The following is a 144179-nucleotide window of genomic DNA, read 5'->3' as shown; positions in this document are numbered from 1 at the left end:
GAAAGCGGTCCTGCACATGCATGGATTGCTTTATTAAACTGTAGTAATACACATGCAAAGAAACCCCTTGACACTGTATCTACAAGATTGTGAGCGTGGTCAACCCTATTTTTTGTTGTCTCTATGGTCTGAAGGTGGCAGCATCAATCTCTGGATTTGCTGTACTCTAAATCACATCGCTCGTCAAACTCGCCACTGCTCATTGTGCATCGTGTAATGGCTGGAGGTGACAACGGCACAATATTTAATAGACATATTTTGCCAAAATGAAAAGGAGTGATTTCAGCATTGTGTGCCACATTGCCTGATATATCTCAAGCATCATAATCTACTGCTCGGTGGTGATTTAATTAGGGATTTATTATTTTGTGTGGTTCCTTTCAAACTGTAAAAAGTCAGATGGATGGTGGAAATATCACCCTGGCCTGAACTCTCTGAACCGGCGCATCTGTGATGCATAGGCATCAGTGTGTGTACTAATAGCTTGGTTCCCCGTGTAATCTGCTGGAGGAAGGAGGAGATCAACTCTATCTCCATCTGGTCAACCTGGCTCTGTCAGATAGCCTGTTCACACTGGTATTCCTGACAGAATTAGTTACTGAACAAAGCAAACTGATTGGCCCATTTCTGACCTTCTCTGCAGACTACCCATGCAGGTAATATCAGTGTATTTGTTGTGAAAAGTGTATACATATGCCTTTAATAGATTACTTTTACAATTTAGGTAACTTAATCTGTGAACGACATTTGTAATACATGCAGGGCGGTTTCTAACTTTGTGGGGGCCCTAGGCGAGGTGCGCTTTGAGGGGCCCCTAGTTTGTTAAACTGTGATGAAGTGATTCCTAACCCTTTAGATGGTCTACTAAGACTACAGTTCAAATCAAACATCTTACGTTGAGCCCCTCGGGCAAGTTAACTTGATAAAACCATAATACAAGGAAAACCATCCTCTATATGCCAAGAAATAAAATGAGAAGGATTACTCAAAATGTTGTAAAAAAACAACAACACTTTTTGGAAAGACAGATTATGGCCCAAGAAACAGTCCATTATGTTTTGGGGTAACACTATCCATATCATCTGAATCCACACTTATCTTAAATGAATCACAGATGTGAACATGTTTAATTTCTTACTTACTTACTGTAATAAATGTGCCTACAATGCCTGGGTAAAAATGACATCTACATTAGATACCACATAGTAGAGTACGATGCAGTATTACACAAATCAGATAAAGTTACAGATAAAATAAAATTGTACCTGAAACTGTGTTTATTCTGTGAAGGTGTTGAATTGCGTTCAAAAGTTACTAAGATCCTGAAGAAGACTGACATGAGGAAAATAGTTTTTCAGTCTTTGTCAGGAGCCATATGATGAGGTTCAAATTATGATTAATTAATTTTTAATTAAAGGGTTTTTAATTTGTTTCCTGGATGACTCTTGGTTTGTGTGCAGGGTGAGAGATGTGTTCCAGCTGAGTTAAATAAAACCTTCTATATCATTAACGCAGGAAGACACAACTTTCATTTCCTTTGTTTCTTATTTTTTTAGTTATATTGTCACATGTCAAGGCATGTGCCAAAAGTGTTAATGTTTGTTTCTAGTTGACTTATGTTGTTCATTCTTGGGCAATGGAGCTTAAAATTAGAGAAGTCTCTAGTTGTTTTTTTCATTAACTGGAAAAACTCCACCAAAATGACAACAATGTGCCGCATATATATCTGCCACGAGTTGTGTGAAAGTGTGCAGATGTGTATCATCACCACTTTCACACCCACCTTTCCTTCTCCCCCTCAGAGGGCTCATTCCTGCTCATGTTTGTCTGTGGTTAAACAGGTGCACATTGTTTGCAGTGCAGATTCCCCTATCTAAATTTAGCCATTACCGGTACTGTAACATTTCCTGGGTTGTTGAAAAAGCTGCATAAACGTTCATGAATTAAGTTACTGTCGTAGTTTCAAATTATTACTGCGGGGTTTCATGGCTATTTTGCACTCAGATTTTTTTTAATCAAGATTCATCTAGCTGTCTAGCAGCTTTTCCGTAATCCTGTTGAAAGCAATGTATGCCCTTACTTTTGGAAAAATAGAGACAGTACCCGGAATCCGGATCCGATCTGGATGAAATTCAGCGGTGAGATAGAGATCCCCACCCTACATGACTCTTTCAAATTCCATAAACGTCTCATCTTGAGGCGGGCCTGTGCTTTCCATGCATTAACTTATCCTGTCTTCCAGATCCTCCTCCTGCAATCAGCTCATTCCGGTCACCTGTGCTCCCAGGCTCACCTGCAGCTAATCTGTCATCAACCCGGACACTACACATACTCAGCTCAGACAACACACCCTGGATTGTCGAGGTGTGTTCTACCTTTTTGATTTTGTGATGTTGAATGTTCAAGAGAGAAAAAAAAAACTTTGATGTGGACTCACACCTGTCATGACTGCTTTCCAACCAAAAAATGATCCATGTGCTTCCTGCCCAGGAATAGTATTAATCATTTGATAAAAATAAAAAAAAGGCTTTGCTTTTAATTTTTAAATGTTTGTATTTATATAAAGTCACATGTATGTACTGTTTGCCGTGTCTAACACATAAAAACATTAAAAAATCTAAAACATACAAAACAGAAAAATACAAATACAGAGAATTCAGATTTCTTTTTGTACAACAAATACTTGGAGTAGGCTTTAAAATCATCATATTTTGGTTGAAGCCAATTCCAATTTAAATACGCTACACAGTGACATTTAGATTTTTAGAGTGCTGTTGAACTAGATCTAGGGATTTGAATTACCATCTCTCATTTAGAAAGGAACACTTTCAATATAAGATCCATAGATATAATAATTAAAATATCAGCATCAGGTGACAAAGTATATTATAATTTATCAGACACACATAGACATATACAAATAATTGGTTGCTACCTGGTGTTAAATTGATGAGACGGTTGGACACAAGCAGACAGGCATTGCCCAACAGTGGTGAAACAAATTTCTTTCCCTATAACCCCTTCAGTGTGTTCAAATTGGACCGGGCCAAGGTGTCACTACACCACCCTGCTGTGTGTGTTCGATGTGCGATGGTGTTCTGTAACATTAACAGGTGTGATGTACATATGTGGCAACAACAGGCACAAAAGCTGATATATTTTGCTATCTCCCCAGTCCCCAGTCATTTTCTGTGCATAGTGCACTTCCTGTTGCTGAGGCACAGCCACATCTTCTAGGTTTGGCGCACTTGAACATGTTACAACAATTTCACACCCATTCTGCAGCTCCAGGGAACTCCATTCTGACAGAGGTCTGTCTGTGACTGCCTCCCCAGATAGCACAGAGGTGGAACAAGCTCCTCTCAATGCATTCAGATGGACAATGCATTCAGGCATAATAAAAGAACAGCAGGTGTGGAATGAAAAGCAAAGCATTTCCCAGAGGGTGCTGTTCAATTATTAAGCTTGGGCTTAATTACATGAAATCACTACATTCCTTCCTTTCACAACACTGACAAGTGTGATGCTTATGTTATTGAGGATTTCCTAATCAACCATATCCCATTGATGAGGTGCGTTGAAAAGAAGCAGAGCGCAGATCTAGGAACAGCTAAAATCCTGCAGATCCTTCAAGCTCCCAGACCTCTGGTAGAGGGCCAGGCTTGAAGGAGACAGCATAAGGTCCGGGTGGGAGATGATTAAATTTTGGTGATGATCCAGAAGAGATCCTGGATTACGGATCACTTTGAAATCAGTCAAGGGAGCTTCAAACTTTGTTCCTCAATATCTTGGTTGATTATTGTTTATTGTTTATGGAATTTGACACGGTCATGTAGGATGGGGACGTCTGTCCCACCACCAAATTTCATCTGGATCGGATCCAGAATGAGGTCAGGAAAAAATATTACCTTTTAACATCGAAAAACCCCAATCATAAATCTGTCAAAAATACACAAATGCACAACAACTCTGATTCAGTTTTGCTTTTCATGTTTGTGTATAAAGATACCAAGAACAATTTAGAACCTTTTGGTGATGATCCAGATCACCATGTGGACGGTGTGAATCCAGTTAGGAGGGTAATGAGCTGCTTGGCGGAGGTCTGCGCTCTCTGAGTGCGTTTTCTAGTATACTTTGTAATGTATATTTTTTCTTTTGAAGAAGTCAGAAGAACACTACGGAAGCTTCCTATACCACTTTTCCACCCTTATCTCAACCACTTTGCTCAACAACACAGCGGCCTGCTTTGAGAATCTTTTCAGTTAATTCGGTTCTTGCTTGTTTTGGCACCAATAGCACAGTGTGAACATCCTGAACATTAAACAGTAGAGGCTTGCCTTTATTCAGACGACAAGATCGCTGTACGTAAAATTTTAATAATAATCTAGATTCTTAACTTAACAAAGGGAATCACACGTTTAGATCTCAGCGCTAATCTTTGATCAGATTAAAGAGAGGACCATCCTTGGCAAATAAGCAACAGATTAAATTCAACAGATGTTCATTTTGAAGTTTCTCCCTTCCTTTATGATGCACAGATGCACTGAAAGCCGATTAGTATCAAATCTTTGAAAAATGTGCTCTGGCATCTTGACTTTCGATTTCTGCACAAGGATAATTATCTTATCAGCAGCATCATAACAATGGGTTTATATTTTCGTTTAAAAATAAGGCCCCCAGTCTTAAGAGGAACAGTGTAAAGAAACGGAAAGGGCCTTTTATTAGTGTTAAGCCCCATTGTCGTCTATGAATAGACATGGCGGAATGCCGTGTCTGTCAGCAATAGGCCTGCGCTGACTGTCTGGAGCCCAGTGTGAGTCAGATCCACAAGGCCAGGCCATGAGGAAGTCAGACTGCTTCCTCCAGATCACCACTGGGCTGGTGTGCAACAAAGGAAGGTCGTGGCCAATCACAAATTAAATGGATTGGGTCGTAATATTCAGTCACATTTAACTATTAACATTATTTGCCACATTTCAAATGAATAACCATGGCGAATGAATGAATGAATGGGAGCAACAAAGGATGCAGGTAAACGTTTATGCATGTATCGTTGTGCCATTATAATCTATTTCTTGGCGAAAATATGTAGGAGGAAGTAGGCTGACACGCAGAGCGTCAGAGGGATTCAAACGTGTGCAAAAAAACAGGAAAACAGGAAAAACTTTTATCCGAATCAATTACGTAGGCTACTTTTGTGCATGAAATCAAATATTTTTTTAAATACGTATATAAATATTTAACATAAAAATCAGTTAATTTTTGAAGTAAAACCGGTCACTACACGAGCCACGTTATATTATCTCCTCCTTCCTCCTTGCATTTAGTCAAGGCTTAGCCTCATCTCACACCTTCTCTGCTTTCATATGAGAGCATGTCTGGGGCTAGGCAGTGGTTTCCCGCCGCTGCCTCGGAAACCACTGCCTTTATTTTTCTGCTGAGGCATTTAGACTGTGTGGATTTCATGTGCACTCACCACAAATCATTGGTCAAAATGTCACATCACACTGGAAATCAGTGGGGAAAAATCTAGGGCATACACACAGCTCTTTATGTTATGCTTTTTTTTTTTTTTTTACCACAATTACCTGTCTGATTTTCAATAAAGTGATTTTTTTTACAGTCATTCTGAGAACAAAGTAATAAAGGCCAAGAGGGGAAATCCATATAAGATACTCATTTGCAGCGCCTAGAGAGGAAATTACACGAAACTGAAAAAAGGTACCAAATGTAATTTGGGGATTATCAGAGAGAAATGTGTACGCTATGCAGCGCAGCTTTTGTATTTTTCAAACAATTGCTTTTTATCAATACAACAAGGTAGCTAAAAAAATCACGATGTGCCCTCTGTGCAGCTGAGCCTCCCTTACACACATGGCACACAACATGCTATGAAGCATAACCTTTCCCCAAAATATCTCACAGACGGCACAAGGTTCATCACTCAGTAAGTGCAAAGTAAAACATATGTGTGTCCATTTAGTCTGATGTGACAAGAGAGAGAGAAAGTTAGAGAAAGAGTGAGAGAGAGCAAGGGGGGGGGGGGGGGGGGGGGTCAGGATATTTTGTCACCATGGCTACTGGCAGTGGCTCGTGAATTCTATGTCATGCTGTGTGTCACACTCTGGGCAGTGTGGTTGTAATGTTGTCAGAACAATATTCTATCATCTGTAAGGTAAGTTTCCTTCACAAACTTCAAACTTTACTTCTGTTGGGATCAGGGACAACATTTCATGATTTCATGTGTGATTTTAAACCATTTGGATAATAAAAAGGTTATTTTCGTTGGCAGTTTAATCTTCTTTTAATCAGATATATTTTACATCTCTGCATTGAAAGCCAACTTGAAAAGGTTACTACTTGCGTAATCATTCTCGTATTAAAGTGTAGAATGGCGTTTACAACATTTAATAACTCCATAGTTTAGGAAACGTCATAATGGATTATGAACTAGCACAAGACTTGTCAGGAAACGTACTGTTAAAAACACCTTGTTTGTTTCAGTCTCAGTTACAACACACTCAGTTTCACAATAGTTTGAGGTTCTCAAGCAGATTGAGGCAGATGTTTTCAAGCTTTTTTAAAGTGGCAAAATGTGAGAACAGAGTCATTATTGATCGGATTTACCCACCGGAATGAATAGTTTGGGTTTATATGCTCTCTTGCAGAAACTGAATGAAACCAATGACCATTGTCATTGCATTTTTATATGCTTTAAAATTATAGCGAAAAATAAATGGTATGATTTATCTTTTAAATTGGAATCCACTTTAAAAAACATTGCATTACAGCATTTTTTTTTTTTTGAAAGAAAATCAAACTGTTGCATGAACATTTCTAAGTTTATTTTTATTAGAAAATAAACTGAAAAAGTGAAAGAATGAAAGCATGTAGAATCATTCAGCTGCTTGCGTGTTTGCATGAATGGGCCAGGAAATGTGCATCTTCACTTCACCATGTGCTCAAGCGCGTTATAATTTCTGCTCAACTTTCCAAAGGCAGGGCCCCCTGAGGAAGTTGACTTCCTCATATATGCAAGGCCGTCTCTCAGCACCAAGTTGTTTTGCAGCTGCGTTCAGAATCACAGTAAAGCCTGGCATTGTTCACAGACTTCCGTCGTGTCACTTTTAGCTGCAAAAAAACATAAAGCAGGCATGTCCTGTGAGTCAAATACACGATCAGCCATAGAAAGACAAGAAAAACATCATCTTAAATAATATGAAGACTTGTTTGTGCATTTGCTATTTAATCTGAGGCTTTGCTCAAAAGGAGCCACTAGGTGGCAGCACAACGCAACCATTCCAATAGTATCCATCAGTTACTGGTGCTAAGAGTAAAAGTACTACTTAAGTCATACCACCATTGCACCTTCATTTCTGATCTGTCAACTATACGGTGAAACAATGAAAGTCACTGTTCATATTTTTAATTACCTTTAATCTAATTTAGATTTCACAGAACTCGACTCTTTTATTACAGACACACGGTCAGAGATTCGGTCCTGGCATCACGATATAATGCGTAACTTCTTTTACATCCTGTCTGACACAAAAGAAGCAATGACAGCAGCAGTAACGTTTAACATTGATAATAATGCAATGGATCATTGTTTCTTTTAAATCAAATGGAAAAACGAATGTAATATGAAAACATGCATGAAGAAAATGATTAACGTTTTTTTTATTTTTTTATTTTGCAGTTACTGCGACTAAAAATATCAAGATGAGCTTTACCGATATGCCGGTGACCTTGACGTCTTCATCCACCACCGGTCCCTCTGGCAATGCTACATGCGACACCCTGTATGACCACAGAGACTATGCCCGGGTCCTCATACCTCTTGTCTATTGCATTGTCTTCTTTGTTGGACTTTTTGGTAACTGCCTTGCTCTGCATGTCATCCGTCCCAATCTGAAGAAGATTAACTCCACCACTCTCTACTCTCTCAACCTGGTGATTTCGGACCTCCTCTTCACCCTGTCGCTGCCTGTGAGGATTGCCTACTATGCTCTGGGCTTCCACTGGCCTCTGGGTGAGGCGATATGTAAGATCTCAGGCTTTATCTTTTATGTCAACACCTATGCAGGGGTCAATTTCATGACCTGTCTCAGTGTTGACCGATTCATTGCTGTGGTCCTGCCTTTGCGTTTTGCTCGACTCAGGAAGGTCGGTAACGTCCGTTACATTTGTATTGGCATTTGGCTGCTGGTCTTGGCACAGACTCTCCCGCTGCTGGGCATGCGTATGACCAGGAGGCAGCCTGATGGCTACATCACCTGTATGGAATACCCCAACTTTGAGGAAGTCGAGAACATTGCCACGATACTGATTGGTGCAGTCTTCCTTGGTTATGTCATACCTCTGGTCACCATGCTTGTGTGCTACTCCGGCTTATGTTCCAAACTCAACTTCATAGCTAAAACCAATCATTTAACAGAAAAGTCTGGCCGGAGCCAGAAGGCCATCGGAGTGATCTGCTGTGTGTCCCTGGTCTTTGTCGTCTGCTACAGCCCCTATCACATTGACATCCTGCAGTACATGATTCGCAAGTTGGTCTCGAGCCCTGACTGCGCCGATCTCACGGCCTTCCAGGTATCGCTGCACATCACCGTGTGCCTGATGAACCTCAATGCCTGCTTGGACCCTTTTATCTACTTCTTTGCCTGTAAGGGTTACAAGAGGAAAGTTCTGAAGCTGCTGAGGCTACAGGTCAGCGTTTCCTTCTCCAGCGCGGTGAGGACATCGCCAGAAGGCTCCTCTAAGGAGGTTGTAGATGGTAACAAGATTCCACTCAACAGTTCTATTGCTGGGCCAACCGGCGAGAGACCTGCAGAAAGGCGAGCCCTGCAGTGAGCGAGGAAAGGAGGGGAAACAAGAGCAGGATGACAGACGCTGAGTTTTGACATCAAGACCAATCAATAATGTGGATCACGCCCGCGAGGACTCGTTTGGACCAGATTAGGGTTTACACCAAGGAAGACTTAAATGGAATCACTCAGAACTTCCTGTGTTTCCTCATTAATCTTGGTAAATCATGCAAAAAAATACAAAAATACAAAATTGGAACTATTAACAGAAAAGCGGGCCCTAGTCTCCACCGGACACTGAGTCTTGGTGTGTGCTGGAATTTGACAGTAAACATTTGCAGGTCGATCTGACTTGCGTTTCTGTACAGAATATGCAGAATCGTACTCCAGATGCAGTAGAATCACTTGAGCATCATTTTTTTTTTGATGGAAATGAATATTTGCCACCCAACAATCCCTTCATATCCCAGCCACACGACCTGAGTAAAATAAAGATAAGATGAAAACAAATACTTTGCTGTTTTATTTAGCTCAAGTTTCAGTTAAACACAGTGTTATCTCAAGAAAGGTTTCAGTTGCACTCTCATGATTTCTTCTGCCTGCCAACTGATGACGTTTATTTGGTTGGGAAGCACAATGCATTTGTCTGTTGAGCATGAACTTCTTTGTGATGAAGCTGGGTGTGATTTAAAATGCAGCTTAATTTAAAGGGAGTCTGTGTAGATTTATTTTAAAGTTATGCTTAAATTCAGTTATTCACAGCTACATGGCAGGTAGTGTTTATTGGTTTGCTTTGCCTACTCTTGATGTGTAAGCGCCGCCTTCAGCGTAATCGGGGGGGCCGGAAGTCGGACTGTGAAATTGTATAATGTTAAATAAATTGCATTTTTCTAAAAAAAACCCAACCAAATCCATTGTACATGTTTTACTGTCATGTGGAATTTAGACTGTAAATTATTGTGCTGCCAAAATATAAATTACATTTGTCCTTTTAAATTGTCAACAGCTCGAACAATACTCGCTCATTTGGTAGACTGTGACCAAACTTTTGGCTGCTTCTTGTTGTTGTTGGTTAATAGTTTATTTTTAATCTTTTCTTTTTTTAGGGGTGGTTAGCTGGCTGTTTTGGTGGGACCACTGACTGTCTCAGCTATTTCAGTTTCAAAAACGAAGGTTTCCTAACTAAGAGGTTTCCTCTTCGTTTTTGAATCTGAGGAAGTTGTTAATGCAGCTTCCGCTCTTGTCCTCAGACCAATAGAGCTTTTGTTGCAGGAAATGCCATTTCCTCAAGCTCATGATCCACTTTAGCCACAACCAATACCTTTTGATAAATGCTGCCGCTTCTTTGTTAAATGAGGTTTCAACAAAATTAATGACTAAAATGCTAAAAAAACAACTTATAGCAAATTTTTGCTATATGTTCTCATAATTTTAATACAGTACCTTTTGTTCTCTCTGTTGAATATTTAAAAAATACAATATACAATTATATACAATACAATTATAATAATAATATTAATAATAATAATAATTTAAAATGAGTTAATTTAATATTCATTTCAGTTTAGTGACTTGGCCCTTTCTGGTATATGTAATCTAATTAATTAACTATGTATTTCACCTTATTAACTGCTATTTCATTGATTGATTGGTATTTGTTTTATTGTTTTCAGATAACCTAATTTCTTTTGGGATTTTGGGGAACTGGCTGTTTCTGTTACTGGCCCCGAACAGCGGGGCTGCCGTAGCAGTAATGTGCAATCTGTAAATATATGAAAAGGGATGGAGGAATAAACACACGAGCCGTGCCTTTAACATCCAGAATGCATTTTCCTTTTACGCTGGCTACACTGATGGATTTAACACAATGCCTTCTACATCTATATAAATGCATCATTGAAAAATGCATAGACAGCCGTTATGTATTTGAATAATAATGACTGTATTGTTCCAAAAAATATTTTGCAGCTTTTATTCAATGAGCCCTTCCTGTATTATGTTTGACACTAGAATCTTGTTTTCTTCCTCACTTTAAGCATATGAGCAGGATTTTGTGAAATCACAAACAATTTGTGAACAAATTACATATTTACATATTCATAGTTTGGGATTTTTCAAAGAGGGTAAAGGAGTAAATGTCATTTGACAAATTCCCAACGACATTTTGATGTTTTGTGGAGGAGCCAAAAACTGTCCTCTCGGGGGGGGCTTTAACCTTTCAGTTAAACCAGCCAAGTTCAGCTGCCAAACCTAATCTGAGATGGAGAGAAGGAAATACACGGAGATTTAGGATAACAGAATAATGATACCTGAGATGATCGCTGCACTTTGGTTCTAAGCTATGTTGTACGGCAAAGATGAGTTTACAAAAGCTTGCAGTGATCTCCTCAACATATTTTTGTTTAAAAGGTCTTCTACATCATGTTCTGCCATTGTTGCCACAGATACAGAATTATTTAATACTTTATATTATTTTAAAACAGACTAATCCTGCATCTACAAATGCAAAATTAGAATGAATCAGTTTCACTTGTTTTCTAAATATTGGTCTATTTTTAGTGCCTATTTATGGCATCTAGAGGGCAGAATAAACCCGGGTAAGGAGGTGTGAGAGGAAGTTAAACGGACGTTTTGCAGGTGCATGCTACATGCCACACCTTCTCGTTGACAGGTGAAGCAAGAATACCACTTCATCTTTAATTTAATTGTGCCATCACCTGTTATAAATAAGAAAAAAGAGAAATGCAGAGTTAAAAAAAGGAATTTATTTAAGGAGATTAAAAAAATGACAGAACCCAAACAGACATCTGTAGGTGCTGTACCTGTGAAGTTAAGGACAAAGGTGAACTATAAAAACCGAGGATCTATTATGGAGTTGGGGACTCACTGAGGCGGCCACATGACAAGAATCAAAGAGAGGAAATCATCACACAGACTGTTGTCATAACAACATATTGCAATGAACACAAAGTACCATCTGGTATGAGATTTTTTCGACACATTGTGAGGACAAGCAAAGAGATAATTATTTCCTGGGAATAAGAATAAGACTGAATGAGTGTCTTACATATAAACACTATAAGAAAAAAAAGTGCTTAATGAGCATGGAAATAAACTGAGCATCAGAGCCCACAGGAGGCACAAAGAATGAGACGCTGGAAGCCTGAAGAAAGTGCAACTCACTTTTTATTTGACAAGACAACATGCATCATGAGGCGCGAGTGGGAAGTTTGGATTGTTCATCGAGCCACATGTCCGAACTCACAATTGTTATCAACTAGCACACAGATTAATCAGACGCTTGAATCTGTATTCCGTCCAGCTCCTTCCTGACCTTGAGCTTTTCACCTTGCATCCATTAAGTCGCCGTGGTGTAAAACCATCTCACAGCATCAGCGTGAAGTGTCTATTACCACCGTCTTATTTCCTGTTTATATGGCAACTGCCTCAACATCCTGCTTTTAATTACTTCTCTCCGGCAGCAGATGCTTCTCACAGCAACCTGCTGTGGATTACTCCCCTGAGAACTAATGTGCTGTGACAGACCCCACTTTTCCAATCAATAACTCGCCCTAAATCTGCCATCTCTCTGCCTGCCAAACACACTCCCACTTCTAATGGCGCATCATTTTCTTAAAGGGAGTGTAATTGCAGACTGTGAAATGCTGTAGCCTTTTTGCGTTCTGCTACAGAGATACTGTAAAGGAATCCAAAACACAGGAAGTGATCGGGGGGGGGGGGGGGGCTTTACACTGCGCTCTGCCTCGCCACCACTTCCATCACGTTGCCCTTTGAAAAAGCATTCACTTCCCTGTTTTGGCTGAGCGCTCCGATAAATGGCGGTGCTGCTTCATGAGCCTGTCGGCACCAGTTAGATTTTTCTGTGATCGCTGTGGTAAGTTCAGACTTTTATGGTTCAGGCAAGGCTACCTCACGAGTGTGACCTTTAAGATGACGCAGAAAGAAGTCATTTTGCCACGTTAAGGCCTCCTTTAGAGGAGGCCTTAACATGAATGTATTATATCATGGGAGTTGTTGTCTTTGTTGTCTCCGTGTCTTCTGATGTGACTCGGGCAGAAGTGTTCAGGGATGAAGTGAAGTTTTTCAGTTTTCTTATTTTATTTTATTTTATTTTATTGATTTATTTAACCTTTATTTAACCAAGTAAGGTAATTGAGAAATAATTATCTGTTACAATAACGACCTGGACCCAAGTTGCATGTTTTCTCTCATACATACCTGCTTCTGTCCGAAAGCAGATTTTATTTCTAGCAAGAGGCCGCATAATAATGGTTTCTTTCATTACATTCCATCAACCATTATGTTAAATAAAATTGTGAGCTTCTCTATGGGTTCGAACATTGTTGGAATGTAAACGCACAACTCAAACAAATTACACACGTGACTGAGATTTTAACGCAGAAATGCTGACAGATCTGTGCACATTTAGAAGCTGTGTGATTTACTTTAATCCAAATCATCCGTTTCACTTTCACTTCCCACTTATGTGTAGAAAAGCTTCACAGCAAAACCCCGCAGGGAGTTCAGGTTCTCCAAATAGAGTTTCAGGTAGTTTGATTTTAAGTTAGGATAATTGCTGCTAGTTATCTTAAAGTGTTTGTGACACTAAAACAGAGGGCTAACAAGATGCAGTATACTGCATGGGCCATGGTGCCTGGTGGACGTCTTGGGGATATTATGTAGTTTTTGTCCATCAAATCTGAGTGGCCGCCCTCTGAAAAACAAATATCATGGATCCACCTCTTCAACTGGATCTATTCCGGAATTTAAAAAAAGCCTCAATGTCAAAGGGAAGCGATGGAAAAAATCATCTGCCCATTTATCTACGCATATTCCATGGTTTGTCCCCTTCCTTCACAAAATCTATTTGCAATATGTCAAGAACAAACATCTCCACTTTCTCACCCACAGATAATTAATGGAAATCAAGTGGTTTCTTTATAGCAGACAGAAGTGTTTAAAAAGCTATATAAAGCTATGTCTCACGCTGTTAAAGAAAAGGAAGATCTGGATTCACCTTGAACTATGATGCCGGGTTCCTTCCTGTCCCATCCAGAGTCCGTGCATCGTTTATGTCTAGCTGTTCTCCCAAACTCAGAACTTGTCTGTGCTTAGAGCCATCTCTCGCTTATTCATTGTTTTTATTTTCCTATTTTTAGATGTCTTCATAAGGGATCCCTTCTTCAGAATAACCAGAAGTAAGCTCCTTCACCTGCTTTTGCTTCTCACACTATTAAAACGTCAAACAACTCATTTCAGATCTAAAGCGTTTCTTACTTATTGACACTTTTCCCAAATATTTTCCTCCTTAATTAAGATTTTATTGGAAGTATGTCACATGTCAATGTTTGATTTAAATTACAATTGATCAAGTTTAACAAATAAAAACAACAACAAATGCCATCAATTATCTACAGCAGCACAATTACACATAATAAGGGCTTGAACTCAGATCATTTATACTGATATCGTACATTTCAGAATGGTGCTGTTCCTGAATGTCTCCGACGCGTCTGGTGCGGCGAGGCTGGAGCAGCGGCCAGAGGAGTACCGCACGGCGGGCCTGATCTTCTACTGCTTTGTCTTCGTCATCGGAGTCGTCGTCAATCTCACGGCGTTGTGGGTGTTTGCTCTCACCACCAAGAGGAGGAGCTCTGTCACGGTCTACATGATAAATGTGGCGGTGGTGGACCTCACCTTCATCCTGCTGCTCCCGTTTAGAATGGCCTACCACCACCAGGACCGCTGGCCCTTTGGGGACCTTTTCTGCAGAATCAGTGCAGCACTCACCATCTTCTACCCCTGCATGGCGCTGTGGCTGTTTGCGCTGATCAGCGCAGACCGCTACATGGCGGTAGTCCAGCCCAAGCACGGCAAAGAGCTGAGGAACGCCCCAAAGGCCTTGGTGGCAAGTCTGGGAGTGTGGCTCATGACTCTCGGTTGCACGCTGCCTCTCCTCTTCTCTGGGGAGGACCCTGACTGCAGCTCCAACTTCACCACCTGCATCAAGATGCAGGACATCATCTACATGCGCCATGACAGCTCTGTTAACCTTGTGCGGCTCATCTTCTTCTTCCTGCTTCCGATATGCATCATGATTGGCTGCTACGTCATCGTTGTGGATAATCTGATCCAAGGCCGCACCTCTAAACTCAAACCGAAAGTGAAGCAGAAGTCCCTCCGCATCATCATCACACTGATCGTCCAGATGTTGGTGTGTTTTGTGCCTTTCCACGTGTGTCTCGTCCTCTGTCTGCTGGGGAGGTGCAAAGATGGGGGTTTTGCCACGTGGGCCGCCTTCACCACGTTCCTCATGAACCTGAGCACGGTGTTAGACATCATTCTGTACTACATTGTCTCCAAGCAGTTCCAGGACAGGGTGATCAGCGTCATCCTGAACAGAAACTATCTGAGGAGTGTGAGACGGAAGAGCAGGCACACACACACACACACAGGCAGCAACATGGCCAGCGCAATGCTGTAACACAACTGCCTTAAACCGCGCACACAGAGGGACGCTGAATGCAGCACTGTAAACACAGGTTATCATCAAGAGGACGGGGAACTTGCAATTAATTTCCAAGGTATAATTTACAAGCGCAGTATGGGAGAGCTGCTGTTGTGGCAAAAGCATCTGTGTGTGTGGAGCTGATTGACTCGCCCATGAGACTCGAGATGCTTCCTGCAGCTTCTTTTTTTACGGCAGACTAAACTTGGGCGTCCGTGGCTCAGGTGTAGCACATGCAGGCGCGAGTAAAGCCTGCCATCATTAAAAACGCAGCCCACAGTGTCCCACTGTCTGCTTTGCTGTTGTGTCTAAGCATTGAAACTCTGCCCCGCCTCGTCGTGGTTGACTTCCGACCGCCTTCACGCAGGAGAACCTCCAGGAAAATGGGTTTTATTACGGGTTTCAGCTTTGTGTCTTTTGTGTTACAACCCAAAGCAGCGGCAAGTATTAAATATAGGCTCCAGTGCTGCATGATGCCACCTGCGTAAAGCAGAAATAAACTAAATTGGCTTGACGGATGTCACATTCGTGGGTTCAAGGCATTCCATTCCATTCCACGCGGGACACTCCAGGGACATGTTATAAACGTGTCCACCAGGCGGTGGCAGCATGGCACAGCGAGATCCCATCCACCCACCAGACAAGACAGGTTTCTTCTTCTCTTAAGTGGACGCAGCAAGAATTCTGCTCCTCCTCCTCTTTCTTTTTTGACGCAGGTCAACGGACTCAATAAAGGCACATATTTCACATTTGTGAAGTAAATAAATAAAAAGTCCACCTTATCACAGAGAAGCAGTTAACTCCAGCCTTAAGCGCTTCCTCAACCACGAATCGGACACAAGTGTGTTTATGGCGCAATGTGAATCGTATTGATTAGATGTTAAATGATTCAGTCGCTTAAAGTGCATTTACAGTAACCTCCTCTCGAGCTGTCGGCTGGGCTATTTACGAGATTTAAGGCAACCTTAACCTGAGAAGAGGGGAAACCTTTCCCGCGCGCGCGATGCTTAAAAGTCTCTGGCATGAGTGCAGACAACACGAGTCAAGATGTAGCCATTCATCCTAAACCCATTCCTCAGTGACAGGGAAGCGATGCATCGATGAAAGATTTATCTCTGCCATCTCTAAATGAAGCAGAAAAATGCAGCTCTGAAATGTGACGGCTTTGAGAGGCGTTGTCAGTTGTTGAAATAATCAAGTTAGTGTGTCTGCCACACCGATGCAGTTTCAGTCGGTGCAACGCGGGGACTAAGTAGCGTCTCAGACAGCCTCTGCTGTGACCACAGCATCTCTCACAATGGCTCCTGCATTGATGATCAATGGCGTAGCGATCATCGTCCCTTAAAGAAATACTGACCCTTTCAGTGTTTTCTCACATCTTCACAAATGAGTCAAGTTTAAATGCCAATGAAATAAGTTGTTTTAATGCTGTGGTTAAAGGATGAGGCCCTGCGGTTGCTGGTTGGTCGGTGCAGTGGCCCCGGGTCAGGATGAAGCCCGGCTGTGAGCCGTAAAGGCGAGATTTACACGGTTGTTTTAATAAGAGGAGGCAGACTCCAAGGCTTCAGTCTCACATAGCATTCTGGGAACTGCGGTTCTTCGCGTGATGATAGGTTTATTGGCCAGTGGACTACAAATGGATTTATAAGCAAGAGGTTAAAGGTCAAATGAAACATCAGAGCGATGTCTATTTGTCCCACCTGTTAGACATCAAAGAGAAAACCGATCCGGGGGGCTCACGGCGACTGGCATTTAAAACAATTACGTTTCCTGTCAAGTCCCTGTGATGAATTATCCGGAAGCTTTACCCGCCGTAATTCTAAATCTTCCCAACAAGTGCCTTTGTTGTAGATAAATTAATGAAAACAAGATTGTCTTTCATAGGAGCCGATCTCACAGCGCGACAGCCAGCTGCTCTTCTTTGGGAATAAAAAAAATAAAAAGTCAGCATTAAACGCAGCTCACACACAAAATGCTTCTTCTTTTTTTTCTTTCTTTCTCTCCCCCAGCACTCATGTGGAAAACAAATCAGGCGGCGAGCACATTGGCCATCTGTTTTGTTATTTGATATGTGTGAATACATGTTGTAATGACTTTGTTTGTGAATCACTCTCCGCAGCAGAACACACGAGAGCTCTCGAAGTGCTGGAGTGTTCAAAGCTAATCATATAATTGGACACAATAGTCGATGACAAATGGAGACGCTCGGAGCCAGCCAGCTGGGGAAGTGAATATGTAATCATTGTAAAATCATATCATTTTTGCATATTTGAAGACAGCTCAATGGAGTTTGGGTGTCGGCCTGCTGTCAAACGATAATCAGAGATGGTGCTGCTGTATTTGTTTTTTCTAAATAGTGCCTGGCTGGACTATTCATCTCAATCCTGATTAAAAGCGCTTCCTTACATTTCCATTTGCGTGTGATTCTGAAACATAAATGACCACCCTGAATATGAACCAAGAAAAACAGCACAGCTGAAAACAATGATTTCCAAAGCGGGGGGGGGGGGGGGGGGGTGCTCCTGCCACCTTCACACTTTTTTTTTTAATTTGTGTGTAAAGATGGCTCAAGTATGCTCGACTACTCGGCATCTGATCAACATCGACGGCGCTCAAAAGCTACAGCAGCTAAGCGGCGTCCCGACAGTAGAAGAAATGACTGAACAGCTGCTCTAGATGTGTGAAAGAAATGAGTTGATTGTTGTGATTAATATCAGGTTCATTGTGGAAAGGCTTCAAGTAACTGATTAATGCTGAAAAGAGTCAACTCGTTAAAAACTACAGAATAAAAGGATGTAATGTTTACAACAGGATGCTCCTTTATTGACCCCCCCCCCATGAGGGAAGCTCCATTTGACTCAATGGTAAAGGGAGGGGTCGCTGAGTAAGGTTAAAAATGAAACAGAATGAAATGAAATGGAATTCCACCAAAAACAAATCAGAACTAGAAAAGCACTCAGAGAGTGCAGACCTCCGCCGAGCAGCTCATTCCCCTCCTCATTGGATTTACACCGTCCACATGGTGATCTGGATCATCTCCAAAACAGATTGGAATAGATTTGTTTGAATCCGTACATTTTGTTTTCAATGTTACTTTTTATTTATTTTTCCCCCTGACTCCATTCTGGATCCGATCCGGAGGAAATCCGGAGGTGAGACAGAGGCCCCCACCCAACATGACTGCGTCAAATTCCTTAAACATTGGTCGTTAATCAACCGAGATCATTTTCAAGCACCGTTTACTCCAATGTTAGTAAAATCCAAACTGCCACATAATCCTGGCTCTCTTCTGGATCATCACCAAATGTAATAATCTATTCCTGGTAACATTCCCAACATTTCCTGAAAACTTCATCAAGATCCGTCCAGGACTTTTTGAGTTATCTCGCTAACGGCCATTGGGTCAAACAATCGCGATCCCATAACTAATAAATAGAATGCGTCCTTACTACAGTAAAGCGCATGAAACATATATCCTATAGTATTTATACGTGCATTCTGGTTTCTGCTACTAGAGATGGTGAAGTTAATGTAAGAATATACTTACGTCTAATAGCGTCTCGTTTAAAGCGACTTCAGTGAGGTCCGACACCTCAAAGCAAATGTTGAGGAGCTCTGCTCTTAATGCCAAAAGACTATTAAGACTATTAAATACAACTATCGCTTCAAGCCATGGTAGTTGCTACTCAATCACACCACAGCTTAGACTTTTATCCAAATGCGATGTTGTGTTTGCAGACAAGCAGAACGTGTGTGCCGCACGTTTTACTATACCCTTAGCCTTCACCTTGTTCCCATTACAGCGCACGAGGACATGAAAGCCGGCCCATAATGTTATATAGATACTGTACATTGACTCAGCCTGCATGGCCTGGGCCTCCCTCGTCCACAGCGCCGCTTTAGCAGCGAGCAGCTGCCTGCGTTTACATCGTTTAGCGTTTCTCTCAGGGCACTTTAACACACTGAACCTCTCCCCTGGTAAACTTTACAATAGGATGTTGAAGGATACTTGTGGACTGCCATAGGAAATGAGAGGCACATGTAGCCCCCCCCCCCCCATGATGCTGAGCTTAAGGGCTGCACAATAAGACTAATGGATTCCTTTTGTGGACGAAACTATAGGCTAAGCACATGCGTTATTGTTCTTATCTTAGCAGCAGATGTATCATATCTTTGATAAAGTAAAGGAACTGTGTGAGGTATTCCTCTGCACGCGCGTTTCAACCACGAATAGCCCTGCAGAGGTAATCTTTTCTTTCCACAATCTGCTCCGACATTGTCTTTCGTCTCCATTAAAAGGAGATAATCGACTGCAAGACTTTCAAATGCTACTAAACCGAGTCCAATTGACCCCGCAGTTAGCAGGATACAGCAGGAGAGGAAATGTATGGCCTTGATTACAGCTGCGTGTCTATTTTAGCAGATTGTTCTATTGCTGATTCACACAGAGACAGCCACCATTAGCACATATAAATAATGTACAGGCCTCATCTCTCCACCCCCCCCTCCACTCAGCTAAGTGCCTGCACGGAAACCTTGGCCTCCTCCTCCTCGTCAGGTTCTACATAGATTAGTATAAGATTTATTTTAAGTCAGTAAAGCAGCATGCTCTTCACAAGCGTTCCACTCGGTGCGTGTGGGAATGTTTTTAATTGTATCCTGTGAAGTGGGATATGGGGGCTCCGGAGGGGGCCGCGTCAGGTTGTGTTAATATTTAATCCAATCTCACTTCAGGTTCCTCGTGATCCACGCCACGCAAGATCAGGAGGAAGCAACATTACAACAGACGCTGGTGATGAAGCTGATGAAGATCAGTGCACGTGGCGGCGTGGAAAGCTCGTGACGACACAGTTATGTGACCCGGGCCATTGTGGCGTGAGCCGTGAGTGATATTGTGGGGAGGCTAAAGCAGGTAAGAGAACGAGCTGCATGCCCCGTGTCGGGGAGGAAAGGGAGATAAGCCGCGGCAGTCTGTGCGGTGCGCGCGTTCACGTGTGGGAGACGCGCGGAGGGAAAGGATGAAAGAAGGAGGGATGGCGCAAAGAGGCCTGCTCGCTTCCTCTGCGTGCATGTCACGTCTCCTCTCCCCGAGCTCAATTACAGGATGGATACTCAGAGAGGAAACTTCATCATGTCGTACAGATGTCTTCACTGGGCGGGGGGGGCATGTTATCATATAATGTGACGCGGGCCGCATTCATTCCGAACAAACACAATGAGAAACAGTCCGGACTGTAGATTTCATTAAAGGTTAATAATGAATAGGGCACAGAGGGGAAGAGGATGCGCAGCCCGGTGGAGATCTGAGCAAGTGCGTCTGCGTGAATTCATCTCAAACAATAACTTGTGAACAATAATCCTCGTTCAGCGAGCCATTCAGCTCCACCACATGCAGTAAACCTTTTTTTTTTTTTTACAACCCAGGCAGCTCCATAAAGTGCTTTAGGCATCGTTGGCCACCGCCATCATTAGTCAGTGTCTGCGTGTAACTGTGAATAAACCCACTGTGTCGGTGATGCTGCGCGGTCACTGTTTCATTCCCGGCGTTACGCACGCGCACAGAAGACGCTCCACAACAATGGCCGTGGTTTTTGCTTTAATTTGATTTGGTTTTGTCTCAGCGAATGCCAAGTCCTGTTTTGCCTCAAGAACATATCTCTTAATCACGTTCCAGCCAGGCTGCTGTGTCTTTCATCTAAATCTCACAGCCGTGGCTCACGCCCAACTTTATTCTGCTGAAAGGTAGGAGAGAAAAAAGAAAGTATACGCGCGCACGCACGCACGCACGTGCGTTCATCCAACAAGAGGGAATTCAATGACAAAAGCCCATCTCTCTCTCTCTCTCTCTCTCTGTAAAGTGATGTGTAGTGTTTAGCCGTGCGCGCGCACGGGCGCATGTGCGTGTCTGTCTGCAGGGCTCAGATCCGTGTTGTTTGGTTTGCTTCTCCATTAAGAGAGCTGTAAAGGAGAGGGAACAGATGGCTGCTGGCCCGCTCTGTCCTGCGTCCTCTCACAACTGCCACGCTTCCTGTGCGTCCATTAATCTTCTCTCACGACTCCTGCAGAACAACTTTATTAAAACAACTCAGGAGAGAGCGAACAACAAGCCCACGCAGCTGTCAGGAGCACGAGACAGAGCCATCCGTCCACGGAAGAACGGCCTCGGATTTCTGCGACGCATCTGCAGAACAGGCCGAGTAGAATCAGGGACGGCTTTGAAGCAGGCCGCGTCTGTTGTGGAGACGCAGTAAATGCTTATTAGAACGCAGCTGGAGCTCAGAGGGATACAGTAGTGTGTCAAACGGAAACACGTGACACGCTCCAAGGAAAATGTGCTGCGTGGAGGTGACGTTTGACCTCGGCGAGAAGAAAGAACGCAGGATAATGACCCTGTACGTTCAAAAAAGAATGAAAGAACGGTTCCTTTAGCAATTAGAACGGGGATTAGAGAGAAGTCATAATTACGTTTCTACTGAGAGTCCCACGGAGTGATGGATGGAGGATAAAGTCACGTGCAACGCGCCGTCACGTTCGGACCCGTGGCTCCGTTTGGCCCTGTGCTCCGGGTCCGCAGCAGTCAGCGGGCAAATTGAAAAATCAATTCCCAATTTAAGTGATTGGAATAAAGAACTCCAGGAGCAGCAGATATAAACAAACAACAACAACCCTCTTCTTGTAGATCTCCTTTAATTGGGAAGTCATCTCTTCAGGGCATTCTAATGGTTCTGAGGGAAGATTGCAAAATAAAGTTGATGAGCTGGGGGGGGGGGGGGGTTAATGGCGCTCGCTTGTGTTTGTGTGTTCGACTGACCCCGTGTGTGTTTTCTTTGCTGTTCAGTCTTCCCTTCCCTTGTGACAGAGACACCAAATGAAGACTAATCCGGTGGGCTCACACACACTCAAGACACACACACACACTCCTTCACGCCTGTGGACACTGGACTCATCTATCTGCTGTCTGGGGGGGAGTGTCAGGGGGCTCCCGGGTTAAACTAAATTAACCATCCCGCTCTCAAAATTGTAAAAAAAACAAAATGTAATTGACTTAACATAACCAACCCTGGTGATTTGAAAACTCAGAGGGTAATTTTGTGAAAGTATCCCATTGATGTGAAGTAATTTGTCCGTCAGGATTATTGTAAGAACAATGTGAGGAGCTGATGTCCAGTTTTGGGGTAATTAAATTAAATGTTTCATGTCATTTTATGTTGAGGCTTGATTTGTAGGGATTATTTGATGCTGCTCTAATTAGTATTTTTGGCAGATGAATATTTCTGAACTCCTAGCTAGCGTGACGTTTTCACCGATCGTGACGCTCAACTGCCCATCACCGACTGTTTAAGTCAGTACTCAGCTGCTGAATAGTAGAGGAAGAGGAGAAAACAGAAATGTTATGAATTCCAGTTTGTCCTTTATCTCAGAATATAGGTGATGAGGAGGGGGGGGTGCTTCGGAACCTCTGACAGCAGCGTGAGCGAGACGGAGGAGCAATGAACAATGAAATAAAACTTTGACTTGTGCACCTACATCGAGAGAGGAAATATGCTCATTTGAAAATGAATCTATGTGAGCTTCGGAGCAAGAATATAGATGATAGCATCAAAAGGAAGGGAATAGAAACGTCTGTTTTCTTTAATCGGTCAGAAGCCCCAGAGGTCAGACGTGATTTCTGGATCAGACTGCCAACAGACCTCACTGTCAAGACTGATGCTGTGTGTGTGTGTGTGTGAGAGAGAGAGAGGAATTACAACATGAAATACTTTCAAATGAAATTAAATATTAAATGACATCATACCCAAGTGGACCTGAGTCGAGGACAAGGCCCTGCTAATCAATCATAGATACAGTTCGTCTGATTATCTTGTCTGGTCCACATCGACAAAGTTTATTGGTTACTAGTTTAGTTTAACAATCATCTGTTCTTCCTCGAGCCTTCACAAAGCATTTAACTGCCTCCTTAATGCCTCCACCTCGTTTCCTACAGATCTGTCTGGTCGTCTTTGCGCCCTGCTAACAATCCAGCCAGCCGTCCAACAAACTGGCCAAAGGAGATGGACGGAAGCAAACTCCTTGGCCGAGGTAGAGAGCTATAAATGATCTAATGGCCATCATCCCTCCACATGTTTACAGATGTTTATCTTGCCACCTCCATCCTGCCTGCTGCTGCACCATTATCACTCCAGTAAGCCTTAAAATGGCCCGTCACATTAAACAGAGATCAACAGAGACCTGCTTTATATTACATGAACGAGGAATTGTGTAAATCATCCACCCTTTCCTTCTCGGGCTTCCTTCGATGCTGCCATCCCGGCCCGAGACCTTTCTGCGCCGCCTTGTTGACATTAAGGAAGGCGTGTGGTGGAGACATTTTCATTCAGGAACTTGTTGACACAGTTATCAGACATCAGAAGAGCTTCTGCGTCATTCTGGAAAGGCCTTATGCGAGTAATGGAGACGTTAAAGGCCGCGTTGGCGCCAAATATCACCAAAGGATGAGAGGATATGAACAGGCTTTGACTGAAGCACTGAAAGGAGAGAAAGCATGATTAAAAAAAAAGAAAAAACACAGAAATGCATTCTCTGGAGAGAGAGAGAGAGAGAGAGCGAGAGAGGGGTGCTCGGCTCCATTTCCGCCTAAGAAGCGTAGAGTTAAAAGGTGGACCCTGTACAAATGAAACTCAATTTCACGCCACATTATCCCTCCCTGTTCTTTTTCCTGGCTTTCATTTTCATTAAGACCAGAGACAATCATAAATTAATAATTACTGCCGAATGTCTAAGCGCAGGCCGCAGTCCTAGTCCTCGCCCTCCCCTCTTCGCCTCTGCAGTCCTCCATGTTCACGCTTGCAAAATGTTAATTTAGGTAATGTGTCCGGGCCCTCGTCAGATAAAACTGTTTTGTAGTTTGGCTAATACATAATGGTCTGTCTGATTAGGTGACATTAGTCCTATCGCTCAGACGATCAGCCTTCCTAATGTCTCTCCTCACACTCAGGGTGCCGCCGAGCTACCCAGAGTCATGCTGCTTTCACTAAATGCTCGTCTCCCGCTTGTGATGATGTGAAGGAATTACCTCAGTCGGAGTTAACAATGCAGGTGACTCTGCTTTAAAACTTCTCGCCGGCATTGCGAAACTTTTTTTTTAGCCTTTTAAAAGAAAAAACAAACAAACAAAACATCTGTCAACAGCGTGAGGATGAACATTCTCCATGCTGTTTCTCAAAAACGGCCAAGTTGGGCAAACGGCAAAGACCGAGGCGGGATCATGCAGAAAGAAATGGTGTCTGGATGATGTCTCCATGAGCGCATCGCCATGTCAACCCAAGGAGAGAAATCACACAACACACACTTGAATGCTCTGAATATGCAATCGGCGCCACAGTGAAGCCAAGTGTAGCAACACGGCTACAAACGCACATTTGGTATTTAAAGTCTTTCGTGCCTCACGGTCATATTTGTACTGAATTGATTTTTATTACAAAATGTGCAGTGATATGAAACACGTAGCTGCGGGGGCCTCTGTTCTCAGATGCGAGCGCAGAGAAAAAAGGCATCAGATATAGAGAAATAAACAGCGTATCTGAGCAAATAGCTGTCAACAGCCCGCGTCTCAGCAGCTCATTGGGTGCCAGCGAATCTCCGTCCGCAGAGGAAATAAAGGGAGGATTTAGCCATTAAACGGATGAAGTGGATGTGACGTCAGAGTTTCTTTCACTCCAGAGCGAGCTCAAGTTCGGAATCACGACTCCATGATGGATCGCTCATTGTGTCTCATATTGTTCTCTCAAGGTTGATTGAAACTTTAACCTCATTTTTAACAATAAAAAAAAGCTTGAAATATTCCAGGCCTTGAATTTTTACAATGCAGCACTGAATTATGCAGCAATCAGTCAATTATTCATCTCTGTGACTGTGTTACGACCGTGCTTTAAAAAGCATGGGGAAAAAACCGGGAATGGGCCAAGCGTGCTGCGTCAACATATTTCACTCAGAATTGCTTACAGGAGAAATTTGTCTCTCAATGTCGATTTCATATTTCTCCATGTATTTGAAAGGCACCGCAGCTTTTTTTGAACTGATCCCTGGGGATAAGCGCTGAGACTGGAGAGCAAAACAAAGAATGACGCTCAGGTAGAGTCCCCACAAATTATCATTAAAGAAATACAGACAGAAAAAACGCGCTATAAAAAAAAAAAAAGATAATGTTGACAAAGAAAAAGCAACATTAACAGCTTAGAATCCTTCCCTCAACCCTTAAGCATTCCATAAAGCTATTGTAATGCTCGACCCTGCAGCGGATTGAAAGAGTGTTTATGGTGATATATTGTGAATTAGTGTCATACACTTGAAAATCCACTTGAAATAATTTATTTACAGTGAGCTTGGTCACACACTCATTTACATAGTTTGATCCAGGATTAGCTCACGCATTAAAACACACACACACTAACGAACACACACACACACATGCTTGTTTCCAAGTAGTCAAATGAAAGAGAATTTACAATATTCTTAATTTGGTTAATTGTGAATTTTGGTTTTGAAGGGGAACATTTTTCAATGCAATGTTCTTTTAGGCCATTCGGAGGGATTCTGTCTCCACATTTGCCAAAAACACAACACACATACACACATAATAAAAATAGAGACAGAGCACGCACCTCTGTCAGCAGTCTCACGCTTATCTTTCGGTTTCTCCCGACCGACGCTCCAACTGTCCCAGCTATGAAAGAAATGCTTCAGCAGCTTTTATGTAAGGGAGAATATTCAAATACATGGTCACAATAGCAACACACACTCCACACATGCTTATGAATTCCTTCTTTCCTGGTTCCTGCTCCATCCTTCCAACAGGTTCCGTGGAAATCCTTCCAGCGGTTTTTGTGCAATGCTGCTGGCAAACAACAAACGACCGTACACTGGTGAAAATGAAGCCTTCTCTGTGAAGATAAAAAAAAAAAGGGAGCTTAATCTGTAACGTATCGTGTTTTCTTTTTTTTTACGCGTTTGTGCTATTCCCTATTTTCAAAGCTGACACCAGGATCAGTGTGTGACTCATCCACGAAAGCGTGACACGGAAAACGCGTGTCGGGGACCCCGGGCAACGACTCACACTTATCATCAACATGTTATCTTTATTTGAACTTGAAGTACAATGAAGAGATGATTCAAGAAGCTATATAAGTTATCAGTGACATCAGACCTAGACACTCCATTGAGAACAAAAAGAACAAAACACATGGGGAACACGGGGCACGCCGCCTCTCCTGATTATAACACATAAGGTCTAAACGGTTTGCAGTTAGATGACTGACATCGGCTTATGTCGAGAGGATATACACAGGTGCTTCGGCATTCAAATTAAGTCTTCACGGAAAGAAACAGAAAAATTAGATCAGTTTTCAGGGTTTTTCTTTTTCTCATCAGGATATCACAAAACATAAAAAGTAAAGCGCGTGTGGGTACAACAGCGATTTAAGCAGTGTAGTCCGATGGCGTTCAGTTCCCAAATGTTGTGTCAAGAGTCATTAGTTCTTAAGTGTGCAGTTTGGATCTTTATCTTTTTTTTTTTAAGAAAACAAAATTATTGGGAGGGGATTCCGAGGGCGTCTCATGACAAAAATGTACAGTAAATTCCAAGAAATATTACCTCTGTTACAAAGATTACAGTACTATCGACAGCAAAAGTCTTCATTTTGGAAGTAAAATGTTTGATATTATGTGTGGAAATGCCCTCTGGGTTTGAGTAGAGTCAACCCGAGCATCTCGCCAGCACAATATAGGATTTATTAAATAGCGTAATTCCAGGACAAACATTTACATGCCTGCATGCTTTCTCACCAAAATGGCAGCTATAGGAAAGAATGATGGCTCAGAAATAGAATGCGACAAAACTGTAGGTTTATATAAATGGTGGTATCGTCTGCCTAATAGCTCTACTGCATACACAATACCTCTTAACGTTATATACACATACCTTATCAATCCGCTGGGGTTCGATACAGAGTTCTCCTATTGTTATCATCAGATCTTGTATGTACAACGATGGTATAAATGAAACTTGATTGTATTGTCACCTAATTTAGAAAACATGAAAATCAAAACATCGTCGCTCTCATCTTTTTGGATGAACACGTGGATCGATTCACTTTTTTAAAAACTGTTTTCTTTTTTCCTTCACAAGGTTCATCTCCACGTGTCGTTTTGAGCGTCTCAAAATTCAATTTGAAATACAAAACAAAACTTCAGTCGGATTTGATTTTCGCAAACTTTCTCGCTGGCTGAGATGCAGTATAAAAATCTTCAGTGCTGAGAATTTACGAGTTATTACCAACCGTGTACCATGGGTACATTTTTACTGTGCTCAATATATGTGTTTATCCTTCACGCTGGCCAAGCCGTTCCGTCAAGCCTGCTTTATCAAACTATTTAATGTTGACCTCTGTGAGAAAAGCCTTCTTATTCTACATTCAGACTCGACCTCCTGCAGCACTGGGCTGAACACGGCATTCCTCTGAACTCCTGCAAGCAGCTTGACTTGACCTCTACTAAATCTTGAGAATCTTCATGGGGTGTCTTTTCTCTCTTTCTTTTTTCTTTTTCAGATTTTTTTTCTTTATTATTTCCTCCAGCTTGTCACGGGCGTATCAGTACATCACTGCGGTTTTCAGGAACAGTCTTCCATCTGCAACAGAAGAGCGACAGGCGACAACGGTTATCCGCGAGCCAGGATCCCGCTGACGCAAACCAACGATCGGGTCGTTGTTTTAACTTCAAAATGTTGTCCTCCAGAGGCGTTGCTATGGTTTCAGGATGTTAGCACTCATAACTGATTAAACATTATTGGGGTCATTACCTCCGCCAAGGAGGTTGTGTTTTTGACGGCAGTTGTTTGTTTGTTTGTTTGTTAGTAGGATTACAGAAAAACTGCTGGATGAAAAAAAATGTGAAGATGTGTCTTGGTCTAACTTAGATCCCAATACATTTTGAGAGCGATCCGGAAACCTGTCTGGATACAAAAACAATTTTTTGTTAACATTTAAAACATTAAATGTTAACATTGAAAAGCCCATTTATGGATTCAAAAATCTGTTAAAAATGCACATCAACTCTGATTCACTTTTAAGTTTCATGGTTGGTGTAAAAAGATACCAAGAACAATTTAGAGCCTTTTGATGGCGATCCAGATCACCATGTGGATGGTGTAAATCTAATTAGGAGGGGAATGAGCTGCTTGGCGGAGGTCTGCGCTCTTGTAGTTTTATCAGTCATGACAAAATACGGGAACATTTTGTTGCTGTCGGGCAATACAATAATAACGTTAACACAATAATTAAAATTCCTTATGCAATAAAAAGAAATCAGACATGGACGTACAAGTGTAATTACACTGTTATATGCATGTGCATGGCTGTACCCATGATTACCACATCCATGTAGCCGTGTGTCACTGAACTCACGATGCTGGAGGAAACGGTGTTTATTGAGAGCAGTATAGACATTCCTGCGGTGCGTTTATCGCCACACACCTCCAATCTAACGCGCTTTTTGTCCATTTCCATGCAGTGAAACCTCCCGACAGAGCGTTCGCCTCAGCGAGCAGCGCCGCTCGACGATGAGCTGGTAAAAGCATCTGTTAGGCACAGCGCCGGAGCATGTTTGACGTTTATTACCTTCACAATTCCTCTGCCGGGGAATGCAACAGTAATGCCTTTAAGGAAGCACACCTCTCTATGGCAGCGCACATAAATAATTCAATGTTAAGAAGAGACGCACACACACACACACACACAGAGGCATTTAGCGGCGCACGTTGTTGGACATGACACGAGACGCGCAGGACAGCGGAGACAACGTCTGACTGTTATTGCACGCCTGCTCACACCTCCTGCTGGGAGGTCCCTGCTCTGCATCAGGTCTCATTCAACAATTCAAAATGTTTTATTTTTTCTGATTTCAAAACTAAGAATAGATCTGAAGGTAACCTCTGTATTTATTACATTATCAATATTCTATCAGGTACCGTTCTCCCCTTTCACCTGTGATTTATGTGATCTCACACATGAAGTTCAGAGATAACAAAGCTGTGTGTGTGTGTGTGTACAGTCAGACTGCTTTTTTGAGGGGAGGGGCTGGGTGGCGTACAAACACAGTCTAATTACGCAGCCCCGCCGTAGGTCTCAAAGGCATTGCACTCTATCTGCCTCTATTCAAGCAACAACCACGAGTTCTGTGTAAAAGTCTGTACAGCATGAACGCAGCGCTGCAGAAAGCAGACAGCCGAGGAGGGGGGGGGGGCACACGGAGCATCGGACGCTTACCCCACGCTCTACCTGCCCACCAGTCTGCAGGGGCGTTCATGGCACCGGTGCCAATCTGATTACTGACGGATTAATACGTCGTCTCCGTATGCGGATGTTGTGTTTCACATGTGTGACCAAAAACAAGAAAAAAGAAAAACTGCTAATGTCTTGTTGAAAGAGCCATTCCTTAAAATACGTTCAAACTTGAGTATTTTTATATTCAAATCAAGATGAAAAGTTCATTAAAGAGGATAAATATTTCATTAGATGCTAAATAAAACAAAGGGATTTTTTTGGCTTCTCTCAGCATAAAATTCCTTTGAAAGATTAATTAATACATGTAAATTATGCAAATTATGCCCATGCAAATATTTTATGAAGACAATTAAGGGATCCATTAATTACAGTCTTTTTTTCTTTCTTTTTTTCCCTCTTTTGCTTCAGTGACATTCATTCATTTAATTTTAATTTCACTTTAGCTGTTTTGATGTTTAATCTTGCAACAAAGAACTTTATCTCTCCGCACAGGGGTCATGTAAACCTGCCGAACACATCGAGTGGGAAGCGGCGGGGAACCAGAAAAGATACTGGGGGGAAGATATTCACATGAGCACGGGTTGCCAGGCGGGACTGGCGAGCTACAGTCCCAGTCGCTTGTCTGCCTGTGAAAAGAGCCACGTTCCCTCTTGGACCCGATTCAAAACGCTGCAAAAGCAATTAATAAACACAGACTGTGTTAATATCGCAGAATTAGAGAAGTGTGACAAAAGACAAATAGAAATAATTAGTTCTCTAAAATTATGCCCTCATTATTCCCCGCCCCCCCTCGCTCCTTCGCTCTCTCTCTCCCTCCATTACCTCCTTTCGTTTGGAGTTGAGAATATACCCACACATTTCTCTCGGCTTTCATGCGGGTGATGGGCTTGTTTTTCCCCCTTCTGCCCGTGTAATTTATCAACATCATTTTTTGCCATTTGAGGTTAATTATACAGCGAGGCTTGCAGAGGAGAGCAGGGAGACACGGGTGGCAGACAAACGCTTCTCTAATTGAACAAAAACACAAAAATGCAGCCTGTTCTTCAGTTTCCTCCTCCTCGCCACTCTTCCAGGAAATGATCAGAGTGATCGAGAGACAGCGAAAATTGATGTACGGCTCCGCCCTGACAGTGATTAGAGTAAAAAAATAAAAGATTTAAAAATAAAATAGAAAATGCATTTTTGCTGTTCAAAGTTTGAACTCATTTAATTTGATACAAAAAAACGCCAAATTATAAAGAAATTAAAGAGGCTAAATTTACTAATTTGGTATGAAATAAGGGGCTATAATTATGCTGTATCTGGAAGTATATCTTATTTAAATGATGACATATGGATTTCCTTTTTTTGTACATCAAACTGCTTCAGATCCCTGCAGTGCCTGAATGACATTTAATTAAGGAGCAGTCATCGTTTCCTTCAGTGCATTTATGTCTTTTTGCCCTTTGACAAAACATCAGTTCAAGTGAGCTAATCAAACATTAAGGAGTTAAAAGGTCCCAACTCATTCTTGCACACAAAGATGGAATATTTTCCACTTTCGCCAGCAAATTACACGCAGCCTTTTCTGGGATAAATTGGGCGCTCGCCCACTGATAAGGGCGGCTCTGAGCAGACGCAGCAGAGGCGCATTAAAAGGAGACGTCGGAGTAATAATGAGGATCTTCAACCTCTGCGAGGTGTCTTGTATCTGGGTAAACACAGATAGCAGACAGTCTGCAGAGGTTATCACTGGAGCGCCCTTCCCCAAACACATACTGCACCCCGAAGGCTAACAAACAAACAAACAAACCATTAAAAATGTACAAGGCTTATTCATAAAAAGGATTGATTTGCCCCTTTTATTACTACCAAAGGGGGGATTCAGCTGCTTTTTGTGTTTTATGACTCATTAATGTTTCCTGAGTCGTACACAAACAACTTCTTTCATTCTGTCGCTGAATTTCTAGATTAGTTGTTTTACTAGTTTCTCTCTGTGGCGTTGTACCCCCCCCCCCCCCCCCCCCCCCGCCCCCGCCCCCGCCCCCCACCCCCCCGGCAATGATCTGAGTCCTAAATGCATCGCAGCCACTAAAAGACAAGTAAAAGAACAATATTGTTTCTGCAGAAACCAATGATCTTGACCTAGTGCTGCGGCCCAGATGGTGAGCTGTATGCCTGAACAGCAGGCGGAGAAACACTAATGTTCATAAACTGAAGCCCCGTGTGTGTGTGTGAGAGAGAGCGAGGTAGCGGGGGTGGGGGGAGAGAAGAGTGAGAGCCAGAGAAAGAGAGAGATTTATTGTCTCATCTGAGCCCCTGTACCTTGTATTGTCCTTTCAGCATCTGTTCTTCCACTGCTGCGGTCGCTCTCCATCTCAGGGGTCAGAGAGTCTGTGAGAAGAGAAGGATCGCCACCGTTAAACATCCCCGACATCCACCTATCACAACGCCACTTTCACAGCATCGTTCATCCCAAACAAGAGACCCAGCCAGCCTCCAGCGCGAATCCTCGCCCCCATGCAGGCGGAGGTACTGGATGAATGGATCATTCTAGTGGGAAAAATGCAATCTGGAATCCTTGGTTTAATTTGTGATAATTAATAAAAGTGTAAAAAGGGTGGTTGAACAGTTCCATAACGGACGCTGCTGATTATGAGGGAGCTGATGAAGAAACAAGCGCTGCAGAGAGCTGACATGATTTGAGATATTTTATGTTCGCCTACCAAAAAAAAAAAAATCTGCATTACTGAGATATTCAGATGACACTTTTTGACACAGTGGTGGCTTAAAAGCAGACTGTAATTCATATCTTACGAGCCTGTCGCGTTTTGTGTGTAACACCTGCACTCTGCAAACTAGCAGCTCATGTCAGAAGAACAAAGAGAATATATGTGGTTGATAACTTACGCCTCTGCCAAAGAGACATGGATTACATGATTTGGTGAGTTCCAACATGAATGTCTGGTGTTTTGCTGTGTGTGTGTGTGTGTGTCGTCTGCGCTCCAGCAGCATTTACACAGGTACGTTTTATCTTACCCCCCCCCCCCCCCCCCCCACACGGACCAAACTATGTTTCTGACTGTGCTGGAGGTGGAACATGTCTGACCGTTGAGGGAGCGCATGCTGTCGGAGGGCGAGGGCTGCTTCAGGCTCTGCTCCACCTGTTCTCTCCTCTTGGACTCGTACTCCAGAGCTTCCTGGAGTTTCCTCTTGGCCTTCTTCTCCTTCTTCAGACGTTTCTGAATTATTGCTAAAATAGGGAAAACAGTAACAGTCAGTGAGCTGCAGCTGCAAATCAGCGCAGCTTCCTGTCAGACCAAAAGCTGATTGTTGAGATAATAACCTCATTTTAAAATCCGAGGGTGCTGTAATAAAAAACAGCAAATCAATTAAAGCCAAATATTAAGACCGTCTTTAATAAAAAGTAAAATACCGACTGAGACTTAACAAACTGCTGGAGGGAATTAAAGCAAATTGAAACATTTATTGGGATAACTTTCATGAATTTCTCTCATTAAACATAAACGACAGTATATGAAGCTGATGCATTTAACATGAGGCTACGAGTGAGTTAATGTGCATTAGCAATTATGTGAGGAGACTACGGGCAGGAAAAACTGCGCTTAGCGGATAAATGCATGTGTAACCAAAGAAACACAACCACTTAAGTCAGTGATTCAATAGGAAACATTAAGTATACACGCAGAAGTGCATGCATGCATGCACCACAGGCCTGTGAAGTCTGTGCAAAACACACACACACACACACTGATCATTGGCTGACAGGAAGGATTCAGCGCCACGTAGTCATCAGGCGGTACCTCGGTTCTTCTGCTCCATGGCAAGCTGCTTCTCCAGAGTCTCCCTGAGCTCCCTCTCTCTGAACAGCTCCATCTTCAGCTCCGTCTTCTCCAGCTGCACCTGCTTCTCCTGAGCCCGCGCGTTGTCAATCGCCACTTTGAGCAGGCCCTGCACGCAAAACACACGAGTGGAGGCGTTGCAGAACAGGAGTGTTGAACGGGGGGGGGGGGGTGTACAGTGATGTGGACTATTAAAGGCTTTCAAGCTGATGTGACAGCAAACCACACTTAAAGCATGTCACAGCAGCTCCGGCGAGCCCGAACGGGGCCAAACAGCCGTGACGTGAAACCTTCCAGGAGTATCAGCACCTTCAGCAGTCCCTTAATCTGTGATGTCATCATCATTTCCACGTGGAACGGAAACACAAAGGGAGCTCTTGCGGGTTTTTTGTGATAATGCTGTCCTGAATGATGACGTGAGGGGGCTCGCTCGGTCTGACCCATTAGGGCCAAGCTGTGAAACGTGACTGTGGACAGACTTCACAAACACGTACGTTTGAAACATCAACGCATCGCCACTGCACAGCTGGCGATGGCAAATGTATAAATGTAGAGTATTACTCTCTGCAGCACGTTTTTGAGCTCCTCTCGGGGCACAGCAGGAATGAATAATACAAATGACAAGTATCTCATCATGTATCAATTACATTACTGCCATTCCAAATACACTCCTGACAACCTCAAATTAAAAGACACGATATTACAGCAAAGCAGTCATTTTCCTCCCAATTATTCCCCATCCACATGCAATTATATCAAATGCACTGGACTAGATCGTGATAATTGTTGATTCTTCTGACCCCAATTTTTTTTCTAAGTTGCTTTTTATCTTCATTTTCTGCTTGGTTTCATTTTGTTGATTTGTGTATAAATATTCATTGCGAAGATCATTATCAAAGATGACTTAGTGGAGTGTTGGGAGCTCGCAACTTGTGGCTTTTCTAATTGCCACGCAATGCCAAAGGAGAGGCAGGACACTGTTGCCAGCGGTGCGGGTGCAACGAGAAGGGCAGCAGCGTGCACACGTCATTACACCCAGACGGAAGGCAAACACATTCATCTTCCTGACCGACGCGGTTTGAGCTGAAGCCTAAACGGCACTGTGAGTAGATGGATCCAGTGAAGGTGAGCAGATTCACATGTTGGTGTATCCTCTGCTCTAATGCTAATGTTAGCTCCATTGGAAGAACCAGAGCACACCTTAACATACATAATTCAATAATTATTGGACTGAGTCGGCTAATAAAGATTTGGAAAAAGGTTTTAGATGGAAAAATAAAATAGCAATACTGAAAGCCAGCTTTCAACTGGCAGAAAAGCAACTGGTTAGTTTGAGGTATTTGGGTACAATTTAATTGTCTAGAGAGTATTTTATTTTACTAATTACTCCTAAAGCAGTATACATTTCAGTGGATTACAATGCCATGTTAGATGAGGCAATTAATTGGTACAATTTGACAAAGCGAAACAGTTCTGGATCTTTTAAATACACATAGTCTTCTTTTTCGATAGATTGAATTTCTCAGTTTCCAAGGAAAGCAGTCATTTTAGACCTCAGCAAAAACAACATCAATTTAAATAAGAGGAATCTGAGATAAGTTTTCTTTGTAAAATATTTTCATGGTATAGAATAAACGCTCCTTTTTGGAATAAGGTTTTAAAGATATGTAGTAAAATAATTTTTAATATAGGTTTTAGCTAAATCTGCCAATGCTGTCGTGCTATGAAGGCCTCAATTTATCAGAGCAGATTACCTGTATGTTGGTGAGGAGGGTCTCTATAGAAGACAGACCGTCTGGGAAGAGGAAAGGTGATGGGAAGCCGGGAGGCAGAGCCTGTCCAGCCAATGACAACCTCTCGTAGCTGTCTCTTGCTGTTGGAGTAAACATTGAGTTGTCATCTGCAAAGAAAAGAATAACATTGAGAATGGATCAATCATTTACAGAACAGCGGGACACTTATACTAAACACGCAAGCTTGTTGGATATATGGGTATTTTTTGGCAATACTGACCGGTATTGACTAGCAGATAGGACCCCCCCGTCCCCCCCACACCATCCCACAGGAATTTCATGGGTGGCAACATGGAGCGGTGTTTGTATAGCGTCTTTTCATGATCTGAGTATGGGGTCAAACAATATCAACTAAGACATAATCCAGCTTTTCCTATTTTAGACATGTCATGTGGACTTCAAAGATCAGGAGCTGCTTTGAGGCTTGACCTCAGAGGGCACGGGTGTTCGTTGTGCGCTCAAACACCGGTGCCTGTCAAACATAAGATGACATCATCCACCATTCATCAGCGGCAGCAGGGTATATGGCCCTGCCATCTGCTGTCCAGTCTCTTCACCAGAGGAGGAAAGAGGAGGCAAAGGAGGAAAAAGCAGGAGGAAAAAAAGAAAAGGCAGCCTGGTCAAAGGAAAGCAGTGTGTCAGATGGTGCCGTTTGTTGCCCCATCGGATCCGACACATGTTTTTTGCCCAGCAAGCTTTTATGAAGCCAACAATGTTTAAGTGCAACCATCTTGCCGAGACGGAGTTGAATCAGTGCAACACCATCAGATGCTTAAGTCTTAATTTAAGGAAAGAGGAGCAAAGCATATCATATTTGCAATGTGTTGTGCACATGCACCTCTCTGCTCTCATCCAGTATTCATATCTGTTTGTGTGCCAGTCTGAATCTTGTACAAACAGTGAGCAGAGCTGAACAACCCTGCCCCCCCCCCCCCCCCCCCCCCTCTCATCCCATCAATATTCACCAATGCCAGCCAAGTGCTGGGAACAGCTGGTCTTACATTAATTAGTTTAAAGTATTTATTTCACCCAACCTCATAGCAGATTGAGCAAAAACATTGGAGATTATTTGAAGCATCTGCAAATGCCCTGGAAACATCGCTGTGCCAAAAGTTGAGTGTTAGGATTCACAGTTTAGGTTAGTAATTTAAAGAACGGAGAGGTTCTTTTTTTCCCGAAGAGGGATAGATGGTGAAATATGCACCGCTGGTCCGTGGAGAGAGTAAACAACCTTCCTCCTTTTTCACATGGAGTTCACTGCTGTTGATTAATTAGAATGGAGGGTTGCCTAATGGATTAAAATGTGTTTATAATTTGACTTCATAAAAATAATGAATTGCCTACTTTTACTGTAAGAAGCTGGTCCTGCGGTAATTTGCTTTGTTTGGTGCAGTCCTATTTTGAGGTGGGCAACGAGGTGGGGATGGAAAACGCTCTCTCTTCACACAATGGCACAACATGAAAGTCACATTTTATCTCAATAAACCAGCTAATCAGAGATCAAAGGCATTACAGTTGGCTCCAGCTCAGGTTGATGTAGACGTATCGCACGCATTATATGCCTGCATCACCCACCTCCAATAAAATCACCATAACAACTAGAGACTTTAGTAGACCTCGGGGAAAGGTCTGCTGCTGTAGCGTCGTAATTGATTTGTACTGTAGGTACTTTGTCCCTTATTTAGTGTTGGCATTAATCATAAATCATTGCTTTAACAAACTCCAGCTTCCCACTCAGCAGGCCTCCCCTGCAACACAATGTTGGATCAGACGGAATATTTGATGGCTTTGTAGCGGGGGAAACAACCTGTCATGCTCTGGGAAAAGCAAACAGCATGTTTTGTTCGACAGACTCCAACTACCGTGGCGCCACCTCTTGTCAGGTAGCATTTCCACCAGGAGCTGCGCACGAACACGGACGTGTTCAAAGACAGAAACGGGAAGCTAATATAAGTGACTAATTGAATCAATATAATCAAAACTGGCTTAATGAAACTCAAATGTAAATTCCATTGGAACGTGGTCTAGATCTGTGGTTCCCCCCCACCACCCCTCCTCTTCAACCGCCAGCCCCTCTTTTTCTGTTCCTGGCAGCAAATGCTGGCATGTGTTTGCATGTTTACTTCTCGCCATCGCTCCAGAATCATTGACTTCAACTTAATTACAGCGACAGGCGTTGGAGTGATGGGGGCCGGTGGAATGGAGGACTGTTTCCAGGTGATATTTCTCCACTATGCAAAGGCTGCCAGCAGCAGCTGTGACGGCCTCTTGTGCTTACCGTACGGTAAAAGTACAGTTAAGGCACCCCCCCCACACACACACACACACACCCTCGGCTATGAAATACTGTGTGGAAAAACACTCGCAGGTCACCCCTGTCACAAATAACATTTCATGCACAACTGTTTCGGCGGATAATAGGAGCCACAAATAAAAACGGCAAGTTGTAAATACAATGCATTCTGAATGAAATGCCATAATTTAAAACAACCCCCCCACCACCCCCACCACTGCTCTCAATAGCTGCAGAGGGAGTCCTTGACAGAGTGCTAGCAATGATGAATCACCTATCCAGTTAATTTTCTCGCTGCTCATGTGTTGTGCGGCTAAAACAGGGGCCCAGGAATTGACTTGACAAACTATGAAGGTAAAAAATATCACTTGGAGGGATCTGGGCTTATCTCCAATTTACATGTTATTAGATTTGTGTTGCAAGAGGCACTTGGACCGAGAAAAGCTGAGGCAAAAAAAAAAGATGGAGCACATGATAACCAGAGATAAAACATGTCTTAAACCCACTTGAAAGCCATTGGATAATATTTGATAAAGTCACAGCGATTGGAGAACAGCAGAGGAAACTGACCTGATTTCAAAATGTGACAGACATACGTTGCAATCTGTGGAAAATCGAGAAGAAACCTTGGGAAATTTAGCCGCTCTCTCTGGATAAATAGCTGTAATTGACCTTGGGAGTTGAAAATGTGCCATATGTTTCTGGTTCCCGTGTCTGAAACTTGCTCCCTCGGGACATTTCAGCTGAGTCCTCTCTCAAGAATGCAATGTGAGCAAAGAGGAAAAGGAAGATAGAGGAAGACACAAAGAGGGAGGGAGCGAGAGAGAGAGAGAGGGGGGGGTGGTATGTCGAGGACGAGAGATGGATGGTTGAGGACAGAAGATGGATGGATGGACGGATGGCTTGGTGAGGCGGGGTCTGAGGTAGAGGGGGCTGGAATAGAATGTGTGTCTAGAGAATGAAAGAGTGACAGAAAGGAAGAGGGGAAGCAGGGAGAGGGAGAGCAGAGGTACATTTGGCTGGCCAGTCAGTGTGATATATTGACAGGTGAAGCCTTTGTCCTTGCAAGCCTGTGTCCCTCCCAGCAGGAGAAGTGAATGCTAAACCTTGAGGTTGTCAGCACAGCTAACACAAAGCGATGCGTCTCACTGCACAATTACATCTGATCTGCTGGGGCAGCGCGGAAATCGGCCTCCTTCAAATGGAGCAGATCGGACCTCTTGGACAGCCATTAGCAGCTAACACAGCATTATCCCACCTGCACTTAACATTTGGAAAATGTTGTCAAGGGAAATGTCTGTCTTCCTGTACGGATGAAGTGATGATGCGGAGCTGGGCAATCTGAGCGACTTAAAAAAAACATGAGCTCGAGCTGATCTTGCAAGCGATGTCTGCTCTCTGAAAGCTCTGAGTCCAAATAAATTCAGTGTAATGGCACCGTAGCTGTAAACAGGTAGAATAGCACCTCATATTAGATTAATGCTGATGTTATTCGGTGCCTTCTTTCAGTATTTGAATGTTTTCAGACCTGCAATAGACTTAAAAAACAAAAAAGAAACAGAATCAGTTTGGGGGTCTAAAGAAAATTTGAAAGATACAACAAAGGGAGAAAAAATTGTTTCATGGCATTTCAATTATTTTCATCGCAATATATGATAACCGGTAAAGACGGGTCATATAATTAACTGGCACCTACACACACACACGCGCACGGACACACACACACACACACACACACACAAGTGGCATCTGAAGTACCTGTCAGATAAATGTTGCTTCCTTTAATGTGCTCCTTATTTACTTCCCAACACTGGGAATTGTGTTGAAAAATGACGCTAGCACATGTCGGCTAATTCATCTAACACTGTTTGTGTGTATAAAGTTTAATCCGACTAGGGCCGGCAGGAGACCAGCTCTTCACAACATTTTGCAAATCAAATCCTGATAACAATTTTCATAAAGCATGGAGATTTAATAAATGCTGTGAGTATGGTATGATTTAATTTGTTAATCCATCTCCATGTTCTGTACCACTTCCATACCAGGGGTTTCCAGACTTCCCTTTCCACAGACACCTCCTCTAGCTCTTCCCGTGGGATCCGGAGGCATTCCGAGGCCAGCCGAGAGACATAAACTCGTTTGTTTGTGTCTTTTCTTTTCTTATGGGTGGAAAATAAATGACATTCAAAATACGAGTGTATCCATAACTGTACAAAATCTTAAAACTGGACAGTTATAGTGATGATTACTAAAAAGGCACCCATATAAACATCTGTAAGAGATTATGTACATTACTGTGATGTCACAGCACCCCTAACTCCGCCTACTGAAGGGCCCGACTGACCTGAAGCAGCTTTATTGGGAGCCTGCCGGTCACCGCGTGACGAAGACGTGTGATCAACGCAAGACGAATTCCATCAGAATAATGACATTTGCATATGTTGTGTAAATATGTGTAACGTACTGGGTACTCGGAGAAGAAAGGGAAAACACAAAAACCTCAAAAGCATACACACCCATCGAGCACACACAGAAACACAAACTAATGTGCCCTCATCACATTTAAGCTAATTTCCTTTTCATCACGGAGAGAGGAAAATGAGTGTTTGCCCCATCCCTGCTGGGGGACAAAGTCAAGAGCCCCGGTCGGTTTGGGTGAGATTAACAGGTAACATTTGGCTCCCACTCTTTTATCACAGCATGAAAATCAAAGCGCGTGTTTTCCTCCATCGCTCTTGCCTTCTCCCCTCCCTAATGTTCCCTTCACTTAGAGATGAAATCGCTTGCTGCACAAACCCATTTGGCGAGAGGAGAAAAAGGTGAGCGAGATAATCAGGCTGGCCACTGGGCCGTGTTTCCTAAATGCTCTCCAAAACATTACTGTGCACAGGCATAAAATTAACGCCGGGACCTTAAAATGTTGACATTTAGCATGACTTTTTGGAGAGTGACACCTTCATATTTTCTTGTAGGATATCATTAAATTTCAACTGCCCTGTGGCTGTGCCTTTCCATTAATAACCAATTCAGTGTGTCACTTCTGCCTCGCCCTCGCTTTCTCTCTTGCCACCTTTTTAAAGTAATGAGTCCATTTCTTTGCCTTAATAAATTGAATCGTATTCTCAAGGCCACATGAAGATAGAGCCACCGACGGACGCATGGAGGAAATAACCATAAATCCTTTACTGTCTGGGAGGCTGTCCGGGGTGACAAAAGAAGACCGTCGCAATGCTCAATGGGAATCAGACCAAGATTATATAAAATATAGAACGACGCTCTGTGTTTTCAGGCATTAAACTAAAGAGAGATTTAGTTATCACCTTTAATCCCAGGGAAAACGATTACACCTAAGATCATCCACGAACATGATCGTAGGTGAAGTAGAAATGTGTTTTTGAAGCATAGATTACAAAAGCAGTTCAAATGGATTCCATCATTTGTTTATTTGTTGGTCCAAAAGGAGGAGAGGGAAATAGCCATAGAGCGAGAGAGAGAGCGAGATAGAGAAAGAGAGAGGGAGGAAAAGTGAAATGGAAACAGAGTGAGCAAGGGGCATGGGAGCAGAATCCGTGTTGACTTCCATTCAGGAGGAAGATATCTTGTCTTTTTATGCGGCCCATGTCATATTTATTGCATAAAGGTCAGAGTGTTCATTTGTTCAAAGTCAGCGTTTTCCCTCTCTCCTCTCCTCCATGTAATAAATGCAGGGGCTGTGTCATTATCGGACCTCTGAGGATTACAGGCTTGGCTGGCTGTGATGACTGCATAAAAGCATACAGGACTTTGTTTCTGCCGGCGCGCGCCTTCAAATGAGCTCTTAAAGCGAACGGCACTGGAGACAAAATGGTGTTTTGTCGAGAGACAATCTCAGTTAGGTCGACACAGAAGGTGAGTAAAGGTCAGAGATGCCGGCGCCGGCATCCGCAGCCTCCTCTCCTCTGCCAAAGCAGCAGGTAAAGCCAAACGGAGGAAACTAAACTTGTGGCTCAGGATAGAAAGCGACAGCTGGGCAGGCTTGAATGGATTTCTGTAATTTAACCTATTGACTATGAGCCCAAAATGCCAACGAGATAATAATGGAAGAAGGACGTAACCGTGAGGCACTTTGAAGGCGTTTTCATTGTCTTTGCATATTGACCCACGGAGGCCGGCTGCTGCTATTGACAGAAGAATCCCAGAGATTAAATCGGCCTAAACTATTGATTGGGTATTTTTCCTAAATCGTTCACATTTCAAGGGGGGGATCATTTGCACTGTATGCCCGACTAATCTCTCTGACCCGCGAATTATCAAGCCATTTATTTCTCACTCTTTGTTTAGTTCCTCTTTGTTTGGCATTTATTAATTCATTAGGACAACTTCTCATGCAGCTTAACTTAGTCAGTGACTGGGGGAGTCCTGTTTCGGCCCGATAGCAAAGTGTGGTCTAGTGAAATATGCCACCGAATATGCACCCGACATCAAAATACACGCGCCAATTACATATTGATAATTAAGCATTCAAACAAACAAACAAGAGAGGAAATCCCCCCATAATCACTGGGTTTTAATGGAACAAGTATTAACTCGGTGTGGTGGGCCAGATAGCCTGCTGCTCAGAGCTTCCCTGGGTTTTAGGGGGGGGGGTGAGGAGACACATTGGTGTCATTGCCTGGCATTGCTCTCCTGCAGGGAGAGGCAACTCCGTCCTGTCGCCGCTATGCGAGCGTTGACGATGGCTGGAGCTAATCCAGACGAGATATACTGAGCTGCTTCTAAACGAAGATGAAAGAACAAAAGAGGAAACGGGGAAATGTAAACTTTTAAAGTTCCGGGCTTCTGCGGCTGCCTGGTGAGAAAGGTCAAAAAAAAAAAAGTATGCAAATCCATTAGCAGGCCTGGTTTCACAGTTATAAAAATACTTCAGATGGGCTTTAATGGGAGCAACGTGTTAAACGTGTGGAAATCTGTTTTGATAACATTATTCTAATGCTGGCTTTGCGCTGCGTGAATTAATAACACTTCATTTGCAGACGGAAGAAAGCTGGCATGGTTTTTCCAGTTAAAGAGATTAATTTTTAAACACCTAATTGACAGGCTGGGGTTAGGCAGGATAAGCAACAGACTGTAAGGCTGCAGCTGCAAAGTCAAGGTGACTGGAACACTCAGAGAAAGGCTTTCAAAAAGCAGAATGGTGCGCAGGGAGGGAGGGAGTGAAGAGAATTAGTCCTCAAGCACTTTCCCCTCCGCCCACTATTCTTCCTCTCTTTATTAGGAATGATTTACTTTCTCAGTGAAAGGATATAAAAGCTCAAGTATAGCAGCGTAATTATCGCAGAGTGAAAATTTAAAGGTTTGACTCACAATGTCCTCAAAGTGAGTGAGTCGACTGCCGCATGATAAGACTGCGCTCAACACTCGGCATCCAATTGGGTCGTGGTTTATGGGCTTTGCCAAGGAAGCGCATGCAAACAGCGCTCGGCTCTGCAAGTCTGTAAACATGATGGACGGTGGCAAACGGCGAGGGCTGGTGTTTACCTTGGCAGAGCCTGGCCCCCGGAATGGCGGGAACATCCCTTAATTACTGTTTACATGTAAAATGCTAAATTATACAAACTACCCCGCAGAATGTCTCCAAAAGCACAGAAATACATATTCAGGGTCAACCTTATCTGTCTTGCAACAGTCGCCGCCATTAAGGTAGCAATTGTTTTGAATCGCAAATTTCCGCCATCGTACATAATCTTCCTAATTATTTGAGCGCTGTTGTCCAAGGGCATTCGTGTAAATATGTTCCCGTCATCTGCATAATAGCAGATGCTCAGATATGTAAAGTGCACCTTGTGCTCGCCGAGAGGGCGAAGGAGGAAGAAACAAAGGGGAGGTTATCGTTCGAAACGGGTTCATCGGGAACGAGGCCTGTGATCATCAGCGTCTCCAGTCAAGACCGAGAGATGATTGCTTTGATTACGGAGCCGTCTCCCTGACAGTCCAGAGCGGCGTACGCAGCAGAGCGCCGGTGCCGACTGCGCATCTTCTGGTACGGCTGAGTAAAGCACTTGTTCATTTGCAGTGAAGGGTAACATGAAACAGGCCTCAGCTTCCTGATGGACAGGGAGATTTCACCTTCGCCAGTGAATGATAATGCATTATTAAATTTGCCTCTCTGCTCACTAGATACACTTAGCTGACCACAGCATATTTATCTCCCCATCCTGGGCGCACGTCTTGGCAGGAGAAAGCATTCTGTCACTTTTGAGGCATTTCAAAGATTAAAAAGAACCTCTCTCTTTTCAACGTCCCTAAAAGCATATCTCACCCCCCCCCCCACCCCTCCACTTTTTCAGTGAAATGTGATTAGCAGGAGATGGTGTCATGCAATGGAACATTCATGAGGGGGAGAACAAATATCCAAATGAACTCCCATGTCCTCAAGGAGTTGCCCCCCACTCCCGTCCTCGTCTGCACCATCAGCAATCTCTCGCACATGGGCTGGGGGAATTTGATTGATCCTCTATTGAATTTTTTTTCTTTTGCACTCTTTCATTTCAACAGGACGCACTGACAAGTTGTTTGATCACAAAGCATTATTGTCTGCCAAGTGGCATTTCGGGCCGGTGATGGCTAATGATCATTTTCTCTTGACTTAGGGAAAGTCAGGTAGTCAGCATGTGTTTGAAGCCCGCAACGCCAAGGACATCGGGGAGGACCGAGCAAAACACAATGCGCTAAAGTCAGAAAGATGAAGCGAAGGAGCTTACGCCGAACATCTCCAACTTTTAATGATATCGCGCCAAGACGCCATCAATGTCAGTGCAATATTTACACCACAGGAAGTGCACTAAAGCGATGCTGAAACTTTCACCTGACCCAAAGTCCCCCTAACTTCCTTTTATTCATTGCTGATACTCATGCAAAGCAGGAGCAGCACAAAGACTACAAAGGCAAGAAATCACTTTTGACTCTTTTTCATCTTTTTCCACGGCACATCTCTCTCTCTCTCTCTCTCTCTCTCTCTCTCTCTCGTGCGCTCTCTCGCTCCATGAGCCCATCATTGTCCAAAGGTCCTAGCCCAAAGCAGCTGCATGTAATAGACTGTGACACCGGTACCTTCATCATGCAGACGGTAAACGGGGACTGCAGTCAGTTCGCAGTGCACCAGCCGCGAGCTCATCAACTGGACGGCTAGTCGGACGTCCCGACAAAGAGAAGGCCTTACAAATGACGTGTGTCCGCTGCGGCCGCAGCGGCGCCCAATGCATCAACGATCGCCCCGTTGATAGCGGCTACGAAAGGATGCACCTCTCTGTGACATAATGCATCACAATAAACATCCATTTGTGCTTGAGAGAACATTATGAATGCATCTCCTGTTGTTTCAACACGGATATATACCATTTACCAAGAAAGTGCCAATATCGTATTACGAGTGAATCATCCACTTTTGAAATATGCTTTTTTGCAGGATTAGTTTATCCTGTAGCAGCCTCAGACGCTTCCTGTCAGGCACCCCGACTCACTTTAAAAGAGATGTGGCACATTTAACTGCAGCAGGCTGCAGGTAAAGTGGAGGAAATTTGTTGCTGGCAAAATGCTTAATCTGCCACATGGTACTGTATTTACAGAAAATTCTTAGACTTGGATGTACATACATATGGCTTGTGTTTCAAACGCCATCTCCCCGAGGAAATAAAATGATGTCAAGTGTTTGATGTCCAAAAGTGAGTTTACAGCCAAAGGCTTCAGTACCTTTCAAATTTCCCCTTGTTTGTCAGCTACCTGCTGTTTCATGAGACAGGAAGCTTTCACCACAAACTTCCCGTTTGAAGCAATTCAATTAGTCACATGTGAGATAACACTTCGCTCTCCACGAGGCGTTTTCTCCTCACGCATCGTCTAATCTCGGCTCGCTTTCTCTGGGAAAAATTTGGACCAAAAAAACAAATCAAGTTCAAATAGCAGCAAGCACCCCCCTCTCTACCCCACCTCGGAAAAAAACCACAAAAAGAGAGCGTAAGAAAAAGAAATACAGCGTTACCATCTGGTTGTTGTGCACTAGGTGACACAAGTTTGGAAAGTGTCTTTTTTTTTAGGCGACAACAAACAGTCCTTTGTCCTTCATCAGCAGAGAGATGACATGAAAAAGATGAGACGTGCTCATAGGATGTGAGTGATGTGACATTATAGCGGCTGTCTCTGAGGTGTCTGGCCATTAAAACGGCCTCCATATGAGCCGGAGCATCGCATCCTTCCTCTGCGCTCACTGAGCATCCCCTTCTAAGAGTGCATTTTACACGAGATTAAATTAATGCTCTGCCAGGATCATAAAGATCAAACAAGTGGAGAGATATCATTAAGCCATTGGATTGTTATCTCGTTTATCCAAACAAACTGATGCGATGAACAAGCCTAATTAAAAAGCTTGCCATAAACAAAGCCTCAGACAACAAGGCCTCTCCGCTCATTCATCGGCGAGCGCATTTATTGTATTAATCTAAAGCATCTTGTATCATATCATCACAGTTCAATATATCTATCATTAATTTTATTCCTTCACTTAAAGCTTTTATTGGAATTGCTTTGGTTATTAGTTGGTTCTAATGTATTGGTTACCGTTGAATCTGGCTGCGGCAATCTCTCTTATCTCGCTGCGTAAACCTGTGCATGTTATTCAAATTGCCTCATTTATTATGATAGCTTCCTCATGTAAATTGTGCTGACTGCTCGCCCTTGCACAGTCCTCATTAGACTAATGAAAACCTTCAAACGAAAAAACTAAACAACCTGCCAAATAAAGGTCTGGGGTTATTATGAAAATTACAACTGTGGGAGCAGAGAGAAGCTCTCTTCATTAATTCATGCTCAGCAAATTGGTAACTAATTTAGTTGCACTCCTCTGCATTAATGGGTTATTTTATAAAAATGTTTTCCACAGCCTGAGACCTCGAGTGCACACACCGGAGAGCTCGGAATTCTAATCAAGTCCAGTGACAGACTAGGAATTGGCAATCTCAAAAGATAACACGGCGCATGTTTGCAGGTGGATGTGTGTGTGGGTCAACGAGCGGGAATTGGCGTGGATTTCTGGGTCATTTGCTTTCTCCTCTAACGCTGCGAAGAAATTACAGTCCATTTGTGTTGATTATCTGAGTACGGAGGAGGCTCTTCAGTTAAGAAGTCCGATTTCTGCTTGTGAGGAAACGTTCATTTAATTCGGCATCAGGATTCTTGGTTAATCTCCCGTCTTTCTTAGTTATCGTTCAGTTCGGCTGGCACACACACACACACACACACGCAACACACCCTACACACACACCTCCCCCGCCATCCCCACACACATTTATAAAGTTTGTGACCCATAAACTCGGCTCATGATCCTGCTAATTATTACTATTCACTGTTTCACACCCTGTGAGTGACGGTCTAGCGCTGAGCCGAGCCAACAGGGAACATACAAGTACAGCCCAATGATTTCCACAGTGAATTTTATATCATTATCCCCCCCCCCACCCTGTATCACCCAGCACTGCCCCTCCCCTGCACAAAACCAACAGAGAATACTCAAATCTATTATTTGTTTCATTTTATATTTAATCTGTTTTACTTATTAGATTTCAATCTTTTTTTTCTTTTTGTACATGTTCTCCGAAATTATAGTAAAACGCTGACGGGAATTCATAATCAAAACATTGATTAGGTAATGTCATTGAAGCCCTGGTATTAATAACAGTCTGCTACTACATATATATACAAGACTCATTTTATTATAAATTAATTATCTTATTTGTACCCAAATATGATAATTCAGTTAGCATTAGTTTTATTACAACTAATTACAAAATCTGTGTAATTTTCCACCTGATATTTAGATATATTTTTGTAATTACTGAGAGGAGCTCATTAGTGGTTCTTTCTTTTGTCCTTTTTTTTCCTGTTAAAAGAATATTCTGAAATGCCCACCTGTTTACTGTAATGGCAGTGTCCTAATGCTGAAGAGGATATGAGTGTGTGGTTAATTAAATTAGTGAAATGAAAAGTAGTGGAAAATGATCTTAGTCTTAAAAACATGGCAGTTTTTGCATTTACACACATATTTACAGCTATGCAGGGTAAATCTGTTGAAACGTATATTTGTCTAGTGGTTGCTAAAAGTTGAGGAATATCATTTGATTTCAGTGACACAAACTGCAGCCTGATGTTCGAAGTTGCATGAATGAACTTTGATATAAATATTCAAGGTGTTACTTTTTTTTTTTAATAGGCATAAAAGATATCTTCTGTTGGATCTGTAGTCAAAATTGATCTTCCACTTAAAATGGTCCAGACAGTCGTCTCACAGAGCTGCTCTGCTGCTGGTGACACATTAACTAAAAGTGGGCTCCTTGTTTCCACTGCCCTGTCAGCTCTCCTGCCTCCTTAACTCCACTTACTTCTATTGTGTGTGTGTGTGTTTGTGTGTGTGTGCGTGCGTGTTGAAAATCACCACAGTATCACAGTTCTCTTTCTTTGAACGAAGCCGAGCTCACCTTTGTCATTGTGAATTCTCTTGTGTGCGGCCGCGTCGTGACTCATATCGTGGGCCAGGTCTCCCTCTTTGGGCCCCGGGAGAATGTTGGGGGACAGCCCCAGCAGGGCGTGGCTCATGGACAGGCCGTTGTGGTGTATCGCTGGAGAGAGGATGGCACGGCAGGAGGGACAGAATGATGAGGGATCAAGAATGATTATTTATTTTATTTTAACATTTAAAATCCCATTTACAGATTTAAAAGTCGGTTAAAAATTCACATCAACTCCGATTCACTGCTGGTTGGTGTATAATAACAACAATTTAGAACCTTTTGATGATGATCCAGATTGCCATGTCAACGGTGTGAATCCAATTAGGAGGGCAATGAGCCGCTTGGCGGAGGTCTGCGCTCTCTGAGTGCTTCAATTATAAGACTAGCCGTGCTGCAAGCTTTTAAAGAGACTTACGTATCCTGTCTGAGGAGCTTTCTGTGTGCGCTGGGGAGCTGGACACGCTGCTGCTCCGATGAGATGATGGGTGACTGCCTGGCCTCCTGTGATCTTCCAAGGAGGGAACAGGGGAGGGACTGTCCGGCAAGCGTTCCTGCAACCCCAGCAGCGACAGAAAGACACACAAAATAAATATCCAGTGCAAATGAAACAGGATGTAAGATCCATCCTCGGTGCTGCCTGCCTTCAAAGATACCTTTATAACAGAGGTGACCATTCTGGAGGGCAGGCTCTGGCCCTGTGCTGCGGCGGCCATGTTTGCAATGGTGCTGAGGTGGTTCATCTGGCTCATCGCCATGGTGACAGAGGCTGGGGGCAGGCTGACTGGGATTAGGGGGTGTGGCATCATCATGAAGGGGAGTTCCAGGCCTGAGACACATGAAGAGGTCGTTGGTTACTCAATGATGCATATTATGAGTGAGATATTCACGGGGGAAACTTCTGAGGGTCTGGATGGAAACTCAAACCCGGCTGCTGTTAATTCAGCCATCAGTAATTCCCGCTCCTGAGATACCCTTCAAAATTGGTGTCCAATAACACTAAAGCTTAGCAGTGCCATCCATTAGAGAAGAATGGAATCATTGAAATTAATCACGTCTCTGGTATCTTTCCATGTTAACATAATACACATAAATGTTTTACAACACATATTAATAATAGATACTACTGCAATAATAATAAAGAAAACGGGGTGCGATGACTATACACACACAGTCATTCAAAGAGCAAAGTTTACAGAGCAATAAATACGTATCAATTATTCTATGATGAATAAAAACGGCACATTATGGAAATTACCTCAATATTTACATATAAAAAATATCTCTGCGAAAACTAAAGGAATCTTGAAAACCGTGACCCAAACGAACAGTTAAAATGTGCTAATGACAAACAAGCAGTGCCAGACCGCAGTAGGGCCAACGTCTGTAGGCTAATTATAGCAGCGACTCCTCGCCAGGGACAGAGCGGAGGACGAAGAGACCAAAAAAGAGTCCAGTCACTTTCAGCTCGCGAAATAATCGGACGTTTATTCCTTTCTCTTTAATATGCGCAAAATGTATTCTATTACAGCAACAAAGATATCTTCAAAACGCTTTAAATGATTCAATTTCTGTCGCCAACGGGGGGGCCTAATTGAGGGAACTGAACCATTAGTAGTCTGGAAATGTAAAGAAAGTGCAATAAAGATACCGTAGGCGGCGAGCAGTTAGTCAGACTGCGGCTCTGCTCCGTGCTTCTGAATGGTTTAATGAAAACAAGGCAACTTTCAAAGGACATGCGCGTAAGACAGAAGGTCAAAGTTAGGTGTCTGGAACACCGGCGCCCCCCGCCCCTTCCGATCGCGCCGCTCTATGGGGACTTTGAACTGGCAGGATCAAAAGTGATTGGGAACAGTTTGGTCTCATTCCTTCCAGTACTCAGATGCTTGTCCTAAAATGCTTTTGAGAAAAACCTCAGAGGCACTACTGGATTTGATTGAGCCTGTCTGTTGATTTTTCACTCCTTTTTTCCCCTCGCTCTTTCCTGGCAGCCCAGTTCAAGGCGAAGGAAAACTGCATGAAAGATAAAGTGAAGGGGGGGGGGGGGGGATAAAAAAAATAGCAATCCAAAGCTGATCCACAAAACAACTCCACTCCTCTTTTTTTTTCAGTAGCCAAAGGGCGAGGAGATCTGCATGGCGAAGCCTCTAAAGGGAAGGACACTGGTTGAAAATGAAAGGACATGAGAAGTACTCCTCTGTGTCATTCCTCTTCTTCCAAAAAAGCATTGATTTCCATAAGAAAGATGGCGAGCAGTTTCTCAGCGGCGAGTATTCCTAACACTATAAAGCAGGAGAGATTAAAGGAAGGCGGAAGCCAAGCAGCACCTTGTATCAAACCGCCTCTGCTGTAGCTCAGACTGAATCAATTACCACTCAGCAGGCTAAGCTCAATTAAAAAACACCACAGAGGGGCTGATTGTGGGGGTGGGGTGGGTTACTTACTGTAGGACAACATGGAGGGGCTTCAGCTACCTGTCAGGCTTTCAAGGCCACTCAAGGGCCGGAGAGAAGAGACTTATTTTGCTTTTGAGATGGCCGTATTACATCTGTCCAATCATGGCTTCAGACATTAAGAAAGACAGATAGAATTTCTTTATTTTTTTTTTAATACATCAGTAACCTGGGAAGAAAAAGCGGAGGACCAAAGTCCGCTTGTGTCTTTGTCATACCTGTGTGGGTTTTGGTGACAGACGTGCCAGGGGGGAAACACAGGGCCTCTGTTCACTCAGACGGGGGGTATTAGTCTCGCTTTCGGATGCCCACCAGCCCTTTTCATGTCGCCCCCCACCCCAAAGCTGTGTTTCTCCCATGAAAGCCTATTCAGGCCAATGTAGGGGAATGTGCCACGGAGCAATAAGGCCCGGGCAAATCCTTTTATGAGCTGATGAAAGCAGCAAGGTGAGAAGGATGTTGGTTTATTCAAGGCATCTGAAGTAAAGTGTTTTTCCCTTCATTCATATGCAATTCCTTCCCATTTGCTCGACTTACTCTCGGCGCATAAGAGGAGAATAATTGCAGCTCACTATCCTGAACAATTTGTAAGCTGCTGATAATCGTACGCAGGATTTTCTGCTTCCAAAAGTGGAATCAGCAAGCATTTTTCTGGATTCATTAATTGCATAGATACTCTGCAGATATTCCAGAGGGCATACTGTAAAATAACATATTTATCAGTTTGTGTTTATCTCAGACAGAAGTTCAGACTTGATGAGAAGGGACCCCCCCCCTCCACACACACACACACACACACACACACACACACACTCCGAAGGGCACAATCATTGGAGTAATTTACCTGAAGTAAGCCTGAGGGACCTGAAAAGGTGAACTCCTATTTACCATCATTAAAACTACAAATCACTTAATACCAATATAAACAGCTCAGCTATTACACTGTGTAGCGCTCGGGAGTTCATGCATGGATAAGCAAAGATCCGAATCGCAGAGGATGAATTGAATGGATTAAAACAGCCCTCGGTAACGCCGCGATTAAAAAGCTGAAACAAACGGCCGACGGAAAGATGGATACTTTTCAAAAATGGCACCGCAGCACAATTGAATTGGGAGTGTTTTAAAATGATTATAGAATGAGAGCCGCAACTTATTTTAGTGACGGTAACGGTAAGCTGCGGTGATTTCTGCAGCAGCTCGGCGTCGCATAAAAGGAAGTCATCTTTTCTGGCTGTTGAACCCGACAGAGGGAAACATGAAAAACATTTAAAAAAAAAGAACCAAACCATTGCCATTTAAACGGTGTGGCGGTAGCAGCCGGACCCTTTGCCCTTAACCCTGCTGTGGACAGATTTCCCCTGACAAAAATTAAACTAGCTCCTACTTGCCGCTTTATTATCTCTTCAACTGAGTGATTTATTGTTTGTGGCGCGAAAGAACCAAAGAGAGGGAGAAGATTACATTTCAGTCAAAGCTTCTTTTTTTTTACTCCCTCTGTCCAGGAAAAGAAAAGAAGAAGCTCCCGACAAACAATAATGTCAGCTGTAATTGATCGGAGGTCGCTGGCTGGGCCTGCAGTAAAAAGTGCACTATTTAAGCGACAATCGGCCCCGTGCTCTTCAGACGCTAGCGCTAATGAAGCTGTCTGTCTGGGCTATTTACCTTCTCTTAAATGGAAGGGGAGAGATGCACTGCAGGAGACAGGGCTGGAGAGGATCTGCCTCTCGCTCCCCTGAAATAGGACCTGCCCATGCCTCAGGAATGCATAATTGGCTGGCGCAGCCAAAGCCGGGGATGCGGCGCTAATTAAATGACTTGTTTAAAGCCTATCTGTCTTTGTTTGGGAGGAACTGAGCGTCAGAACAATGCATTGTAAATGCTGTTGTCAAACAAACATTCCTGGTTATCCTTTGATTTGAATTGAACAAGACAAAGGGCTGATTTGTGCGGCGGAAGCCTTTGGTTTTCATGGCGTTGAGATATTTTTATATATTTTTTTTCCCTCCTCTGATCTGTCAAACTGAACAGGACCATTCCAGTCAAGCAGCTAAATGAACTCCATCACTGCACAATGCGCATGCAGTCCAGCGCTGCAAAGCAATTTCAGTTTTCCTCCTAATTGCGCTTGTAAAATGCCCCCATGTCGTGTATTCCTCCGACAAAGGTGAGGCGACGGTACACACACACACACACACACACACGGGAAGTCTTTGTTGTGGTCGTATCGAGGTTTTGCACACCAGTCCCAAAAGGAAATAAACGGCTCCTGACAAAGGATCTGTCATGCTGGAGGACACTCGGAGGCCCCTCCATTGCACTAATCATCGATTCATCTTTGCTACAACTGTTAATCTGCTGCAGAAATCGCAGATCCTGCCATGTGACCACGGAAGGGCGCCTTCAAGCATCCATAAATACGTTGTCTGGCATCACGGTGCCATTTTACACAACACAAGCTTACGTATGCAAAGCAAAGAAACTCTCCCACATGCACAAACACAAACACAGATGCAAACAAGAAAAAACACAGACACACACACACACACAGATGGTAGGTTCAGCCAAGGCTGGTGAGTCCTGTTTCTCATTAAAATGGGGGGGGGGGGGAAGGTATTGCGCTTTGATGTAGCCACCCACAGCCGTTCGGTGTCATTGAAAAAAACTTTGAAGCCTTTTGTGTTTGTGCAGTTAATGTTGATGATAGAGTAAACATCTTGCCTTTGTTAAATACCTGCCACGCTCACATATGCACACACACACACACACACACACACACACACACACACGCAAACGGATACATAAAAAGAAAGCATCATGTGGCAAGACAGAGATGCAAGGATGAAAACACACACAGGTCCGTCCTCAAGACGGGGTTTTTGTGTAGCTAATGCTGTATAGGTATGTAAACACACTGAGCAGGCCAGACATGAACACACACATCTTCTATTCCCGTAACCACAATGATTGGACACGTTTCAATCTAATTCAAAATCAACACAATATGTTAACGCATGCCAGGATACAGTTTCAGATTATTCAGATGGCCAGCGATTTCCTGCCGGGATGTTTAATGTAATGTAAGAGAAGCCACGATAAGAAAAGATTTGCGGTTTGATGAGGTGACATAATTGCTTTTCTCGCCAAACTGCTGCGATAGAAAGGATCGAGAAGACAGACAGAGGTGTTTGTCCTTTAAGTGTACAAAATCCAAGGCAGGCAACTTTTATGGGACGATTTAAATCCTTGGGTCTAATGGCATGTGTTCCTTATGAAAATTGAAAGATCAATCATCTCTGTGGCAGATCTGTTGCCGAAAAAAAGAGTTCATCCCGCTTTAAAGAGGGAAAAAAAGGCTCAACAGCACAGCCCCGCCCACTGCAGCCCCGCTTTCAGCTGTCTATTTGTCTCTTAGCCGAAAATGTTAACAATAATCCAGCCATATGCTCGCATGTGGCAAATCTCATTACGGTAAATGACCTTTACCAGCCAATGCCAACATCCTCGTGCTTGATAACGCAGCTCGTAGAGAACAGTGTGTGTGTGGGGGGGGGGGGGGAGGAAGACAATGGTGGGTTGACTTAACAAAATCATGCACATTGCTGGGGTGGCCAGACAGCCAGGCCTTCAGGACACATTAGTAACCGCTGTTCACTTCCCTAATTTGGGTCGGAATCAGGCTCACTTTACATTTGTCACACATCACTCTCGATGAGCGGCCCAACATCGACGAGAGAGCATCAGCATCTGATCGGCGACAGCGAGCCGCAGCACAGAGAGCGCCGCGAGCAGGAGAGGAGAGCTGTGACTTGCAGCTGTCGCTACTGCGGGTGCAATATATTCAAGCCCAATCAATAAAAGCCCCCGCAGACAGCGACACCCAGGCAGACAGAGGAATCATTTTCATCTGATGCTTAGCAAAGGCTCCCCTTTTAAAAAGATTGCGTTCAGTCAATGGCACAAGTTGTCATTTGACTAAGGCTCCCGAAATGAAATATATTGACGTGTGTTATCAATCAGAGCCCACTTCTGCTATCATTTCGCTTTAGTTGAGGGAGGGGTGGGTGGGGGTCAGTTTGCATGTGCTCACCAGATCAAATCATCTGTTTGAATTACAAAAATTAGCCTCGCTGTTTCGAATGCTCTCAGCTCCTTTGCTGCAGGCCTTACTGGGAATGCTCACCGCGGTCCCAAAAAGAACGGAGATGGGTGAAATAAGACTTACATTATGCTGATGGATTCGTATTACTTTATTGGGAACCCTACACACGGTTAATCCCCACGTACGCTGCTCTTTGTTCGCCCTGTTAAGATGGTGAAATGCTTTAGCGTTATTTGATTTTGTTTTATCTCCGTCCCAGCAGAGGGGACGTTAGGTGGTGAAGGTGTCCGGTCTCAATGTGGCTGATGGCTCGATTTGGATGAGGGTTCCCATATCATCATTGAGAGGAAAAACCCTTCGGCTCACGCTATCGATGGAACGCTATCGTGGACACAAACGCTCTTTGATTCTAGCCCTGACTGTGTCATCGTCAGGCGGTGGAACGTTTTCACCAGCAGATCACCGTTTTGCTGCCTTTGTTCTCATCATCCTTATTGCCGTTGCTGGTGCTGTGCATACGGTAATATTATTACTCTAAGCTAATGTTTCTGCTTAGACATAATCATGATGAAATGAGCGCACACGCATATCCAAGCTCTCTGCAAAAAAAAATTATCCTCATTCTGTGAATCTACAGGCCGTGCATGTTCCGCATTATTGCAACCTGTGAACGCTCATCATCGCTGAAAGGTTGAATGTCATTTATTACACATATCACATTTACACCAAGTGACATTGTCTTTTCAGATTGTGTTGATCTCTTCACTTTCAAAGGTCAGCCCCGTTTCCTGGCTAAATTCAACGTGACAGAGAATAGTGAGGAGGGGACAGCCAAACGCACACACACCCCCCCCGCATCAAAACGCTCCAAATTAATCTATCCAATTAATGAAGAATGAAGCCTAATGTTGATGAGGGATGACAACTCCACTGGTCAGTTGTTTTTTTATAGCTCTGATCCTGCTATTGTGAACTAACCGCACGAGGTCTGTCTGGTGTGTGTGTCCCCCCCCCCCCCCCCCCCACACACACACACACAAGTGTTTATTCCTCCAAAGATGATAGAACCCGCTACGGATCATTACAAAAAAATAATGTTAATAATGAATTCCCTCTGTTACTGGACTCTATTTCTGCAGTTGTCTGCGTTTTGCGTGTTCTGTAGCTACACCAGTGTGCCGCGCCGTTTCCCAATCATGCATATTCAAGTATTATGCCGATACTGAACAGACGACGCAACTGGAATTAGAACGAGGACGTTAGACTTCATTAAAAAAAGAGAAATGATTATCGGGTTTATCTTTTGAAATGTCTATTAAAATGTGTGTGCCGTTCTTCACTTATCTGTCACCTGGCTCCCATGAGCCTGGCAGACTAATAGAGAGATGTTGAGGGCCAAAGCCCAAGAGAGACAGAGACCCATCGAGCGCTTTGCTCGAGCTGGAAGGCTGTCTGTCTCCTCTGCCACTCCTCTCTTGTCGAGCTCAGACTGTCTGATGCAGTTACTGCCACCGCTCCCGTGCTCCTCAGGACTCGCAGTTTAAACGGGCAACCTATTTTGTCCAGTTCAGCCTCCGTGGCAGAATAAAAATAATGTCTAAACAAGCCACGTTACCAGTGCGTAAATCAGACGAGGCAATAATGTGTCGCAGCCAAAAGAGGCGTTCTACGCTCATGAAATGAATTCTATTCAGCCCATGGCTACAATCTAGTCTCTCTCAAGAGCTTCGGCTGACAAAGGCACCCACAAGAGAACACGGGAGGAAGATGGATGGAGTTGCCCCTAGACACTCATATCAGGTCAGTATGTGCTTTATCCCCTAATGGTTAAGGTTAGGATTGAGTAGGGGGTGATACTAGATCTGAGCCTGAGGGCCATTGTTCTGTCTAGAGAAGCAGGAAGTAGCCACCATCCTCCATCATGGCCCACATTTAGCTGCGCTGCGCCACCAGCAGTGGTGCAGCGAGCTGGCTGGATGTGTCCTTCCACGCAGAGAGCTTTATTATTAGAAAGGACATAAACAGACTAATTAAATCGCAGCAGTGGAGCCGGGCTGACAGCTGGTGCAGAGCGTGTGACCAAACAGATCCCTATCAAAGTGCAGGGACACTGTCTATGACACACACACACTTTATGTAGTGCGCCTGCCATCACACATGCATGCAGACATGTATTTATAAAATGCTATTGGTTTTATAATTGACGACTGTCATTTTTCCCAGTCTCATCTTAATGTCTTATTTTATCTGTCTAGAACGGAACACATGATCCAAAATGCTATGCTATCCAGCAGAGCAGTAAACACTCGGGTAATTAGTCCACGGCCTCCGAGCTGACTCCCCTCAGCTTTGCAGCACGGCCAAGCACGGACCCCATATAGAGCGGAGCCGAGTTATGCATTGATCTTCGAAAATTAAGGCTAACTGGCCCAGATTGCAGCATCTTGATGTACCTTCTGGATGGGCAATGTTCTATACATGTATTATTTGTCGAGTAAACAGGATGATTTGGACTCGCTGTGCTTTAAAATGAACACATCGTGAATAATTAATGGCGGCCCCCTTAAAGCGCCGTTGCCTGTGTGGCCGCAGACGTAAAACCACTGATGATGTGAAAATATAGTTTTAACAAGTCAATAATGGTGAGTGCAACAAGAACGGCCTATAATCAATGAGGCTGCAACGTTTGCAAACAAGGACTTAAATTATAACGCCGATAATTGATCTCTTCCACACACACCCCGGTCCACCTTGTGATGTCATTGTTTATTGATTGCTTCCTGCCAGGGAGGGACGATGAGAAGTTTCAGAGTTTTGCTTTTGTTATGACTCCTGCCGCCCTCCCCTTCCCCTGCACCTTTTCCTCCTCCACCCACCCCACCTTCCCCGTCTCCATTTGGAATTTGCAAGCTGTAGCACCAGCTTAACCAAAAAGGATTAAGTCCCATACCCAACTGAGAACACAGATAATGCTCAGTAATTGGTAAAAAATGAAGATGAATGGGACAGCTAGATAAGGACCAATTAGCTGCTGGGAGTGTACAGCTGTGGTCTCCTCACAGAACACTCTCAGGGGCCAAGCCCCCCCCCCTTCCTTCTCTCGCACACGTGCACACACTCGCACGCACACAAACAAGGAAGAGGGTGGAGCGTGTAGAAATTAGCCTGATGACCCTTAGGAGGAGAGAGTGATGCCTCCTCATCGTCTCACCCAGAACCTTATCTCTCAACTCTCAGCCAGGCAGCACTCCAGGTACCTGTCACCGTCCTTCCAGCCTCGGCATGGCATGCGGCTCTGCTCTCCTGTTGGGCACAGGCAGCCGGGGCTGATGCCACGTACGTGAAAGGCTTTCTGGTGTGGAGTAGCTGCTGGAGAGTGGAACTGTTTGCATGGCTCAGTTTGGAGTTGAGGTTGGGTTCTGAGTGTATGGTCGGCGCTGACAGTGAGCAGAGCCTGTTGTGCCCCCCCACCCTTCACTGCGGCTCTGTCTGTGAGTTATTTGGTCTTGGCATCATCTGGCTGATGACAGTGGAATTCCCATATCTAATTACAAACAGGATTTCAGCTCCATTAGAGTTGTGTGTGAGGAATCGGATGAGTGGCAGGGCAGCACCCAGTGGCCAAAGAGAGACAGAGGGTGAAACACACACACACACACACACACACAACAGGAAGTCAGTTTCTGCAGGTCTAAGAAACAATATTTTCCTTCTACAGCTGAATGCAATCTCTTCTTTAGAACTTGGCAGGTGTTTATTAGCGGACAGCTGACAATATTCTCTATCCATGTAATGAAGGTTGTGGCTGGGGTCAATGCACTGGGGGGGGGGGGGGTGGCGAGCTGTTTACCCCCCCAAGGCCAAGCGCCACATGTGTTTTGCTTGGTCTGTGATCTGTAATTGTGGCATTTCCTGAGAGGCGCTGGAAAAAAATCCACATTGTGCTCTGAGAAAGGCTCGCTCTGCCCAACTCTTGTGAGGGGAAATCGAAGGAGGACACGCCCGCTCCTTTCTCCCTTTATACAACTTCATTATATCATTTCATTTCAACTCTTCCTCACAAACAGGTCTTCTCTCAGGATGTTTTGATTATTTTGGTTGATGAATGAACTGCCTGTTTTATCCCCCCCCTTATAATTAATAGCACTGATGCAAACAGGAAGGTCTAATTGTGATGAATATTTAATGCGAGGGAGAAATATTAGCCCCTTTCGATTTGCATCAACACAAAGACAGGCGACAGGCAATCCAACTCTCCAAACAGAACAGAACGTCCTTCGCTGGCTGGCTCCGCTCCGCTTTGCTTTAAGTGCTTCAGGAAGATGAGGCACCTGCATTTTAGCCTGAGGAGGAAGCTTTTCAATGGGTTTATGTAGTAGCTCTTTGTGATTAAATGGATCCATGTCCTTAGAGGCATCGTCAGAAGCACGCTAATTATCGTGTGGATTCCTATCGTGGTTGGTAACATTATTTGTGAGAGTAAACATGGTGTTTGTGGAGTCTTATCTCAAGCTGTGTGATTATTGCTTTCCTCTGACTCTTTAAAACAGCGTGAAGTCGTGGCCTCGCCATCGATGGAAACAACAGTCAGTCCCGTCTGCAGCCAAATACCTGTTGTGCCCACTCCATGCTATATGAGTCAAGAGATGACACCTAAATAACCATTGGGTGACGGGCATTAGCTAGTCCCACTCTTTGGGAGAAGACATTTTTGGAATGTTGAAAAAGAAATCGGAGAAATGACAAAATGCTTTCATGAAAAAAATAAACCTGACAGTTGGAGGCGGGGGGCTCGATACGGCAGACACGCATGGTGCTCGCTGTCTCTCGCGGCCCCACTGTGCCGAGCAGGCCGTATTTCTCCAGCGTATTATCAGGATGACTCCTGCTGGCCACCCTGTCACAGGAGAGTGCTTGATATAAACAAGAGATTGCTGCGACACACGGTAATCAATATTGGGATGGTTTCAGTACCAAACATCATTTGTCTCTGCGACCATTCCTTTGACCAAACGAAGCATTAATTCAAATCGTAAATCTGAGCTGATTTAAATCCGAGGAGAGAGAGTGCCCCCCCCTCGTCTGACTGCCTGCCCCTAATGATTTATTTTCTACATTTCTGCGAGCGAGAGATTTGTCCATACTCACTGACAGGTCACCTTCAAACGCCAGTGGCAGACTGTTCATCACCATGCAGACGAGCATCTCATCGCTGCGAGTAAATATTAAAGGAAAAGAATCCAATTGATTGTGGATGGGGGGGGGGGGAGGGAGGCGTCGCTGCCATATATTTCACTCAGAGAGCTAATGCTGTGGCCCATGTACCCACACCTAGAGCGGCTCCCCCCCGCCAGAATTATGATTCTACTGGGAGCCTGTGTGGCTGGCTGTGGGCTCAAGGTTACAATTTAAATTGTAAAAAGATAAAACAGCTTCTTATTAGCTCTCGAACCGCAGCCTTGCTGTTGGTACTCACATTTATCTTTATTTCTGTGACCTCGCAGGCTCGCATGATTTTTCTCTCTCTTACATACTCCATTCTTCTTGGAGTAATGACCTCACACTTTATGCATTTTGCATTGTTAAATCTGCTCAAAAACACATCTCACACACACCGTAAGCTGCGCGGTGTCAAGTATTACTGATGAAATGTATTCAGGAGTCGAGGCCATTTATTACAGTAAGTGAATCCAAACCTCCGTTCAGCAATCAAAGCTGCAGGGATTACATTTGGTTTATAATTCGGAATGCGCTCGTATATTCTGCACCAACATACATGATCATTCTCCTTACTGCACTAAGTGGTTCTGTGTGATATTGCAACAAAAAAAAAAAGGTTTCTGCATTTGAAAGTTAATAATGAATTGAAATAGCACATAGTGTAAAAACCAGCGCTCGCACAGCAATTCAATTAGAGCTTGTTAGAGGCTGTTAGCTGCGTTCACAGCTTCGCTGAGATGTTTAGGAGGTTTCCTCTTTTAGCCAAAAGTCTTATACTTCAAATGAAAACAAGAGCGACCTGAAAAATATATTTACTGGATTTAAAGATAACAAGTAAGTGACTGTCACACAATTCGTCTGCGCTGTTTGCTTATTTATCAACGTTTCCTCGGGTAAAATACTAAACTAGTTACACGCAGACACACACACACACACACACATATATATAGAGAGAGAGCAGATCAGAAGAGTTTGTTTCAAATGGTGACTGAATATGTCAATTTATCGTATGTGTGTCTGTGTGTGTGTAAGTGTTTATTTCTACACATGAAATAATTAGCTCCATGCGTTTGAGTTCTGTCACGGTGTGTTTGTTGGCGGCGGTGTGAAGGGCGGCCTCACCGAGGCTGGAGCCGAGGTCTCCATTCTCGCCGTCGGCCCCGTGGTGGTTGACGTTGCTGTGGTAGCTGCTCATCGCCTCCAGCTTGATCTTTTTGACCTTCATGGCCTCTGCGATGGCTGCGTTGGCAGCTGCCGCCGCCGCCGCCGTCAGGCCTGGGGAGAGGAGGTTAGAGTAGGAAGAGCACTTAGAGACAGCCACGGATGGTGCTGGTGCCGAGCAACCACACCTGCAGAACCACAAAACCTGCCCCGGTGAATGGAAAATACACAAAGCACAGAGACTTGTGAAATTATAAAACAATGGATATTTCTTTACACTCTAAGTAGAATAAGTGTCTGTGATCCCAGCTTGGTGTTTTATCTTCTGACAGGGGATATCTCCACAGCAGGATCTCCCGCTGATGGGATGGATCCATGTGTGCGTGGCAGGATTTGACTTTTAGGAAACGTTTCACCCACTTTGATAATCGCTGCCACCACAGTGATGCATTTGTTCCTTGATGGGAACTGGTGCAGTCAAGACAATAGTGCATGTGTGTACATTTGATAAAATACCATGTGCATGTCGGCATGCATCTTGTCCTATAGTCTCAGTGATGCAGTGTGACACCAGATCAAGGGTATCTATATGTTAGTAATGGGTTCATATTTACCCGAATGATGCTTAATTAACAATTAACAATTCTTCACAGCTACGTTGTACTGTATACGGCTGTATGAGAGTCAAGGCTGCACCTCTAAAGGAAGATTATGAACAATCAGTTCATTTTATTCTTTAAAACTTGCTAAATTAAATCTAAATGGTGAATATGTTTGATGAAAAACAAAAAGAAAACATCCATGCAAAATTAGAAAACAGATACGACGGGTACCATGTATTTTCAATAAATAATGAGAGGTTTTTTCCGCTGTTCTGTTTTGCTTGAACAGAGAATGAAGCTACAGCTTGTTCCAAAGAGTTTGTACACAAAAATCTATGGAAAATAAAAAGCACATTTTGGCTGCCTTACAGGTACAAGACAGCATTAGCGTAAACCGGATGTGCCGTGGCTCATTATCGGACCCGAGGCCGCCGTTTCCATGAGCAGACTAAATGACTATTGACAACACATTGGAACTGATCGTCCCCTTTTACGCTGCTGTCTGAATACGCACTATATTAGCAGTATTTGACATGGTCTTCCGCCTCAATGAGAACTGACTGGCCGTGCTTGATATAGTGAGTCTGAGATTACACACGTGCATATGCTGAGCGACGCTGCAGAGATCGTAAAGCATCGGTTTGTCATTGTGGTTTCTCCTGAGTCCTGGTGCGTTGAACGTGACTGAAATCTTTATTCATGAGGCTGGTCTTGAACAGCAGTGAGGCAGATAGCGCTAAAGCTCCTCTACAGGCCTGGGTGTGTCTCAGGAGAGTCCCATGACTCCTCTCGCCAACCCCCAGCAACAACATCAAAGATGCAAGGAGAGAGAGAAAAAAGATATGTACCTATTAGTGGAATCACTCATATCCACATCACGGTGTATCACCTGCCTCTTTACGGTGCTGCTTATTCTGGATATACAGGTTTGCCTCACGTTTGACGCAGAACAAGGCAACGGCTGCGTTTATCATCCCTAAGCTGTCACGTCTCCGTGATGGGACTCGAGAGCAGCTATTAGCCATGCATCTGAGGGGGAGACACAAGTACAAGGAGAGGTAGAAATCGAACACGTGTCCCTAATAGATGCATGCGAACATGCGCACACCTGTTTCACCCACACACTGAGAAGCAGGCATGCAGGAGCATCCCGGCCGGGGCGCCTTCTCCTCGCAGCCCCCAGCTGATAGGCAGATGGTGAGAATCACTCTGAGCCTCTGACAAGGAGGTGCATATAATTTAAAGCCTTGTTTGCATCTTAAAATACATCAGGACCATATTGATGTACAGTCTACATCATGTCAGCCTGGACCCTCTCGTTTGCAGTGGGCCCTGGCTGCTGTTTAATATGCATAGGCAGGCTGGGTGGGGGGGGGCGCCACCGCCTCACAAGAAGGTGATACTTCTCCACATAATGAATGTGGCCTCTGCCCAGCCTGAAGGTCAGCCTTCATTTGTGTATAATGGGCAAGAGTCAACTGTTTTCCAAATGAGACGTATGCAGAACAGACTGCCGAGTAAATATTGAAATCACCTCTGGGCTGTTTGTGTGATAAATTCCCCCCACAAATCAGGTGCTGCTCAAAGGAGTGCTGCAGCATGGCTCTGCAAAGCTCCCCACCTCTGCGAGAACACTCTGGTTTATTGCACCGCAGCCTGTGTCCTTTTCCCGAAGCACCGTGAGCTGTGCAGCAGGAAGAACAACACAAAAGGAAGAATGGGTTTTGGTCAGTTAATAAAGGATAAGAAATTGATCTGTGCTATTTTGAAATGTTTTTTGTTTTTTTACTAAATTCACTCCGTAAATCAAAATATTTGCTCTGATAATAGCTTCATTTCTTCAGATCAATTGTCACATCCACATAAAACACACCTCAATAGGTAGACGCTGGTACCGAGCAACAAGTCCATTACAGCCACTGGGGGGGGGGGGGGCAATCCCACTCAACATTAATCTGCATTCATTACTATGCAAATAAAACAATCCTGTGTCTCAAATATTCTTTCAAAGTCACCTTTGGATTCCGAACTCTTTTCTCTTACGGACGTTTTGGACAAGTCCTCCTGAACAGCAAACAAACGGTAAATCACAGCACCCCCCCCCCCCCAATGCCGAGCCACACCAGTCAGAGACCCGAAAAGGGGGGAGCAGTTGGACAAATAAAGAATAGCACGGCGCTGTCACAAGGGGAGCACAAAACAGCAAATAACAGAGACAAGGTCTGACGGTAGCCCTTGGAGCAGCTGTCATATTAAATAATAATGAAGGATCTATTAATATGCAAAGGACGCAGCAGCCGACTGGCTTAACGCTGTCATGCCTCTGCATATTGTCAGGATCTTCATCATTAATTAACATGCGAGCTGCCCCATACCTGCGCCAATGTCAGAACACTCTTACAACAAACACACCCGATGCCTATGCCTTCCGCCACCAGCTCCTATAATGAAATTAAAATCAGATTAACTTCACATCAGTACACAAAAGACAGACTTTTTTTTTTAACCACTTTCTCTCGCAGAGATTGCAACAAAGAAAATAACTCCACAGCTTATCTGCTGTGCCTCTGTCAGGGACGGCACCATAGGCAACAATGAAAACACACTTTATTTATCGGACCAGGAGGATAAGTAGGGAAGAGACGCTCCATGCCAATGAGCACGGCCGCCTAATCTCATGCACGGCCCAGTGGCTGCACGGCAATGACAAACTGGCGACTCTTTTAGCTACACTGCACCACTTGAACTGTGCTATCCACATCATGACAAACTCAGCATCAATTACACAGCGCGCTAACCTTCTGACAAGCGGCGGACTGAGAGGAGGGGTGGGAGACACAAGCAACACTAAATCACCTGCTGCATACGGGATCTACTTTAAAGCGGCTCAGAGTGGCAGCGGATCGCAGGATCCACTCTAGAAGCTGACGTGTTAATTGTACATCCCAAAAAAAAGAGCATTACATATTACAGCATGTCTCCTCTTACAGTGCCTCGTGTGAAGAAGCAGGCCTCCGCTCACACACACACACACTTGTAAAGTGGGCCAGAGCCAGACAGCATTAAAAGAAAGAGTGTTTCTATCAGTAAAGTACAGGACGCGCCCCGGTTAGATGCAGGTGACATTCATCTCTCTAATGGTAGATGCAGAGCTCTTACGTTATTCAAAAGGTTGAAGCCATATCCAGGACATAAATGAATTATATTGACGCTGCTGCTTAGGCGGTGGCCAGAGTGTGAGTGGAGGGAGGCCCTCTCCACTTTAAAGGAGATGTCATCTCGGTGTGGTGTCAGTCCACAGCAAATAATCCGATTTGGGCGGGGAGGGGGGGGGGGGGGGGGGCAATCTGCCCGTAATGCATCAGCAACTGGAAAGGCTCCAGCGCAATCGTCCCTTCCCTGAGGAAGGGTGAGAGCGCGAGCACCTACAACAGGCATTCAGACGGGCACACACATGGTGGTTTCACACACATGTGAGGGTATTTCCCTAAATGGAACCGTAAGCATATTAAGATTGTCCTTTTCTAAATGGAACCGGTGTCAAGGGCAAAGATACATATGTTAACAATGTGTTTCACAGAGGCCTCGCTGGTCCTGCTAGAGAGTCAGGGAGACGTCTCTGCACTGCGTTGAATATTCTCATTAATTTGAAGTTAATATCATTTAAGTCTATCCCGCATCTATATGTGTACATATAAAAAAAATATGTAAAAATGTGTGTTCAAGTGTAAACTAAAATCATGCAGAAAAAAAGCCCCTTATAATAAAGAGAAAATGAACAAAATCAGTTAGAAAGGCAGAATTTCCTTTTTAAAAAAGCACTGAATTCATTTACAGATAATATAAATATAAATATATTAACAGGCATTTGTGCTGGACTGAATTCAGTGTGTGCTTATATTTTTATACGCAATGAAATTTGGAAGAAACCTTCAGTCTGCTCAGTCTGAACAGAAATCCTTTCGTTCTCAGCTAATGGCAGCGCATGCTCGTTCACAAACAGCGGATGAAAAGACATAATAAAAGTCCGGCCAGTCATCCCCAATAAAAAGCATGACAGAGAATGAGTGCTCTACGGTTAAATAGATCATTCCACAACTTCCTGTCTCTGTCACGACATGAGAGCTTGCTGCTAATCTGAGCAGCTACCAGACAGGCCTGAGAGAACAGCAGCTGGGGAAGAAGCACAAGCAGAGCACATTCACACACGTGACACCAAGAGAGACAAAAAAAAACGTTGAAGAGGACTCCCGTTGCTCTTCGCGGCCCAAATTTGTGCTCTGGCTTTTTCACGGAGTCTTGGATCACTGGCGAAGCCTCCAGAAAAGTCGTCTGTCCACATTCAGCGTGCGTGTGTGTCTGTGTGTGTGTGTGTGTGTGTGCGTGCGTGCAAGTGAGTGCTAATATATCTGAAAAATGAGTGAAGGTGACATGACATGATAGTGTAACAGTTCCTCAATGTCATTTTTTTCAAATCATCAATCAGCATATGTGGGCATAACAAGATGATCAATTATCCTCCTTGGATGCTAATTTATGTGTGGTCAATTATGCTGAATTATTAATCTGTCACAATCTTGCACATTCCCTAACCTGACGTTTAATGCTTAATGCCAGAAATGAAACAATATGCAGTTTAATCATGACACAGAAAATGATGGAAAAGTTCAGTCTTTTCCACAGTTTATTAAGCTTAAAGCAATGAGAAGAGCAAAAAAAAAAAAAAACTCAATTACTTTATCCGTGCCTCCTGAATACGCCGACTAAATGTCAAGATCATGTGGTCCCTCTGGCCTTAAAGGGGAGGACATCAAAAGGCTTTTCTCTTGCTTTATGTTCCACTAAATAAAACAGCTCTTTCTCATCTTTGTCCTTCTCCGTGTTCACTTCAGCTTTTTGAGCTCTTCTACACGATGGCACAGACAGTCAGTGACCTTACCCCGTTTCCACAGTTCAAAGCAGGAGCCTGCGAGTCACGAGGATGGCCCAACCTGTGCTTAATATTGAATTTCAAACACTCCACGGATTGCCTCTTTATACAACAACAACAACAACAACAACACAACATTTCCAGACTGTTTTTCCAGAGGAGAAAAAAAATGTGTGAAGGAAGATAATTACAAATATATGTTAAATGTTTAGCATGCAAAAGCAACTGTGTTGTTGTTTCTTTATCTTTCGGAAAAGTGCAACAGTTAACAGTTGGTCAAACGCAATTTGTACTAAACACCGATCGAGCATTCAAAGAGCGTTTCCACTGCGCGAGATCATTAAATACGTATCAAGACGCAGGGCGGAATATGCAAATAAGAGCACTTACAGCCAGCCGACATCAAAGCAGCCACAATGAAGCCAGCCACAAATAGAACAAAAGCATTAGTCGCTATAAGACGTGGCCCGGGGCCGAGTTAGGGCACAAACGGTTGTTGTTGATTCTTGTGGCGATAAGCTTGCTTTAGCATCCCCATCGCCTGTTCACGTACACCAGCGGAGTGGATTTAATCGCACTAATTAGAATGCACTCAAGGCAAAATGCAACATCTACTGTAATAATCTGAGAGAAAAGATCTCCACTCCAATTTATTCTGCCCCTCGTGGCTTCCGGGGGGGGAGGGGGGGGGCGTGAGCGAAGGATCTGCTTTTGGTGAAGGAGTGAGCGGCTGGTGTCTGGTGGTCGGGTGCATGTGTCACTTCGGACTGGCTGCCATTTGGAGGACGCGCCGCGGGGAGGCCGCTGACGGTGCGAGCGAGTGTGGAAGAGAGAGAGAAAAAAACAGAAGAAGAAGAAGAAGAAGAGCCAGACAGTGAACCAGAGGTGATGGAGGGCTACAGTGGAAGACCAGTCTTTACCTGTGGGTGGGATCATGCCAGGGGACATGAGGCCAGGAACGGAGTGGGGCATGATGTGGGGGTTCTCCGATGATGTCACACTCTGGGTCCTCTTTGGAGGCCGTCCGGGTCTGGAGCTGTAGGGCAGAGAGAAGGAGAGCGAATGAGTGAGAGATGAGGAGAAGATTGGCAATGAGAGGAGGAGGAGGTGGCGGGGTGGGGGTGTCGCTGAGGGCGGTGTTAACGTTTGAAGCACTTCAGAATGCAATTCCTCTCCAAATATCTAACATGTACTGTAAATAAATGTCTTTTCAAGGACAGTTGCTTTCTGCAGCTCAACATAATAGACTTCCATAACTAATTAGATTACACGGTGAATTCATTTCCTTTATTGAAGATCAACCACTTTTTGATGCATAATTCATGGCCTGTACCTCGTTACCTGTTCCTCCGCATTAATATCCCCACACTATTTGAATTGCCTCGTTTGCATATGCTAAAATCCAGCGCGCGGCCCTCGGCCTGGAAATCACACGTTAACTCGTTATAATTATTGCAGTCAGGCCACTATTGATTTATGAGACTTTTAAAAACCAAATATGTGTAGTTCTGGTAATGAATGATATTTTAAGGTTCTTCAGGAAATTAAAAGGCAATGGCTGCCTTAGGAAATGTTCTGCTTGCTTGATTTAATGCGCGCCTTAGCTGGAAGGTGGTGTGACAGAGTGATTCAGGCCTGTTGGACGGTTCTGATGGGAGAGTTTTATTACACCAAACGAGGGGCCACGGATCCAACGGTGATAAACGAGCGTGCCCACCCCGCCGCGGACGAGAAAAGGCCTTCAAAGCAGATGCACCCCTGACTTTCAACACATCTTACTCATTCACTTATTAATACAGCTTGGAGTTGCAATCAATACCTACTTTGCAGGTTTATAGTTACAACAAAAAGGCTACAGGGCACGAAAAATAATAATAATGCAATGAGCGTTTAATAAGGAGGCTATGGAGGGATATTCCTTATGAACAAGGGGCTGGATGGCTCAGCTGCAGATGAATTATGGTGACAGATCGGCTTCATACATTATTTCACATACATTTTCAAGCTTTGCCAGGATACTAAATTCTCTCTGATATGAGCAGAGTTTAATCCATCTTTAAAACACCAAAGGCTTTCCGTAGAGAACTGACACGGCGGAGGACAAACCGGAGTCAGTTTTATAAAGACGGGGGGGGCTTGGCCGGAAATAAAAAACCTGTCTGGTGTCGGCCGAGGATCCGTCTTTAGGGGACCACGGGTCTGGAAGGGCGTGGCAACACACGCCGATCACAATGACAGGTTTGACGTTTTCATATGAGGCTCAAATTCTTTTGGGGGCAAAATCTCACCCTCATCATGGGTCTGAATTATTTTTGATGGCCTGATACTGTGGATGGCAATTTAACATTCCATTATTACATTGCTGCAGTTTGAAACTCTATCGTAGGATTTTCAAAATGATTACCGGTACTGACCCTTTTGTTTAAGGTGCACAGGCTGTTTATCACCGACACACGCAAAATGAAATCAAGATAACCAGCCGATGAGCCGATCTGCTTCTCTAACACCTTATCAGCTACCGTGTAAGACTGTTTCGTCTTACAGCACATTTCCCAGAGGCGGTGTCTGCAGAGTGAAGCGCCACAGCCTCGGCGGTGGAAGTTATTCAGCCGTGTCCTGTGAGGCTTATTTACCTCAGTCCTGCTAATAGAGTGCACTCACTCGGCCTGCCTGAATGTGCTGACTCTCCCATGCACCGACACTGCAGGCTTTTGGATTAAAAGCCGACCCAACTGTCCCTTTCGAGGGAAAACAGAAAAATGATAGCGGGAGGTATTGAGCGAAGGACGAGAGGGTCGTGCAGGAAGAGAAACGTGTGCGAGTTGGACCCACGGCCGGCTGGAAATGTAATTTCTATTTCTATAGAAGCGGCCTCTTTGATCTTATGAGAGGAGCGATCGCGCGCAGTTTTGCTGTCATCACTTTCACTTGTACTCCGGCTGAATTATTTATTAAAAACCTGAATAGAGGGCACTGGATGGGTAAAAGGCTTTTTTAGCTACAGTGCTAAAGGCAAAAAAAGGCCCTCAAACGGACAAAAAAATAATGTCACATCAACCTCCGATCATGTCAAAGGATGTGACTCCAGGTACAAAAGACCCAGTAAAGTGAAGCCAATGATGAGATTAGCCTCAGAGAAATCGCTCCATGTGCTGCTCCACACAGGAGAGCAGATCGCCACCAACACAACAGGAGGAGACTCGACGCAGCAGGAAATGCCTCGCAGACATCAAGGTGTCGAAACTGAATGGGACACTTTATTGCAGCGGGTGTGTCACGACTTTGCAAACATTCACAGACTTGCAGAACTCTTAACGGTTCTAATTGTTATAGCTTCTTGAACGCTTCAGCTTGAGGCGCGTGCAGCACCGCAAACGCCACTGCAGACCCGCATTGGTCAGATAGCTATCCAGGCTAACAAGCTGGGTCCAGACTCCAGAGCGGAACCCAACCTGGCCTCGAACAAAAAGGGCCGGGCAATTTATCAAGCGGCAGATGCTGATTCCCTAAAATAGCTTGGCACAGAAAGTGTTTCAAACTAGGGCATTATCGCACACACAAAAAGGCAGCAGGATCCATGGCTGATTGCGGTACTTGTTGTCGTTTCTACGCTTCCTCGCTTGGATTTCAGATTCTTTTCTCTGTTTCAACTTATTTGAGAAAATAAGAAACAGTTGGACTTATTTGGACAATATTATTTCTGTATTGGAAGTGAATAATGAAATAATTGTATGATTATTATGATACTCAGGCCCCTCGTATCTCTGGCTTCAATTAAAGAAACAATAATAGTCTCCCCCCACCACCACCAAATTTGGGCTGGGGCCCACAAATATGTTACACATCTCCTCTCTTTTTTTTTGTTTCGCTGCCATGGTGAAAGGAAAATAGCGGTGAACTTTCCCTGAACCAGACTTCCTTTAATGGCCCGGCCTGGTGTTGACCCAGCAGAGCCGGCTGGAACCTGATACTATCCAACACACTACACTGCGCGGGCAATCAGATTACACGGGGCCAACAATACACTCCACACGAGTCCAATTTCAGCGCTACAATGCAATAAAAGCACAATAATTAAATTCACATTCTCACCCCCGTTTACAGGAAGCCAACGCGAGGTGATGGCTTTTATATGAGGTATAATATCGCGGGAGATATCAGGACGGTTTTTGATCATACGGCAGAATTCTGACATCTCCCCATCAGACGCTCCTCTCTCAGCGGAAGCAGCGACTGAGATCTTATTACCCAGAACGCCGTTAATGCAGTGATTATGATCTGTTATAAATCAATTGAAGCCACAAATGTAATGTTTAGTCCAAATGAGCACACACCCAAAGTGGATTCAGTTACACACAGAAATCGCCTCCTCCTCCCGATCTTCGGATATCTTTCGGCATCCAAGCTGATTATGTCAATAATCGGGGACAAGCGGTTCACAGAGGGAGCAATATTATTTCCTCGTGGTTATGATTGAGCCATTAACCTTTCATCTCAGTCTTTTGTTTGACATTTCTAAAAGGTAAGGATGAAGATATTTATTCCATTTCCGCCGAGTCGGCCAAAACAAGGGAGTGAATCATTCCGTCTGGGCCTTGTGTAAACAAAAGGCCTCGGCAGGTCTCTGCCAATCAGGCCTTATAAAATATTAACCCAATGTCATTGCCCTTTTAAAGTCTCTCACCTAGAATTCCCTAATTGTTCCTTTTCTTTATCTCTCCAGTGCAGAGAGTAAATAAATTAACAAAATAGCTTTTATCGCCCTGAGTAACCTTTTAACTGGAGGATTATCTGGGGTTTATTTTTCATTTCTCTCACAGCGATAGCGTAGCGCGCCCCATTGATTGGTTTGCCGGGGTGGTGACCAGCCATGAAAACAAGGTCTTATTGATAAAACAAAGCAGCTCCTTTACCTCTTAAGTGCCAGGTCAGGCAGAAATTCAGAGGCAGAAGACCATCAAGGGAGCCGGGCTATATGCTGAGTTATTCGGGGAGGGGGGGGACGGGGACGGGTATTTTATTTTGTTCAATCAAACAGTTTAACAATATGCACAGAGCTCCGGGGACTATGCCGGTAGAAAGAGAGGGGCAACATGGCCGAGGTGTGTTGCAACCAAATTAAAATGCACAGAGAAGACAAAGAGGCTGTTTGAGGCAAAATGTTCAACTTTAATTCATTTAATTTTTGCTTTTCTTGTTTTTACCTCTTGAGGAATAATAGCAGCAAACTCAAGTACAGGTCGAATCAAAAATCTTTTACTGCTGATCTACTTTTTCCTTTTGAAGTTAATCATTATTCTGAATCCAACCAGCAGCTCCTTTGACTATAAAACATTTAAGACATTCACCGACTAATCCCTCTCTGGTTCTTACATCCTGAAGGTTTTGCTCCTATTCTCTTTTTCTATGAATGGAAAATGCATAATGTAGTTCGCATTCTAGTCTGGATGGGAAACATCTAATTTGAGAAAGCTTTAGCAAATTCTCATTGATATATTTCTGTTTGATTGTTCGGACATGTAGATCAAACAATGTGCTATCAGCTGTCAGAATACTTGACAACAAAAACGGCTGCAGCACAGCATCTATGAGAAATCAGAATAATAATAATAACAAGACAAAAGCACTGGAAATGACAGGAATGTATGCTGCCTTCAACGAAAATAGAAACGATGATTTATACTTCCTGCTGACCTTGGCAGTCTATTGGTTGTGATGATCATAATCTCGCAGTCACAGTGTGATACATGGGAATGCATTCACTCATCCATCTTTCTCATGCATCCATCTATCCTCACCCTCATCTTGTATCTGTATTTGCATTGAGCCTACGCTTGGATTATCTCAATCAGCTTCCCCTTGCACCTGTCAAACACTGCCTCGCACAGGTAGCCCCATCACACTTATCTGATCTAGATAGCTGGATTACAACCAGTTTGTGAATGCGAAGAGGACAAAAAAAAAAAAAAACTTTTATTTATTAGGGTAAGGAACAGCTGCATCCGCCTGAAAACTGCGAACCATTGTTACGAAACAATATATCACAGATCAAATGGTGTGAAATCAAAGGCGGGAGAGAGTTAGCATCAATCCCACTCTAAAAGCCCTTTTAAAGTGCTGCCTGTGCGCTGATCCCTGTGTGCACTAACGTGCAGGGTAATCGGGGAGCGGGTTTGGTGCCTTCCTGGTGCCCTTGTCGAGGCTTAGGACTGATTAGAGCCATGCTGGGTGAGACCAGCGCAGCGGAGGAACCTGGAACCAGTTACGTTCCTTCCACTGTCCTCCAGCCTGTCACAAAAACCACTGCCAGGCTCGAATTAAAAGAAAACACACACACATACACACACAAAAAAAAACAGTAGCTACAAAGAGCTTACTCTAGTAATCACTTTCCATTAGTGCTGTTTGAAGCCTCTCAGCTGTGAAATAGAATCTAAAAAAGATCTGAAACACGATAAATGGCTGATTATTCCCATGCATCATTAATGTTAAAAGCTGATTTCATAATTGTACGTCCCATAACTACAGAGTCCAAGATTGTTTAGTATCACATCAACAGCCTGTGATAATGAGTAAGCAGGCTTCCTACATGGCGGGGACTGATGAGAAGCGCCTAATTGGTTGACTTTTCCATGCCTAATGGATGATTCTCTTAATTAAAAAGATACTGTACCAAATGTTAGGAATCAGATAGCAGCTGAGAATAAATGCGCTTAATCAAATGTATGAGAATGAGCAGTTCCAGGAAAGCCCAAACGAGATTGGTAGATATGATTTGGCTCCAATATTTATTAATTGCAAGTGCCTTTGGTTAGCAAAACAGAACAGGTCTTATCTTCAAACTGCGGGGAAATTTCATCTAACCGTTTCCACTGATCTCTCTCTCTCTTTTTTTTTTTTTTTTTGCATGAACTGCGACGCATATGAAACAAGTCTTCAAAACAAGGCTTTAAAAACTTACCCAGTCAGGGTGCCTTTGAGGATATTTAATTAAAATCTAATCCTGCATTCATTAAGGCTCACATAAATTAAGCTGTCATTCATAAGATTTATGGATTCTCATTTGCATATTGCATACAATTCATCAATTACTCAAGTATGAAAGGAGCGCATTTCCCTTGGAGCTGCCTGCTAGCCTGCCAACATATGAAATGAGAGAAAGAGCACGACTGTCAGGCATTCACGGCGAAACTTTTCCCCACAATGTCTGTGCACTGATTAATCTCATTTTCTAGGCATCCCTTACAAGATTGTACACAGTCCAGCTGCACTTTTCAATTATGTCTCCTGTCCTCTCAACTAACTCTGGAAGCAGGACAGGCTAAATGTGGACTGGGGGGGGGGGGCTACTTTAGTCTTTTATGTACATAACATGACTTTTTAACCAGGCTAATCATAAATTACAGAGAGGAGTTTGAGAGATTCTAATGGAAAGGAAATGTAGTCATTTCAGTGCAAATATTCAGCATGCTGTGATCGCATGTCACCTTAAGAGAGGAACGCATCCGGCAGGCATTCTAAGGGAGCGACAGAGTGAGAAGAAAGAATAGCGGGAGGAGGGCGGACGGATGAGAGGATGAGGGAGTTGCACAGTGAAAACAAAAGAGAGGGGAAGACCTTCGTGCTAAACAATTAAAAAAAAGTCCCTTTTTGGATGTGAGGATATGGGAAACACAGTTTGAGCAAAGTGCTTGGGCCAAGCCAAGCGTGAGCACATCTAAGATAAAAGGTCAGGCAGAAAACAAACAGACCACTAGCGAGGACCAGCACAATTAATTGTCTCATTAATATGCATGGCTAATAAAGCTCAAAATCCTAAAACAAAAATCATTGTCAAATGGCTCTCATTTTCAGCTTGAGAAGAGCTGGTCTACAGGGTGTATCAATCTGAGGAGGGGGCGGAGTCCGTCCGCCGAACAGGCTCGGGGTAACCTCGGCGCTGTATGCTCGTGTCCTCCCCAGCAGACAAAGGCAGAGTTGTTCTGGTGGAGGGATTAATTGAGAATTAATCCCAGTTTCTGGCAGTGGAACAGACCAGCAGTTAGAAGTGAAAGTCATCCTGAAGGGTAGTTAATTGGTTCCCCGTAGCATAAGCTTCGGAGAAGAGAAATCAAGCTGCATTCCCATTAATCCTCCCTATTGTTTTGTGAAATTGTTGTGGCGAGTGACTTCAGATAGAGCCAACAGTTAAGGCTTTTAATTTGCTTTTAATTCCACCAGTGGGGTGACAATTAACAAACCCCAAAGAACAATAACTGTGAGAATGATGCGTTCGGTTGACTAAATGACTCTAAAATCAAAAACCGATAAGCAATGAATGCACTGCAAATGGTAAGCACCTCCAACGTGCTCGACGCGCTCCATCTCACTCCAGCTCTCCATCGCCCGCTCACCGCTAAAGCTTTTGAACTTTGGGAACTGCACTGCCAGATTGTCGGACGTGATTAATTCCGGGTCTAAATGGACACAACAGACAGAAAAGGTGACGTAACCATAACACAAGGAGACACGGCGACGAACAGCCGAGATGGAGGAGGGAGGGAATGAGCGAGGGGAAATGAGAGCCAAGACAAGAGAGAAGGCAACGACACACACACACACACATACACACACACATGCGCTGAGTTCATGCTAAACAGGAAGACCATGGTGATTAGCATTAATTGCATTGAGGATTGGAATCCTGTGTGAAACATTAAACAAAAATTATCTAATGTTTATTCACTTTTCTTCCTAATTTTCCTTTTCACCCCCCAATTATTAATGAAAAGTAAATACGTGGAGGAGTCTAAAAATGATCTGGGGAGGAAAAGAAATGTTTACAGACCGGGAAGAAAAAGAATTCCCGTCTTCCTGCTCTGTCTGTTTCTGTATACATGGAGAGGTTACGACTCTGGCCTGCTCCTCACTCTTTCCCAGTGTTGCCCTATAAGCAGGAACAGAGTCTGCCCCCCCCCCCCGGGTGGCGACGGCTGGGGGTGTTTGCATATTTCGATGCGAGCAGCCCTGTTTATGCAGCCCCGTTCTCTGCTGCCTGAGTTCATTCCTACGTGAGCTCTGATCAAGCAGGCCAGCTGTGCTATAAATGCTGTTTACAACAATAACATCGTGGCTAACAGAGCAGAGCCGAGCGTGCAAACACACACACACACACACACTTCACAAAGAAAGAGAGAGCGCTTCAGAGGAAAACCCCGGTCTGCACATTCCCAGACGAGCATTCGCACCGAGTTTCAGATGAATCAAAGCAGGACTCATCTGCAAGACACGTAAGGATTGGATTCCATCTGTCCACGTTCTCTATGATCCTCCGGGAAGAATTTCTGACTGTGAGCAAAGAGGAGTAATGGCAGAAAATAAAACCGGAGCCGCACTCTGGCGGGGGCCAAATTGAAGGTGGCACGTAACAGTTATGCACTTTATTCCTGATGAGTGACGAGCATTGAGCACAAAACATAATGTCAGGCAAGCTGATGTTCCAACAAACAGGACATGCATTTGATGCGCGGCCGCGGCGTGCACAAATAGAAGAGTTCTCTTAAAAGCTTAATAAAAGCTGGGAGAGAAAGTATTCATTTCATCCTGGCAGGACAGCAAATGGGCCTTTCTCAGCAGAGAGCAGCAAGGCTGCCGGCCGGTGTCCTCCCGCTTGATATAATTCTTAATGTACAGCCTGACTAGACATAAATCTCTACTCAAGCATCACCTCACCTGAATTCTTTCTCTCTCTCTCTCTCTCTCTCTCGCTCTGATGATGAATTGTTTGCTGCGTCTCAGAGACTAAAACCCTTCAACCTCTTCAAACCCGGGTTTCTAATAACGCGTAGGTGCTGGGGAGAGGTGACAGCATGATGAATATCACAACAGACAGCTCCAATATGGGACAATTTTACCAGATCGATATCTCACTGCAATATCAGAGAAGAGGAGCTGATATTAGTCTACACAGTGTATTACAGACGGGGTACATTTCTTCTCCCTGCACTCCCAGTGAACCGAGGCTATACTTCATCCGTGTCGGCAATGGTTTACACACTCACGAATGCGCTGGAAACTAATCATAGCATGGTAGCCACGCCAGATGCATCTGCTAAAAAAGGATCCATTTAGGCGGATGCGCCTGCAAAGCCTTTCGTCCGACAAGACGGCGGGCTTGAAAGTAAACTGTGAATCACATCAGAGGATGTTACAGATCATTGTTTCTAATGAGAACAAATGTTTTGTCGCGTTCTAATGGAACAATCGGGGTCTCGTGTGGGAGCGCCTGGAAGGAAAGGAGAGCACAAACAGAGAGTTCTTGGAGCAGAAAGGTTAAATAAAACTACAGTTTGGATGCAGATATATAAAAAAGAAAAAAAATATTCAGTACAGTTAAAATATAAAGGTGAGATTCCATGTGGGAATTGCCTCTCATTTCAAATATTAGACAAAAAAACATATACAAGTTAAAGGAAACATTTGTAGATTTTTAAAATGCTTATTGTCTCGTATAAGAATCCAATATATTGGGTGTGGCTCAGCATTCCCAGGAAGCATCTCACTCTTAGTATCTGATTTCCTCTTTTTTGGCTGTGTCATTTTGTTTAAAGTTTTAATTTCATTTGAAAAGTTGGTTTTGGATGAATCCCAAGTATGCAAAAAATAAAATAAAAAGGTATCCTTTTCCCTTACCTAGTGTGCAAAGGCAACGCCCATGAGGGTTTGTTTGTTTTTGCTGCTTTGCTGGTCGTGTCCCAAAATCTCAATTCATGTGACAGTTAAGTAAAGTTGGACATGCAGTTAGCTCAGACAAAGCTGTAGATGTTAATTAGCCAGTCTCTAATTAGAAGGCTACAAAGCTTACACTATTTAAGTAAAGACTATCAGTAGATTGATTTCTAATTTACTGTTTGTTTTCACAGACAAAATGATCATTCTATACAAACTTTCTTATTTCATAAGATGTATAAATCCTACATTTCTGAAAAGTAGCATCCCCCCCCCACACTTGTCAGATGAATAAGAAAATACATTTTCACTTGACTTGACAAATGAATTCACACACGTAGGACATTTATTGAGCCCGAGCTGAGTTAATCGATCACTAATACCAAGCAGCTCATATGGTTTTATCTTTGTCAAGCTCCGAGCACACAGCGGTGAGGCGAAGGGTGTCTGAGGAAACATGATGACATACTTTTGTAAGTACTGTATGTAGGAGGAGGGGAGGGGGGGGAGAGATAAGAGGGGCCCCTCTCCTGACAATAAGATCAGTCTTTTTGTGAGTGCCCAAGATCCTACTGAGGAGAACCTGTCAGTGTTACATTAGATACTGATAAACATATATCACATAAGTGTGTGTGCGGTGCCACGCCACGGTGGGAGGGGGGGGGGCAAGATTTCGTATTGTGACATCCAATGGCATGGTCTTCAGTTCCACAATAAAGAGAGGAGGGAGGGGGGGGGTGACACCACCAGACCTGTGGAGCATCCTGTTTGGCATCGCAAGGAAAGCCTCTAACTGTGACGCTGCATGGAAATCGCTGCATCGCTTCAAAGTGAGCTGAGCAACGAGAAGTACTCTCGGGTCAGCGTCCAGCCGCCATGACACACAGCACTGCTGTTTTCTTGTAGAACCCCCCAAAAAAGTAAAAAAAAGAAATACATCTTAAAATAAAAATCCTTTTTTTTTTGCCACTACTGAATAAATGAGCCTGCAGCCAGGACTCGGGGTCCACTAAGGCCCTTTGATCATCCCGTGGCAGCAGAGAGTTCCCATGGAGGAAAGGCCCAGGCTGATCTCAGATGATAATTGGAAGACTTCAACTTCAGATAGCACTAATGGCGAGAGATTTCAGTGATCAAAAGTAAACGCTCAACTGTGGAAGCAAGTTTTCTTTTTGTATTTTATTTCATTATTATGCAATGCTCTGGTTGCGTTCCCCATCGGCAGCTACTGAGATCGCCAGCACGACCCAGAGCAAGCTCATCGCTGGTGTCGGGCGCTGCATGACATGCAAGCGGCGGAGAGAAGTGCTGCCAGAGTATTAAATCTATTTTCCCCCCTGAGTGAGTAATCGGTTACCATGACCGCTAATCAGTTAATCTTCTCTTTTTTTTACCCCTTCTCCTCAACAGAGAAATATCAGAGGTTCAATAATTAAAAACGTGTCAGGTGAAAGTCCAGTGTGCTTCCTCCCGCTGTATGTTCTCACATTCCCCGCTTTGTTCATCGTATTAACCTCCTCTCTGCTCACCGCGCCTTTAAATGAAATCTTTAGCCCCTTACATGTGAAATTAAAACTGCCCTCCCTTGAGCGCTTTTAATTATTCTTCTCCAGGAGAAACTTCCACTTCCACTTTTGTCAGGGCGGCCTTCTTTCTTCCCGGTTGCCCTTTCCTCACTCCCACTCACCGGCCGGGTCTGTCACGCTTCATTCCTCCCTCCAGCCCGTCGCTGCCCTTTTGTTTTCTCTCTCTCTCTCTCCCTTTTGCTCGTCTTCAGCAGGTCTGTTTAATTCTCACCTTGCTCTGCCCTTGTCACCAAGCCGTTGAAGCACAAAGCCAGAAGCAAGGGAGTGTTTACTCATTTCCCTACAACATTACCTCTCCTATTAATCACCGGATGGAAACTTCTGGACACTGAAATAATATCTGAAGTCGTAACCCCCCCCCCCCAGCTGCCCCGTATGCTAATAGGCCAACTTTAAATAACTGGGAATTCTGAAAATGATCAGGTTAAGATTTTAAGAACACAGAGTGAACTGTGGAGACCAAAATCTGGCCGGCAACTACAAGTTAAAAACTCAAAAATCACGTTGAAGCTTTCAATATGTCAAACATTTTACAACTAGGCGTCAAATGTGCTTGTGGGAATAAATGTAAGGATGAATCCAGAGTTGAAGCAAACATGAGCTGGTTGACATTGAAATGCATGATACACGATGTGCGCACAGGACGGGCAGAGGTTAGTGTCTCTAATTAATCACATTTAATTGCATGTAAATTGTATTTTAAATGCAGATGAGGGGAAAAAAAAGTTTTTTTTCAGGAGAAGTCACCCTCTTACTCGTCACTTGTTCTATTCATTGAGATCAGAGCGTTACAAATAAAGCTGCTGTCCAATAGTGCATAAATATAAGTAGCATAAATGAATAATTGATCATCTTAGGTCAGTGGAAATAAGTAAAAAAAAATAAAAAAGAACTGATGAGGGAGAATGGCGGCGCTTCTACTGCTGTGAACGAGCTCCAGCTGCTGCAAAGGATTCTTACAAAATTCAATTAGCGTTCCTTTTCTTTCCTGCCCTAATTCCCACATTCCCGCTGAAATGACTGCATTCCCAGCGATTATGCTAACCGCTTGGAGTGCACCATAAATTCACAGGTCTGGGAAAGGCTGTAACGAGAGCCCCTTAAATATGGGAAGGAGACGTTTGAGAAGACGGATGGCCGTGGGCGAGCAGCCGACCGGCAGTGAGGAAGGGGAACCTTGTTTGTGAAACACATTCTACTGGTTTGCTGCACTGCCTCTAATGAGGCTATGGACATAAGCAACATTATCATTAATGATTGAAGCCCTCCTTTTCCGGTGCTCTCTTCATTTTTCTTCCATTTCTGCCCCCCCTGTCCTTCTGCAATTACTGTTTTACTGGACAGCCCGAGGCGTCAGACTTACATGTGTGCTGCTCCATACATGAGAAAGAAAAGAAAAGAAAAAACAACTCAAAATATTTGAAATTCAAATAAATGACTAAAGTAAATAGTTTGGAGAGCGAACAATGGCCCCTTATGAGACACAGTAAGGGAGAACAGGACGGCTGGTGTGGGGACCGGAGCGGTGGGGGTTGGAGGGATGGACCAACACAATGTGGCCCTTCTCCTAAAGCAACTTGTTATCAGGCGCTACGCAGAGCACCCCCCCTCATTCAATCTGCATTTAAATACATTTCAGTCCACTCCCTCATTTGCATTCATTTCTCCCATTATATTTGAAAATGGCCAAATGTCTACCGAGCACAATGTGCGAGCCGATCACGGGCCGGGGGAAGCCCACACCTGATGCCAACTTAACCCGCTTGGGTCTTCTTTTTTTTTATTGCCACGGCTTGATCTGACAACTCCAGCTCTTCCCCGTCCAAGAGACTTTTCAATTGGATCTGCTCGCGGTGACAAAATACTTTTTGCTCATTGAGTGTTTCTTTCTCCCCCCTCGCCACCCCCCCACCCCTTTTCGTCCGGGTGTCTATTTGGGAGCCATGGGAAAAGGAGAGGCAAATGATTCTCAGTGGCTTCTGATTTCCACTATTTGTTCAGCATTAGGCCCACTTATCTCTGAAAGAAAAAGCAACATGTGGAGAGAAAGTGACAGGCAGAGACCCAGCCTCACTAACAGGCCCATTGTGTGCTGAATATCTGCATTCAAACACGAGGGGCCTTCTAACCCCTCCCTCTCTCTCTCACTATAAAACACACATACTTGTGCATAGACCTCTGCCGCAGTCAATTACTGCTGCTAATCTGTACTGAGACGGAGAGTAAATATTTCATTACTTTTTCAAATAAACAGTTGGTCCGAGCCCATGAAGTATCATCCATCCCGTGAAAAGAACGATGACGTTCACATTCAATTACACCCCCTCCCCAAAAAACCCGAAAACGCTGAGCTTCTGAAGTGGAGGGGTTTTTTTTTGTGCCGAGAGCATACTAGTGAAATCATTAGACTTGGTCGCGACATCTTGAGTGGAGAACCCATCATTTGCACGATAGCACCCTTTCACATGGCCCAAAAACATTCTGTGAGTGCTTCCTCCTCCTCCTCCTCCTCCTCCTTCTTCCTCCTCAATAATGCGTCTCCCTCTCTTTTATGTCCCACAGAAGAAAGTTCATCACAGTTATCGTCTACGCAGCTCAACTGGGACGCACAACGCTGTTTTGTCCGCGACATACTAAGTAGTGTTGTGTGAGATTAGCAGATGAAATAATGCAAGCAGCGGGAAGGGCAGGAGGGGAGGGGTGCTGGCAGGACGGGGGCGAGGGGGGGTCGACAGAGAGATCCCAGAGTCTACTGCTCATTAATCACTGCAGCGTCTTTGACCTTTCATTTGCCAAGGGCACAAAAAGAGGAGGAGGAGGAGGGCGGCCGCGGCTGCTAACGCTGCCCAGGAAAGTGGGATGGCGAGCTGGAATGAGGGAACGGGCTGGAGAACAAGCAAAAAGATGACCAAGATACAGCGTGGTGATAGAGAGATGCGTTGATGTCCAGAGAAGACATCACAACACAGTCTTAATGAAGAGTGAAATTAATCAGCTTCACAGGCTGTTAGATGAATCAGGCGTTTCCCAGCCCCTAGGTGGTATCAGCTGCTCTGCTTTGCTTGCCAGGCCTGATAAAGAGCGATAGGCCCCTTGCCCATTTACACATGTTATTAAAAGAATTACAAAGATGTCTGCTCAGCTCCCTCCCTTCGCACCAGCCTGGGCTTTGGGAAGCGGGTGCTGGAAATGGCAGGGGGGTGTGACATTAGCGTCCGACGTATTTTTAGCTCGGCTGGATGCTCGGCTGCTTAGTTACCAGGTGGGGATGAGATCAGAAGTGGTGCTGGTGTGAAAAGCTTGATGGGAGAGAGCGTTCTCTTTCACTCCACTGGAAGAGAGCGATTGTACAGCTGCAAAAAAATAATAAAGCTGGATTGGGAACCGCTCCCAACGCATGTGGATTGATATGTAGAATGATCATCACATCCCCACGGTCTGTTGGAACTTGGAGAAACACTCCTGTGATTGGACAATGAAATGTCAATGTTCCATAATGAGAACAATATTAAAAAAATATTTCTGGTCTAAATCATAAAGATATAAATAAGCACAGGAGAAAATTAACTGTGTCATCTAATCAAGTGAAAATAATGGCAATTGCACAATCAATATACGGGACATGAGAATGACAAGTGTGGAATAGTTTCACATCAAATATGGTTGGTAGTTATTAATACACAGTTAAGCTTATTTTTAACCCTAATTGATGTTCAAGGTTAATCTAATCTACCTCTGAAGAGCCTGCTCCAATTTAATTGGCTATTTTTATTGCCTCAGCGAGATTTTAATTGAAACCAAAGGGGACCCAACAACAACTGTGACATCCCGATGTCTTGGGGATAGTTATAAATATGTGACAAAATATTTGCATTATTAATGTGATTTCTTAATGCATTATTGTAAGATGTCCCCCCCGAAACACAGAGATATTACTTTATGCAACAAGGGAGGGGGAGGGGGGCAGAGAAATAATTTCATCCTTAATATGTCAACAAAATATTACAGAGACATTTCCTCATGACTCCAGGCTAATGTAGAGATTTAAATCATTAACATCTCAAATGAAAAATCTGTATTTATCAAAAGAGGAGCTGGAGGGTTGCGCACAGCACCACGGGCACGTCGCCCGGGCCGGTGCTAACCAAGCTGTCAGCGCATTTAAATATTTTGAGTGCTTTGAGATGAAGCGATTCCAGACTAATGTTACCACCTTCATCTGGGGGGGGAAAAAAATAAGATGAGAAAGTGTCACTGATTCAAAAGAAGAGATCCCGTTGTGCCTGACACTGGCGTGAACGCCAGCGTGAGGCTCCTGGATCAAATTCTGCATAGCAGCAGCATCCATTGATGATATCGATCGGAATCACGGCTCCTTCCACTTTGCACGGGGCCCTCAGTTGGCTTTATGAAATTCGCTTCCTCTCGTCATCAGAAATTTTCTCTTATATCCGTATTAAAGTCTCTTCCATATTAAAGTCCCCCTCCCGCCCCCCTCCCACTTGGCGGAACTGTGATATTGGAGGTAAAAGGCTTATTAATTGCATGCCTGCTTCCTGCTGACAGATCCACGGAGACCATAAGAGGCTCGCAGGATCCAGTGCTGGTGGAGTGTTGCTATTTGTCCTCTAATGGATGACAGTTACTCTTCGCCTGTGCTTTAAATATCGGCCCTATTTGCAGACCTGCAGCGGCAAAGGTTAAGATAAGGAAAGATAAAGAGAGAGGAAAATAAGGAGGCAAAAAAGATGAGGAATGGGGGTCTGAGGGTCCGCTGGTCCCACAGAAAGAGTGGAAAACACCACTCACTCAAGCCTGACATCTGTATAAAAACACAAATAATCTGCTGTCAGCAGAATGTTCAGTGGCTCCTATCACCCGGCTGCTGATAAAGACTCCGGCCGCTGGAAGGATTGTGCTGTTATGCGAGGGGCTCAGTGGATCGGAATGCATGCTAATTGCCATCCGAAATATGTGACGAGCCTCACAATTTCTGGCATTGCTTTGCACCCTGGTAAAGGACACGCCAGAAGTATAGGTTCTAGAAAAACAAAGATTAATGAACGCCGTGGAATCGCCGTAAGGACGTGTCAACGGCGCCATACATGTCATTACAGAGGTCGCCGGCGCTTATGTGTTAATGCCAATGCGAGGAAAATTCCCAGCACAAGTCTCAGGCGCCGGCGACAAGCTGAGAACAGGAGATAAACTTTTTCACTTGTTTGATCGTATTCTGCTGTTGATGTGATTAAACGGGCCCATTTGCTGTGGATGAATACGCACTCACTCAGCCAACGGTATTAAAAAAAGAAAAAAGAAAAAGGTTTGGAAGAAGGAGAGGTTCACATCGTCATGGTGACCAGAGGGAAAAACATCTTCAGCACGTCAGTATGATCCAGTACGCCAGTAAAACCTGATGCTCTAAACAGGAGCAAAGCTCCCCTTTTAAATAATTGATATATTCTGATTAAATGTGGCAGTTTGGAGATAATTAATTCTTTATAGTGTGCCTTGAGCAACTCAACAGCGTTGCCCTGCGTGACAGCTTTATGGGGGCAAATTTTTACCCAAATGTTGAAAGTTTAACCTATGTAGATCAATGTGCTACCTTAAAAGAGTTTAATAAATTAAAGTGCAGAGGGCTTTTTTTTTTTTTTTTTTTTCCTCAGTGAGCAGAAAAAGCTGATGAGACAGGTTTAGTTTAATCTCAGGCAATAGAAGTCATTAACCATTCTCCCAGGAATTAAAATATAGCTTGCCCTTTTCTTCTCTCACTTATCATTAGCATCACTTTAATCTCCCCGCGTTTCACACTGCTATTTTAATCATTACTTACTTGCCTTTTGACAACTGAAGAACACGGCTTCTCCACTCTCAGGCAATATCCTGATTTTAGCTGACAAAATGTAGGACATCATTTAAAAATATCTAAAATTTCCTCTTCCTTTTTCTTTTTTTTTTCTGACTTCCACTCCTCACACTGAATGTCTTTCTATTTATATCAAAGAAGGCACAAAAGACAAGAGGAGATTGAGTCGGACGGCGTTCAAAATGCAATTTGAGTTGGCTGCGAGGGTCGTGAAATAGGCACTACAGTTTATTTGTGTCTATCGTGTTATTTTAATGGATGTTGCATCACACGTATTGCATTATGTGGGTCATGCAGGGTGTTGGGGTTATATTTGTCTGCCCTTCAATCGATGAACATTTACAACAGAAAGCACATAACTCCAGAGCAGAATATAAATACAGCATTAAGGCCAAGCCTGCCAGTGACAATGACAGATGTAGGGCAAGTCATTTCTTCAACTTTTTTGTTTCTTTATTGTTACTGGTAATAGTCGCATTGAACAATCGGAGTGGATCTGGAGCATGATTAATGTGGAAATTATGAGAAAAAAGATACGGTGGCCTATAGCTGATTCTATGAGATTTCTACATTTTGTATAATGTGAAATTTGATCATTTGGAGACAGCGTGAACTAAATTGAGGATATTTAGAATTGATTTTAGAACTACAAAAATATAAAAGCAAATAAAAAATAAAAAAATAACCAACACAGATTTTATTTTTGCATTTTGTAGATCAAATAACAAAATACCCAAGCAATTTCCAAGATTCCGTTTTTTGCAAATCATTTTGCAAAGGGAAAGCTGACACCGATGCGTCTTTACACGTAGGTTTTCTGCCGCTGTATTTCATTGCTGCAGTAATCCATCTAAGCTAGTGTAGTTCTCCCCTTAAATACATGAAATTGAACTAATCTGCTTTTCCCTAAGTGACTCCGTTCTTCACTGCCGTTTCTAAAACGGTGCCAAGATGAAAGGCATTACCAAAGAACAGAACCCTCAAGTTCTTTAGATTAGTGTTCAATTACTTAATCCTTTAATAGAATTTGAGTTTTGTTCAAACAACAAAGTACCTCAAATGTACATTATTGCTGCTGTCAAAAGCAGCAAGCAGATTAAGTACAGCTGCTACCGGCAGGTTTAACTCCTTCGGCTCGGGGGAAACTAATAATATCAATACGATGAATCCTATGGATTCTAATGAGAGAGCAGCAAATGTGAGGCTTTAGAGCAGCTTGTCTAAGAGCGCAGCTCGACGGAGGAGCATGAAAGCTGCTGTTGCACGTGAACATGAAACCAGCGCCCTCCTTCCTCCCCTCTCTTCAGAACCCCTCGTCTTCCCCTGCCTCATTTTAAAAAATCCACCCTGAACTTGTTCTCTAAACGGTTGGAAGCAGTTTATGTACATTTCAAAAATAATAAAAAAAAATCCCCTCCTCTCGCAACAGAAAGGAGCTTGATTCATTTCTGATCTCTATCCAAGTTCAAAGGCTCAGTTAGAGTGATACTTCAAAGAAGCATGCAATCAAAGGCACGCCAGCTGTTAAAACAACCCTTTGTTAGCTCATTGTCTTCAAACCAAACTCCTCACAAATCCCCAAATGAAGGGAAGCCGAATAAAAAAAAAAGAAGTTGCGTTCAATCCCTCTGAGTGGGAGGCTTTGGTGTCATGCTAGAATAAATGCAACACTTAAGATTTACTACTATTTACAGCAGCTGAGGCAGTACAATAAGGCTGGTATCCTGCCGCAGGAAAACAGGGTCCTCTTAAATATGCCAAAGGCCCCAGGCGCTGTGAAACAGACAGAAACAAGCCATTCTGACAAATAAAGCTCCTAATTGTAAAAGCCTGCATTACGTCTGATGCTGTACCGTTGTCTCGCCCCGCGCAGCGTGTGCAGGATAATGTCCTTTCTGTCGGACCCTCTACCAGCCTCGGGCTGTGGGCTATTTGATTTCCACAAGGGCAGGTTGAGATTGCATTAACTAGTCCCTATCACTACCTGATGGTGCTGAAATTTGAACGTTAGACCACTCAAAAGACGTGCATGGAAGAGAAGGGCGGGGGGGGCTTTGCCTGTCCACTGGCTTGGCTTAATTTTTTAATACGCGTTAGCACCTCGCCTTAATCCGGCTCTAATGTACATTGTCAGGGGTTAGTGTTGAGATAGAGAAAGCGGGCTGCCAATCAAGGCTTGGTCAAATTATACCCAGACTCCATTAGAATTAAAATGGAGCGATGAGGTCTAGCGTAAGTCAGTCAAATCATTTAAGGGTGGCTGTAATGGTTATTACATTCCACTGCACCTTCATTACAATCGCTGGGAGTGAAAGTGAGCGATCACTGGATTGCACAGCTGCTTTCGTGTTAAAATGTTGCTCTAAATTTTCCAGAAACTCTGCTTTATATTGTCTGTAAAGGAGCTAAACTGAACGATCACTTGTCAGCCATCTGTCTCCTGAAAACATTCAGAGAGCAGTCTTCTTTTATTACAGCCCTTGTTTAGGCAGCAGCTTATTAAACTGAAAATAAAATGAAGAAAAAAAACTGGGTTGCAGTTTGAAAAAGCATTAAATCAATACATTTGGAACAGAAGGACAAATAATGACTTCTTAATCAAATAGATTGAAAAGGTGAAGGTGTAGCTATAGGCGTACTTTATTTCATGGTCGCATAAATATTACTTACCTGAGCATCAGAGGAGCGGAGCAGGGGCAGAGCGAGACGCCACATGGAAAGAAATCAAAGGGAACAAATGAGAAATAGTCAGAACAATCAGGAAAGAAACTTTGTTTTTGAAGCCCTTAACTTGCTAACTTTATTTACCACACGAACAAGAGGAACCATAATGTTTTTCATCTTGAGAATAAAGAGTTCCACATTGCATTTTCCTTTTTTTGGCCAGAGCTCCTTAGATGAGTCGAATTGCCAAATAAGACAAAAGGACGTGCATCTGCTCTGTGAGGCGTTCACACATTTTTGGAGCGCAAATCTGTAAGCGAATAACAGGCCGACTGAGAATATGCGTTAAAATTAGAATAATGTTGCGAAACATTTTCATTTGGACTGTTTGCAAACATGACATGAGCTGTACGACTGCCAGGCGGCCCTTAAGAGCCGTATTTCCAACAAACAGAAAAGTAGGGGGGAAGACAAATTGCCAAAAATGACATTATCGTTTCCGTATATGTCACTCGGCGAGTAGATGTATGTCGGCTATTGAAGAGAATGTACCTGCCTGTGTGTGTGTGTGTGTGTGTGTGTGTGTCTGACCTGCTCCATCTGGAGGACTCTGGGGCTGTCACACAATAGGGAGACGAAAGCCCGCTGAAGGATAACAAATGACTTCATGGCAAAACAGCCATTGAAATTCTTTCAGTATGTGGCATTAAAAACAACTGAACAAATAGAGATAAGAAGGTGGGTAGGATTTGAAATGAGATTTTTCTCCCCCCGCCCCCTCTCCCTTCCTCTCTCCCTCAGCTTAAAAGCTAAACAAAACAAATGGGGCTTATTACTGCAGATTACCTTACATTGGACAGATTCACCGCATGAGGCCCAGTGCAAACAATGTCTTTCCCTCTGTGTCCTAACTCTGTGCCATTTATAACACTGAGCAATCATAGCCACCATGCCCAAAGATAAAGCAGCATACATCCGTACCAGCGGTTTAAAAATATAAGTGTTTAAGGGTCCGTTTCCATGTGGGTTACCATAGCAAACACTGATGCACCAATTAGACTCTGTTGTTTTACTGCTTATATTACCTCTGGATAATTGTGTGTCCGTGACCCAAGGGAAAAGCTGAGCCCTCAATCATTCAGAAAGCGTCAGAAAAAGAGAGCATCCAGTCTTTTCTTTTCCTATTTCATTTATTTTTAAAGAATAGCATGAAAAAAACTCTGTTCTATTGAGTAGTTTGACATTGGCCTTTACTGGTTTCTACGCGCACACGTCCTGTACCATGAATAAATGTTTGAATTAAACCTTTAAATGACCAGCGCTTCACCGGGTCGTGTCTTTAGATGTTCTGTCAGGGCTGACATGTACCGTAAAACTGCGTCGACACATATCGAGTGCAAATTCTGTAAAACATTTGCTGGATGAACCTAAGGAGTTGGGCGTATAAAATAGACAGCGACATGAAAACATCGAGCAAACAAGAACGGTTTTAGTGCTTTTATCTCTGAAGCGCTGCATCAGCCCCAATCCATACACCACTCATGTTCCATGCAGTTCATGATTAACTCAGTTTCTTCGTCCATTGCAAATTTGATCCATTTTTCACACAAAAAAATATGTTTCCACTCAGTTGCTTTTTTTGTGTCTGTGAATACACACTTTTTTGACCAGATGATTTCTTTTCTTATATTTCTTCTATTAAAAAGCCATTTCCTGCAGTGGGTGCGAATGGGCAAAAGAGATCAAAGGCAAAATGATGCACGTGAAGTGCAGAGGGCAACAAACGAACTCCAGTTGCACAGAAGAACCTGCTCAAAACGTATCATGCGGCCGAGTCAGCCTAACAATCAGGCGTTAAAGAGAACAAAAGCCCATTCCAAATAAATTCCCACTGTATTTGTGCTGGGATTTGATTTACTGGCCTGTGGGGAGGCACCATTTGGTAGCACAAGAAGAGGCGGGGAGAGGTAGCTGGTGTCTGGGAGGAGAGCGTGTGTGTGTGTGTGTGTGTGTGTGTGTGTGTGCTTGTGTCTATGCGAGTGAGGGGGCTGGGCACCTGGGGATGTTGGGTAGGGGGGGTGCTCATGTGCCAGAAGTGTTTATTGTGTCATGGTGATTTATTGAGTGAGCTTCATTTCACTGAATGTTCTCAGATATTTATTTCCCTAAAGGCCCCACAAAGATATGAACAGGCCTGCATCCACATATGTCATCATTGCCCATTTTACAGCGTCAGGAGATTTCTCTAAAACTAAGAGGGGGAAGAAAAAGAGAGAGGCAGAGAAACCGCTAGTGGCGATCATGGCACCTCTCCATCACAGCCCTGTAAACAACGGTACCTCAGCAACACCAAAAGGGCATTTTAGAATATGGCTCAGGACTTTACAGCATTCATCCTCCTGCCACTCCCTACTCTGTGCTGCCAAATACATACTTACAGAGCATACATAATTCAAAATAATTCTCTGAAGGTCCACTCAGCAGCATCAGACCGATGTTTAAAAACTCATTACACTTCTGGCACCTGAACCAAAATTTCTGCTTTAGGTAAACTCAGAAAACCTCAATAGCTGTAACAAGTTAAGGCAAAAACAGTTAGTGAATGCTAGAACACTGCTACGCTACAACCTTGGTACACTAGATTAGAACACTGCTACGCTACAACACCGGTACACTAGATTAGAACACTGGTACACTACAACACTGGTACACTAGAACACTGGTACACTAGATACAGGTACACCAGGACACTGGTACACTAGACACTGGTACACTACTACACTAGCGCACTAGACACTGGTACACTACTACACTAGCGCACTAGACACTGGTACGCTAGAACACTGGTACACTAGACACTGGTACACTACTACACTAGCGCACTAGACACTGGTACACTACTACACTAGCGCACTAGACACTGGTACGCTAGAACACTGGTACACTAGACACTGGTACATTGGTACACTGGCATTAACTTTAGGAGAAGAATGAGTCTTATTTTCTGATCAATTGTATCTTCATCTACACATTTAACAGCAGCAAAATCAAAAGCATGTTCTTTTTACCAGTTGAGCGGGTGTTATGTTTTTTGTCTTATTTTCCTGCACAAGGCTAAGGAGTGTAATGGCAAAGAACGGTCTGGTCGATTCTTATTCTGTGGGGGTAGAGAGTGGGTGAGGTGGCCAGATGGTAGGAGTCTTTGATTCTCCAGATGGCTGTTCTGTGTGGAGCTCAGTGACACTGGGCAGGCTCATTGACATGCTGCCTCCCTCCCTCCATCTCTTCGCCTCCTCTTCCTTCACCTCCTCCTCCAACACAGTCACTGTTACGAAGATGGATACCAGCCCTCTGGCCTCTAGCTGCAGATCTTGAGAGGATGGGATGGGACTTTCCACTTAGCCCACCAAAGAAAATGTCAATGTTTGGGATTATATTGATGACACCCATTTGCCACTGTCAAATCTACCTCAATTGTATATGGGAGGTGACTGTTATTGAAACTAGAATGATATGAGAGGTGAGCAAGCACTGCTCTTAGGTCAGCATGTGAGTGAACAGGGTGAGTTTAATATTGGTGTAACAGACAGCTCCTGGTTCTGGAACTCTTCAGTCTCACATAGCAGCAGGTAAAAGAACACGCGTGTGCCTCCCTCACTGTTAAAATGTGGTTTATGCGGTTGTTAATTCTACACTTACTTGGTTTTATATGAAAATAAAACACACACCATCACGTTATTATTATCAGGTCCTTTTGTTGGTGTGTATAAATTATCATATCAGGGCCTGACTGCTGACACAAAGAAAATTGTCATTGACCTTTTTCATTATTTTTATAGGCAAATACGCACCCCCAGTCATAGCTACCGCAGCAAATGAACCCACATTCATGCACATCTAAATTAGCCAGTTAAGAAAACCTTGCCCTAATTTGAATTGGAACAGTTAAGGCTGTGTTTCTGCAGATCAGATGGGCTCCGGCATTAAACGCTGTCTGCTTTTCTTTCCTGACCCCTGGTGCACCTCGCCTTCTGGGGTCATATCATCATTACCATAGTGCAAGCTCAGAGACTGTATTTCTATGTGCCTTAATTAATGTGTTTTTATAGGGGGCCACAGGAGTGAGTGCACTTAATGAAACAATGCTACGGTAGCCTCCTGGGCCCAGAAGAGACAGCTTCTCTGTTGTGCTGCTGATTCTTATAGGCTGTAAACACTTAATTGATCTGAGGAGCATATTTCACTGCACGTTCCAGGGAAATCCTTTTCGAATTGGGACCATTCATGATTACTTTTTAACGTCTCTTTAAGGGGGTTGGGGAAAAAAATATCATCACTGTCTGGTGTCTGTTTATTTGTGCAAAGCAACAGTTAATTAACGATTGCTCTGTACATGTAGTGAAAGCAAAATAAAAAGGTAAACAATGAATGAAGGTACAGAATGAAATCCGGAGAGAGAATGTGTGTGTGTGTGTAGGTGTGTGTGTGTGCGCGTGTGTGTGTGTGTGTGTGTGTGTGTAGGGGGGGTTTATGGTTATTGTGATACCACAAGAAATTACATTTGATTGTTGTGATGTCATGTCTGGGGAGAAAGTATTGATGTTAAAAATGGCCTGGAGGTCTCTCTCTCTCCAATGGTGGATTGCTTTCCTCTTGCTAGGAGTTATCCTGCATTGGCTTGTGTGTCTCTGTGTGTGTGTGCACGAGAGTCTCTTTGTGTGTGTGTGTGCACTGAGGCTGATGACAGGGGCCGTGGCCTCCACACACGGGGGACCGCCAATGAGAAAGAAGCATTTCCTCTTACATTCCATGGGTCACAAAAACAATTTGACCAGAAAAAAAGGTGGCTAAGCAGCCACACTGATGTTCAGCAGAGCTGGACTACAAGGGTTTATTTAACTCTTCAACATTATGGGAGGAAATCATACGGAATACGTCAGAATGAAGACAGACAGATCCTGGAAGAATTCAAAAGCATTATTCTCCTAGCTCAACAGTGCTGTATAATTAATAGGTTTGCTTGCGTGTGTTCTGAATGAGAAGAAACAAATTCATTTTTCACGCTTCAATTGGTTTGTGATTGCTGTTAATCGAGAACACAGAACGATGCCCTACTTCATTACCCTGTACGGAGCATGTCTGCAGCTGCAAGCATGCAGCTACGTGACTAACCCCCCTCTGAAGATCGCCGTCCTGGAGGCCCTGCTCTAAAAACTGCATGTCCTCTTCAGTCGGACATATTATCTGAATTTAAATTTAAATATAAACACAGTCAATAATCAGTAGCACATGCACACACACACACACACACACACACACACACACAAATACACCATGGCTGATAGGGACACAGGTTGAATGCTGCTGCAGCACACACAGCACTTTCTCTTGCTTTCTACACAAACCACGTGAGCTGACTTCTGGGACGAGCAGAGAACAGAGCGGGACATTCCTCAAAATACTCCCGATCTAGGACAAGAGAAAAACAGACAATGACAAGTGGTTGGTGCAGCCTTACTGAGATATTAATCTGGGGGATAGTAAAAAAATAAAAAATAAATAACCTTTGTCAAATAGCTGCACAGCCTGCACATGATAAACTGCTGTTCTGTGGGACACCTCGTGTTTAAGGAAACAACACAGCTTGAATTATCTCTCGCTGGCTGACTATGAAAATGTGTTTAGCAGCAGTCTACAGAAGAGCTGGTCGAGTGTGTGTGTGTGTGTGTGTGTGTGTGTGGTTCACTGTGCTTTTCCTGGGAGAGGGAGGCCAGGTAGTTAATAGGGGTCGGAGCCAGGGCTGAAGTGTAAATTGGCAGGGGTGCATCAATTAAAAGGTGGCAGAGGCCAGGATAAGAAGAGGCGAGAGGAGCTAGATAGAGCAGGAGACAAGCATATAATCTTTGCCGCCACTGCGAGATGCTGCAGGAAATCTCTCCAAAGGGGGAAAAAAAAAAGTGAAATACTGCACAAATTAACGAGACAAAGCACGGGCTCTGTATTCTGGTTCGGAATGGGATTTGAGTGAAACGGTTAGCCTTGATATATTATATCATGCATGTGTCTCTGAAGAAACACAAATGCTTTGTCTACTTCTCAAGTGTCGGCGCTCTGTTTGAAAGGCAGGAATGGAAGCAAACACCCAAGCCCACCAGAGGAAGCACTTCAGCACATGTGGGATTACACAGAAATATCGCTGAAGAAGGTCCTTTTTTTTTTGTCCTGCTCAAAGCGACTGTTTGTGTGGCTGTGGCGGTGCCGGTGTGTGGCGGCATGGCCTCTTGTCGACCACCGTGGGTGTCCTTGTGTACGTTTTACTTGCTGGAGTTATTCAAAAGAAGAGATTTTTGATTACATTGTGCTCACCTAGCCAAGTGATCTGAGTGATTTGAACCTGGAGCATCGCAGCAGACGGGCGCGCGGGCGCTCACATTTGCAATCTTCTGCCGTTTAAGTGTATATTGGAAAAAGGACAATCTCGCTTATTGAACACATTCACCCCAGAGGGCAAACTGCTACGGTAATGAACACCACACTCTCAGAGAATTACAGTGTCCTTTATCCCGCTGTAGTGGAGGATGAAAAAGGATCTGGCCGACATGTAGAAACACACACACACACACACAACAAGGATGAGAAAGAGAAAAGAGAGGAAAAATGACAGCACGCATACATTTCAAGACCCCATAAACCCGTAAACCAAATCTGTGGAGCAGATAAATTATAAACGCTACAATGCAATTAAAAGCAAATTGAATTTGAGCCCACACTGTCCATCTGTCACGGTGAAACAAAAGCTAAGAACCTCTATTATTACCAAATCCCAGCGCCCGTTAATTCGCGAGCAGGGAGATGTTTTGGTTTCGAGCAGCGGTTCCTTTCTTAAACGCCAGGTTGGTTCACTCGGTGCTGTGCCCTCTGAATAAAAGCCTCCAGATGCTCCCGATCAACCCTCATCAAACTGCCCCCCCCCCATCCCCCAGAATAAGAAAATTGTTCTCTTTTCCCTCTGATCCTAATGAGGTTTTTTTTGTTCAACAACAATATAGCAACACAAGGATACCTCTGGAGAGCGCCGCCGTGCATTGCATTTGCATTCATCTCCTGCATTTGCTCTTAGAGCAATGGAAAGGAAATTATCAATGAGCGACGGGAGAGGAACTAGAAACCTCTTGTCAGGGTTTAGTATGGGAGTTTGCTTGTACAAATGCTCGTTTGATCACGCCAGCATGTCTCGCAGAGCATGTCTGAAAGCCTCTGTAACAGGTGAGAAAATAACAGCTGATGCAGTCGCAGCATGCATCTCAGATCTTCAGTCACGCCCTGGCGGATCATTGTGTACGCTTCCTCGGTCCTGGTGAAATGGAAACGCTCCTCTTCCAAATCCTGTTTGGCCACTTTAGAATGGGAGATAGTGATCTGTGCCCCATCTGAGAGTGAGGTTCAAGGGAGTGAGCTTTCGCTGCTTTAAGCCAGCGGGGAATGGGCGGTGGGGGGGGGGATCTTCAAAGGTGGAAGAGTGTGTCAATTTAAAATCAGAAATGTATCTGGCATCTTTATGCTTCTTAAACTACAATACATCGTGGCTGATTAGAGCACATCAAAGAAGGTTCATTCATTCCTCAGAGCAATAAGGCGAGATTTTAATTGCAAAGTGTTAAACCTCACAATTAAAGGCTTTGTGCCCACTCAGAACTAACCCAAAAGACAAACCAGCACACAAATTATCCCCTGCATGAATTAGACTCAGGGACAAGGATAAGAGTGTTCTGAAAGTGTGCCGTGCAAATGATGATCTTCCATCAAAACCGTATCAAGGTCCCTGAGAGGCGGAGACACAGCCTGGAGATGAGCTTCTCCGTGTCTTTCTCTGAGGGGTCTGCTACTGAGAAGAGAAAGCCACTCGTTCTTAGAGTAACAGATTTTTACTTTGCACGTAAGTATCCAACAGAGCATTGGCAAGATCTTCTAAATAATTTGCAGACATATACATGCAAATAAGTGCAAAAATGCACACACACACACACATGTGAGGTGTCAGTGTGTCAGAGAAGGCTGTGTCTGCCTTGATAAGAGGCTGACAATGATGCTATACAGCTATTAGGCTGGAAATAGCCTGCCAGCACAAACAGTTGTCAGGCAAGGCTATTGTCAGGCTGGATTTACAGCAAAGCTCAAAGAATTTAGTCAACTGCACTTTTGTAGATAGTTTCCCAAACCCGTTAACAACATTGTTCAGCTTCAGAATGGTTGCATTAATAAAGCATTAATAAAGACAAATAGACGCACTTGAAAGGTGTGACAGTGAGTAAATAGATAAAGCTCATTTACCTTGCGTGCTCACATGCCTGCTTGTAGCAAGCACAGAGCTCCCTTTTACAAGCCCTCAGAGTAACAAGCGTGTCTAATTAAAATGCACAATTCAACCGAAAAACAGAAAACAAGCCATCACTGAACAATCCCATCCGTCCTCGCCCTGGTCATGAATTTCAGATAAATACCATGATACGGGACGGCGCCACAGAGTCGTGCCACATGAATTAATTAAAAGCCCTGATAGACATGTCTTCCATCTAGCAGACCTATAAGGAATTACATTTGAATCAACAGAAAGAACAGTTGCAGGGTCCCTCGGGGGAATTAATGAAACACACTTTCAGGGAGGAGCCATCAGAGCCCTGGACTGAGGGGAGCAGGAGGAGGAGAAAGGGCCAGCAGCAGGATGTCATGTGCAGGACCGTCGCCGTCGCGTCTCTGACCTCTCGTTTCATACTTTAATAAAGTCGCACCCAGGTGTCCTTGATGCCTTCCAGTTGCCTGGGGCTCTGGGAAAAGCTCAACTGGAGGCAGCCACACCATCGTGGCAAATGGCTACCCCTCCCGATCTGTGTTCCCCCTCTCATGTTATACATCCATGGGCATGCACACACACACACCAAGCGCACGGAAAGCCAGGATGCAGATACTGTGAGATGCTTTGCGTTACCTTGATAGCCTCTTATCAGGATGAAACTACGCTTTTGTTGAGAAACACAGGATGATTTCCTCACTTGAAGCATTGAACTTGTGCAACACAAAGTGTTACATCAATCCTTCAGAGCGAGCCTCTCTCGCGTTCCGCCCGAGTTCCCGCAGCGTTTCTGTTGTCACTTCAGCCTCGTGATTTACTATCATGTGCAGTCTGTTACAGGAAATTGGAGCGGCTCTGGCTGGCTTTTGGATTGTGGCGGAGACAGTTTTCCGTTGAGAACCGAAGCAGATTATCTCGATGGGAAGGCAGGAGATTTAGAGATGTTACAGTACGCAATATGTTATCACAATACAGTCAGGCCAGGCAGCTGCTATCTGTCATAAACTCTGGCTGCTGTTAGCCACACTAAACAGCAGCATGTGACCTAATCTAGATGAGCAGCCACTGAGAAAATACAGAATGGGGTGGTGTCATTTTTAATAAAGCCGTTTTATGGACTCCAGTCAACAGAGCCAGAGGAACGGGCTGAGACTTCCTTGTGCAAATGATATGGCAGAAGGAGTTTCATAACTTCCTCTGCTCAGACAAGCCTGTGGCAAGTCTCCTAACAGAGCGAGGAGAGGAAGCGAAAAAAATAACCTCCGCCTTATCAAGATTTCACAGAGACATTTCTTTAATTAGTTTTAATATTTCTTGTTTAGATAGTGTCAGCCAATTTACAATTCGGTCCCAAACGGAACAGGGTGTGTGTGTGTGTGTGTGGGGGGGGGGGGGGGGGGGGGGGGGTCTCTTTACTTCTCTGATACAGAGAAAATAGCTGATAAAAAAGAAAAAAGATTGCTCACGTCTCTTGATTTAAATGCATATGCATATTTTGGACAGGAATCAAATACCTTGGCATGCACATGCTTTCAACGGCGATCTTATCGCTGGTGTCTGAGCGGTGTCACGCCACGGTGTTTGTTAAATTCATGAGTGAAATGTTGCAGAAAGAAAGCTATCTCTGAAATCCTTAATTGTGCAAACACACTCACGGCGGCTTCACGCTTTCTTGGTGCTACGTGCTTTACTTTGCTGCCTGGGAGGCAGCGTGGACATGAAGTGCTCTGACTGGTGACGGCCTGTGTGGCGATGGAAAAATGATTAGCGTTGCTGAGGAAAAGTTTCCTCTCTCAGAGATCTCGGACAAACACGCCGGGCCTCAAACCCAAAACAATGTTGATGGAAGCAGCCAAACATCTGCAGCAGCGAGACTCCTGCCTTCGGAACACCGATATCTATTTATGTTTTCCAAGATATCCAGATTGTAAGCACGAGGGAGCACTTAAAATACCCAAGGTGCAGCTGGGACTGTGGCTGCGTTGTAGCCTACCTGCATATCCTCCCACCCGTCTCTTCTCTAGTCTGTGTATTTTCACAAACCTTCCTCCCACATTAACACATTCTTAGGCTTTTGTCCTGATGTCGCCTCTCCCCATCCACACATCTCGGCCCCCCCTCTTCGGCGCACACCTTTTCTCTTCTCCAGGCAGGTGTTGAGTGGCTGTGCTTACCGGCCCAGCTCTCGCCCCTCTTTCCCTTTCTCTCGCTCTCTCTCTGGCAGCTGCTAGCGGGATGGAGGATGCTATAACAGCTGCACATGAGAGCGGGTGAAAAAAGAGAAAGCACACAAGGCAAACAGCTCCAATCCCCTTAGGGTTGTCAACCCCCCCCCCCCCCCCCCAACCCCTGGCGTTTTTTAACCAGGCAAACAGAGGGGAAACTGTTGCAGTCGGATGGCATCGGGGTCTCCGTTCCCTTAGCCCTAACTGGTGATCTCAGCTGCTTGTGCTCTCCGAGGGAACGGTCTAGTTGTCTGCATGAGATCCATCCACTTAAATCCACTTGCTATCATTTACTAATTGCAACCTGAAAAACCTGTCATTTTCAAATGGAGATTTTTGATGGAGTTACAGCTGCTGGATAAAAAACACAAAATGACCGACACCACCACACTGCTTTCTCCCTCTCAAATCCTGAGTGTGTGTTTGTGTGTTGTTTTCACAAACAACATCAAAATACATGAGATCGGCTCAGAGGCTTTGTTTGGCCCTGGCAAGGTTAGGCCAGCCTCATTCCAAATTTCCTGAGGGGGAACTGAGAAAAACGATTCCATGTAGATAAATCACTCTCACAGATCAAAACACAAATCAGTGGCAAAGACAAAAGATGCTGACTTGCAGAGGACAGTGGAGGCAGGGAGACATCTGTATCAGTGGAGCAAACCTTAAGATCCCCGGCTCCGCTCAATCAAGCCCGCTAACCAGGGCTCGCACAGTCGGTCAAAGGAACCGCGCGTGAAAGACAAAGATTGGGATGCAACTGTTCCTGGCAAGCTGCGTTTTAAGTTCTGAATGTTAAGTATTGTATGTCTAGTTTCGCAAATCTTTACGGTGTGTGTGAGTGTGTGTGTGTGTGTGTCACCCTGGCTGGCTACAGTTCTGCATCCAAGACAGCAAGTACCGTCCCATGCAGCCCTTCACGCATCACAGCCCTCAGTCTTCTATTAACTTCTCCAGCATGAGCAATAAATAAATACATGTAATCCACAACTGTTTATGGCCCACTCAACGCTTTAGAGAATCGAGGTGTCACACAGAGAGGAGTCCTCTGGGAGGAGAAAAGAGCCACTAGTCCCACTTTTGATCAAGCCGTTTCACATTTATCAGAGGAAACAACACATCTTTTTTTTTTACAGCTCTGTTTTCTGTTTCAGCCTGAATCCTCTCAGAGGGAAAGGTCGTATGGAAATCACCTTGTGGTTTAACTTTGAAGCATATTTCATAATGTAGAGGACCAATTCATGTTCAAAAACACAGCTAACCATGCACGACTGACAGTCATTATTTGATCCCCTCCTCTGAGATCCATATATGATAACACATCAATTTCGATTAAGGTGATATGAAAGAGAAATGTAAAAGAGGTTCCAAAGGGGGGTGGAAGGGGGGGGGGGGAGCTGCTGCATTTCAGGTGAATAAAATGATATTGAGAAGAACTTGTTAAGCTGTGACACAAGACACAATTGACCTGTGAAGTGTGCTTAACAAGAAAACACTCTACTCTGGGTCTGGATAGGCTTCAACAGCCGCGCACCTGACAAAGGCTGTGCCGCCGCCAGGCTTAATTCAAATACCGACAGAGGACCGAATAAGAAGCCCAATGAGGTCACAGATTTGGGGTGGGGGGTCGTGTGCAGCAGGCGTAGAACCGTTGGGTCGAGCCCTCGCCGCTAACAAAAAAAGGCGTTCCATATTCAGTTGCTATCTCCAATCCAAACAAGTGAGGCTTGATGGGCCGGAGTTCTGGCCTGGAACAGAGGGGGAAAACAAGCGCACTGCCACAACAAAGACAGGAAATTCAGCATGGATTCCTACTTCTCTCTTTTCTCCTGCCTCTCTATACCTAACAATGCTGGTAATGGAGAGAGAACAGTGCCCGGGGCTGGCAGAGACACCTGCGACATATTTTCTACCCCCCCCCCCCCCCCCTACACACACACACACACACACACACCCGCTCTTCCTACCCCCCTCGACATTAAAGTCCTTCACAGAAATCAGAATTTAATAAATCACCCCAGAGCCTGACAGAGTTTATCTCCGGGGGTCGCCTCCACTGTGCGGAGACTCACAGACAGACAAAGCTCGGCCCGATAAGATGTGAAATTAAATACAGTTAGCAGTTTGAGACAAAGGGAGGGAGCGTGTCACACCGAGCTTTGTAGGGAGTAAACGGCTGGCACAGACACGTGGGGGGGGTGCACGCACACACAGACGCCACGAGTCGGCGAGGTGATTCATTTCAGGTTTCCGCTCACATTTAGCCTCATTTGCATCATCCACTGTCAACACATCACCTCTCGCAGATATGTTGGAGAGCGTTCATTAGGCGTCCCGGGGATGACATCCTTTTCACCCAGATACACCATTATTAATCACTGGCTCTGCTCCGATGCGGACTCATCGCCGTCATGGATCGGGCGCTATCTGCCTGTGTTTCCTTTCATTCGGCAGACGTCTCTGTCACCAGCCATCACTGAGGCTAAAAGAGACTTATGGGAGTGTGTTGAGGCTCAGGCGACCTTATGAATGCGGCGCATAAGCGTTTAGTACTGCGAGGATAGAAATGTGAGGATTTGTTTGACACTGGTAGGATCAGTCAGCGCCGACACCCGGGCACACACACAGCGCAGCCCAACGACTGGAGGACTGTGAAACAATTAGCAGCGTTTTAAAATATGAAACCTCACTGCCTAGTGTTATTAGCACGGCTGCAATGCTTTCATATGCACTTAAGATCCGTTTCAATTAGCTACGATCTCCGAGTCGCATCAGGATATGGCCAACCTCAGCTGTTCAAAGCACAGTTTTTTCTCTGCTCGGTATAAGAGCGCACAGTCAGGTTTCCTGGATGAAGTGGCGCGAGTTATTTAATAGGCTTAGCATGGACCACCTGACCTTTCCCTTTAACAACACTGAGACCAACAGGCTCAGGGCTGCCATGGGAACAGAGTTGCCACGGTGGAGCCCAATGTTCGCCAACGTTTTCTCTCTGCTGACCACAGGGTCGTCATCCGTGGCCTCGCTGTTGCTCAAACTGATGCTGAGGCGACGTCGCCAAGGAGGCATCCACATGGCCCGGTCCAGCGGGGGCTCAGACCGGCCCTCTTGGACGGAGACCTCCTGGGTCCGCAGCCACGCCATCCACAGAGTGAGTGCCGCTCCGTAGAATGTGGGGAATGACAGGAATGCTGTGCACCATCATGAACAAACATTTTCAAACTGAAAATTAGCTGGTCAACTGTTGAAGACTAGCTACATTCAAATTCCATTTAAGAAAGGGTTCAGAGCAAAACTCTTTAGTACACTTTTTCTTTTCTGTTGACGCCAAACACAAATAACTTGTGGTGAATTACTCCTACAAAAGGGTGACTGACATTAGGAACATTGTTTAGTGTTTCAATGGAACATTCAAGAGAACATTCAATACTGTTTGCATACCGCTGAGTCATCAACAGGGTAAAGGGAATGGCCTCTGGTTCATCCAGTGCTGATACAGAATATCCCAAATGATGTTTTGGGACAAAATCCAGGAGGATAATTTGCTTTGGGAACAGAAACTACTGCTTTGTGTTCCTTAACTGCTGCGGTTAAAGAGATGCAGCCGGTTGGAGAATGTGCTCAAAGCCTTGTTCTTGTCACACATGTGTCTTCTTGCTACAACAATAACCAATTTTCTGCAAGTCAAAAAGTATTGGGTCGGCCTAACCTCCAAAACAAGTCAACTGAATGCTATTGAGTAAATTGTGACATCCAGCTGCTGTTCAGTTACGACTTTCATATCGTCCTGGATTTGAACATTTCGCAGAACTATTCAATGATAGTACGGTGGCGTAGTGGGCGGTGCTGTTGCCTCACAGCAAGAAGGTGCCAGGTTTGATTCCTTTCTGTGTGTAGTTCGCACGTTATCCCCGTGTCTCTCCGGGTTCTCTCCGGTTTCCTCTCACCTCCAAAAAAACATGCAACTTAGGAGAATTAACCACTCCAAATTGTCTGTAGGTGTGAGTGTGTGCTTGAGTGTTTGTCTGTCTGTGTGTGTGGCCCTGTTATGAGCTGGCGACGCGTCTGGGGTGTGCCCCTGCCTCTCTCCCGTAGTTAGCTGGGGATAGGCTCCAGCAACACAACACAACAAGGCACAAATAAACAAATAAAGCGGCTGTTGTCTACAAGAAAATGGATTGATCCCATGAAATAAAATACAAACAAGGAAATCCACAAATTTGCTGTTGGTGATTACATCCTGCGAGGATGAGTAGCAGTCTCTGTTGTCAGCCAATCCATCGATGTGATTGAGAAATTGGCTGTTGGGTGTTTTAAAGGCTCCCCTTTATAATGCAGGGGAGTGTCATTTCTACTCCCACGTCACACATAGCTGGCTACCCACTATCAACAGTCTAATCATTAAATGAAGTGCTAGCCCGTGTTGATGGAGGTTGTAAGGTTTCAGCATGTGTAGTCAAAAGTAACCTGAGATCTCAGAAGAAGTACCTGCTTCATTTAAAGCTCCACTATTATCTGATTTGTGAACGATTTCTGATTTTGTCTATGATGCATAATAGAAAGAGCATCTCACAGTACCGTAAATGCATGCGTGCGACATACAAAGACACACAGATACCCCGGAGGACTCGTGCAAGCCCATCACTGTGGCAAGAGCATATCAGGTAGAAGAAGAAATCAAGACAAGCCCCAGAACCCAAAAGTATCTGTTGCATGAGTACTTTAAACTTTGTCCACGTTTGCTCTGAGCAGGGCAGATCAAGGCAGTTCACTCTTTTCCAAATCTTTATTTTTTTGGTTTTATTTTCCTTGCATTCAAATGAAGGGCCGCAAAACGCTCCACTCTACAAGCAAACTCTACAAAGAGGCGTTTGATCTGAGAAATCTGATCTGTATTTCTAGTATTGTCTCCAGTGCCTACTGTGTTAGAGGTCAGGAGTGAAAGGCCATTTGATAACTACAGAAAGATCTTTTTTTTTTTTTGCTTTATTACACCGCCTTTCATCTCTCTTCCAGCAAAGGTTAAAACAAAGCATTTCATCCGTAGGAAAAGAGAGGATGAAATGGATTGCTTTGGAGCCTCAAACCATTTTTTGTCACTGGGGGGGGGTCTGGCATTCATGGTACAAGGAAAACTCCAGTGGGATGTGTTTCTGAGAGAGACGAGGCTCCTCAGGCACGATTAGCATATGTCCTCTCAACCTTCCGCCAAACCTCTCAATGAGACCCTGAAATCCTATTGAGATATTATTGCAACCATCACACAGGTGCACACATGCAGAAACACACACACAATCACAGTCCAATGACACCCACTTCCCACTGAATATTCCTTTCTTTCGTAATGGTAACCTTGGGGGACGGGCCTTACCAACGAAACACTTAACAGCCACCAGTCTGAGAAAAATGTTTTTGATATGCTTGTGTCATTTAATCATCCCCTTTCTGCCGACGCTGTGCAGGACAATTTTGCAGGATATTAACTCCCAACTAAACCCTGGCTTGTATCATTTGTGGGGCCAGTGAAGCAGGAGTCCCAGGAGGTGCAGAGACTTCCTCCTCACAGTCATAGTAATCTAAGCTTGACTGGGCGTGCACGCACCCTCACGCACAGACACACACTCACACACGCTCACGCACAGCTAATAGACAGGTCGACTGAATCATAATGGAATAAAGAAATCAGGAAATGTAAGGTACAAATGAAGTGCTTCACTGACATGCTCTGTTTGTGTGTTTATATTATATATATATATATATATAGTAATACCTCGGCATTTGAGCGTTTTCACATGAGTGTTCCGAGATACAAGCCAGCAAGCAATAATTTGCTTTGAGATGCGAGCATAATATTGAGATACGAGCCCGTGAGCATGCTTCCTGATGCCGACGCTAGATGGCCGGGAGCTCCGAGCGCGCTTCACTGGTGGTGTCAATAAGAGATTCGGCTCGCCAGTACGAGCGGAGTCCATCGACAATATGTACAATCCTAATACAGAAGGATGCTATCAAGAACACAAAGCCTTCCAAAGGAAGAACTATTATGTCTAAGTTTATTTAAGTGTACGTGTAAAGTACAATTACTGTGTAAAGTGTCTACGTACTGCCCAACGCCCCCCTGCCTCTCCCGCCTCTGCACTTAGTCGATATCGTCTGTCTCGACAGCAAAATGCATAAGAAAACACATTTTATATTACAGTATCATTTATTATATAATTTTTTTGTGTGTGTATCTATATAGCAATTAAAAACAATTCCATTGTTATTAGCGTTGATTTGGGTGTTTTTAGACGGATTATTGTTTCTCAGTTATTTTATATGGGAAAAACTGATTTGACATACGAGTGATTTGAGTTACGAAGTCATCGAAGAACAACTTATACTCATATGTCAAGGTATTACTATATATATATATACACACACACACTTAATTTCCTTGCAAAACGTGAGAGATTGAATAGCATTCGTAGAAACGTGCCTTTTCAAAGATCCAGTTAGACATCTCACATTGCTTAATGGGGTAGAAATATATTTATTTTTCTGCTGTGGAGCCGATGACGTGATTGTATCCAAAATATATGAAAGACTTACTAGAAAACACAAGTGTCTACAGTTGGATGGGGAAAAGTATTTAATTGCACAGAGGCCACCCCTATTCTTTACCAGGGAGCGTCTCATGCGCACACAATGCAAAGGCAGCAAAGGCAACCGATGAAAACCATTTTTGTTCCAACACAAAGAACTAGGTCACCCTCTCATAATTGTCAATCATGCAATAAATCTCTCTGTGGCACAAATGAATGCGGCATTTGCAATGAGACAAAGCTTATTGGCATGCTATGTCAGCTTGACTCAATTCATCCTCCTTTTCACACAAGACCATTCATATGTGAAGTAGCACGAGGGTGTCTGTCTCTCTCTTGGGCTCTCACACACACACACACACACTCCCACAGTCTTCATGTGAAAGTTACACAGGGTTAATTCATGTGGACATTTCAGCCAAGGGCTGCTTTATTATCACAACCGTGTCTCGCTGTACTTTCTTAACAATACTAGGAATTTATACACAAACGAGGCACAGACATCGTCAGATCAGATCAGATCAGATCAGATCAGATCAGATCGGTTCCTGCAGTAAATGATTACACTTTTTTTTCTATAGGAAAATAATATTTCTGTTTGAAGGTATAGAACTGCACACCTAACTTTTCTGCTTCCTTTCCAGTGTAGCGAACGTAGAGTGTCTGTTTCAAGCTATGTGATTGGCTGGAAGCATTAGCTTGACACAGCAGTCCAGCATCAGCCACGCAGGCTTGGTCACGTCTCCGAGGACCCGACCGTCACTCTTTAAGAGCAGGGTAATAATAGCCAGGCGCCACATCAAGTGGTGGCACAGGCGATTTGAAAGAAACATCAGGGAGACGGTGACATTTGAGTCTACGAGGAGAGAAACCCGAGCTCTGCAACCAATAAAGAAGCCCACCAACACTCACTGGAGGGCGAGAGGAAGGAAGGCAAAGAGCGATGTCAGTGTGAGATGAAAATGTGTTGACCTGGTGATATAGATACTCCACTCATAAAGTCCGCAGGTGTGCAACACCATTAGGAAGCAGATCTGGGTGCGGCTATCGCTAATATTGTAGACCCTACAATTTTACAATACGCTGCAGCTTGGATCACTTTTTATTGCTGACCATTAAATTGACAAATAAAACATGCACATACATCACAGAATAGGTTTTCATCCTTCACATTTGTATTATTTCCCATTTTAAACTCCAGTAGACGCTCGCAGACAGAACCGGATCAAATTAATTAAAAAGTATGTTCATAAAAACACTTCCTTGTGGGGGAAGTGACTTTTTTTCTTAATTTTCTAATTAAAAGAAAATTAAGATGGCAATGACCTTAAGATTAATGACTGCATTTTGATTGAGCAGATGCAAGTGGAGTTTTTTTTTTTTTTCACCATTTAAACAGACAGATCTGGAACAATCTACTGATCAGTGTCCAATGTTGGAGCTAAAAGCAGCCATCCAAATGTGATCTATAAATGCATTCAAAAGGACATTTTACATCCGCAGTTTGGCACTTAAGGCCCATGACATTAAAGTCATCATGCTGGCGTTTGCGCAAAATGAAAAGAGGCATGTTGCTTCATTTATTCCCTTATATATTCATGTATTTATGCTGGTATAATTTAACATCAATTGAAATCACTTTTTATTTTTATTTTTTACCAAACCTGGTAAACAAAAGTTTAATATCCAGCCTGATGGCTGAAGAGAAACTCACTTCATGCACATTTTTAGTTATAATTCAATGCAACAAACAGAATGAATAAAGTGTTTCTGCCGTTTAAGTGAATGCAGAGTCGACACAAATAGCTGTGGGGCTGCGTTCTCGGCTTTTCATCTGGAGGTATTGATGCTGTGAGCCACCATAGAATGTGCTGCTATAGTCTCAAGTGTCATTAGCTCGGGGGGCTTTTCCAGCTAGCTACCAGGTAAAGATTAGATAACAATCGGCCCTTTAATAGATACTGTTGGAGGCACTAGAGCCGAATCCTGTGCTGTGCCATTCATCTGAAGCTCACAGCAGAAGAAGAGCGAGAGCTGATGTCACATCCTCGCTGTGATGTATCACTGAGCACAGCTTCGGACGCGGCTGCTGTTAAATCGCGCGGAAACGTTGCCTCCAACCAGCGTCTGCCATTTCTGGTACGACGTTCATTAAATAGAAATATCATGCAATTGATTTAATATATTCTGAAATTACTTTAATGTATGAAGCATGTGACTACTGAGATTATTTAGCCTTGCAGTGAATACCCTGCATTTACATGCTTACTGTGAGATTGTCATGTTCTCCCATGCCCTGCAAATGGTCTCTTGGTAAAAAAAATGGAGGTATTTATCAACATTCAAATCATTTGCTAACACATGATTTGCGTTACTTCACTGAAATTCCCAAAATAACAGAGAATTTTGTTTGGCTGTCGTTCCTTTTTAATAAAGTTCAATTATTCGGGGCTCTTTTGTATTGATTAGAGAGCTTCACAAACACTGGCACCCGAGGGGAAACATCTGCATCTTTGCTCAGGAAAAGATTCGTCCCTGATAGACTCCGTGAAAATGAAGAGGGAGGGGGGCGGAGGGGTGAGAAAAACAAGTGGAGGAAATTTGTGGAATCCCATCTGAGATGCTTCCCTGATGGATTCATTTTCCTGTCAGCTCAGACAAGAAATGAAGCCGGGGAAAATTAACTCCTGATACAGTTACGCTGAATTAGACAGGGAGGGAGAGAAAGAAAAAAAACCTGAACACTTTTTAAGGATTCCAGCCTTGTCATTTTCAATTTTCTGCTCTTTGGACATGCTTGTATTCAGATTCCCCAACATCTATTCGCCATATCAATCCTAATTAGACAATCTGGGCTCACGAAGGATGTGAGCAGCTTTATTTGCATAATTTAATCATAAATACTCAGTGATACATATTTCCAAATGCATTTGTACAATTATCTTTTCCTCCTTGGGGCAAACGTATTAATATGATTAGGCAATAATTCTTAAAAAAAAAAAGGGGGGGGGGGGGGATATAGGAAACCAGCAAGTGTGCACTCTTTTTTAAACTCCAGCTTTAGGCTATATGAAAAATTAATTAATTTCTGAGGAAAATCAATTTCTCTATGTGACCATATTAGACAGAGCCGTGCAATGGCTTGCATTTCTTCTCCAATCAGGAAATCTCATCTGCTCCCTCTAACTTCTGTCAGTAGCACTTAACATCCTGGTTGGAGCGTCAGTGGCTTCCGCCATGCTCCCTAAATGTGCTGTAATATGAAAGAGGCCATGAGTAAAGGAGGGAGCCGGACAGCTCTGAATGGAGAGGGAGGACAGCAGGAATCAGAGTCACCCAAAATCTATCCCTTGCCTTTCAGATTCAGTCTCAAGTCTAAGATAATCATGCAAAAATCAGTGTCCAACTTCAACTTACCATATAAGTCTTATCAATGCAGGAAGAGGGTATTGTCTCAAATCTGCACTAACACTCCTTTATGGATGGAGAACATAGCAAAATAAGCCATTTTAATACCCTAATCAAGATGGAAAGACAGGATGCAAATGTGAAATTCTAGACCGTTTCAGTGGGTCGAAAAATTAATTGGTAATTCAGCTGCTGTTGTGGATCCAGTAAAGGCATGCAAATAAGATAAGAGCTTGGACAACTGATGGCTCCAACAGGCAAATTAACAATGCAGGCCTCTCCGTCATGCAAATAGCCTCTAAATCCACAAATGACATCAGACAGTGTCAAACAAAGCCTCGATAACAAGTGAAATTTTGTGGTTTCCACAGTTTTGGCTCAGCTTCAACAACACTTTTAAGAGAAATGGAGAAAAATAATGTACGTTTTGTTTGCTGAGCTCATCAATGGATTTCTCTCGCTCTCAAAAAAACAAAAACAGTTTCATTTGCACGTGTTCCAGCTCAGTGAATGTCAAGTCAATAAAGCGATTCTGACTTTCAAGGAGACCATTTTTGCAAAAAAAAAGAAAACCCACCTTGCCGCCATCTGCTAACTGCACAGTTGACTTGAGCACATGTACTGTACCTAATCAAATTTAGCGGAGCTCACGAAAGGATTAAAAATGCAAGGAAAGAGACGGGTCTTAAAATGTTTTATCCCTCAGCTAAAAAAAAAAACAAACCCAAAACAAACTCAGCTCAACATGATGGCCAAATTAACTTAAAAAACAAAAGTGTTCCAATAGATTTGCGTTTGAAACGGCTTTGTATACCATTCTCTCGCTCTTTCTGTCTCTCTATCTCTAATCAGGCATCTGTCATTCTGTTTTTGAAGTTATTATCGCCTGAGCTCCCTCTTGGATGTGGTTGCTGGGTGACGGGTATCTTAGCACCCACTCTGACTGGGAATGATTTGAATGGAATCCAGAAATCTCCCCTGAGTACCTGTAAACACATCCGTGCCTTGTAGAAAACAAATATATTATAAGAGGAGAGGAGGGAGAGCGACAAGCTGGCACCCTCGGTGGCAGCTCACACTGAGCGCAGAACAAAACAATTACCGGCATTTGCAAATATGTGTGTTTAGGCGTAAACACTTTGGGAAGGGGGAACAAAAGAGGTGACAGCTCCCCTCCTCTCTATCGCATCAGGATCAATTAAAAAATATCGGTTCAACAAAAAGTGCTTTCTGTGACCCGACTGACGTGTTTCAGAGTGAGATCCGTTTGAAACCAGCTGGGGGGGGGGGGGGGGGACTTAAAGAAGGGCACGTAAGCGAAAAGCCGACATGCTCCCAGTGGTGGGACATCGGCTGAGGCCTTCGGTTAATCTTCAAGGGTGGACGATGATTGTCGAGGAATTGCTGCATGTCTGAGCCCCAGCATCGGGATAGACGGCCTCCAAAAAAAAGCAGACCAATGGGAGCTATGCGATATCTCTGCACCGCCCCGTGTGTTATAATAACCTCTCAGAGAGTTCAAGTGTCACAAAGCAATAAGAACCTTTTCCGTGCCACCACAGGGAAAATGAAAAGGAAAACAAGTAGCTGGAGCAGGGAGGGGGGGGGGGCTCCTGAGGGCTCCTGGAGGACAAGAGGCATAATGTAAGGGAGATTGCTGAACCTGGATCAGTGTGGGAAGCAGCGTGAATGCTGCTGCTAATCTTGCATGAGAGTCCTTAAGAAAATTATGAAGTCAACACTGATTATAGAGTTAAGACTATTACAAAAAAAATAACATTTCATAAATTACAGTGTTTGCTATTATTTAGAAAACACATGCAAAACGTATGCAAAATATTTCACACTATAATTATTTCTTCTTTTTTTTTATCTGGCAGAATCTCTGAGCAGCATTTAATGCAACAAAAAAATGATGCAAAAGTAACAGCAGGGAACAATTTGTCTGTTTGCATCCACGCCCAAACGAACACAGTGGGATGAATCGGGGCTCCGCGACGCTGTTCACATTCACACTGTGTAAAATGAGAGCAGTGTTGTTTCCACACAATAGAATGTGCGAGGGGGGGGGGCTAAGCAGCATGTGAAATAGTAAGACCCATTGTGCAGGAGTATTATTCCCTTCATTGTTGCCACTCTGTCACTGCATCAAGTCTGGTGGCACTGTGGTAACAGGACAGGATGAAAAGCCAAACGGTCTCAGGCAGCAGGCTGCTGTTGTGTAACCTGAGAGGGTTAACCGGTGAACTCCGATACTTTTCAGTGGCAGTAAGTCGCTGAAAAACGGAACATCAACCTTGGAGGCGTGGACCCGTTTGCACCTACAGGGCAACCCGTGTCCAGTTCACTCATGAATGATCATTTTGTCAGCGGCAGTTCAATGGCAAACGCACGCATCCCTGCAAATAAAATCAACTCTTTCTAAGTAACAGAAGCCTTTTATCCAGCGGATGCCTCACTGTTCCATGATGTAATTCTCCAAATGGGGCAGGCTGGGTCTGAGTGATTGATTTCAGCCCAGCACCAGGAGTACCTGGCTGCTTTCAGAGACAATTACAGTCCTGTCCATGTGCCTGTAATAGCCCAGCACTTTAGCGTCATTAAAGCGACGCGAGGCACTGCATTATCCTTTAACCCCATCCCTGGCCATCCACCCATCGACAGCCCGGAGAGTTCAACCACATACTTTGTCACCTGGAACCCCGACGCCATGGAATGAGAAGAGGCTCGCCACACGACATGGCTTTGTAAATGTTGCTGAAGCACCGAAGTGCTCAGGTGCAATAATGAAAATGTCTAAGATCCACATATTCATTCATAGATTTAAAAAAAAATGTAGGCTACTAAAATTTTCAATTGATTAAATACACACACAAAACAAAAGTTTGAGAAAAATAAGTCATTGCAGGAACATCCCTTTCAGAGTCTTCCACAAAATGTTGTGCAGCTTATTTGTGATTGCATTTTCTGCTCAGGCACTTTGCAGATAATTCTTTAAGTCTCAAAACCTAAAGCAAAAAAAAGCTGCCAATTTGCACCGCAAATTCTGAATGTTCCTTTAAGTGTTTTTTTCATATCACCTTGTGAGCTTAAATGTTTAGCTGTAAATCAGAATAAACTTTATTCTCACACTATAATTGTCCTAAAGTGAACTGAAATAGCCAAGTGATTTAAAGTGTTGCTATTCCACACCGACACGAGCCTTTCCATCATATTTGCATTTCCAGCTCATTTCTGGGGAAGGGGATCAATATGGAATCCATCATAGTGACAGGTAAGATGGTAAATTTGAGCTGGCTGAATCGTCCTGTGAGACTGAGCGATACATCAAAGCTGGGAGCAACAGGACAGCAAAAAAAATGACTTTTAATCAAACACTGAACCCCATTTCAATCAGGCCACGTTAAAGCAAATAAATCTGAAAATGCTATTAATTTAATATCAGTTAATTAAATAAATATATGTGTAACGTTTGCCTCACTGACTGAGTCTGTTTTAGCCTGTCAGTGGTCCTCAGCTTTTACAGTGTAGAAAATGGCTTCATATATTAGTTTCCAAATTAGAGTCTCAGAAACGTATTTAATTCATGAAAATGTTTTTCAATACCAAGAAATCAACTAACAGAAATAAAACGATACTTCTAATTATGATCAGGTTGTTTTGCTTCCTTTCTGAAAATCAAAGCCACTAATTGTTGCAGTTCTATTCCCACTATGGCAGGGGAATATAACCCCATATTATTCCAGAGTCATTTATAATAAAGTTTAGTGCGGCAGAAATGGCTGCGGGCTATTATTCCTGATTCTATTTTCTCATTAACATTTCTACTAAATCCCAGATATTATCGATTAATTTGTTAGTGACACAGTTCTTTCCCCCCGCACGTGTTGGAAACTTTCAATAAACTTTTTTCCGCGTTGACCTCCTCCTCTTTGTCGCGCAGACAGCTACGAGCACCCCGCCTGGACGCGCGCAAACGCGTCCACGCTGACGCTTAAAATATCGATACCCTAACCCGAACCTATTATTAATTACGGCTGCTTAGTTGATCGCGTTGATTGAACTACGCCGCGCTTGTCTCAGAAAAGGATAAATGTCTCCCCCGTCCTTGCTGCTGCGCCTTTACGCACGGGAGTGGGGTGAGCCCGCACGCCGGACCAGAGCCGGCCACTGACCTCGCATTGGTGCAGTCGTTGTACAGCGTCTCGAAGTCTTTTCTGGAGATGAGTTTACAGCGGTTCACCCCCGGTTGGATGGCGCCGAGCCCCCGGAGGATGCGGACCTGCTCCACGTTGCACACCACCGGCGTGATCTCCAGCCGCTTCAGCTTGGTGTAGACCGTGTGCAGCCCGCCGACCAGGTGCTTCAGGAACAGGTCGAACGCCTGCGGGAGGCAGATGAGCTCGCAGCTGTCCACGGTGAAAGACGCCACTTTGGCGCCGCGCAACTCGACCATCTTGCACTCGTTGTTTTGCGGTATGTTCTCAACAGGCGACGGGGTGGAGTACACGGGTTTACCGGGCGGTAGGGACGCGGCCGGGATGCCCGGGCTGCCCGTGGCGAATGGCTCTGATCTGAACAGGTTCTGTCCGGGGACGGGCGCGGGGGCCAGGGATGGAGACGGTGAGGAAGTTGCCGACGGCGGGGACGTGGTCGCGCACGGAGTCGAGATCGGAGGCGGTGGAAGCAGAGGAGTCGGTGGGATCAGAGCAGCCGGCGCGGCCATGGTCACCTGGAAGGAGGGGAAGAGAGGAGCCGAAGTTCAAAGTAGAAAACCCAGCTTGCCGGTTCGACCCGTAAATGAAAGAATCCACGAGAGTTTAGCTCCTCGGATAAGTTGGAGAAGTAAAAGAGCTGCCGAAAAGGCGTGCTGAGTGAGGGCTTTGGGGAGGGAGGGGGGGGGACAATGATCAAAGAGAGGAGGAGGAATGACAGGAGGAAAATGAGCCGAAAAGTGCAGCTCCGCTCTGTGGATGAGTTGTTGTTGTCACACGGTACGGAGGGGGAGGAGCTACGGGGGACAGGGAAGCCTTTGAAGAACAGATAACTGGCTGAAATGTTGCAGGGCTCTTAAAATGTTGCATTGATTATTACCTAGGGGGGGGGGGGGGTCTGTCTGATTAATCCACGCTCTTCTTAAGTCTGATTTTTGTTCTCTTATTTCTTGTTCCACACCTGAAAGCAGGAGTGAGATCTGATTACTGAGATCTGATTAGTCTAAACATCAAAAAGCTTCAGGAAAAACGTTTTACGTGAGACTGCAACAGTTGAGATCATTTTGTAAGCATGTAAATAGTGTGTGTCTGGTAATAGCTCTCTGGTTCTGTCCTAGTTTCAGTATTGCCAGCATGAATCTTTGTCTAACTGTCTCTTTTATTAGGCCTCTATGAATATTGAACTCGCAGAGCTTCCCTTAAGACTTCCTGACGCAACATGAAGACGCGGCTGTTCCTGAAGAGATGGAGGTTTCATTGTAAAAGCCAACACAAAACTGATTACAGCGAATCCTATGCTGCGTATACTTTTAAAGTAAATAAAGTTATAATCACCACAGAAATGTAATCGTAGCGTCCTTTGTGTGTATTTTTGCTGTTGTACCTAAGCCTTACTTTATAATGGCAGAAGACTTTGCTTACAGTGTTAAAAGTAACCAGAAACATGTTCTGTCACACTGGGGAATCTGCGATGGTGCGGGAACACGCTACCCAGAATAAAAACTAAAGAAAAGAAACTTGTATGTAAACTTGTAACTATGAAGCACCATCCCATTCAAGGTTTGTGCTTCATAATGCTGAGGGTATACGAGCTTTACCCAACTACGGTTCCAAACTTTCCCTCATTCTCAAACAGAACAGGAAATGAGGGAGGAAATGCAGCAACGCAGCAAACAGGCGGGTCAAGTCCACGTTTACAGTATATATTCTCTTGCCCTTCTTTCCAAATCAATTAGTTTGTCTAAGACAGAGAAGTATGTAAACAAGCAGCTTGATTATCCTAATTTGCACACTTTATTTCTAGAATGGGCCCTTTTAAAATTAGAAGTTAGATACCTTTCAGAATGGAGTAGCAAAAGATCATTAGCTTTAATGTGTTATTCGAGGTGCGCAGGAAAGAAATGATCAGTTTGCAAAGTGTTTTTTTGGGGGGGAAATTAGCCCAAATGATGTTTTTAAACTCTCTTAGCTGTACCGTTAGATCAGACTTTATTTCCAAATGTAAAAAGAATTGTTTCTGCAAAGTGGTGTTCAAACCAAAAGTCATGTTTTTCTCAGTTTTTAATGTTTATAATCAAGATGGTATGTTTTCCATGCTAGTTGTGTTTCTATTTAACATAATCTGGGAGTGCACCATACATCAGCACTTGCATTCCCATTATAGTGTGCCGAATATTTGGAGTATTACTTATCACATTCACTTTAATATTCGATGTATTCCTGTTGTCTTGTTGTGTCGGATCAGCTTTAAGATAAGCAGTGTGCCATTTCAAAATTATCATTCAGGGAAAGAAGTAGCTTGTAGTGTAAAATCAATAACTGCTTAAAATTCATTGCCAGGCAATCCATTTGCCCTTTATCTTGCTAACCTTTCACTTAAATATGCACCATATTAAGATTTCATTATATACAATGAATGTCACAACAGTTTGCCCACCATTCCTCTTGTTTTTGCGCGGGTTAACTGCAAATCATTGCGCTTGTAATGTCTGAAAAATGACTTTCATTAACATTATGAAGGAGAAAAGGAAAATAAACAGGCTAGAGTGGCCTAATAGGTATTAAAAGGCACCACAGGATACGCATGACGCTCGAGATACGGAGGTCTTTCAACGGACTGGGTGGGCTTGCTTGTGTGAAAACAACAGCGCAACACAAAAATAAAGCCGACAGCGCACTACAGGCAAGTTGATATCACTCTGCACAAATGCAAACACATTACTGCATGGAAGGAGAGATGTTTATAGGCTTATATTTAGAGGAAAGAAGTAGGAGAAGAATTGTTTACTTTTGTTTTGTCTTGTGTACAATGAGGTCATGGACGATTCAAACTGTGCAACGCGGCTGTAAACGCGCACCATGGAGGAAGTTTGTCTGCTGGCTGAATACTTACTAAACACAGCGGCAAAGTGCACAGAAGTACAGTACGTGTGGATTAGATTACAGTAAACAAACGACTGTGTCAAAGCGTAATCACCCAGCATGATGCATGGCATCAGGAAAGCGCTTCAAAATGTATGGACCCGGGGTAATGCTTGTGTATGATCAATGACACTCGATATTGTTGGATGTTATAATTTATTCACCCCATAAAGCTTTGATAAAACAATGTTGAAAAGCAATTTAAATTGAATTCATTTAAATGTCAATTCCTATGGCTGGGAATTCTCTATAATTGGCTATTTAATTAAAATAATTCTCGCAGTCATTAATACAGCCAGTAACTTGTAGAGCGCTGACGTGTTTTAATTACATGGTATTAACAAAATTGATATGCTTTAGAAAGCATGGTGAATAAGAAATAATTAGACCAATCATACATCATCCTCTTATGGACATTAAGTGTATCACAATATAATTGATGGACTTACAAAACAAGAGAGATAAATAACTTTAATTGAACAGAGTTGGTGTGTACAGAGCTCGGGACAAAGCATCTCACTCACGACGTATGATGTTTCAGAGGCAATTCATTATCTGCAGCATCACTTAGCGCTCTGTGGCCAGCACCCCCCCCCCCCCCCCCCCCCCCCCCAACCTATGATTACATGACATTTCAAAGCAATGATACCGTGTAGTCTTTTTAAAATGCCCCTTCACCTCACATGCATAAATCTAGAAACCACTTTTGCACATGGGGGGGGGGGGGGGGGGGGGAGCAGCTTCAGACATATAAGAATCATTTAGATGCTTGGATTAAATCACTTATTGATCATGAATATTTGTTTCTCCAAGGTTACGCTGCCTCGACCCCATCTATTCTTAGAGTCAGTCCAGCACCAACATGCCACCGGGGGGGGGGTGAAGGTGGGTGTCCGAGAGCAGACTGATGATGGAGGGCGAGTTGGTTTCTGTCTAACAGTTGCAGGATTTGATTCGTGACTTTCATTCATTGTATTGCTTCAGTTCAGAAGCCCCCTGACTCAGTCCAAAACGTGTCTGCGAACTCATCAGTCAAATGGCAATGCTTGAAATCTAAAAATTACATTTCTCAAAGTTGAGTAACGTTTACCCCAAACATCGTCTGACTCAGAGAAGCTGCTGTTTTTTTCTGTTTCTGCTTTATTTTGAATGTTTACCTCTATGTGATATTCCAACTACTTTTGACCAGTTTTATGGGCTAAATGTTGTTTTGATTTTTTATACATGGGTCACCTCACATTTAAAATATATTTAAAACAGCTCACGTTGCCCAATTTCAGTGAAGGAGAGTGTTTAACAACGTAAACAGAAATCAAAGTGCAATAGACAGAAAAAGAAGGAACGAGCATTTTCTCATGAATTCCCGCCGTTCCGTAAAGAGAACGTCTTACAGAAGGACTAACATGAACCGATCTTTGTAAGCACGATTGATGCATTCACAGGCACAATCTGGATACAACTATTATTCGCAGGCGTTCGACTCGGCTAAAAGAATACACCCCTGGTGACATACGTAACAGCTCTCTGGTAAAGCAACCGCTCATAAAAGGAGCAAATGGAGCTCACTTCATTTTCAAAACGCCGGCCTCAATGATAGTCCACCAATTAGAACAGTCACGGTCCGCGTCCGGCAGCACAGTGACTCATTTGATTCCATGCAGCTTCTAATATAACTGTGGCGAAGAAACGGAGAGATTTGTGGACATCTAAATTGCCAAAGCAGCAACCTGTATAAACAGCGGTAATTACCGGGCCATTGACAGTCTCTCAGTGTTGTGCTCATTCTGCCACAGTCGCAGTGATTAAAATGAATCCTCATCGACTTCCCCATTAAAGCGCTGGCAGCAGCGATCCCGTGACCTTTCCCCATTGATTGAACATAACAATCACAATTCAATTGTAATGCAAAGAGAACATTTGTTATAATGTGCACGCGATGCATGAGCCATTTCCTGGGAGCGGGGAAGGGTAATCAATGGAGTGACTCTTGCCGTGATGCAAGGAGAATGAGGCTGTGTTTGCAGCCCCTAATTCATACAGCCTGCAGTGCATGATGGAAGGAAATGATGTACATGTAAACGCTCTGATTTCTCTCAGCTCATCGTTCAGTAGGCTAACGGCAAATCCTGATTTCTCTATCCATACAAACAAACTGCCCTGCTCTGCTGACAGTGATCTACATGCACAAAACCTGATATGGTTTTGACTCAATCTGAGATCAAAGTTCAATTTATGCATCAAGTCACATGGTGTCATTTCCTCCAAAAGCTCAGCCGGCTGCTCCGCCCAGAACGCAGAGTGGCCAGTACTACTACTGGAACAATCTCAAAGGCAGCAGCGTGTGTTCTAGTGCTATTCAAGCAGGCGCACGCGTGCTAAAGTGTAATTACTAATGATTAGCTAAGCTCAAGCAAGTGAAACTGCAACTTGCACAAATCCAAGAGCCACAGAAAGAAAAGCATGACAGGGCATAACAACCCGTCACCGCGCAATCCCTCTTTAAAAGCTGCTCTCCATCGTGTCTTTCAAAAAAAATCGTCTTGTGAAGAGTATGTGCGAATGATGTCCTTAAGGGATTTCTTTTTGGAATCAAGAGATTATAGTTTACACGGACATTAAACAGATTAAACCGGCCAGCTCTCTAAAGGCAGTTTATCTAATGGAGAAAATGTGGTATGCTAATTGAGAAATTCCGATGGTAAAAATATATATAAATCCTTTCCTCTCTCTCTCTCTCTCGCTCTTCCTCTCTGCGGTGGTGGATTTCAGTTGGGCCGGATGAAATCAAATGGCTAATCACAGCCGTAAGCTGTGAGACGATGGGCGAGTGAAACACTGTTTGCCAGGCTAAAAGGTAATTGTCTCGGAAAACTTCATCGATGACAGATTCAATTCCACTTGGTCAATGTTTAATAAATGCTGTACAAACAGTCAGGCCGTATCTGGCTATGCTTAGAAAACAAAGGGAAACGTTAATTGCTTTCATCATCCCGAGCTTTGACGTTTGTTATTGGCCTCCAAAATAGCAGCTAACAGAAACTGTCTGGCTGAGGAAATTGAACCGCATTTGGAGTATGATCCATAATTAAGATAGGGGCATCCCGGCCAGCCAGGTCCGTGGAAACTGCTGTGACTAGGAATAACATTCCAGCTCCTGCAAAGCTATTCAATTAACAGAAGGACACAAGGAAAACAACCTCTCTATTATGTATCACTTACTTTAATCAGATTGAAAGCGATTGTATCCCTTTTTTTGAAAATCCCTGAACACAAACATGTTAATTAACAGATAGGAGGCCGGAAAGATGTATTTTTCATTAGTCGGTGAAATAATGTTCCCCCTTTAACATCAAGGAAAATCAACTGCTTACTGCAGTTAAACCAGTCAGCGGTGTAAACTCCCTGCCAGCATTTTTATTTAAAACCTCATTAATGTGCTTCAACCCTGCGTAGCTGTACCTTTAATCTGCACTAAAAGGAAATAATGCGTTTCCTGCTTTATTTACCAGCCTTACTTAACAAGTGTTCCTGTACAATTAGAATTGTTAATAGATCTGGAAACAAAAGGACTTTGAAGGTGGGAAAGTGCTGACATTATTTCACAGGGGAAAAACACTCTTGAGAAAAAAAAAAGAGCTGCTGTAAATGTAGTTTCCTGGAACACAGGCGCACTGCAATGTTGGTCTCTCTCATTAGAAATGCCATGCACAGGACATAAATCAGGGCCCATAAAACATTTCATTGCCACACCACACAAAATTACACACTCGCTGGCTTGCCACACTGATTGTGTTTAAACATTGTAATTTTTTTACTTTATTCCTATTAAATCTATGCAGAGTTTTACAATCCATAAACAGAATATCTATAATAAAAGTTAATAAATGTCAGAATTTGCATTTGGACCCCCCCCCCCCCCAAAAAAAAAACAACTGGCTGCATATTCGCAAATATCAATCTATGAACCTTTCAACATTTTGTCAAACAAAATGCTAATTGTACCTTTAGGAATTTAGGAGACGAGTGACAAGAAATGAGATGCAATGTCCTTTAGGATCAAGGAATCAGTTAAACCGGAATACATTAAGCATGAGGCCAAAGCCAAGCGGAGGAGGACGGTTCCTGTTGGGAACAAAAGACAATGACAGAATATATAGTCACGCATTAAACGACCGTCCCACACGCCACTTTTATATGATGTGTTATGTGACATAACTTAATCACTTTAAATGAAGTATGCGCCAGTTCTGCCATTAGACCCTTCTTTGTTAGTCTGATATAGTGACACCCCCTCTTCCCTCTTCTTCAGGGCACTGAATTGTTATTTTTTTCCCATTATTTAATATATATTTAAAAGTACAAAAATATTCGAAGGCTTTTTGAATGTATTTCCAGACAATCTTTGATATTAATTATCAGTCATTGTTGATGAACTAAGGAAAAACCAGGAGACGAATAACGACTTTTAATCCCTCAATGCAGCTGTGCTGATCCAAAATCAAAGATTATGTTCCATTCAAAGGCATTCCTCGCTGTGTGGAATTACCTTCCTGTTGTAAAATAACATGAAGCAGTAGCTAAACTTTATGTCTCTGCTGCTGGACATTACATTTGTGTGTAGATTCAATTAAAAATAACACATCATCACATTCATGCTTCCTTATCACGTTGGCCACATGTTTCTGATATGATATTATTTAGCATCCGCGTTTTTTGATACAAAGCAAAACGTCTATACGGAGGGCAGCGCTATATGCTATAATATCTGTTTGCAGTAGGTCGCTACGCTCTGCTGATTTAATAAACTATGCATCCACCAGCAATGATTATTCATGTCATTCTTCAAAGGTCCTTGAGAGGATCTCAACGCAGCAGAGACTCAACCTTTCATAATAATTCAAGCTTGGCTAAGATTCTACCATCTGGGCCCTTGTACTTTAAGATTAATACCAAAGGCTTGATGCATATGTGCAATTGGAGTTTAATAAACAAGGATTCCGGAGTTAAATGGCACATACAAATGCTTTGGATGAACTCCCTCATACTATCTAATTTGTTTTCGTGGTACTAAAGCCCACTCGTAATCATCTGCCAGACACACAAATATGGGGATTTTGTGATTAACATAATGTGTTTCTTCCAGGGAGGAAATAATCCTACAATTCCACAACACTTCAGACATATGTACATAACATTCTTCATTTGCTCCAAATTAACTTACTACTGGTGTAGCATGATTAACACAGGCACAAAAAGTAATTACTGTTCATCACTGCGCAGATTAAGCGGACGCCAAACTTTCCCCCATTTCAAAGCGCGTTGTTTGTACGAGACATTATGTGGTTTTTTTGCAAACAAAATGAACTTTATAATTCTTGCTCCTGTTCTCTTTGTCTGCTTCAATGTCACAGCGCCGAGAGCAGACATCAGAAAGGAAGTCGTTGGGGGGGGGGGGGGGGGGGGCTGCTTATATTATCCCAATCTGGCACAAAGCACAAAGGCGCCACACAACAGCGACCTCTACAGGAACACACGCACTCCAACGCAGCTCCTGCTGACTGCAGATCCATCTCATGCAGCTGCATGCCTGACAGATGTTTTCAGATTGTGGACCCCAACAGGGCTGCAGGAAGCCTTTAATTTACCACATCATGCTGCACACAAAAACTACATTTGTTGCGGGTGTACGACAAGATTTTATTGCTTCCATGGACAGAAGTCATTCTTCGAGTTGCGTGGACTGTAGTGTAAAGTGTAATTGTGAAAGATTCCCTATTTAGCTTGGAGTTTGTTTGGATCTGGCTCAAAGATCAGCTGGGCCCACAGACTGCTCTTTCAGAAACACTGGTAACCCCCCCCCCCCAGTGGATAAACGATCCACCCACCCATCCATAAGGCAATCTCAATAATCGCTACAGCCGCTTTATCCACCTTGTGGGTCACGGGAGTTGCTGGAGCCAATCCCAACTGACTACGGGCAAGAGGCGGGGCACACGCCGGATGAGACGCCAGCTCATTGCAGGATGTGGCTAAACTATCTTAGAGAACAGACAAAATACGTTATATAATGCAGCTTCACCTTTTTCTATTTTAACCTAATGTCTGAGTTTTAATATCAAGGCGCAAACGGCATTAAGGCAAGGTGCACAGCAAACAGGTGAGGCTTGCGGCGCATCAATAAGTGAAGGCCTCACAAACCCTCGCCCCTATGCTTCTACTGAGGACAAAGAACAGTGCAGAGCTGTGTCTGCTGGGACAGAGGGGGGAATGGGAAGGTGCCAAGCCCCGCAGACCACAGCCAAGTGTAGGATCAAGGAGGAGGAATGAATGATGCTTAGATAAGAGACAAAGTAAAGACGGCAGACCAAACAGGAAAAAGAAGAAGAAAGAATGTGCGGGGCGTCGCCTGCCTGGGCAGGAAAATGTTCTCGCATGAATATAGTTGAGTTCCTTTATGTGAATGTCAAGTCATTCCAGAATATACCCCACCTCAGTGCACAAACATACAAACAGATCAAACAGACACCGGGTTTCATTCATATTCTCTGGCGTACACCTTAAAACATGAAAATCAATTTTTGCATAATAACTGTTTCTATGAAACCGGGGCCGAAGGAGAACCAGGAGAACCATGAGATGCCTGGCTGGTGTAAAGCTGGTTAATTAATTGAAATAAATCCTTTAAGGATTTGGCTCAGGCCTTTGTTAGAGCTTCACAGCCAGCATTGAGCAGCAGCAGCTATCAGAAACCTGTAGACCCACAACAGAACCCGAATGGAATCTGCCTGTCCACCAGAGTTTTAGCAAATCTTTTGAGATATCCGACAAAGAAAAAGGACCCAAACAGAAACACGTTACCGCCTCAGTGGAAGCAATCGATCCGTGGGAGGTTTTTCCTGCAACGCGTTGTATCTGTAATAGATCTGTGAACAGGCAGTGATACTTTCATTAGAAATCATTTAACCAGCGCTGAAAAGCAACACATCTGACACTTCAAAGTGACGCTGGAGGTAAAATATGCTATTATTGGACTAATGTACTCATGGCACAATAGCAGGCCTTAAAATGCACAATGAGTAATTGAGAATAGGGCCAAAATGGGGAAAGAAAATGTAGGGTAATCTCCCTCTTTTCCCACACAAGGGATCCCCCTTTCCTTTTTTTTTACCCCAGTTCTCCTTTATGTACTCAAATTCACTTCAGCAGCATATAATTCTCCCGAGAGACAGCATTGTCCTCCTGCTTGTCCCTTGGGCTCCCCATCTCTCAGTAGCATCTCTGCATGCCACCCAATTTAGTCCCACACCCAGCAGACAGACTTTTCACACTGTTCCCTTTTTTTTTTAATAGTTCAATGGAAATTAATTAAAATACTTTTAATGCACGGAATGCTTAAATGATTTGTTCAAACAACTTCAGAAACAAATGTTCTGTATAGCCTTTCACTGAATACCCCAGGAGTAGAAATCATAACGTGTGAATATGTGGGAAGCATAAGGGATTTTTCTTTTCCCCTGTCTGTTTCAGTTAATTCAGGAGTCTTCACATAGAAATATTTTACACTTATGGCTGAGTTGCATAGCAATGCTAAATTTACAAACACTACCACCCTAATCAGGCAACCCAAATGCTTCAGAAAATGCGTAGGTTTGCTCTAGTGAACCTGAATATGTGATCTCTGGTGCATAAAGTAAGCAAAAGGGCAACTTTATACCAAAGAGGCTGAAGTGAAGGACATTAGAGCCCCAAGGCATTGGAATTAATACATTGCTAATACAGTAGCGCAGTGGAGAACTGATAAATGCAAACACAGAAGTGGAATAAAACAAATAATAGAAAACTGCACCGGAAAAAAAAAATCATTATGCAAAATAAATAAATAAAAGAAAACCCGACATGAACCTCTTTTGTGGGAATGATCACAATATTATCACATCTATTCACTGCTTGAATGATGCAAATAGGTTCAATGGCATGCTTGGCTCGACAAACCTCTCCCACCGGGTTCTAGTAAAACAGTACAATTTCCCCCTCGCTCTCTTTCTCCTCGGCAAACGAACCAGTCTGAGGTCCTGTGATCTGCGACAGACAAAATGAGACGCAGCAGCCACAACAGCACCGAGTCGGTATTCCCTTCGCTCCTTGAATAGATAATGCTTTTTCCTTCACATTCCTTTATTCTTTCAAAAAGAATGCATCAGAGGCCAAATATTCATTCTTCTCATCGTATGGACGAGCTACGCAAGTGGCATACTAGGATGGCTTTTTTGAATGATTAAGGGAACACATAAAGGGCTTCTTGTGGCGCTTTGAACTTTCTGTGGCGTTCTGAACGCTCTCCACTTATTCCCCACTCTGCAGGAGACTTGATGTTAAAAGAAAACTTTAATGAAAGCTCTGTAACAGGTAGAGACAAAGGGATTAATGCAATCTAAGCACAGAACCGGCCCTGGCCAGCAGGTGAATGAGGAACCACTTGCATCCTCCATCCTGCCTCCATGAATCTCCTTAAAAGAAATGCCAATAGATCTGATTGCCTAATTTCCTATTCACTCCCTGCCTCCCCAGGCCCGTAAAGATGCACGTACGAGGGGAATCACTTCAAGGAATGACATTGACTGGGGATGTGCTGACTTGCACCACTGTTTGTCTTTTGATGTGAGAGATCAAATCAATGTACACGCCGCTCTCCAAGCAATGTGCAGGCGGATTAGCATTAGCCCGAAGGTGTCTGCTGGCACTCAGTCATTAGCATTTACGGCTGAGTCCGAATAATCAGTATGTTACTCTGCTGCTGGGGAAAAAAAAAAAAAGAAGCATAACATTTCAAATGGAGGATAATGTTATAATGAGACCAACACCTACAGGAGCCACAGACAATGCCTGACACACACACACACACACCTACACACACACACACACATTTGTTATTTGCGTGAGCTGCAATATTTGTCACTGGCCTGGTGTGCAATGGTGCCTTCACATGGAAAATACCACGATGAGATCTCCTGAGTGCTTAAGTCAGATGGATTGAATGCTCTTGAACACTGATAAAGGTTGACTTCAGTTTGTGGCAACATTATTATGAGCAAACTAATGCAGAATAATTGTCATATTTTGTCCTGTCAAAACCCAGAACAATCACATCGCTCTAAAATCTTCCTTTGCATCACAAGAAGAAAGTAACACGTCATTGCGTCAATATTCTGGTATATTTGAATTTATGTGTCATGTAGTCTATGAGAGCATATTGGAACTGTTCCATATTGAAACAGAGGTCCTCAAACAATAACTACCAGTATATTAAAAAAATATATATATATTAAGAGGTGCAACTTTAGGATTAAGAAGGCATAAGGATTTTAAGATTACATTTCTGCTGCATTTGAATTCATGCTGTTTGCTTCATGCTAATGATCAAAGTTGAAGGGGGGGGGGGATTCTCCTGAGTGCAAGTTATGAAGATGAGATGAAGAGAGAGCGGGAATGGCAGAGGGAGCAGGAAACTGCTTTGCTGCCCTGCTTTGAACACTTTTACACTTTCCAACAAGCTTTGTTTTTTAATTGGCTGAAATTAATCTTAGGGATGTAGATGCCTGATTTGCATTCATTAAAACCCAACCAAAAGAAGTCATGCTTAATTCCAATCAAATTTGCTTAATTATGCATGGCGAGATATTCCCAAATGAGCTGTGGATTTTTGTTAGTTCCTTTTTTGTTTTGTTTTTTTGTTTCCTATAGCAAATAAAATGTAATGAAGCTGTCTTTTTTGTGTTTTACGGAATGTTGAGGAGCATGAGGAGCACCTTGAGCCCAGGATGAAAACAATATTACTGCTAAAGTCATTATAAGAATCAGCATTTTTCATTGTTAATTGTGAATGTCAGCATCATTAATTTTAATTTACGGCAGGCAATAAAATTAAGAATACTTTGCGCTGATGTTTTAAATCATGCCTGTGAAGGGGACACATAATGCAACTTAAATCTCAAGCAGCTATCGATTGGGGTGGATGCTCTTTTCTATGCATCTTAAATAGGCAGGCAGTGGAAATCTGCTTGAGACTTCACTTTCACGAGTTAACTCCAGCACAAAGATAGCACAAGTGCAACACAATTAAAGAAGTGTCACGTCACGCACACGCGCGCACGTGCGGCTGCAGACACGCACATCTAATCAGCAAACTGTACAACAGCAGATTGATTTTGAATTTGATAGCAGTCATAAAAAAGTGAACGCAGCACAGTTGTAATCAAAGCAACACATTTCTTCATGATGAGTTCACGAGAACTATCAAGATGAAATAAATCTGCGTTGTGCTGCTTTTCTGGGCAGTGTTAATCACGTTTGTCGGGATGCCGCTCTGAACGGACAGAATGAATGCAGAATGTGGACGTTTGAGACGCAGCACTGTACAGCGCGTGGTCTTTGGGGGGGTGACATGTGTTTCTGCTGCAACACTTGATTTATAGCTTCATTTGTACCACGTTTGTACAAAACACATCCTGCTGCTGTTGCGCAGGCTTTAGTGCATTGTAGTCTGAAAACAAAGGAAGAATAAAATTGATCTTTCTGGACACACACACAAAATCAATGAACGGCTATTTCCTGTTCGTGACACGCTAGTCTAACCGACTTGCTCAATCCTTGAACTTTCCTTGGGTCCTCGCTGCCGGAGAGGGTCTTCCGAGTTCAGCGGACACTCAAGATGATGGAATTTTTGTTTTAGCTCTCTGCCTTGACACATAAAAATAACACTGTAAAAAAAATAGCATTGGTTCATACCTAAGCAAATCTTTTTTATTTTTTTAATTTATTAAAACAGGCTCATTCAATGTTCCCATTAAAACACAAAACCTTACTTGTATGTTCTGAAACGTGTGGAGTGATTTTGAATATTATTCCAGATGATGTGTTTGTACCTGTTGTACAGTGCGTGCTGTTCTTTAACGAGATGATTGCGTTCCCAGCACAAAAGGACTCAACAGCGATGTTCAATTGTTCTCCTCCAGGCTGGCTGTTAGCCAGCGGCTCCTTCACGACACATGGCGCTGGTACACTATCAGCTCCCCTCTCCTCTTCCTGTCTGCTTTCCTGGCGGTGACTGAAGCAAGTCAGTCTAATGCAACAATGATGGTGATTTCACTCTGCTTATCGAAGCGGGTAAGTACTTAAGCAGCTGCTTGTACTTTGATCCAATTTATTTCCTGAATGTGTGCTTCCTCATGCACAGTAAACAGGCCTGCCCAAGTTGTCATTAGTTCAAAGCAAGCCAAATACTTGACATGATTATTTTTGTTCATTTTTTTGGGGGGGGGGGGTTCTAATTTGTACTATAGTTCTGTTGATAAAGGTGAGCTAACTTTAGGGACAGGCCTTCTCAATACGGAGCATATTTCACATATCAATTTGTGCCTGATGGCAATAGCTGCAATTCGATATCGCCAGCAGAGCTGCGGAGGCGGAATGGGAAAAGCCTTCAGTTGAATACGGCAACCTTTAACATAATTGTGCGCTTGACTCATCCCCAAGGACGGGACAGATAAAAGATGATCAGTAAGAAAATTGATAGCACTGATTTAATAAGCATCCTCAAAATGATCCCCGTGACCTGCAGGCAGCACGACAGTCAACTCGCACTTCGCCCGGGTTAAAGAATCAAGTGAGATGATTCATTTGAGTGACTGAGGCAGTTGAGTTTGATGGATCATTCCTAAAAGCATCACTGCTAATCTCCAGCTCCTCTTTTTTAGGTTATTCACAGATCAGTGGGTTTTCCGGCTAATCCCGGACCTGACTCCGCTCTTGTCTGTGTACATGGCATTCATCATGCACTGACAGGGAGAGTCCTTCAGACGACAAATAACCTTCAGAGAGGGGAGGCGGGCAAGCAGTAGGTGTGCAGTTATTTTGGATACATTTCACAGTGGAGTAGGAAAGCTGCATGGAGAGATGTATGGTGTCCTTGTTGAGCTGCGGAGAGATGGACCCCTCTCCGTATCCTAGCATAATCATTCTGAGCCTCAGCCATGCCTTCGACAACTCAATCAGACAGCCCGATACCTGTAAAGTGGCTGGGTTGATTTGATTGCCATTTTTATTGGATCCCGGTCACATAAATCAAACCAATGGGGACGGTTGTAGAGACGTGACCACTCGTCATTCGCTAGCAGCCTTGGAAACATTGTTTCGAGGGCCGCTGGCTGTCATCGGAGGTAAATCAGGGGTCTGAAGTTTCTTTCCTCCAACGGCAGGAGCATGGAGTTAAATCATCTTGAAAATTGACGTGACTGTGACCAAGTGTTTTCACCTATCCTTTGGATAGAGTCCCATCACCTGGTGACAATGTCAGCACTTTTACCCTTCTCTCTCTCTCTTAAAAAAAAAGATGTTCCCCGCCCTCGGGCCTATAGAGGCCTGTTGTAGCTGATAAGAGCTGGCTGCTGGCTGTTGGTTCACAGCTGTTTTATAAGCCAACGCAAACAGCTAGAAACTTTAGAGCCACAGGCAAACATCAAATAGTACATTCGTTGCGTATCTACGATTTATATCTTGTCGCAGTTGAAATCAGAACAACGTCAGGTCATTTGTACTGTGAGAGTAAGACATCGTAATGTAAAGTAGGTCTCCTGTCTGGCTGCAAACTCAGAGACCCTTAAACCTAATACACTGCCCATCGCTAAGCGTTGCCTGGTGAGCTTTTTCCCTTCAGTGTGAACTGATTAAGTCTATCATGTCCACCAGCGCTTACAGCGGGAACATATTAGATTAAATACAGGTAGCTCATTTCCTCCTCTGCATGGGCGAGTGGGAGTATGAATGAAAGCGATGCAAAATTAATTTGGACCTTCTAAAATTTTGATCACGCCAAGGCTATTTTGGTTCTCGTGATGACAAGAAATAGGAGCTTGTTGCTTTACTAACCTCGAAATTACTATGTTTGCCTACCGGGCTTTCCGGATCAAGTTTATTCAGCATAAATATCACTTGATCTATCAAACAAATAAGAAGAAAAAATAAATAAAGGTAATAAAGCGGTATTTCACCGAAGCTCTATCGAGATGTCCCTCCTAGCCATGTGTCAAGACTGAAGACATTAATGATACACGGAGGAGGGGAAATTAGCATCTAGGATACGTCTGAACCAGTAAACTGGTAAACAAGCTGGCCGTTAGGCGTCAGGATGATTTGAATCAACAAGGGTGAACAGATATGGATACTCGGCGCATTAGTGTTAATAGGAATAGATTATGGAGGGATTTCGTGAAGTGACCTTCAGTGCACTAATTGAAATAGTATTCCGAGTCAGCAGTGGAGTAATCAACTTAAACACAGAATCATAAATCATCATGAATAGCGCTGTCACAACCAAGCCATTAGCCCAGTCCCCCCCCCCGAGCAACCTCGCGAAAAATATCTGCCACAACGATCCAAGGGTTAATGGGAACAGAAATGGCATTTAGAGTCTATTTGGATCACATGTACTGTGAGCTTGAAAGTAGAACTTTGCTAATTTGCCGGTAATGTGAATTGATGTAGTAAGGGTTGAAGATAGTCCTGGTGGCAACTTGTCACGATGACTGCAGGGGAAGGGGAGCGCTCACGGTAAAGTCTCAATCAAGCCGGCCTCCGATGAGCCTCCTCTCGACAGTAGCGGCCAGATACCTTATCAGCAGAGGTTAGACATGTCGCAATCATGTTAGCTTTGTGTAACCTTTGTCTTTTGTTATTAATTATGGCTGACAAAAAAAAAAGAAGAAGCAATAAACGATGGGAACTCAGAGCTGTCTCTCCCAGCGTGTGCAGAGATCAGCTTGTGTGATCATTGCGACATTCCCAACAATGCTGGGTTTGTGTGTGATCTCTCAGCTGGTTAATCATTTACTGCAGGCCGACGCCACCGAATGGGCATTCATTTATTATTATTAATTTAATGCCACGTTGATTTTTCGGCGTAAATGCAGAGTGCTTTGTCAGAGTTTACAGCATCTATATTAATATCAACAAGTGCCCTTGCAGTAAAGAGCTTTTTAATTGCAACTAAAGTGAACGAATTAGATTCTAAACAGTCGGTTAGTGTCAGTAAAATGTCTTTCACACAACAATGCCCAGCAAACTTGTCAGAAATGCTGATAAGATGGGCCAATCCTGAGCGCTTACACGGCATTAATCAAATAGCAGGTCTAATTAAAAGCGCTTTAAACAAAGCTTTTTTCCTAAATGTTGCTCAGGTATGGCAATAATTTTAGATCAGCCAAGCCTAGAAGACAAATAATTAGAACTGCCACAGCGGCCTGATGAGTGATGTCAGCATCTCCGAGTGACCTTCCCGTGCTAATTAATTTTCATTCCAGTGGAAGGGGAAAAAAAGACCCCGTTGTTGCACATTATTAATTGAGTTCATGAAAAGATGCACCTGATTAATTTTTGTTGATAATACTTGTCATTCTGGCCGCGGTTCGTAATCTTTTTATGGGATTTCATCTTAGTGTTTTTCAAAGTTGATCTGAGTCATCTTTGCTGGAGATTAATTAATATGTCCAACGTGACTCTGGCCTGTCCCAGCAGACAGCAGGGCCTCAGTCGGTCTCACTTAGGTGCACGGGAGCACTCGGTTTCACTTCATCAGCATTAGTTTATCCTTATTTACCCTGACACGTTTACGGTGGCCACATTGTGAGAGTAAGTGAAAATAATTAACCTTATGAATTAATCATTAACTTTTATTACCAAACCACACAATGAATATATATATTTAAAAAAATGCAATTAATTGAAATTGAGCTGTTTTGTAGGCTAAAGCTATCCCATCGAAGTTCCAGTAGTGGCTGTTCGGCATGTTTGATGGCTTCATGAAGATGACTGTAGGAAAAACAATGGGAAAAATAGCCGGAAAGATTGAGGAATGAAATGGGAATAAAAGGCTGATTTCCTGAGTGTTTTATTGCTGGTTACTGCTGTTATTGCAGAAAAAACATTATTAAAGATTTTTTTTAATGCTATTTTTTGATGCAGATCCCAACTTTCTGGAAAGATTTATGACTCCATATCAACATAAAAAGGATTTTGTATATTGGTAAGGTAATATCAAATGGGAAACCATTTGTTAATGGACAGTTGTGACATTTTATTTGGTTTCAAATTAGCACAATATCCAAGAATTGTAAAAAAAAAAAAAAAAGAATAAAATTTAAAAAGATTTACTTTGTTCGAGAATCATAATCCAGGAAACCCAAATTGAGTAACAGACTGATAAATCTGAGGGCCATAATTTCATTTAGGTTATTATTTTTTTCTTTTTTTTACGAAATATGGTGTAACAAGACGTGGTTCAAGTTCAACTTAACTCGTGACGCAACACGTTTCCTCTGCTTTGGCAACACAGTGGCCTAATTCTGACTAATTTGATGTGTTCAAGAGGAAGACAGTGAGACAGGAAACTTTTGTTCTTATTCCCTAAGCAGGCAGCCGACCTGCTTCTGCTGTCACCAGCTGCACTATTCATTGTAGAGGTAACAAAGATTCTTCTGAAGGAAATGTATTGGATATAAATAAGAAGCTGCACAGGTATTGTCATTCTCTAGACTCAATAACTAGTTCATGACTGAGTATTACCTCGATATGACTTGTCTCATTATTTTGAAGATCAGCTTCAAGGCAGCTTGAAAACATTCATGAGCCAGAAGGAGAGGAAAAATGTTGGAATGCAGCCACTTCACTCAGATCGCCCAAAATCTTGCGAAAAACAACAACATGTTGCACCATTCGGAGCGTCGTATTTCCCAGATCACAAACCTTTTAAATGAAAGGTCAACCATTTAGAATTCTCCATCATAAGAATTCTCAGAAGTGGCGGCTCGGTGGCGCAGTGGTAAGCACTGTTGCCTCACAGCGAGATGGTCGCAGGTTCGTCTCCGGCTTGTGGCCATTCTGTGAGGAGTTTGCATGTTCTCCCCGTGTCTGCGTGGGTTCTCTCCGGGTTCTCCGGCTTCCTCCCACCTCCAAAGACATGCTGCCTAGGCTGATTGGTGACGCTAAATTGCCCGTAGGTGTGAGTGTGTGTGTGGCTGGTTGTCTGTCTCTGTGTTGCCCTGCGATGAACTGGCGGCTTGTCCAGGGTGTCCCCTGCCTCTCGCCCATTGACTGCTGGGATTGGCTCCAGCTTGGCCCGCGACCCGATAGCGGAATAAGCGGTTAGAAAATGAAAATGAAAAGAAGTCTCAGAATATCACAAAAAAGCTGATTACTTACATGAGCACTTGAAAATAATCATTTGGGAAAAATGCAATTATTTTTTCATTAATCAGTAATGGGCAGTAAAAAAAAAAAAAAAAACACTAACTTCCAATGAGCTTGCCAATCTTAATTCTCAGACCACACCGGAGTAACTACCATGATTTTAATAGAATTTAGAATCCTGTGGTGCCTTAGGTACAACACTCTAACTCGTATTTAAAAAATAATGTGTGAATGTTCAACACTTTAATTCAATACGACTGGAACTCTACAGGAAATGTTGCTTTTAAAGTCTCTCAGGGACATGAGCAGTTTATTTAAATTGACGGGGCGGATGAGGAATATGGACTTAAACTGATTTAAAGTCATTCACTCAATCTTAAACTGTTGCTTGATGGAACTTTAGGAATGTTGAGCCGTAAGTTCTACTCTTGTCGGTACATTTTACTTGTAAAATAGTACAGTTGTTACCATTACCATGAAAATTGAACACCGTAGTCCAAGGTAGTTTACCATTATTAATTCTGAATGGCAATTAGCATGTTGTCAAAAAGGTTTCCATTGCAGTATAAAATGAGCTGTGCGTTCCCTGCAGCCGCCTCTGATGTTGTGAGGTGTTGATGGTGAGGTTGTCACCTCATGCAGTCAAAATGTAATCACCTAATAAAACATCATGAGCCAGAAAGGTGAATGAACACGGTTCCGGCAGGCTGTGCAAAAAACGTTTTCGGCTTCACCGGGTTAGGATTTGGCAGCGCTCCTGCCCTGGATGGAATTCTTTTGTTCAGAGGGGTATATTTTCTGGTCACTGACTGTAAAATATTCGTCCTGAAATATGGGTATTTGAATGTCGGCCAATGTTTTATCACACCCTGTTTGAATTGTTTCATTCATAACACACATTCAGGAAAATCAGCATGCCAGTATTTTATTATATGATGGGAATTAGCTCTCCTGTTCCTAATATAACATTACATACTGCCATTGTTGACCACATTTTACCCCTATACAACGAGAATGACAATATAAACTCTTTTGTGTCAGTAATCACCCTCATCACAGACCATATTGCGTCACTTAAATTGAATCAAATTTCTGAATATACTAACTGTAACTTTTAACTGTGATGAAGCTAGAATTTCTAAACACATTAGTTTAATGTTAAGATCAACTATTTAAGATGATGCTGTCTTTGCTAACACTGGATAAAAACAGCTTTTTCTACGTGCATCATTTTTTATGATTACACATGTGAGGTTTTTAAACTTACAATTGATGGTTACATGAACATTTAGACAGACTATTCTAGTAATTACAACATAATAATTACCAAAAGGCCAACAGGATCCTGTCTGCAATGCTGTGTTTTGTCTCGAGTTGCTAGGTGGTTCTGTTGGACCGGCCCCTGTGAACTAGACATGGTCTGCCGGGACCTGGTACTGACAAAACACACAATATAATCAGTTAAAACAACAACAACAGCAACATATGTCTTATTTTTAGTGCAAATAAAATTATATCTGGCAGAAATAGAAATACTTCAAAAAAAATTATAATACCAAAAACACTGCATAGGAATTGCATCACAAACACAACTGAAACCCAAATTAGTGGCTGAAACTCATGTGGAATGGGCCATAGAAGTAATGTTAACCATGTCAAACACAGGTAATCCCACACCTGAATGAAGCGCAGTGAGGCATGGGACTCACAGGCAGTCGTGTCCAGGGTATTATGTGTGTCCCTTCTAAGCCCGATTTGGTTGACCACATGTAACAATCTTAGACAGATTCACACCGGCAAAAACATCTGAGCAACAGATTTGCGACGTCGATATCATGCTGCAACAGCAACGCCTGTATTTTATGGAGTCACAGTTCAAACAGAAAGGGGTCGTCTAAGTGGAGCTGGTATCAGGTCATTCACTTACCTTAAAATCATCTCTGCATTTAATTTTTAAATAAACATTTTCAATAAAGCCTTGCTAATATTTATAACTTAATTATCCTGCCCGGTAACGTCACAGGAACTCCAAGGCAGTTTGGACAACCTTAATACAATAACCAAGCCGTGGTGCACATGTACAACTTTATTGGGCTAGATTGGTTTTTTAATATTAACTTCTAACCATTTTCTTAATTGAATCAATTAAATCAAAATCCTCATGGACTGGCAAAGCCTTCGGATGATGTCGTCCTGGTGGACGTGGGCCGCTCTTCAGCCAGCGCTGCTCTGAATTTTACACTGAGGCTGTTCACTCACTCACAAACTCTCACGCCTGGTTAGTGACGTGCAGCCAGGGGAGGCAGGGGGGAGCCGTGCCTCACCTGCTATCATGTAAAAAATAATAATAATAAATAAAGGAAAAGGAAAACATTTATATTCATCCAGTGGTTTTGTACTAAAACGTTATTTTCCATTTAACATCAGCAGTTTTAGATTATCTTTCGTTTAAACTATGTGCATTTTGACAGACATTTATCGTTCAAACACTGAGAAGAGACACGTGGCTAGACTGCCATGGATTGATCAGTCGCTCGGCTAACTGTGCTACATGCTGTGCAGTGAGACCATATTGCTGTCTCTCTGTGTGTCCCTATTTACTATAGATATATGAACTAAATTACCACAGTTCAGCTCATGTATATAATGTAGTGGGTTTTTTTCAACAACTGTAACGTGTTTCTTGTGCTGAACGATCATAAAATGGAGAAAGAGGAACTCTGGGAAGCATGCGCTTTTCCTGTGTTAGGGGGCATGACATCCTTCTCCAGTTGGATCTGAGTTCACAGACCATCCCAGTGATTCCTCAGGCTACATAATTCTATGTTCTATTGTGGAATGGTGGGCATCCCCACCATGGACTTGTCTGGTGGACTGTCCCGTCCATCATCAGTCAAGCATTAATAAACCTCTATGTTGAGAATTAGCTCAAAACCTGCCCTACATATCAATGTAACACAAATTTTAAAATAGAGAAGTTGGGCCAAAGGAAGAGAGAAAAAAGGAGAGGTGTATTTTTAAATCCCTGGCGTGCGTCTGCCATAAATCAAATTGCCATCATGTCCTGTAGATAGGACAAAAAAATGTAGGCTGAATAGTGTTCATAGTGATGTCAGCGTAGCATACAATAGATGGCACTGTATGTATTTGAGGTTATTCCTTAAGCAAAGGTTACCATGGTGATTGTTGCGCAGCCATCATCACCTTATACAGTGAAACCAGAACAATCCTGAGGATTCTGGTCATCTGAGGAAAAAAGCACGCTACCCTTGTTCATATGTATATGTTTGTTTTAATTCAGAATGACATATTTCAGGTTACCTACCCGAATTTTGCGTTTGCTGCCATGTCCTTTTTCACTTTAAGGCCCCCCTGGAGCTGACGTGTGACCGGAACATTTGTTTTCATCTTCTCATTCTTAATGGAAAATACCTTTTCCAGCCACAAAAGCCTGCTGTTGTATGATAAGCTACAAATGTAGAGAGGTGTCTGAAAATCCATTGAGAATTAATAATACCTAAAGCATGCTGCTTAATGAAAAAGTGTCATTTGTATGAAAAGGCTCAGAGTCCTCTTTGAAATGTGAGATGTCACTGAGGCCGGTATGAACGCAGGCTTTAATGGCTACGTTGCCGTATTGTTCTTGACTATAGGAAATTATGTGAATAGCTTTGCTTGTCATTGTTGTGGAACTATTAATATATCTGTAATTATGGTGGGCAAATTGTTGATTTGTTTTTCTTTCTTTCCTCTGTGGTGTTTGATATGCTCAGCACAATGACGAGATGAATTGGGACTAATAAACAGGTCTCATGATTCTGTCTTTAATTGGAGGATCATTATATCTCTTCCAGAGATATGCCCACAGCTAAAGCCTCTAACAGCACTATTTCAAACAGGGCACAAAGGCCTTAATGAATACTCCTTTGACGTCACACCATCCCTCACAAAGAGTAACACATATTCTGTTTGTTTTTTTTTCATCTTGCACACAATTTCCTGTAATTGTTGCGAGATCTGCTCTGCTTCACTTGCAAATCGCAAATAATTACACCAAGGTTCCCTTTAAGTCGGACAATTTCAAGAACGTTTGAAGAAGCGTTAGCAGCAGCTTAGTAAGACAGTGGCATTGTGCATACGTACACGCTTAACTTCAGAGACCGAATGTGTGTGTGTGTGATTATATATATATTTTTGTACTGTGATATTGCTTTGATATCATTTGCAATAATTTGCAATGTCCTTACATGAATGCTTATGCATTACCATCACAACGGCATAATGAAAGTATAGATAGAACATGCAATGCATGCTCGGGGAGTATGTAGAAATGTCTGCGTGCCATTTTCTCCCATCAGCGCGGCTGATGGAGTCATTAGAGCGGCTGCCGCTCGGCTCGGGGGGGGGGGGGGGGTCGCTCTGCTGTAAATGGCCCTGTTGGATGGGTGCGCTGCCTTCACGCCGCTCTGTGGCCTCAGAGCACTTCAGCGAGCTAATAGGTCATATAGCTGCAAAGGTGGATGACAAAAGCACGAGTGCTAACAATGGATAATAGAGAATGCATTGCAGTCATCGAGTACTTTGAATCGCGATTGAAACTGTTTGACATAGCATCGAGTGAATTTCAAGTGTAAGTCACATTGTTTTGCTTTGTTTGGGGGGGGGGGGTGTTGGGGGGGGGGGGTTGTCTCGTTGCAATGGCAGCCAGGTGTGACCTCCATGCTAATAGGAGAGCCTCCTCTTTATCTATTAGTGGCCGCCGTGATCTACCTCGGACGGCGGGAAACGCCAAAAGTGCTGAAATCGTCGGGTTTTTTGCATATCGCCACCTTCTCTGTGGCTTTAAGAAAAAAGGGGTGAAAGAGGTCAGTTCAATATGCATATAATTTGGGGTTACATTTAAAGTTTAGGTTTTAAGCTTCTTGATGAAAAGCAGCTATGAATAAATGTAATCTTTTCTCTCACATATGGTCATTTGCTGAGGGTGAGGAAAAAGTCTTTGGATGTGCTTCTACTTTTAATATTCCTTATTAATGTTCCTTCAGGTTCATTGTCCTCCTGAAACAGCCCAGATGGCTGAGCTATTTCCCCGATTTCAGTTATCGATTCATGGCAGTTGCCGATGATTTGAGCTCCATGAATTCAATGCATAAAATACAGAGGCTACTTTTATGCCTGCAGTTTGTCGCGTGAAAGTTTAGGCCACACTGGAGAGGAACTTATTTTGTTGAGCAAGGGAAAAAATATGACAAGACGAGGGCAGCCTGTCAAAGGACCGAAGCCATTCATCTGTTAACCTGTTCAAGGCGTGCCTGGTTGATGTCCTCCTCCTTTGGTGGGGAACATATGTCCACAGCAGCTGTGCCACCGTCAATAGTCAGTGATTGTGTGCTCGCTAACTGCATTCCTGGGAGGCAAGCCAAGTCTGAGTGGAGTGAGCTGTCCCATTTTCCAGCTTCTCCGGCATTCCACCTGATTTACATGGCTGTTTTTTTTCCCACAGAACTATAGCAGTCGTTTGCTCCGGCCCAAATGGCTCCCGACTTCACGGATCCTCCTTCGTCAGCCAAAGTATTGTGAAGCGTTGATCTGAAATCTATCGCTCAGATTGACGTTATAATGTCTGTGACTCGGAACACGTTGCTGTATCTTTAGGTACACAAGCAGGTCCCGGTGGTGTAACTCTTCCTTACATATAATGGCGTGAATATAATATAGTTGCAGGGAGGCACGGTCGAGCACGTCGTCCCTGGAAGCAGTCATTCTCGTCTACTATAAACTCAAACACCTGCCATTGTTATCAGAGGCTCACGCAGGAAGGCAGCGGGTGTGAATGCGATCTGAGCGTAAACATTTAAGAGCGGCCGCAGTCCGGGCCGATGTCTGATCACAAACAATAGACATCTGCGACATTTTCTTCTGTCCAATCACAAATCTCCATCCCATGAGGAACAAGGTCAACAGAAGAGTCCTGAATGGGATGGCGATCCCAAAATAACAACCCCCACCTTCTCCTCTTTTAAACAGCACAATCGCACAATCAAAGCCCCGCTTGCCTTTCCCTCATTGTTTAATTTCTGCTGGCTATCTTAGACATCTCTGTGACGGTTCTTATCTTTGACCTTCAGCTTGTTGCTTTGTTGTCGCCCCCCCCCCCCCCCCTCCTCCTCCACCCACCTACCTGCTCCCTCCCCCCCCTCCACGCCAGTGTGCTTTCAGAGGGGTGTCATTACTCCCTGACCCATTTGACGATCCCCTCATGTGGAATGTGCATATGCCGAATCGCTGCAGATCGGCACAGTATGGGGTGAGGTGAAGTACTTACAGAAATATGACTTGACACGCTTTATCAAATGGGGAAAGATGAAGACGAAACAGCTGCCGGTGCTGTCGTAAGCAATCTGGCCGTGATTGAATAAAAGTGTCAGGAAAAGGGCCGCTTGATGGTCTTTTGTTCTCCCCCCCATCCCGCTTGATGTTAGTCTGAGCTGTCAGGGGGGAATCACAGCTGGGTGATTTATCAATACTTGGAGTGACCTTGCAGACACGCCGCTGTGCGCATGCACGTGTGTCTGCGTGTTTTTAGGGCACGTCCTCGTGGATGAAAAAGACACAAAGTGGAATATTTTCCAAAAATAGTTGGCACACGCAGACAAAGACCTGGCCTGACTTGGAACAAAACTCTCTCTTCTCATAGACACAGCAAGTGAATTGTTCTGCCAAAATGATAAGGGTACCCCCCCCCCCCCCCCCCCAACATCAGAGCACTCAAAGTATCACCAGCAGCAAATGTTTGGGAGAAGTCGGTCTCTTTCAACTAACGCTGCTTTTAAGCAGTAAATCTCTTTACCCGTTTCTTCCCAACCCTTCCACGCCGTTTCTTCACCTCACAACTTTCTTTGACACGCTCTTGGACAGCCTGCATTCAGCAGCAGCCATTGGCTGGTTCTGTTGTGATGAGACAGATGTTTTATTGCAGCCTGGAACAGTCATTACTGCCATAAACCCATCTGTGGAATTGCTTTTTATGCAAATTTCCAAAGCATCTGCATAAATAAAGTTCTAATTAATACCTTTCTGTAAACCTCGGCGCCCTTTGATTCTTAAGTGTTCTTAATAGTGTACAAGCAGGTAGAATGCGCAAATCAAAGCCCACAACATGAGAGGGGGGGTGTCTGTTGCCGTGTGTACACAATTTGTGTTTTGGCGTTAAAATTTGTAAAGAAATTGAAAGAAAAATAAATGTTGGTGATATTAGATAGATTTTTGAAAACACACTGCTCAGCTGTTATTTAAAGATATGCAGTATACATAATTAAATCCCGACAGCCGAACACGCGTAATTATTGACGAATCTTTGATTAAGAATCAGCTTAAAGCGATTTCAATCAAGGGTAACATTTTTGTGTAAAGATGCAGCGAGTAGCATTTTCAGCTCCCTTTGTAGGTTACAAGGGAAATAAAAATCTGCTGCTACCGGTTGATTGGGAACTACTGAAGAGTAAAGTTTCCCTGACAACATTAAGACTGCTTTATAGATCCCTTTGTTGTGCGGGTGCCAATGGAAGCTCATTAATTTCCCCCAGTTTTTTAATAGGGAGTGTTGAACATGTGGTGAGAGTTGTCTTGGTGGGACCCTCAAGACTTCCACCTCTGCTGTTGAAGGGATGCCATGCTTTTAATTGTGAAGGTGTCCCTTTTCAAAGTACTCAGATGCATTTTATTGTTTAGAATATTTTACAAGTCTATTTGCTAAAGCAGTGTGAATGAAGCTTCATTTATATAATTAGAATTTAGCCCGTTTTAATATTAAGCTTTTTTTTCCTCTGTCTACTTTTCGCAGTTTCCCACTTTGTAGCTATAAAATTATATTATTTTTATTTTTATTTTTTATTTCATTTGCTCACACTATTATAATGAAACCTATTTTCCTGTAACTTTTGGTGTGGATGTTCTTCTATGCAAAAACACAAAAGTCTTTCAGAGTGAACTGGAACTCCTTTTTACCTCTGACATCAGACAAGAAAGAGAGACTTTGTTTAATGATTAAAGGAGGACTTCTGAGGCGTGACTGAGGGGGGGGGCACCGCCGGTGTGGTCCGGGCAAAATGAAGAATGCCTTCAAAAGGTTTTCCTGTGATGAAGACTGTATGCAACTTTTATTTTGTTCATATTAACAAAAGCCTTTATCTCCAAGGCAAAAGCGTCGCTTCACGTTTTGTTCTCCTGAATGCTGTTTTTCACCCCGATCAGCTCCCATCGCTTCACTAGGTGGCAGCGTCCCCTTGTAAACGCATTGCACGAGTCGCCTTCTCTCATGTGCGATTGATCGTTTTTCTGTAGAGGCAAAAATTGAAAAATCATGTCAAATTGGAACTGTTAAATTGTAGCACATGGTCATACCGTTGCTGTCTGAAGTTCTAACATGCGATTACACCTCTGGTAAGAATGAAACTGAAAAGACAAGCTCCGGCTGAGGACAGTCTCCTTTCATCAGCGATGCAACACAGCATACAAACACAGGGTCTGCCATTCTGTCTCTCGCTCTCTCATCAGCTAGTGAGATCTAGCAACTTTTAGCATAATGAATTTAGCGGGGAAGCCGACGCTACACAGTCCATCAGGCCTGCCATCGAGGAGATTAAATTATGTCTGTAAGCATTAAAGCTCTGATGCTGTATTTGGCGGCATGCACGCATCCATTTGCAAAAAAGAAATGCCATATAACAAAATTAAAAACATGGACACCTATAGAAAATGGCACTTAAACCCAACAACTCTAAACAATTTGCTGACTAATGCATTTCTAATCATTTCTGTGATCAATGCTACCCACTGTGCAATAAGATTAATCAGTCATGTGCAAAAGCAGGATCACCTTGAACGAGGCGAGAAGGGAGGAGAGGAAAAGGGAGATGAAAGGACTGAGAGAAAGCGCCTTTGTTAGCGTGCACGATAAAAGCACACTACACAGAAATAAAGCCACCTGCATTATTCACGTGTTTCATGGCGTGGGTTTTGTGTCTTTTGAGTGGCATTGCGCCGTTGCGTTCCCCTCAGCTGTGCTTCAGCATCTGTGCGTGGCCATCTCACCGCTGAATAGCTGCCTGATTATTCCAAATGTGAGGGAATATTCAAACAAGGCCGATAATGCATTCTTCCATATGATTCTCCCAGCGCTGGGACAGCTGTTCGGCAGCTCGGATGCACATGTTCAGAAAGGAGCAGATTCCTCTGTTCAATTAATGGGCTCCATTACAGAGTGGGGGTAAAGCCTGACAAATGAAGCAGAGATTCAGTTTGTCTCCAGCAGCCTCACTCTGCTAATAAATAGACACCAAAATGAATGTGGAATGAATGTTTGACTTAATAATCAATGGCCATGTGCAGAAACTGAGCTGATGCACCGAGCTGTGCTTCTGGAGGTGCACAAAGCCCACACTGTTAGTGAGGAGTGGACTTTACATTTCTGAACAATAACTGTCAGCAACTTTGTCACAAATCCGATTGTCCAAATTGAGCAGATTTACAAGCAGGACAATTTCACCGAACCCGTCCAACGGGGTGATAAAAGTTTAACGGTGAAGAGTTTGTCAGCTGCATCAGACGGGAGGACTTACTGGCGATCAGGGTGTCTTTGTTCACATCGCTTTGGACGCGGCGATTTGAGGACACAGACTGGTGCTGCTAGCTTGTAAACTTTGAACAGATAAATTCTGTCTGTCCTCTCTCTCTCTCCGTGTCTCTCCAGAACAACGAGGAGGTTGTCTGTCCAAGGACACACCTGTAAGGTGCAGACCAACAGGCTTACCTCAGTGGCCTCCTCCTGCTGTACTCACAAGCCAATTATTCCTCCCAGAAGATAGAGCACAGTCAACTTCAAACAGGGAACATTCTTTAAGAAGATTAGACTGAAATTATGTTTTATTATTTCAGCCCCCCCAAAAATAATAATGAATTGGACTCTATTTGGTCGTCTTTGTGGTGAAATCCAAGACAGTTTAAATGGCAGTGGCATGTTTGGAGTCGGGGTAATACTCTGGCGTCTTTATGAAAGGGCAGCGGAGAGGATCAGATTAGAAGCCGAACAGCGAGAGCCTTTCACTGCGGCGGTGCTATCATCTCTGTCTTCTTGTCTGTGCCTGTAGAGAGGTTAAATTAAATGGCTGTAATAAATGTTTTGGTCCTGCTGATGTGGTATGGCTGGCTATCAAACGAAAACACTGTGAAGGAACGGCACGAGCGGCGGATCAGAGAAAGGAACAAATGGAGGGCGGGAGAACGATGTCAGCACATTACCAACGTTAGAAACGGACTTGTTCTCACTTAAACCTCAATTACAATGGCGGCTCCGTAAAAACAATTACAGTGATGAATGCTTTCTAAGTTACAGTAATTAAATTATTCCATTTAATTAACAAATTATATTGAATTTGTCCCCAGAGGATGGCATTAGCCTCATCTGCTGTTTTGCAAACAGGAGTCGTCTAATGTTGTGTGCTATGGAAATGATTACTAATGCCTAATGAAACTGTGTCAGATCAGATAAATGCCGCGCGCAGTCAACAAGCCGGGCTTGTAACTCAGCCCAAACTGGAATAATAAAGGCAAAGAAGAAACTATCGATTGTATTTTTTTTCCAAGGGCAGGCGTCTGTAATTATCATTCTGAGGGGGCTGTACCTGTGGTTTTAAAGAGAAGGCAGAAAGTCCAACAAAATGCATGTAAAGCAAGCTTTTTTTTTCCAAATGATTTTTCACGCTAACTGCCCTTGTGTCAACATCAATGCAAGCTTCTCATCTATAATGGAAATAATAATTGTTTTAAAATTAAATTGTTTGTATCATCAAATGCACATTCAGATCCCCCCTCAAAAAAGAAAAAAATATCTTAATAGCAGCGAATGAAAGGATGAATTGATTGGTTCGTCGCGGTGCAACCTCCACTCACTAGCTACAGGAGGTACTTAAACTCACAATAAAAGTGAAATGCATTAACACTGTTACTTTGATGGTTCAGCAGCACGAAGCTGCGTGAGGTTCCACTGCAGCCGGCCATTGCCCTCTGGTGGGAGCGCCAAGCAGCTGCTGCCAAACTGACTATATATAGAGCATTAGATTTATATTGCATTCCTTGTGTTACAAATGTCATCGAATTCAGGATTGTTATCAGATCAGCAAAGTTAGCTGTGAGCAAAAACGTTATTAGTCATGTCAATTTCACAATAAAAGCACACATAAATAAAGCCCCCTGCTCACTGTAAGTTATTTTACCCTCTTAAATGACAAAAACAAAAGGACACACCGTGCCTGCAGTAGCAGCGTCCTATATGTTTTTTTGTCCTGTGCCCTCTTGGCTTGGCCATATTAGTCCATGCAGGAGGGGAGAGGAGTTGTGATGCTGTAAGCACATACCGTGCATTCTCTCTCCTCCGCTGTGCAGTTGTTGTGCATATTGTGAGGTTTTAATACAGGGGGATATGAAGGAGGGCTCGGCTCACATGTACGCGAAGAGCCATAGCCAAGAATGACAGTTGCCCCTCTTGGAGATGAGGCATCATTGGATTTAGATTGCACTTTGAAAGGTCAGCACATGTCAGGCAACCGGTCAGCGTCTAATTGAATGTTCAGCAGTCACTTCGTATGGCAAACACTCATTCTGATCGTGTTTCCACTTTCTGCGGCACCGTCACCCGGATATCAAATAATCAAATGGAATCCCATTTAAACAAAAAAGTATTTTCATGACACTGACAAAGCCAAAACACTCATTTATGCAACATCACAAGATGCTTTACAGGGAAGTAGAGGTTATGCAGTTACAGAACGCTAATAAACAAATAAAAGAATGGCGGGGGGGGGGGGGGGTATTTAAAACAACCGCAGAGACTTAGTTAGAGTTAGCGTTTTACAGTTGAGGGCTTTGACAAGCTGTAAATAAAAAGCCGTGATTCTTCCCTTCATGAGAGAAAAGAACTGCGTTTCTTCTAACGTGCATTGTGTCAATCTCATGAGTTTTACTCATGACCCTATTTGAACTTAGTGACACTGACACTCACATTTCAGACATGTTCAGTCAGGCTACAGTGGGTGGAGTCGCAATATTTTATTAAGAGGACAGAAACCGCCTGAGGAAAAAACATGGAAGGGTGTGGCAGTAAATGTCATATAAAAATCCTTTTTATATGTAGAGTTGTGTTTTGTTTTTTTTGTACAGTGTAATGCTACTCAGCCTTGTCCTCGGTCCCAAGGCTTTGACATACCTGTGTTTCCAGTTCCAGCATGTTCCACTGGCAGGATCCCCGGCATGGTGCAAAACTAATAAACCTGTGTGGGAATAAAAGCAGCACCCTGTCAAGTAGGTTTTAGTCTGTCGATCTGCAAGATAAAAGCTGCTGTCGAGCTGCTGTGATCTCAAAAGAGCATGAGCTCGGATCATGGAGTCTTTTGTCCAGGCTGAAAGGGAAATCTAGAGTCTGTCTAAAGATGCAACGTATAGGAAAGACCTAGAAAAACACCACGTGACCGGTTTCCGCAAGGTCAGGAGTGAAAGGTGCAGAAACGAACCGCCGTTGCTGCTCATTTAGTTTATTGCAGCTACAACGCGATGCATTTGGGAGAAATGCTGAGCTATTTTGATAGAACATCCCTGCCAGTGTGCGTGCGCGTGCGTGCGTGTGCAGGCTTCACTGCCGGCTCAGGAATGTTGGCATCAAGCATGTCGTCCTGACAGACAGCTGCACCGCAGCGGCGTTTTTAACATGCCAGCCCAGAACTCGGCGTGTTCGAGGCTCTGGAAAAAAAAAAAAAAA

The 144179-nt window shown here is 43.5% G+C and overlaps 3 protein-coding genes across 3 annotated transcripts; 2 read left to right on the top strand and 1 right to left on the bottom strand.

The window, feature by feature from the left end:
* The first annotated feature begins 7722 nt into the window (after window positions 1-7722).
* gpr183a (G protein-coupled receptor 183a) lies at window positions 7723-8853 on the top strand. The gene has a single exon (XM_068746650.1). It carries the CDS (start codon window positions 7723-7725, stop codon window positions 8851-8853), a length of 1131 nt encoding a protein of 376 aa, XP_068602751.1.
* Window positions 8854-14310: 5457 nt separating this feature from the next.
* Window positions 14311-15312, top strand: gpr18 (G protein-coupled receptor 18). Its single transcript, XM_068746724.1, has one exon. The coding sequence runs from the start codon at window positions 14311-14313 to the stop codon at window positions 15310-15312; it is 1002 nt and encodes a 333-aa protein (XP_068602825.1).
* Window positions 15313-27782: 12470 nt separating this feature from the next.
* Window positions 27783-112719, bottom strand: dachd (dachshund d). The gene is made up of 11 exons (XM_068746158.1): window positions 112169-112719; window positions 67524-67639; window positions 61033-61185; window positions 48795-48967; window positions 48557-48692; window positions 48109-48249; window positions 35272-35417; window positions 33479-33626; window positions 32764-32907; window positions 31980-32048; window positions 27783-28021 (listed from the first exon to the last, which is right to left on the bottom strand). Exons 1-11 carry the CDS (start codon window positions 112717-112719, stop codon window positions 27984-27986), a joined length of 1815 nt encoding a protein of 604 aa, XP_068602259.1. The 3' UTR covers window positions 27783-27983.
* Between the last annotated feature and the right edge of the window lie 31460 nt (window positions 112720-144179).

The sequence above is a fragment of the Brachionichthys hirsutus genome, chromosome 12, assembly GCF_040956055.1.
Source record: "Brachionichthys hirsutus isolate HB-005 chromosome 12, CSIRO-AGI_Bhir_v1, whole genome shotgun sequence".
NCBI lineage: Eukaryota > Metazoa > Chordata > Actinopteri > Lophiiformes > Brachionichthyidae > Brachionichthys > Brachionichthys hirsutus.
This window is presented reverse-complemented; position numbering and strand designations above follow the sequence as displayed.

Excerpts from the sequence above, each read along its gene's own strand:
- gpr183a (XM_068746650.1), top strand. The coding sequence starts at position 7,723 with ATGAGCTTTACCGATATGCCGGTGACCTTGACGTCTTCATCCACCACC.
- gpr18 (XM_068746724.1), top strand. The coding sequence starts at position 14,311 with ATGGTGCTGTTCCTGAATGTCTCCGACGCGTCTGGTGCGGCGAGGCTG.
- dachd (XM_068746158.1), bottom strand. The coding sequence starts at position 112,719 with ATGGCCGCGCCGGCTGCTCTGATCCCACCGACTCCTCTGCTTCCACCG. Across the intron at positions 48,968-61,032 it reads AGACCTCGGCTCCAGCCTCG|GCCTGGAACTCCCCTTCATG; the intron begins GTGAGGCCGCCC and ends CATGTGTCTCAG. Across the intron at positions 48,693-48,794 it reads TGGTCACCTCTGTTATAAAG|GAACGCTTGCCGGACAGTCC; the intron begins GTATCTTTGAAG and ends CTGGGGTTGCAG.